Raw genomic sequence first — 144,179 nt, 5'->3', positions numbered from 1 at the left:
ATCTGTTATACTCCAAATAAAGGTATTGCAAATATATATATATATATAAATAATGTATTTCTTAGCAGACGCCCTTATCCAGGGCGACTTACAAGATATCACATTATTTTACATACAATTCCCCATTTATACAGTTGGGTTTTTCACTGGAGCAATCTAGGTAAAGTACCTTGCTCAAGGGTACAGCAGCAGTGTCCCCACCGGGGACTGAACCCATGACCCTCCGGTCAAGAGTCCAGAGCCCTAACCACTACTCCACACTGCAGTCCGTAAATATATACACTGGCGGTCAACTATGTCAGCCCTAAAAGTTTCCCATAGTAAACGCAAAGTGTAATTAAGCCTAATAAAAGCATGGTAAAGCATAGGTAAGCATGGTATAGCACAGAGATGTGCAGTAAAGCAGATTAAAATACATGGAAATAATGATAAACTGTGGTAAATGCATAATATAACCATGGGAAGACTGTACATTCACTTTGCAAATTTACTGTGGTCAGCTTTTTTAAGGGACCAGGCTTGAAAAATTGGGGTGGGACGTTCGTGCCCCTTTTATCCCACTAAGATCACTTACTCACTAAACAGCTTGGTATCCCTGAATAGATCATTGTCTCCACTTTAAATATGTGCAAGGTAATTTTAAAAAATCCATCCCACAGGTGCAGTGGTACCCTGAATATTCTCAAGTTACTCCCAATGCAGAATGTCTGTGTGGCCAATTGTTCTTCATTTAAACGTATTTCTGTAATGCTGACTGTCAACACTGGTATCACTGTGGTATTGACAGTCACCGTTGCAGAAACAACCTTCATTAGATTTGAGGAACTGAAAAACCGCTCAGGGTGATTGAAAACATCACAACTAATACGTAAGAAAATTCACAAAACTTTGAGTGCTGTTTTAATGAATGTTTTGATAAGGACTGTGTTTTAGAGGCCATTTTAATTAATGAAATCAAACCCTTTCAAATTGCTTAGGGTTTATACATGCATTCTTATTTAACATAAGAGAATAAGAACATAAGAACATTATATTTACAAACGAGAGGAGGCCATTCGGCCCATCTAAGCTCGTCTGGTTCCTAGCAGCTGATTGATCTCAGAACTTTGTCAAGTCGGGTCTTAAAGGATCCCAGTGGTTCTGCCTCAGCAACACGGCTAGGTAACCCATTCCATCCCCTCACCACTCTCTGTGTGAAGAAGCGTCTCCTTCCCTCTGTTCTAAGTCTAACCCCACTTAATTTCCAATAGTGCCCTCTGGTCCTGTTTTCTGTACTGTGCTTAAAGTATTAGTTCAGGTTAACTATGTCAACTCTTTTAAGATTGTAAAGACTTCAGTCATGTCCTTCCTTGTCCTTCTTTGTTCCAGGCTCAATAGATTCAATTATTTTAGTATTAGTTGTAGGAAGAGGGTTTATCTTCATCGCTCATAGAATCTTCATGGAATGTTTATAATCTCTTTAAAAACAAAACAAAAATCCTTAAGGATAGGGCCCAGTTTTAAGGATTGATGCCTCTTATATTTTTTTCACCTAGAAAACTAAAATGACAGTCACATGGAAAAAAGTATTTTTTTTTTCACCATCATGCAAACCCAATGCCTAGGAGTGTTGAGGCTGTCAGGCGGCAGGTGCTGGTGGTTGCTTATCTATGTGTGTTTCTGTGTTTGTGTTCTGGTGTGCTGTGAGCACATGTTTTTATATCATTTTCAATAGGAGTCATTCTGTCAAAGCACTGGCCATCACCTGGGGCTGAATAAACAAGTCTCAGAGGGTGGAGTGTGCTTGTGTTTACCAGGCGAGCGCTCTGAATAGAGAGGGTACTTAACTGAGCAGCTGTATGCAAGACACAAACAATGTGCAGCTTAAACACATAAAGCTGTAATATATGCATTACCTTTACTGTATGCTGTGTTGTCCGTATCACAGTGACATCTTTTCAACATTATCCTGATAGCTTTGATATTTTTTTTCACACATCATAAATCAACTAGGGAATTCAAATTACTTTTACTTGGGAACGTTCACCAGGAGAAAGAGAATTTGTCTTCTAAACCTTGCAGTGTATCCAGATCACGCTCCCTCCTCCTGCAACAATGCTGGTTTTCTGTTCCTACATCACGCCCCTCATTTCAATCGCCAGCATTGTTGCAGGATTATTGTTATTATTTATTTCTTAGCAGACGCCCTTATCCAGGGCGACTTACAATTTATTTTTTACATACAATTACCCATTTATACATTTGGGTTTTTACTGGAGCAATCTAGGTAAAGTACCTTGCTCAAGGGTACAGCAGCAGTGTCCCCTACCAGGGATTGAACCCACGACCCTCCGGTCAAGAGTCCAGAGCCTTAACCACTACTCCACACTGCTGCCCTAGAGATGGAGCGTGGTCTGGATGCACTGCGATGTGCAGAAGAAAAATTATCTTTCTCATGAGTGCTGACAATCGCTCCTGATTAAAAAAGCTAATTCCCTTGTTGATTTGCCTTGTGTGAATAAAAAAATATCAAAACTATCAGGATTATGAGTTTCTTGTAAACACTGCACTGCAGTAAAGAGACCGCTTTGCAAAGCAAAACAAAGTGCAAAATACATTTGTCTGCTGGTTTGTACACTTTTAAAATTAATTTGGTGTTCCTCTTCTAAAAGTTTACCACAGTAACTATGCACAGTACATATTATACATTTACCACATATTACCATGTGTTTTTTTTATATACTTGACCATTCTTTCTGTGCTTTACAAAGTTTACCTATACTTTACCATGCTGTCACTGTGCTTTAGTACACTGCTTTGCTTTTACTATTGGAAACTTATATAAAGGACTGTGCTTTAAGTTTGTGTGTGTGTCAGTGTGTGTGTGTGTGTGTTTGAGTGTGTGCGTATCAGTGTGTGTGTGTTTCAGTCAGTGCATGTCAATGTGTGTGTGTTTGAGTGTATGTGTGTCAGTGTGTGTGTGTGTGTATGTGAGTGTGTGCGTTTGAGTGTGTGTGTGTGTGTGTGTCAGTGTGTGTTTCAGTGTGTACGTGTCAGTGTGTGCGCGTGTGTTTGAGTGTGTGTGTGTCAGTGTGTGTTTAAGTGTGTGTGTGCGTGTCAGTGTGTGTGTTTGAGTGTGTGCGTGTCAGTGTGTGTGTTTGAGTGTGTGCGTGTCTGTGTGTGTTTGAGTGTGTGCGTGTCAGTGTGTGTGTTTGAGTGTGTGCGTGTCAGTGTGTGTGTTTGAGTGTGTGCGTGTCAGTGTGTGTGTTTGAGTGTGTGCGTGTCAGTGTGTGTGTTTGAGTGTGTGCGTGTCAGTGTGTATGTGTTTGAGTGTGTGCGCATCAGTGTGTGTGTTTGAGTGTGTGTGTGACAGTGTGTGTGTTTGAGTGTGTGCTGCACTGTCCTGATACACCTTTCAATAGGCTCACCTGGGGCTGATCAAGCAGCTTGCGAGGCAGGAGTGCTTGTGTTTACCAGGAAACTCTGTCAAGAGAACAGCTGTTTAGCGTAACAACATTGAAAGAAAGAAAAAACATCAGCCCTGGGCTCGACTGGGCTTGACTGGGCTTGTCCCTTCTCTTCAATTCTTTAATTGTCAATATTATACCTGCCAACATATCATTCCTTCATTGGTATAAATCCAAGAGCAAAAATAAGCACATATGAAAAAGAATTATGAACTACAGTCCATTCAGCCCATCAGTGCTCGTCCAGATGCCAATAATTCAGCATCAACAACATGGCATGGTTGGCCATTCCATCCCCTCACCACTCTCTGTGTGAAGAAGTGTCTTTCCTAAGTATGTCTCCAATTGTGGATCCTGGTTTCTGTGCTGTGCTTAACGTATTAGTTAAGGTTTGTCAACTCCAAGATGTACAGCCTCGTCATAACCCCTTTGATTTATGCTCTACACTTTTGATTGTATACCCAAGCATTCTGTTTGTGTTTTTAATTGCTGTACGATACAAGCTGATATCCACCTCACAGCTGAGAGGTCAGTGGCTTTGCCACGAGTGGGCTTGCTGGCCACTCTGACCTTGAGGGGGTAAAACCAGCTTGTAACTTGCACAGCACTATACAATATATTTGTGTTATACTATATCATTAAATAAGAATGAACAGTAAGTGGTATCATTTCCATCTGATACAAACAATTTGATACAAAGACATTTCAGAGGGCTGGATCGCATCAATATCAGGGTCTAGTGCTATATATTATAAAGACATTTCAGAGGGCTGGATCGCATCAATATCAGGGTCTAGTGCTATATATTATAAAGACATTTCAGAGGGCTGGATCACATCAATATCAGGGTCTAGTGCTATATATTATAAAGACATTTCAGAGGGCTGGATCGCATCAATATCAGGGTCTAGTGCTATATATTATAAAGACATTTCAGAGGGCTGGATCGCATCAATATCAGGGTCTAGTGCTATATATTATAAAGACATTTCAGAGGGCTGGATCGCATCAGTATCAGGGTCTAGTGCTATATATTATAAAGACATTTCAGATGACTGCATTACATCAATATCAGGGCCTAGTGCTATATATTATAAAGACATTTCAGAGGGCTGGATCACATCAATATCAGGGTCTAGTGCTATATATTATAAAGACATTTCAGATGACTGCATTACATCAATATCAGGGCCTAGTGCTATATATTATAAAGACATTTCAGAGGGCTGGATCGCATCAATATCAGGGTCTAGTGCTATATATTATAAAGACATTTCAGAGGGCTGGATCGCATCAGTATCAGGGTCTAGTGCTATATATTATAAAGACATTTCAGATGACTGCATTACATCAATATCAGGGCCTAGTGCTATATATTATAAAGACATTTCAGAGGGCTGGATCGCATCAATATCAGGGTCTAGTGCTGTATATTATAAAGACATTTCAGAGGGCTGGATCGCATCAATATCAGGGTCTAGTGCTATATATTATAAAGACATTTCAGATGACTGCATTACATCAATATCAGGGCCTAGTGCTATATATTATAAAGACATTTCAGAGGGCTGGATCACATCAATATCAGGGTCTAGTGCTATATATTATAAAGACATTTCAGAGGGCTGGATCGCATCAGTATCAGGGTCTAGTGCTATATATTATAAAGACATTTCAGATGACTGCATTACATCAATATCAGGGCCTAGTGCTATATATTATAAAGACATTTCAGAGGGCTGGATCGCATCAATATCAGGGTCTAGTGCTGTATATTATAAAGACATTTCAGAGGGCTGGATCGCATCAATATCAGGGTCTAGTGCTATATATTATAAAGACATTTCAGATGACTGCATTACATCAATATCAGGGCCTAGTGCTATATATTATAAAGACATTTCAGAGGGCTGGATCGCATCAATATCAGGGTCTAGTGCTGTATATTATAAAGACATTTCAGAGGGCTGGATCGCATCAATATCAGGGTCTAGTGCTATATATTATAAAGACATTTCAGATGACTGCATTACATCAATATCAGGGCCTAGTGCTATATATTATAAAGACATTTCAGAGGGCTGGATCGCATCAATATCAGGGTCTAGTGCTATATATTATAAAGACATTTCAGATGACTGCATCACATCAATATCAGGGTCTAGTGCTATATATTCTAAAGACTTTTCAGAGGGCTGTATCGCATCAATATCAGGGTCTAGTGCTATATATTATAAAGACATTTCAGAGGGCTGGATCGCATCAATATCAGGGTCTAGTGCTATATATTATAAAGACATTTCAGATGACTGCATCACATCAATATCAGGGTCTAGTGCTATATATTCTAAAGACTTTTCAGAGGGCTGGATCGCATCAATATCAGGGTCTAGTGCTATATATTATAAAGACATTTCAGAGGGCTGGATCGCATCAATATCAGGGTCTAGTGCTATATATTATAAAGACATTTCAGATGACTGCATCACATCAATATCAGGGTCTAGTGCTATATATTCTAAAGACTTTTCAGAGGGCTGGATCGCATCAATATCAGGGTCTAGTGCTATATATTATAAAGACATTTCAGATGACTGCATCACATCAATATCAGGGTCTAGTGCTATATATTCTAAAGACTTTTCAGAGGGCTGTATCGCATCAATATCAGGGCCTAGTGCTATATATTATAAAGACATTTCAGAGGGCTGGATCGCATCAATATCAGGGTCTAGTGCTATATATTATAAAGACATTTCAGATGACTGCATCACATCAATATCAGGGTCTAGTGCTATATATTCTAAAGACTTTTCAGAGGGCTGTATCGCATCAATATCAGGGTCTAGTGCTATATATTATAAAGACATTTCAGAGGGCTGTATCGCATCAATATCAGGGTCTAGTGCTATATATTATAAAGACATTTCAAAGGGCTGGATTGCATCAATATCAGGGTCTAGTGCTATATATTATAAAGACATTTCAGAGGGCTGGATCGCATCAATATCAGGGTCTAGTGCTATATATTATAAAGACATTTCAGATGACTGCATTACATCAATATCAGGGCCTAGTGCTATATATTATAAAGACATTTCAGATGGCTGAATTGTATCAATATCAGGGTATGGTGCTATATATTATAAAGACATTTCAGAGGGCTGGATCGCATCAATATCAGGGTCTAGTGCTATATATTATAAAGTTATTTCAGAGGGCTGGATCGCATCAATATCAGGGTCTAGTGCTATATATTATAAAGACATTTCAGAGGGCTGGATCGCATCAATATCAGGGTCTAGTGCTATATATTATAAAGACATTTCAGATGACTGCATCACATCAATATCAGGGTCTAGTGCTATATATTCTAAAGACTTTTCAGAGGGCTGTATCGCATCAATATCAGGGTCTAGTGCTATATATTATAAAGACATTTCAGAGGGCTGTATCGCATCAATATCAGGGTCTAGTGCTATATATTATAAAGACATTTCAAAGGGCTGGATTGCATCAATATCAGGGTCTAGTGCTATATATTATAAAGACATTTCAGAGGGCTGGATCGCATCAATATCAGGGTCTAGTGCTATATATTATAAAGACATTTCAGATGACTGCATTACATCAATATCAGGGCCTAGTGCTATATATTATAAAGACATTTCAGATGGCTGAATTGTATCAATATCAGGGTATGGTGCTATATATTATAAAGACATTTCAGAGGGCTGGATCGCATCAATATCAGGGTCTAGTGCTATATATTATAAAGTTATTTCAGAGGGCTGGATCGCATCAATATCAGGGTCTGGTGCTATATATTATAAAGACATTTCAGAGGGCTGGATCGCATCAATATCAGGGTCTAGTGCTATATATTATAAAGACATTTCAGAGGGCTGGATCGCATCAATATCAGGGTCTAGTGCTATATATTATAAAGACATTTCAGAGGGCTGGATCGCATCAATATCAGGGTCTAGTGCTATATATTATAAAGACATTTCAGAGGGCTGGATCGCATCAATATCAGGGTCTAGTGCTATATATTATAAAGACATTTCAGAGGGCTGGATCGCATCAATATCAGGGTCTAGTGCTATATATTATAAAGACATTTCAGAGGGCTGGATCGCATCAATATCAGGGTCTAGTGCTGTATATTATAAAGACATTTCAGATGTCATTTTAATATACCCTGATACTAACACCTCATTCGCTTACCTAATGAAGGTCTTCTATACCACTCACCCCATGTTCATTAACCTATTTTTTGCTATTTCTTATGATCTACTATTCTGTGCAGTTGAACTACATCATGGTCTTGAGCTTTTACTGATAGCTCTATTTCCATGTTCCAGGCTATTGGTTTGTGTGTGTGTGTGTTACTGACACATTGTTAAAAGTAAGAATGACTCTACCTGCCTTAATTAACACAGCCTCTGACGTCTCTGTCACCAGAACACTGTCCCTCTCGCTCGCCATGCTGCAGGTGTTTAACAAACAAAACCAGATTAAATATGTTTGCTGGCGAGTTAATGACACACACACACACACTGACACACACACACAGACACACATACACACACACACACACACACACACTGACACTCACACACACACACACACTGAGACACACTCACACACACACACTGACACACACAGACACACACAAACACTCACACTCACACACAGACACACACTGAGACACACACACAGCCATGCTCCATGCTGTACCCATATCCCTGTTGTTTTTGTTTCTGTGTGTTCCTCTACTTTTTTGTTTCCTAATCTCCAGGCTTATCAAGGGCCCTGCCTAGCAGCTGCCTGCCCTCCTCCCCCTCCTGAATTGTCCCGTTCAGAGGAGAGGAGCGGGGGAGGGGGGGAGTGGTTGTTCCAGCTTGCCGTCTGCAGTGCAGGAATGTCTTTGATACGTTTCCTTTCAGACAGGAATGTGCTTCTTGCACCTGCTGGGACAGGGCAGAAATTCTTCAGCTGTGTCACTGTGACCCATCACCCCCTCACCCCCTCACCCCCCTCACCCCCCTGTAACAATGACAATGCCTAATCAACAACAGTGTCGTCAGGCCAGCTTCGGGGGACTGTGTAGATCTGCCTCTCTCTCTCTCCCTCCCCCTCCCTCCGTCTCCCTCTCCTTACAATGATTACAGCGAACAAAATAATTTCAACAAGTCTTACTTGTTTTGCACTTTTCAGTTTCCTTACTCTCAGCAATCTGCTACACCTGCACTTCCTGGGTCATGTCACCTCTGCATTGTCTTCAGGGTCGTGCTACTGGTTGAAAGCGGAAGCAGGTGGTTGGTTACTGACGGGAAGAAAGCCATTGAAGGGGTGGGGAGATTTCACCTTCCAGATGTAAGATTATCTGAAAAAAGGCCTGTTTGTGTGTGTGTGTGTGTCAGAGTGTCAGTGTGTGTGTGTGTGTGTGTGTGTGTCAGTGTGTGTGTGTGTCAGTGTGTGTGTGTCAGTGTGTGTCAGCATGTCAGTGTGTGTGTGTGTGTGTCAGCGTGTCAGAGTGTCAGTGTGTGTGTGTGTCAGTGTGTGTGTGTGTGTGTGTCAGTGTGTGTGTCAGCGTGTCAGTGTGTGTGTGTCAGCGTGTGTGTGTGTGTGTCAGTGTGTGTGTGTCAGCGTGTCAGTGTGTGTGTGTGTGTCAGCGTGTCAGTGTGTGTGTGTGTCAGCGTGTCAGTGTGTGTGTGTGTGTGTGTGTCAGTGTGTGTGTGTGTCAGCGTGTCAGTGTGTGTGTGTGTCAGCGTGTCAGTGTGTGTGTGTGTGTGTGTGTGTCTTTGTGTGTTTGTGTGTGTGTGTGTCAGCGTGTCAGTGTGTGTGTGTGTGTGTGTGTCAGCGTGTCAGTGTGTGTGTGTGTCAGCGTGTCAGTGTGTGTGTGTGTGTGTGTGTCAGTGTGTGTGTGTGTGTGTGTGTGTCAGCGTGTCAGTGTGTGTGTGTGTGTGTGTGTGTGTCAGCGTGTCAGTGTGTGTGTTTGTGTGTGTGTGTGTGTGTGTGTGTGTCGGTGTGTTTGTGTGTCAGTGTGTGTGTGTGTGTGTCGGTGTGTTTGTGTGTCAGTGTGTGTGTGTGTGTGTGTGTGTGTGTGTGTGTGTGTGTGTCAGCGTGTCAGTGTGTGTGTGTGTGTGTGTGTCAGCGTGTCAGTGTGTGTGTTTGTGTGTGTGTGTGTGTGTGTGTCGGTGTGTTTGTGTGTCAGTGTGTGTGTGTGTGTGTGTGTGTGTCAGTGTGTGTGTGCATGTTCTCAGTTTACTTGCCTTGCCTTCCAGGAAGTCTGTTGGACATGCACATGCACTTCCTGGGTCACCTCAGCAGGGTCAGAGTATCTTACTGGCTGAAAGCTTGTCAGTCATGAGGAGAAGCAGCTGGGGTTTCTTTACCAGATATTGTGTTTAAAATGAAGTTGCTTTTTCAAAACTGCAATTCTTTTGTTATCTGTGCTCATCTTAAACCAGAGTTTTACTGTGTTTCTTACCTTGACTAGGGGGCAGAGTCTTGCAAGCGCACTAGCAGGGTGATTATGTTCCACTAGGGGGCAGAGTCCTGCAGGCACACTGTCAGGGCAATCTTCTTAGGCAGTTCAGTGTTTGTGTTGCAGCCGGAGCAGTGCAGTGGGTAAGAGGTCAGTTTTTCTCTCTGGCCTGTCCAGCGTCACGGCAGTCACTCCGCTCCCAGTCTGGGTCAATGTCTGGCCTCCGGACTCCCTGACCGGCAGCTGCGAGGCCCCTGACCCTGGCGATGGCTAGCGAGGGGTGAGGGTCACAGTTCGGACGTCTGTCTTCTCCAAATACAATGAGCCTTCAACTTGACAGTTCAAAATGAGCAATCTTGACACTGAACTTGTTTCAGAGTTTCACCTCAGAAACTCAGCACTGTAATTTAGCAGCTTTCCTCCATGTTTTCTCCATGGTTATACTATGCATTTAACATGGTTTGTTTTTTTGATATGCTTTACCATACCACAGTATGCTTTACAGTGCTAACCTATGCGTTACCATAGGTTAGCCTTCACTATGATTTATTATGCTTTGCTGTGCTTTTACTATGGGAAACTGTTATAGGGGAACATCACTTTGGGAATACATGAGAAAGCTTATATGTAAGCTGTAAGTATTGAAATGACCTGATACGTTTTAGAAGAGATAACTCTGTACTGTGTAGATGTTTAGATGTTTATTACTCTGTGTGAAAGTCATTGAGAAAGTCAGTGAGAAAGATTTCCAGTCGAAACATTTATTATTACGTTTATTAAGAGCTTTCTTTTAGTATTTCTAAATTCAACAGCAAACAATAAATGTTACTGATATTGAAAAAATAAACATTGAATAAAGAAATAAAGAAGTCTAAAGAAGAAGTCTAACACTATATATATATATATTTAAAAAGCCAATATTGAATAAATACTGTATTGGTAAAATCATGTTGCTTTGGAAGAATTATTCCAACTACATAATACATTTAAATAATAGTTAAATAATACATTTGCAATATATATATATATATATATATATATATATATATATATATATATATATATATATACTGTATATTGAAAAATGTTTACAAGAAAGAAAGAAAGAAAATTGAAAGAAATGGAAAAAAATATAGAAGAAAGACAGTTAACCCATCCTGCTTGCTGCTGGAGCGTCCAGATTGGACAGCGTGTGGACAGATGTCTGCTTGGGCTCCAGGGACGGTGTCTCTCCTCTCTGGCCTCTCTGCTTTCCTCAGCCTGGAACCCAAGCCCCCCGGCTCCCTCCCCCGTGGCTCTCAGGTTAATCACTCTCTGACAGGGCAGCACGGCCTCGACAGAAACAGCCCTGCCGATACAGAGCCAGCTGTGAGGAGCAGGGATTGGGTTACAGGTGAGCTGGGGCTGGGGGGCTGGGGGGCTGGGGAGGTTTGCTGCTTCTAATAGCTTCTTTTTAGAGGGGTAATGGAATTTAGAGTTTCTGAAAGGTTCTGGATGAAAGAAGGAAAGAAAGAAAGAAATCCTTATGCAAATTAAATATATGACAATATATATGTCATAAATGTGTATCTAATATCTGGTTATATTAATATTTAATATCTGGTTATATTAATATCTAATATCTGGTAATATTTAAATCTATATTTGGTCAAAAACAGTAATAATGTGTATATTTTTAAAAAAAAGTAATATACTCCAATATATTATTTGAATGCATGTTTTGAAATATATTACATTTCTATTGAATATATGCTTTTTAAATATGTTATCCATGCAATTAATTTCCATAAGGGAAAGAAAAGTATGTCAGAACATTAGTTGAGAATAAATATCTTCGAAGTTATTTTAGAATTACAACATAATGTTGATAAACTTGTAATACTTCTATTAAAAGCAATCAATTCATTGGCAAACGTTTCGACTGCAAGTCGTATTTCTGAATTCAGAACCACTGAGTGTTTAATAGCTAGTGATATCACGTCTAAGTACCACAAATACATCCTTCAATAAATAATCTAAGAAGCAATGAGCTGGCGGAATGCAGGAGGGGCTGAATATTCCTTTCTTTTTCCATGGTGGAGACGGGAGGGGGGACAAACAAAGAGTCTCCCAACTGCCCAGTATTGTGGCTGGCAGGCCGCCCCCCCTGCCACCACCCCCCTCCCCGCTAAATAGATGAGCCCGCAGACAATGGGGCGCGTGTGCTATCAGCCCCAGGCCAGCAGAGCTGTATAATAATCTGACGAAGAGCTCCAGCCTGCTCTCACAATGCAGGGAGTCTGTGCAGCTGCCCTCTGTGTAAATACAGCCATATGGCTGGATCATTATCTCTCCAGCCCCGCTCTCTAATTCCTGTGTCATCACCATTTCAGATTCCTTCGGCAAATATTGACCGAGGAGAGCTAGCGGCCACAAGCCAGTCTGTAGCTCTGAACTCCAACATTGCAGAGTAATCCATTACTGTAATCTGATTACATCTTTCAGTAACTTGTAACTATAATGGGGGTTTTCAGATAGAAATGTGGTAATGCATTACATTATGGGTACCAATAATGTAGTTACTTTCAGTTATATTAAAAAAAATGCTCTGGCAATTGCATAGCTAAATCAGAAAGCGCTTCAACAGTGCAAGTCAAACCCTTTTGATATCATCCTGCGAGAAAACAGCATCTGAGTGGCTTCGATAGCTGGATCTTCAAAGAATATTTCCAGCTGCAGCCTGACCAAACCCAAAACAATATCTCTGTAAACTGTGCCTGAGAAGTAACTGTTTGTTACTGTAAATCATTACAATTGTGTTCAAGTAACTTGTAACTGTAACAGATAACTTTTTAAAAGTAACTTTCCCAACACTGTCCAACACACACTTCCTGAGACACACTGATGCACTCACACTGGCACACACACACACACACACACATTCCTATATTTGTGGGGACTTCTCATTGACTCTCACTATATTTTTATTGACTATTTCCAACTCCAGTCAGATAAAACTCCACACAGGGTGAAAGTCGACAACTAAATATTTTGGCACTTTTTTTTTTAAGGCATATTTACTTCTTAAAAAGGTGTTTTACAAAGTGGGGACGTCGCCACAGCATAATTTTTTCAGGAATTACTATCTTTGTAGGGACATTTTCTCAGTTTTTGTCCCCACATTGATAGTAATTCTAACCATACAAACACAGACACAGTCACACAGACACACACACACACAAATACCCACTGACACTCTCAGACAGATGGACACACACACACACAAACAGACAGACACACACACATGGACATACACAGAGACAGACAGACAGACATAGACACAGACACACACACACAAATACCCACTGACACTCTCACATGGACACACACACACACAAGCTCACGCATACACACACAGAAGCAGACACACACACACATACACACACACGGATAAGCAAACACACAGAGACACAAACACACATACAGAGACACAGACACACATCCACACATACACACACACACACAGACCCGTTGCTGCCCTTGTTTGATATTGGAGCCAGTGAGTTGTATAGACTGGTTTCATTGTGTGAATGGAAACGTGATATTGGTGTTCAAGTATTGACAATTCCCAAAAGAATCCCACTGTGAAGGATTCCAGATGTCTCCCTTGGAAAAGTCGGGATATTTGCTTCCACAGGGAGCATTGGCTCTGGCACAACAACAGGATAGGGAGTCAAAATGAGCAGGGGCTGTTTGTCCTCACCGCTCTACAGCGCCCCCCTACTGGCCAGGCACCCGGTGAGCTCAGACACCTGCAGGGCTGGCCTTTGTCCTCCAGGGGGCAGTAGCTCACATCAGCTGTGGAGCTCCTGGGTGTGAAGAGGCGATTGGCTTGGGGACTGGACTGAAGGTTCCAGGGTTGTCTCTCCCTGCAATGGAATGGACTGGAGGTTCCAGGGTTGCCCCTCCCTGCTCTAGACACCAAGGAGCTGGGCTCCTCCTTTGGCTTTGCCCTAATGAATGAATCTCGCTGTCGGCTCACAAGGGGAATGTTTTCTTCCAGTGGAATGGCTTTCCTTAGAAACAAGGGAAGGCTTCGGTCTCCCTGGATACAGGGCTGCTGGGGGAGGGTGTGTGTGTGTGTGGGGGGGGGGGCTCTTTGTCCAGACCTCTGCTTCCCAGCTGGCTTCCATTCCATTGCACCCCCACTGTTAAATTCAGATAGGCAGGACCGGTTTCCACATGGTGGGGGGGTGGACGGGGTGATAAGTTCCTATTTTGATAAGCACACTATTTGGTGTTTATATACAGGTAGAATCTTAAATACAGTTCAGTTTGAATATCTCTTCAAATGGACAGCTCTGCCAACAAGCCTGTAAGTAACATACAGCTCTGGCCAAACCTTCTGCATCCCCCTATAGACTTAACTCACGGTGCTTCATAAAGTCGAATGAAACCCGCTGAACAATGTTACGTTAACCTATCGAGTTACTATATGCTTAAAGAAAAACGGACATTTCGAAATCACAATTAGCGCTCTCAGTATGAAGAAGAACTTGACGACTTGAAATAGCAATGAAGAGCTTAGTGAACATTGGAGAAGTGGGGCATGCCATCCGATAAGCTAAGGAGATGTCAGTATCATGATAAAGTATATTAAAATGTAGTGTGGCATACCGACAGACGGATGTGTGACAATACAAACGGACAGACGGACACCTCTGTGTATCCCCAGACTTCATACTCTTAATAGCATGTGCTAAATAATGTTACTAATGCAATCGTATAACAGGATTACAGATACATGAAAGAAATATCACGTGTGGCATTCATTTAAAACAAGCTTGGCATTTTTATATGTATACATCCTAAAAATAAAAGAATCATTCATCTTCAAAAAACACATTTTATTCAACTTGCAATATAAATATAAATTGATACTGTATTTACAAACATACTAAAAAAAAAGTTTTATATAGTAAATTAGTAAAATCCATATTTGTACAGTTTTTAACATTAGTTGCTGACATTATTAAAAGTTATGATTTTAGTAAATGATCTTTAATATCTTTTAAAATTTAGAATTATAAAGTAGTTTTAAATTGCACACTGTTTACATTGTTAATGACTCTGAGTGTTTCTTACTGCAATTTCTCAAAATTGTGTTTACTCTGTTTAGAAGCAGCTCTCCAAGCGCAGTTGTCATTGAGGGAGCTTCCATGTGTGGTTATTTACATGTGAAGTGGCACGTTTGGGCGAGAAGATCAGGTTTGTGGCCACAGAGAGGGATAGTGTAAATCTCATTTACTCGTGAGCATAACGTAAAACACGAATAACTGAATTAAACTAAACTAAAATAAAGTGAGACAATGCAAACCCGAATGAATAGGGCCATTTTTCATTTGGCTCGAGCACAATGTCTCCAGTAAAATTAGAACACACATGGAAACTCCCCATTATCTTTCACTATGGGCAGGTATAACACAGGCTAGCTACATCCGTGTCTGTATAGTGGGGGGGATACAGCGCCATCTAGTGAACAGGCTTTGCATCTCAGGTATTCAACATAGACAGCAAAACAAACTAGATTCACTAGATGGGGCAGCTCTTTTCTAAGCCATTAGTGTGCTGATCTAGCTTGTGTTATTATTATAATTATTATTTATTTCTTAGCAGATGCCCTTATCCAGGGCGACTTACAATTGTTACAAGATATCACATTATTTTTACATACAATTCCCCATTTATACAGTTGGGTTTTTACTGGAGCAATCTAGGTAAAGTACCTTGCTCAAGGGTACAGCAGCAGTGTCCCCCCACCTGGGATTGAACCTACAACCCTCCGGTCAAGAGTCCAGAGCCCTAACCACTGCTGCCCTATATACATCAAAAATTGAATTAAACACAATATTTCAGTAATAACTATAATATCTTATATTATGTTTATTGAAATGTGTGTTAGTACCATAGCACAGAAAAAAATGAGTTTTACTGTTGAAGTTACAAAACTCTGAATAAAGAAGTGAGAAATTGTATTCAGACGAGAAGACCATAAGAAAGGAGGCCGTTCAGCCCATCAGTGCTGGCTGGTTCTCAAAACTTTGTCAAGTCGGGGCTTAAAGGATGCCAGTCCATAGCTGTAGAACTGTGTAAGACATATCTCGGCTTTCTGAATGCAAATCAACAGCCTTTTGCAACTTAATCAAAAGCTTCCTTAGACAGCAGCGCCACCTTCTGGTCAAATGTTGTAACACACTCCGTAAACCACTGATGGCTTTCAATAATTTCACCTTGTCACAGGCCACAGTGAACGTTCAGGAGCTGCTCTTCAGCTCTAGGTGTCTGCCATAGACATGTGTAGGGGAGATCTGCCCAAGTGTCTTTATATCAGTAAGCGCCAGCACCATCTAGTGCACAGTCTGTGTATTACCAGCAAAGCAAAAGGAAAGCAGATTCACAGTAGCTTGTCATTAGACTGCTACCTTGGCTGATCTAGACTGTGTTTTATACAGTTGGGTGTCGCGAGAATGTTTGATAATATGTGTTAATATCGGGTGGTCTCTCTGTTTCAGGTGTAAAATATGTTTAGAATTGCTAAATAACGACCTATAGCTTTTGTAAAAACCGGGACTGTTTCGATAAAAAAATGGTAAAAACTGAGATAAGGGGTCTTGTGTTCATGTAAGGGAAATTGCTACTATTCACTGAAACTTGCTGAAGACCTGATATCCCTGTTCGTCCTGTGAGCTGCAGGAAGCCATGCTGTCCTCTAGGGGTGCTGTAGTGGGGTTGGGCAGGTACAGGTTGCCCTGGGCTTTGTCCTCGTCTCCCCCCAGTCCCTGCACCGCGAGCTCCAGGCCCTGGTTGATGTACTGGGCCTCCTCCTTGGCATGGAGAGGAGGCAGGGAGGCCAGGAGCTCCTTCAGGCTGCCCTCGAGCTCTGAGAAGCTGGGTCTGTCCGAAGGGTCTGGGCTCCAGCACTCAGTCATCAGCTGGTACCTGAGAGGGGAGGAGATGTTAAAGGGATTGCAATACACTGCTGGACACTAGAGGGCGCTGACACTTACTGATTTAAACACACTTTGGCAGATTGAGCCTGCGTTTGATTTGTGATGTTTGCAGTCATTCTGAGAGGTTCTTTTTGCAGTTACTGAAATGAATGCTTTTGTGTTTCTTGCTCAGTCTGTGCTGCTTTGACTAGGAGTTCAGGAGCTGCTCTTCAGTTCTAGTTGCCTGCCATAGACATCTGTATTTTTAATTTGACCAATACTTTAAGCGCAGCTCAGAAACCAGGACCAGCAGAGTTGGAAATGAAATGACTTAAGACAGAGGGAAGGAGACACTTCTTCACACAGAGAGTGGTGAGGTGACAGAATGGGCTACCTTGTCATGTTGTTGAGGCAGAATCACTGGGATCCTTTATGACCTGACTTGACAAGGTTCTGAGATCAATCAGATGCTCGGAATCAGGGAGCTTTGATTTCCTTGCTGGTTAACAGCAGTCTCTTCACTGATCTTCACTTGCTTTTTTTCAAGAGTTTACATGCCGAGAATGATCAAAGAGGCCCAGTGAGCTTAACGGGCCGTTTTCAAACACAAACGTATTACCTTGGGTGTAGAGCCCTCTAGTGGAGAACATACTGTACTACATCCTGGTCAAGCACTAACTGTACCCTCAAAATAAAGTTTGAATAAAAGCAAAACTATTCTTTTCAAGGAAACTTGGTTCATCTGTAGGGTAGAACAGGATAAAAATAACAATAAACAATGCTTTCAAAATATTGAACTGGTAATGATCACTAGTAAGTGCTGTGTACTATGTAGTTCCCCATGAAAATTCCAGTTTCTGAAAGAATAGCGTAAATATACATATATTAAGATCGATCTGTTCAGTACAAGAAGAGAACATTTCACATATCTGTTGTTATTTTTACATGTATTTATGTTTTTATTTTGTTTGATAATTCACTGATCGTGAAAACAGAATGTCTTTAAAAGATGGACATAAAATTCAAAATAATAGTCTAAAATTTAGCATTTATTGTTTTTGAGGTAAGCATTTAAATATTTAAGAACATTTGTTGTCTAATTACTCTAGAGAAATTTATATATTTGTTCTGCTTTAATAAATATTATGTTTAATCATTAAATATCTTGCAATACCCATTTTTAGACTGTGAAATAAGACATTTTTTACTGTAAAAAAAATAAAGCCGTAACCATCAACGATATATCAAGAACAATGCATTATTCAAAGGAAAGTATATATATTATTTGTTTATTTATTTATTTATTTATTTGTTAAAATACTTTTTTTATCTAGGTCACTCACATGGAGACAAATGAAGTCTTTAAAATTTCAGAGACAAAAAACCTAACCCTGAACTGCCTGTCTATCAGTGTGGTTTGTGTGACATCATCACCTGTGAAGGGAGGAGCCCTCCCCAGAATTGGGGCCTCTTTGTAACTGTGCACAGTGATACAGAAGGATGTTCTACTCACAGCTTGGGGTCACAGTCGGCCGGTTGCTTCAGTCTATTCCCTGCTTCGAGGAACTCAAACATCTCGTGGTTCTGAACTCCAGGGTAAGGGCTCCGGCCACGAGACACGATCTCCCACATCGTCACCCCGAAGGACCACTGAAACCAGCAGAGGAGAGAGATGTTCGCTCGCCATGCCTCAAGCCTGCACTGGACAGGAGGGAGCACCCTTTCTCTTAGTGGAGTGAGGGAGGGAGAGAGCAGTTCAGTCTCCATGCCTCAAGCCTACCCTGGACTGGGGGGAACACCCTTTCTCTTAGGGGGTGAGGGAGGGAGCAGTTCAGTCTCCATGCCTCAAGCCTGCGCTGGACTGGAGGAAGCACCCTTTCTCTTAGTGGTGTGAGGAAGGGATAGAGCAGTTCAGTCTCCATGCCTCAAGCCTGCCCTGGACTGGAGGGAGCACCCTTTCTCTTAGGGGGTGAGGGAGGGAGCAGTTCAGTCTCCATGAGAAGTGATTGGATTAGCCTGCGGTCTATCTGCTCTCTTAGCGCCTCACTGCCTCTCTTTCTCCTCACTGCCTCTCTTTCTCCTCACTGCCTCTCTTTCTCCTAACTGCCTCTCTTTCTCCTCACCACATCGCTCTTGCTTGTGTAGACAGACTCTGCCATGCTCTCGATTGCCATCCACTTGACAGGCATCCGGATCGCCACCTTCTGTCTGTAGTAGTTGCTGCTGTAGATCTTCTTAGAGAGGCCGAAGTCAGCCACACAGACCCTGAGATCATCTCCCAGCCTGCCCGGAGACAATGGACATGTTAATAAAGACACTCAGGTCTCAAGAAAGGGCCACATTTTCTCCCAGTCTCTCAGCTGAAACCACTATAGCCACACTGCGTCCCTCCCAGTCCCTGAGCTCTAACCACTATAGCCACACTGCCTCCCTCCCAGTCCCTCAGCTCTAACCACTAGAGCTACACTGCTTCCCTCCCTCCCTCCCTCCCAGTCTCTCAGCTCTCAAGAATAGGCCACACTGCTTCCCTCCCAGTTTCTCAGCTCCAACTACTAGAGACTACCCTTCTTTCCTCCCAATCCCCACTCTCCAGGGTGTTGAGGGGAGAGGGAGGGGTTCATTCAAGGGTTCAGGACTCACATGCAGTTGCGTGCTGCCAGGTCCCGGTGTAGAAACCCTCTGCTACTGAGGTATTGCATCCCGGAGGAGATGTGAATCATGAAGCGCAGCAGAGTCTGAGAGGGAACAAACTGTAAGAGAGGAGAGCAGAGTGAGAGAGGAACACACTGGAAGAGATGAGAGCAGAGTGAGAGAGGAACACACTGGAAGAGAGGAGAGCAGAGTGAGAGAGGAACACACTGGAAGAGAGGAGAGCAGAGTGAGAGAGGAACACACTGGAAGAGAGGAGAGCAGAGAGAGAGAGAGGAACACACTAGAAGAGAGGAGAGCAGAGTGAGAGAGGAACACACTGGAAGAGAGGAGAGCAGAGTGAGAGAGGAACACACTGGAAGAGAGGAGAGCAGAGTGAGAGAGGAACACACTGGAAGAGAGGAGAGCAGAGTGAGAGAGGAACACACTGGAAGAGAGGAGAGCAGAGAGAGAGAGAGGAACACACTAGAAGAGAGGAGAGCAGAGTGAGAGAGGAACACACTGGAAGAGAGGAGAGCAGAGTGAGAGAGGAACACACTGGAAGAGAGGAGGGCAGAGTGAGAGAGGAACACACTGGAAGAGAGGAGGGCAGAGTGAGAGAGGAACACACTGGAAGAGAGGAGGGCAGAGTGAGAGAGGAACACACTGGAAGAGAGGAGGGCAGAGTGAGAGAGGAACACACTGGAAGAGAGGAGAGCAGAGTGAGAGAGGAACACACTGGAAGAGAGGAGAGCAGAGTGAGCGAGGAACACACTGGAAGAGAGGAGAGCAGAATGAGAGAGGAACACACTGGAAGAGAGGAGAGCAGAGTGAGAGAGGAACACACTGGAAGAGAGGAGAGCAGAGTGAGAGGGGAACACACTGGAAGAGAGGAGAGCAGAGTGAGAGAGGAACACACTGGAAGAGAGGAGAGCAGAGTGAGAGAGGAACACACTGTAAGAGAGGAGAGCAGAGTGAGAGAGGAACACACTGGAAGAGAGGAGAGCAGAGTGAGAGAGGAACACACTGGAAGAGAGGAGAGCAGAGTGAGAGAGGAACACACTGGAAGAGAGGAGAGCAGAGTGAGAGAGGAACACACTGGAAGAGAGGAGAGCAGAGAGAGAGAGGAACACACTGGAAGAGAGGAGAGCAGAATGAGAGAGTAACACACTGGAAGAGAGGAGAGCAGAGTGAGAGAGGAACACACTGGAAGAGAGGAGAGCAGAGTGAGAGAGGAACACACTGGAAGAGAGGAGAGCAGAGAGAGAGAGGAACACACTGGAAGAGAGGAGAGCAGAGTGAGAGAGGAACACACTGGAAGAGAGGAGAGCAGAGTGAGAGAGGAACACACTGGAAGAGAGGAGAGCAGAGAGAGAGAACCCTTATAACAAGAACTCCAGATTCTGTTTCCTCCTGTTGGTTATTAAACAAGTAAGAAACGAAACATTAAGAAGCTGCAGATGATATAAACGTGTGGACTTCCCATTCACAGCCTTATTACAGTTTGATTACAGTTTGATTACAATCTGATTACAGTCTGATTACAATCTGATTACAGTCTGATTACAATCTGATTACAGTCTCACCATGGGGATCTCTCCGTGCCGTGTAGCCAATAGGAATCTCCGTAGGTCTCCGTGCTTCATGAAGGGCAGGATGACCATCGGCGAGGGGATGCGTGACTCAGGGTTGGACTCCAGAGCGACCCCTACAGGACAGAGCGGTCACTTCACCAGCACAGGAGCCACAACACTTTGAACTGGTTCACTTTCTAAAGTCTCCTTCCTGCTCTGATCTCACAGCGATAAACTGAACAGCAGCACAGACAGGCCTGGATACAGCTTCTTCTTGGATTGTGATCATCTTCTTCTTCCAGCCCTGCCCTGCCCTGCCCTGCCCTGCCCTGCCTAGCCCTGCCCTGCCCTGCCCTGCTCACATACCCTCTGCTGTATCTGCAGGCTGCTTGCTTCTTACCTAACAGTCGGACGACGTTGGTGTGGTTGAAGTTCTGCATGATCTCTGCTTCCTTCAGGAAAGACTCCAGGTCCTCTTGACTGTAGAGCCCCACTACAATGACAGACAGACAGCCTCTTACATACAGTACTGCTCGTAGTTATGATTGGGCTTCCTCCTTTACTACACCTTTCAGAGTGTTTGACTGGGGTTCTTCATTGGAACCCCATGAACCCTGTTAATGATACAACAGGTTTCAGCACTTTCAGTTCATGAGTCGTTTCTGAGCAGCTGAGCTGAGCTGTGATTGAGTGGGGCGGAGATACTGGGATCCAAAGCCAACAATAGGAAAGCGTCAGGTATGATTGACACCCGTTTCATTTGCTGTGATTGCGCTTGGATATCCCGGTTGCGTTTGGTCAGCTGCTGGTCAGAAGCAAAGAATGAATTGAAAATGATGGCATTGAGCAGCAAAGCCCCTGCAGCCTGGTGCACAGTTAACAGGTCCCATGATGTTACAATAAACTTGAGTCAACTCAAAAATAAATATTTTACACTAAAAGGTGAGTAATTTATTATTTATTGTTTTGTGAGCCCCAGAAAAAATGTATGTTGAAAATAAGAAGGCTTAAAGTTAGCACCTGGTAAAGACACGACCGCGTGGTGTGGAAGGTGAGTCATACAGTCAGGGGAGCACAGGGGTTCCCAAGGATATCCCCTGGTAAAGACACGACCACATGGTGTGGAAGGTGAGTCATACAGTCAGTGGGGTGCAGGTTCCTGGCTGTGCCAACTTGGCGATCTTCGCTGGGGATTCCACAGGGAGCATTGACTCTGGTGCTGGGTTAGGGAGGCAATACCAACAGGGACTGTTTTGCCTCACCGCTCTGCAGCGGCCCCTACTGGCCAGGTGAGCTCAAACACCTGCAGGGTGTGTCCTCCAGGGGGCAGTAGCTCACAGCCGCTGTGGAGCTCCGGGGTGTAAAGAGGCGGTTGGCTTGGGGATCGGAGGACACCGCTGACCTTCAGTTCTCCTGAGCTGTTGTGGGGAGTTGCTGTGGTGAGGGAGCGGAGTTGGGCTTTTTAAATTGAGGAGAAAACTTGGGGGGGAAGTAAATGGACACTCTAAATTGTTGTGCCCCATGTTTGTTAACTATGGGCTGCTTCAAACTAAGGGGGGTATGTTTCCGTGTTACACACCTCTCATCGTTTTCACCGCCACTTTGATCTCTGGCCCGTCCGTTGGTCTGAAGTAACCCTCATACACGGCACCGAACTCCCCTGCAGGAAAGAGAGAGCCCAGTGAGACACAGACCCCAGTGAGACACAAACCCAGTGAGACACATACCCAGTGAGACACAGACCCCAGTGAGACACAGACCCTAGTGAGACACAAACCCAGTGAGACACATACCCAGGGCAGCAGTGTGGAGTAGTGGTTAGGGCTCTGGACTCTTGACCAGAGGGTTGTGGGTTCAATCCCCAGTGAGGGACACTGCTGCTGTACCCTTGAGCAAGGTACTTTACCTAGATTGCTCCAGTAAAAACCCAACTGTATAAATGGGTAATTGTATGTAAAAAAAAAAAAAAATAATAATGTAATTGTATGTAAAAATAATGTGATATCTTGTAACAATTGTAAGTCGCTCTGGATAAGGGCGTCTGCTAAGAAATAAATAATAATAATAATAATAATAATACCCAGTGAGACACAGCAGCAGTGTGGAGTAGTGGTTAGGGCTCTGGACTCTTGACCGGAGGGTCGTGGGTTCAATCCCAGCTGAGGGACACTGCTGCTGTACCCTTGAGCAAGGTACTTTACCTAGATTGCTCCAGTAAAAACCCAACTGTATAAATGGGTACTTGTATGTAAAAAATAATGTGATAACTTGTAACAATTGTAAGTCGCCCTGGATAAGGGCGTCTGCTAAAAAAATAAATAATAATAATAATAATAAAATAATAATAATAACACAGATCCCAGTGAGACACAGACCCCAGTGAGACACAAATCCCAGTGAGACACAGACCCAGTGAGACACAGACCCAGTGGGTTCCTTTGCTTATTTTAACTATTCAGAATTTGATATAGTACATATTGCTTCAAGATAACAGGATATTCTTTAATTCATTTTTGAAAGCAGAAAAAAAACCTGTTATGTTACAAAATAAAAAACAAAACTCATTCAAGAGAACTTGAAGTATACAGCTCTGGACAAAGGTTTTGCATCACCTAGAATTTTAGGATTAAGACATAATTAAAAAAATATATATTAGAACGTAATTTAGATATTTTATTTAACATCATGTAATCAAGGAAATTACAAAATGATATCGCAAAAGCCATAATCATTGTACAGTATTTCATGTTAGATTCTGAAAGCTACAAAGCTGTAATTCAACATGTTAACGTAACATTATTAAGCAGATTTCATTCGACTTCATGAAGCAAAACTAGTTCTTTCTATAGAGGAGGATGCAAAACTTTTGGCCAAGCTAAATTAAACCAGCTTTGTGAATATGAGTTCCTAACACTTGGGTTATTAAGACACTGCGGTTATTATCTCTGAGGAGAGACTCACCTGAACCCAAGTCCCGACCCAGACTCAGCTCACTGCGTTCCACCAGGACATCCTTCAGACTGGACTTCAACTGCTCACTGACCTCCAGAAGCTGCCCTGAGAGAGGGGGGAGAGGGGGAGAGAAAGAGACTGAGTACCTGATACTGACCCCCAGACACTGCCCTGAGAGAGGGGGGAGAGGGGGAGAGGAAGAGACTGAGTACCTGATACTGACCCCCAGACACTGCCCTGAGAGACGGGGGAGAGGGGGAGAGGAAGAGACTGAGTACCTGATACTGACCCCCAGACACTGCCCTGAGAGACGGGGGAGAGGGGGAGAGGAAGAGACTGAGTACCTGATACTGACCCCCAGACACTGCCCTGAGAGAGGGGGGAGAGGGGAAGAGGAAGAGACTGAGTACCTGATACTGACCCCCAGACACTGCCCTGAGAGAGGGAGGAGAGGGGGAGAAGAAGAGACTGAGTACTTCTGATATTGTGGCTCCAGTTAAAACTCAAACTTTTCTAAGCATGCTGCACCATGGGTAAACAGTGCCCTATGTAAAATGAAAAGGAAATGTCGCAAATCAGAACACAGATAGATGGCTACTGAATTGCACATTCACTGTGATATTTGGAAACAACATCTATTAAAGTACAATGAGCTCTGAGGACAGCCAGACGTTGCTATTTCTCAAATCGTATCATCTGCTGTACTTCCTTGTACTGAAGCCCCTCCCACTCAAGTGTGAAGAATTCCAAACTATTTTCAAAACAATTCCTATTAGGGATCAGATGGAGAGAGCAAGGGAAGAAGGAAAGAGGAGGGGAGGATAAGAAACAGGAAAGAGGTGAGAGAGACAGGAAAGAGGGGAAGAGAGACAGGAAAGAGGGGACAGAGAAAGGAGAGAGGAATAAGGGGGAGAAAGTAGAGGGTGGAGGGGGAGAGAGAAGGAGAGGGTAGATGGTGGAGGGTGAGAGGGAGAAGGGAAGAGGAGAAAACGAGGGGAGAGAGAGAGAAGGTGATCAGTGGTCAATATGGTTCACACTCACAGGTCACCCCCTCTGATACAGACGTCACCTCCTCAGTCTGTCGCTTGTAGGTTCGGCCAGAATTGACGGGCAGCAACTCCACCTCCTGTTCTCTACTGGAGAGGAGAGAGGGGGTGTGAGAGAGGAGAGGGGGGGTGTGAGAGGGGAGAGAGGGGGGAAAGTGGGTAAGAGGAGGGGGGAGAGGAGGAGAGGAGAGGGGGGAGTGGAGGATAGAGGGGGAGACAGAGGAGAGAGGGGAGAGAGGGAAGGAGAATGGGTAGAGCAGAGATAGGGGGAGGGAGGAGAGGGTAAAGTTAATTTGTTACTATTAAACACTCTGACACTTTAAAATTGCTGCCTCTTTGCTAATGGAAGTAATCTGAACTCACGCTAGTTTTTTGTATTTGTTCCGCGTGGCAATCAGCACTATAACAATGAGAGCGATGAGCACAGCGACCCCTAGTGCTGCCCCCAGCACCACATAGTGCTGCACTGAGCTCGGCTTCTCAGACACAGGGAGGGTGGTGATCAGGGGAGGCTGGGGTTCCCCTGGGAAAAGAAATTCACAAACCTTTAAAAACACTGAGTCACCCCCCTGGCAGGGCTGTAACATCAAGAAACATGAGAAAGTAACCATGACCTACACTGAGGGGCGGACAGGAGAATAGGGAGAAAGAGAGCTAAAGAAAGGGGTGAAGAGAGATAGAGAAGAGGGGACAAGAGAAGGGGATGGAGAATGGGGAGGAGGAGAGAGAAAGGGGGAAACAGAATGGGGAAAGAGAGGAGAAAGGAAAGAGGGAGGGACTATAGAATATAGATGAATGTGAAAGAAGAAAAAGAAGAAGGAAGAGGGGGAGCGAGGCTAGCAGGAGAAGAGGAAAGAGGGAGTCATATAGAGAGAAAGGGGGATAGAAAGGAGAAAAGAGAAAAGGGGAGAGAAAAAGAGGCGATCATCACAGAGACAGAAGACAATAGAAAACAACGGACATGTGGATACAATACTGTGAAGAAGGGCTCACACTTGGTGATGCTGACTGCACTGGTAGCCCGAGCTGCTCCGCTGGTTGCCGACACCGCGTTGCTGGCTTCGACATGGAACCGGTACTGGAGCGCCCCCTGCAGGCCGGTCACAGTGACCGTGGTGTTGGTCAGTCTGCTAGTCCGTGGGTAGTGGACAGTATCTCCACAGCGCTCCCAGTCCTTACTTCCTGCCCTCTCCCAGCACCCCACTGCATACTGGACATCGCCCCGGCCCCCCAGATCACCAGGGGGGTCCCAGGACAGAGTCACCGAGGACTGGTGGAGAGAGAATGTGAGGTTCTGGGGGGCAGAGGGGGGCTCTGTTGGGGGGAGTTCAGAAATACCAATTCAATCATGTGAATAATCAACCATGGAGCAAGGAAAGAAAATCATGATGTCACCAGCCTTGGAACTATGCAAAAAGATTTTAATGCACAAGCCATCCCACAAAAAGCAGCGGTACCACAAAATATTCTCAATTTACTCTCAATGCAGAATGACTGTGTGGGACAATTGTTCTTCGTTTTCAGCATGTTTCTGCAGTGGCGCCTGCCAAGGCTTTTATCTTTAGTCTCACACTGGTGACGCAACAAAATGTGTGGAACTAACTAGAAGCATCTTGTCATGGTCTTTAACAGACATTGCCATGAACCCTGCTGAACGTTTTAAAAAAAGAAGGACGTGATGATAAAACTAAATAAGAACAGGAAATACAATGCATGATTGAGAGAATCATTTCAATTTGTACACGCTGCTCATTCTGCCTTTAATACTGCCTAGTGGTTTCACTGGGTTTGTTTTTTGCAGTGTGACAGTGGAGGTGTATTATATGCTGGCAGGGACTCTGTACATACTGGTGCAGCCCAGCTCCACTGGATCACTGTCCAACCGGAAGTATCCCATCATGCACTGGCACGACTCTGCTCCCTCTGCCTCTGTCTTGCTATTGGGCGGACACTGCTGACACCCCTCACTGCGATTGGCCGGCTTGTAGTATCCAATCCTACAGGCTAGAGAGGGGAGCGGAAAATGAGAGAATTCAAGATTTGAAATTGTGTACGTTGATCCGCCATTCAAAATTATTTCTGTATAATAAGAGAGGCCCCCCCACACAATATATTAACTAAGATTTCAAAGGGGGACCTAATTTAATAGGACAGAATCAAGTGTTATTTTTTTAAAATGTTCCCAGTGTTTTAGATCCTACTACATCACCCGATAGGCTGTTCCATGCATTTGTAACTCTCTGTGTCGCAAAGTGCTTCCTACCTTCCATTCATGCCCGCTTGTTCTCTCTGTGCTGAGTTTGAAGTCGTGTCTTGGGTTGACTTTATCTAGACCATTTATGATTTTAAAGATTTCAATCAAGTCCCCTGTTTCCCTTCTTTTTCTAAGTTGAAGAGATTTCATTCTTTTAACCTGTCCTCATAGCTCATTGAGTCCTGGGATCAGCCTAGTTATTTTATCTAATGCATTCTTCTCGCAGTTCATATGATGTATTTTCGTTTCTGTTTTTTCAGTATTACTGTTGTGGTTTTTGTTTTCCGGGGTTTCTTTTTCTGTAGGACACTCTTTTGTTGGGTAGTCTGTTGTATTGTATATCCAGGACAGCACACGGCCACACTGCTGGATTTCCTGAAGCTGCTGCTGACTGGTTGTAGTAATCAGCTGATTATATAAACGCTGCAATCCTACCTGGATTGATCCCTACCTTCAGTGTCTATGTTCTTAATAAACACTGTGGCTTTTTATTCTTGCCTGTGATTATACCCCAGTTATTCACCACTGTGACTTAGCTGGGTGTGTTGACCATGTATTTAATTCTGCTGGTAGTGTTGTAGTTAGGCTACTGATTTGAACCCTGCATCGCTCCCTGAAAACCCTAGGAGGCGCTACATTCCACTGGGCAGAGTGTTCTACCAGATGTAGAACGAAGACCTGTTTGAGAGCTCTATTGAGGGGTGCTTTAAACCTTTCTAAAAAGCCCCCAGGATGTGCTGACTAAAAGAGCCAGTGCTATAGAGAGGTCCCCTTTAGTCCCCTCTGCGCAGGTATTGCTTTAGACAACCCTTACCTTCGCAGTGATGCCCAGTTTCTTGGTATCCTCTGTCACACACACACTGCCCCTCCAAGTCCCCCCAAATCCCGTCTGCGCCGCACTCCCTGAGTGGGGGAGACACTTCAATGGAATTCTCAACGCAGGCCCCCCTTATCTGGCCGGCCCCCCCAGCCGCACCAGGGAAATCGGCCCGGCCCTCAGAAAAGCCTGGGCATTTCCTGAAATACACCCTGACCCTGGAGAGGAAGATGCAGGGGCCGGAATAACCGAAGCCCAGGTGGAACCCGGCTTGAGAGAGGGGGCCCAAGTCTAAAGCAGAGACTGAGTTTGTGCTCTCTGCTTTCGTCTGAGGGCTTGAATCGTGGTGGAAATGCTTTGTGGAGTTCACTGGGATGGGCTCGGAGGCTTGGTACACGCTGAGCCCTCTATGTGATAAAGGCTCCTCTGATTCCAGTAAGTAGACTTCTAGCTGGCAGACGGGCTCTTCTCTGTCACACTCCTCCTGAGCGAATCCCAGATCCACAAGCAGGTGATTGGCGTCTCCTCGTGCAATCCAGTTGGTCCACAGCAGCTTGTAGGTGTTTCTCTTGTCGTAGCTGCAAGCTTGGTAGACTGGGTGAGGAGTGTTCAGCTCAAAGGGAAGTGAGTTCAAGTTCCACTGAAATCAGACAGACAGTCACGTAACATAATTGTAGTTAAGAAAACAATTCTGTAAATCGTACCTGTTTTGCACTTCCATTGACTGCATGAGATAAATGTGCAGTTTTGAAAGAAACACTTGTTATAATACACATGTGGTTTTCTGTTTTAAACCTGATCTCTGGTACTGCTTTAGGTTAAAGGAAGTTCTCAGTTTCTATGTCCTTTTTCCCTGGGTCATTGCACCCCAGCAATGTACCCTGGGTCATGTTACCGGCTGAAAGCATGTCAGTCAACAGAGGAAGCAGCTGATTGGTTAAGGATAAAGAAAGAAGCCGGGTATCATTTATGACATATAGTTTCCAATTCTTGTTTTGTTTTTCATCAAATCCTTGAAACTTATTTTGAAAACGTTTGAGCTCAGCAGGGCTCATAGAAATATCTATTAAAGATGACTATTTTTTTTACAGGCGTTAAAGGTGAGACTAATAATCATATTAGCCTCTCTCTGTTCCTTTAGTCTCACACTGATGATGCAGAAAGCCTACAATCAATAAAAGAAAGGTTTAACAGGCATGAGGTGTCCAATCACGATCCTGGAGGTCCATTCCACTCCGTGTTTAACACCTAAAATGATATCATGATCTATTTCAGGGTCTGGGTGGAGGTTTACTTGGTTCAATTAAACTATTTAGAATAGGTTGGAACAAAGACCAGGAGTGGAAGGGCCACCTTCGGCCTGCCCTGACCTAACACTGAAAGAGGCGCCCCAACAAGATGATTGATAAATGGGGTGCACATTACAACACAACTCACTGTCTTTTCCTTCGCTGGGATCCACTCCAGTTTCGTCTCTTTCAGGGTGTTCAGGAGTTCCACTGGAAGAACAAAAAAGTAAAGAAAAATAATTGAACCCCTTTTCAAACTGTATCACCCCGGACAACGACTTCTGGACATTGGTCACAATATACTGTGATGTATTTTTGACCTTTGTCAGATATTTTGTTTCTTAAAATAGAGAAATGTCTGTTTTGTTTTTCCCCCAGACCTTGTTTCTCCTGCTGAATACAAACATGGCTTTGTGAGGATTAAAGTTTCTGATATTTTTATTGTCTTACTCTTTTCTAAAAAGCCTCTCTGAATGAGTCTCTTGTTGATATGAAGCTGGTTGTTTCCAGTAAATCCTTGGTTTCCATGGCTTTTTTTCCCAGGGTATTTTTCTACAATTTTGCTTGAAAAAAAGGTCTGTGTTTTGTTTATAAAACTTGCAGATAAGAGAGCCTTATGATGCAGACAGGTATCCATTACAGGAATGCATTTCTGTGCTTCCCACATATGAACATGCTTGACAAAAGCATGTTAAACATGCCGAAACATGTCTATATATACACGTATGTATATATATATATATACACATCCTACCATGCAGTTTAGGGGAGAGCAAACTGACCAGGAGGGAGAGGGTCAGTGACTAAGTGAGTTGTCTGTTGTGAGTTTCTGCATATTTTTAGCGCTCTGATTCAGATGGTCGGTTATGCAATCCCCTGTGCCCTGTGATATCTTCTCATCTCTCAGCAGAAACTAACTTCCTCTGATCCCTAATATAAACCAAAGTGACTCATCAGTGCATCTGTGCACCAAAATGAAGGAAACTCAGAAAAAGACGACAAATTCCCCCAATCCTCCCAAACTCAGATTGTATCAGGGTGGGTCCTGTGGTTATCTAGTGGGGTTTGAGATAAACTTCAAGTAAACAAATGTCTTGTGAGGAAACAGTTCTGATTGTGATCCACAAATACTTCCACAGCTGCTCTGAGCAGATGACAATCCAACTTCCTAACATTACATCTACTCAAGACTCGGAGCCCCTCGACACACACTGTTTGAGTAATTATAACAAGACACACTCCAACACTTCAGAAACACTTTACATTAAGTGTCTCTAATCACTGTGTATTTACATAGTACTTATTTAGTAAATACATGTGTACTTACACATAATTACAATGTTATTATGCATAGTTACAATGTACTTAATGTCTATTTTTTTTTGCATGATCTAACCCTAACCCTAACACTAACCATAACCCTAACACTAAGCCTAACCCTAACCCTAACCCTAACACTAACCATAACCCTAACACTAACCCTAACCCTAACCCTAACACTAACCCTAACACTAACCCTAACCCTAACCCTAACACTAACCATAACCCTAACACTAAGCCTAACCCTAACACTAACCCTAACACTAACCATAACCCTAACACTAACCCTAACACTAACCATAACCCTAACACTAACCCTAACACTAACCATAACCCTAACACTAACCCTAACACTAACCATAACCATAACCCTAACCCTAACACTAACCATAACCCTAACACTAACCCTAACCCTAACCCTAACACTAACCATAACCCTAACCCTAACACTAACCATAACCCTAACACTAACCCTAACCCTAACACTAACCCTAACCCTAAGCCTAAGGTACAAAATACCAGGGCATCTGAACAGAAGGATGCTAAAATTTGAAACTCTCTAGAAATTCTACACTCATCCAATAGGTAACATTGATAATATTACTATTATAGTACTGACCATAGTCTATTGCAGTAATATCACCTTGATTTATTTAACCTGTGCTCAGCTAACAGTGCTTGCATTGTGGTGCTGTTGATTTAGATAGATTAAACATGGGATAAGATTAAAAACTGGATAAGATTAAAAACCAAGATCTTTCAGTGTCCCGGGAAGGCATATTGAAATCCCGGGACACCTTCCTCAGAACCAGGACGACCCAGGGAATTTCAGGCAGAGAATTAAGCTGTTCCGTGAGAACAACAAAACAGTGCATTTGTGTTTGACCTAGACTTCAAACATGTGTATCGTACAGGCACTGGGCTCCCTGCCTCCAGTCATGCTGCTCTATGAACAGTGCAGGCTGTCCTCTCTGTCACACGCACTGAAACAGAGAGTCTGAAGCTGCATACAAACTGGAAGCACCAAAAGTCAGAAATCATCTGTTCTTGATGTCCGGACTTCCGTTGGGGGCAGTGAAGGAGGAAATGAAAACCCATCTCTGTACAACCCATCCCTGCCTCTCTCACTGCCTGAGGAATGTCTCAGAGCCTTGTTTCCTTCTTGTTTGAATCAGATCTAGATCTTGAATGTTTCTGCTAACAAAATGAGATGCGTCTGAAATGAAAGATTTCACCCAAAGCGCTGTCAAAAAATAGTTATTAACATCATTTGCACTGCTGTTATAGATCATGTCTACTTTCTTAAACATCCTGTCTGAAAGTATAGAAAATATTTTAAAAAGTCCCCAGAATGTTTCTTCTTAACTGCATTTAGGACAAAATTATTCTGAGTGCATATTCCCATAACTAACAAAACAATTCCATACATTTGAGCCCTTTTGGTCTTCCCTTAGCTACACAGGTCTCAAGTGTGCAGTTTTGAAAGAAACACGTGTTATAGCTCACATGATTTCTGGTACAGCGTTAGGTTAAAGGAAGCTCTCAGTTTCTGTGCCTTATCATCAGGTTATCTGTTTGAACTTTGTTACTGTCTGACAGCATGTCATTGAACAGGGGAAGCAGCTGATTGGTTATTGACAGACAAGCCAGTGAAGGGGTGGGGACAATTCCACCCTCCAGGTTAATGACCCAGGAACTGAAAGAGTCTAAAAGCATGGCTTGTAACAGAGATTTGTTCAACCTAGTGTAGTACCAGAGCTCATGTTTCAATATGAAAATGTTTGCTATAATAGTTGCTCCTTTCAAAGCTGCACATTTGAGACCTGTGTAATGAATGGATGTGACTGGCGGAGAACACATGTGGAACTATTTTGTGAGCTACAAGTGTTCAAACTATATCTGCAGTTCTCTGTATTTTGTTAAAAAGAGAATTTGGAGAATTTATTTTTGTGCAATACGTCTTGACGTAAGTTTGTTTGTCCTTTTGGTTCTCCAGCAGTATAGGAGAAACGTTCCAGTGACCTTTTCAAACTTACATTTAGGGGTAGGTGCAGTGCAAATAATTCTGGATGCAAAATTCAAATTGCATTGCAGCCAGGCAATTATTTTGCACTGCGCCCTATGTCGGCTTAAGAGCAATGCAAATTACTCAACACACACAAACAATGATCTGCAATTATGACAATGAGGGTCTCAATGAGCGCATCGGTCTCACTGCAGAGTTAGGAGTACAGAGAGCAGCAGGCGCTGTGTCACATTTGTGGAGCACGAAAATACAAAGCAAAAAAATGTCAGATGAAGGGCAGCAAAGTCCTCTTGGCTCACACTCTGGAAAAGGTGGATTGGGCTCTCCCTCCAGACATTCCAACTGTGGTCTCAAGGAACCACAGTCTAAGTAGTGCAGAGAAAAACAGCACTTTCACATGTGCAGGGATAGCGGTCCCTAGATTTACGCTAGGGTCTAGCTAATCCCTCAATTCAGCTATTAGGTCTAGGATGACCTGCGGAGTGAGATGATAACCCTGGGATTGAATATGCAGGGTCTCTTCGTCTTGCCCTTCTCAGAACGTGTTCCTGTCTCTCCTCAACAAGTGTCGCCGCATCAGGAAGTGTACCACACACCATCGGAATTGTAAATTATAAACTACAAAAAAAATAATAATTTCTTCCTGCTTATTTGTGTAATAATTAGTGTTGCATGTAATCCGTTACTGTAATCTGATTACATTGTTCAGTAACTTGTAACTGTAATGGTTGCTTTTTCATGCAGGTAAATGTGGCAACGGATTACATTTTACATTAAAAAATAACATGGATACTTTTCATTACTGTGACGTAGAAGGAATGAATCTTGGTTATAAATCTCCCTCCCGACCTGTGAGGGCGCTGTGTAAAGGGAACAGTGTGCCCCGGACTGGATGGCCCGACAATTAATTCCAGGGAAAGGTGGAAGTCGGCCATCTAGAAAGGGGGCGGAGCTACGGTACACCAAGTCATCGCCCCAGAAGGGAAGCGATGTGGCAACCGTGGATTGGAGGAGAAACGGTTGCACTCGCTAACCAAGGGGGCGTGACTGACGGTACAAAAGGGGGCGTGGCTAAGCGATCTGTTCCTTTGTTATGGTCGCGAGCGAAACAAAAGGAGAACCAAAAAACATCATAACGACCTGGATTATAAACAGGATCAAATAAAACGTTGTTATTACTTGTCATTACTTGAGCACCGCATCACCTCTACACCTGCGCACTGCAACCCACCCAAATGAAAAGTTGTGTGCATTAAACTGTTCATGAAAATCAAACTGTAATTAAACATACCACTACTATTAGAAATAATAATAATAATAATAATAATAATAATAATAATAATAATAATAATAATAATAATAATTCTATTCGATGTGTTTTTCCATTGTTGACCCCAAGTCTCTTCAGAGGGCTGTGACTGACCCCAGGTCTCTTCAGAGGGCTGTATCTGACCCCAGGTCTCTTCAGAGGGCTGTGTCTGACCCCAAGTCTCTTCAGAGGGCTGTGTCTGACCCCAAGTCTCTTCAGAGGGCTGTGACTGACCCCAGGTCTCTTCAGAGGGCTGTATCTGACCCCAGGTCTCTTCAGAGGGCTGTGTCTGACCCCAAGTCTCTTCAGAGGGCTGTGACTGACCCCAAGTCTCTTCAGAGAGCTGTGACTGACCCCAGGTCTCGTCAGAGGGCTGTATCTGACCCCAGGTCTCTTCAGAGGGCTGTGTCTGACCCCAGGTCTCTTCAGAGGGCTGTGTCTGACCCCAGGTCTCTTCAGAGGGCTGTGTCTGACCCCAGGTCTCTTCAGAGGGCTGTGTCTGACCCCAGGTCTCTTCAGAGGGCTGTGTCTGACCCCAGGTCTCTTCAGAGGGCTGTATCTGACCCCAGGTCTCTTCAGAGGGCTGTGTCTGACCCCAAGTCTCTTCAGAGGGCTGTGACTGACCCCAGGTCTCTTCAGAGGGCTGTATCTGACCCCAGGTCTCTTCAGAGGGCTGTGTCTGACCCCAAGTCTCTTCAGAGGGCTGTGACTGACCCCAAGTCTCTTCAGAGAGCTGTGACTGACCCCAGGTCTCGTCAGAGGGCTGTATCTGACCCCAGGTCTCTTCAGAGGGCTGTGTCTGACCCCAGGTCTCTTCAGAGGGCTGTGTCTGACCCCAGGTCTCTTCAGAGGGCTGTGTCTGACCCCAGGTCTCTTCAGAGGGCTGTGTCTGACCCCAGGTCTCTTCAGAGGGCTGTGTCTGACCCCAGGTCTCTTCAGAGGGCTGTGTCTGACCTCAGGTCTCTTCAGAGGGCTGTGTCTGACCCCAGGTCTCTTCAGAGGGCTGTGTCTGACCCCAGGTCTCTTCAGAGGGCTGTGTCTGACCCCAGGTCTCTTCAGAGGGCTGTGTCTGACCCCAGGTCTCTTCAGAGGGCTGTGACTGACCTCAGGTATCTTACCTTCAGAGGGCTGTGTCTGACCCCAGGTCTCTTACCTTCAGAGGGCTGTATCTGACCCCAGGTCTCTCGCACTCCCAAGACCCACAGTGTGACTGGCAGCAGGTAGCCAAGGAGCTTCTTCAGTCCCATCTCTCCAGCTCGCAGTCTGCTGCTACTGAGCTGGAAGCATTGCAGATTGATTGTATTCCAGCAAAGAGGGCAGGGCTGACAGGGTTGACATGGCTACACCCCCTCTCCCTCTCCCTCTCCCTCCCTCTCTCTCTCTCTCTCTCTCTCTCTCTCTCTCTCTCTCCCTCCCTCCCTCTCTCTCCCTCTCTCTCTCTCTCTCTCTCTCCCTCTCTCTCCCTCTCTCTCTCTCTCTCTCCCTCTCTCTCCCTCTCTCTCTCCCTCTCTCTCTCTCTCTCTCTCTCTCTCTCTCTCTCTCTCTAGCCTCACAGGCTGGATTGCACTCTGTTCATTTTATAGAACAGGTTCTTTTAGAATATAGAGCTTCACTTTTTCTAGGCTTGTACTCTTTACTTTTTTTTTTTTAGCAAAGCAGCAGCCAGTGTTTCCTCCTCTGATAGCGACTCCCTCGGTCTGTGAGGGGAATGGAGAGACAGGGAAGCTTTTAAAAGTGCATACTTTAGTGAAGAAGCAGCTGTACAGTGTGTGTGTGTGGAGGTGTGCGTATTCAGACAGCTCAAAGACACACCTGTCTGTATCCCCAACTTGGAGAATGCTGTTAAACCACCCATTGCAAAACGCTCTGGCGTCTGCAGTGGTGGATCCTGCACAGTATTATTGCTGAAATAGTACAGCTATGGCCAAAGGTTTTGCATCACCCTGTAGAATGAACACATTTTGCTTCATAAAGTGGAATGAAACCTGCTGAATAATGTTACGTTAGCATATTGAATTATATACTACTTTCCATATACTTAATGAAAAAACTGACAAATTGAAAAATGTGACATTTCGAAAGCTAACATGAAATACTGTGCTGCTACAATGGCTTCTGGTAGACTTTTGCGATATCATTGTGTAGTTTATTTGATTACATGATGTTAAGTATGTCTCAGTCCTAAAATTCCAGGTAAACTTTTGGCCATAGCTGTAGATCAGTGCCCATTCTGTTTAGAACAGGACGCGGTTTACCATTTATTGTGTGATGATTCAGGTTGGTTCCCTTGTTCGACCTGCTCAAAAACGTAACGCCATTGGAATATGTTTCTCAAAAGAAGGTTTTATTTTTGAAGTAAAGCATACTGCTAATAAATATCTGTCTGTTGCTTGGCTAACTTTATTGTGAGTCAATACCCTGATGAAGACTCTGCAGCCGAAACATTGTTTTCTTTCTCGCTGATCGTCACTGGGTTTAGTGTATGAGATTAGCTGTGGTGTATGAGATTAGCTGTAGTGTATGAGATTAGCTGTGGTGTATGAGATTATCTGTAGTGTATGAGATTAGCTGTAGTGTATGAGATTAGCTGTGGTGTATGAGATTAGCTGTGGTGTATGAGATTAGCTGTAGTGTATGAGATTAGCTGTGGTGTATGAGATTAGCTGTGGTGTATGAGATTAGCCGTGGTGTATGAGATTAGCTGTAGTGTATGAGATTATCTGTGGTGTATGAGATTATCTGTAGTGTATGAGATTAGCTGTAGTGTATGAGATTATCTGTAGTGTATGAGATTAGCTGTAGTGTATGAGATTATCTGTATTGTATGAGATTATCTGTGGTGTATGAGATTATCTGTAGTGTATGAGATTAGCTGTGGTGTATGAGATTAGCCGTGGTGTATGAGATTAGCTGTGGTGTATGAGATTAGCTGTAGTGTATGAGATTATCTGTGGTGTATGAGATTAGCTGTGGTGTATGAGATTATCTGTAGTGTATGAGATTAGCTGTGGTGTATGAGATTAGCTGTGGTGTATGAGATTAGCTGTGGTGTATGAGATTAGCTGTGGTGTATGAGATTAGCTGTAGTGTATGAGATTATCTGTGGTGTATATTTGGTGCTCACTCTTTGAACTGGATTCTTTCAGTCTCTCACTATCAGCTGATCTCTCTGATAAATGGTTTATTAAGGCAATAAAATCCTGGCGTGGAGTTTGTACTTGACCATGTGAGTTTGATTGTCTCCATCATGTGAGGAAACAAATTAACTCTTCAGTAAGAAATTGCACAAAGAACAAATGTCATATTTATTACATCCACTGGGGGCAGTGTGTTGCGGGAGGACAGGTTAATGGTTACACTATTGAGGTCAGAGGTGAGCAGAAGAAAATCTACGAACGAGAGGAGGCCGTTCGGCCCATCTCAGCCCGTCCGGTTCCTAGTAGCTGATTGATCTCAAAACTTTGTCAAGTCGGGTCTTAAAGGATCCCAGTGATTCTGCCTCACCAACATGACTAGGTAACCCATTCCATCCCCTCACCACTCTCTGTGTGAAGAAGCGTCTCCTTCCCTCTGTCCTAGGTCTGTCATGAACTTTTTAAAGTCACCACGATGTGACGACTCAAACCAATAATTATATACAAAGAAGAATAAATGAATTAGAGTAACTGGGATACCTAAGGCTGTGTGGTCCAGTGGTTAAAGGGCTTGGAACCAGGAGGTCCCCGGTTCAAATCCCACCTCAGCCACTGACTCATTGTGTGACCCTGAGCAAGTCACTTAACCTCCTTGTGCTCCGTCTTTCGGGTGAGACGTAGTTGTAAGTGACTCTGCAGCTGATGCATAGTTCACACACCCTGGTCTCTGTAAGTCGCCTTGGATAAAGGCGTCTGCTAAATAAACAAATAATAATACCTCCCACCCTACAAATCTTAAGTATAGTGTTGCTCTAAATGGGAAGTCTAAACTCCAAAAGATGAACTGATTCAATGAAAGAGGATTCAAGTACAGTGGTTGTGGTTTGTGGTGTCGCCTCAAAATATGAAATTCTCAAGGTACTGCAGCTTGCGTAATGCCTTTTACCTTTGAAAAAAATAGCTGTTCTTAAACCCTTTCAAAGAAACACATTACCTATATGCTGTGCTCTCTGATATCTTTCCATCATAATCCTGATTGCTTTCATATTGGTGAAACGAGGGGCGTATTGTGGGAACAGAAATTGAAAAGCAGTGTTGCAGGAGGGAGCTTAATAGGGACACACTACAGTTTTTACAAGAGAAATCTTTCTCCTGGCGAACGATCTTGGATTACCTTAACTAATGTATTCTTCCTGTTGTGTAGATTCACTTTGCATGTCATTTTCAGTCATCTTATCTTGGCGACTTAGAGCTTAGACGTTTAAAGCACCCCCTTGGCCCCTATAGAGCTCTCAAACATGTCTTCAAGCACAGCTGGTACACCAGAGTGCAACCATAAACCTGTCCCCCTGCAACACGCTGCCCCTAGTGGATGTTAGAAATACCATATTTGTTCTATGTAGTATCTTAATGCTGTATTTATTTCATCCACTAGGGGCAGTGCTGCAGGGGAGGGGATAGGTTAATGGTTACACTCTGGTGTGCCAGCTGTAGAAAGAAGGCATGTTTGAGAGCTGCAGTGAGGTCACAGAGGTGATTTAAACTTCTCAGTTTTGAAGTCCCCAGGATGTGATGACTGAAACAAAAAATGAGATCATGATTTTCAAATGACATAGAACTAACAAAATAAATCAATTTTCTAGGAAATCTTACCCAATATTAATTGTTATCATTTCATAGGTCCCACATTTCCTGTATAAAGATGCATGCATTTATGGTAAACGTGTATTGGATTTTTTTTTAATCATATTTTTTACAAAGCTATAATGAACAAAATCTCTATTTGCCGAAGGTACAGAATAATTCCAGTACATCTTACCGAACATCACTTTCTATGAAAGAAATCTGTTTTAGTAATTTCATTTTAAACACGATATCTGGTAAAGAAACCCCAGCTACTTCTCCTCATGACTGACAAGCTTTCAGCCATTAAGATGCTCTGACCCTGCAGAGGTGACCCAGGAAGTGCATGTGTAACAGACTTCCTGAAAAGCAAGACAAGCAAACTGAGAACTTCCTTTAAACAGGTGTAGTACCACCTGTTTAGAAATTAAAATACATGTTTGCCAAACGGTTCTGTAACACTGTTACATACATTTTACTTAGTTAACAAGAAAAAAAAGATAAAACAAAAGGTCAATGTTCCTTTAAGAGAACCCAGTGGTTTCTAGTACTTTTCTTCATTCTCCTCTTGTCTGACAGCAGGTATGGTGATTAAGGGAAGAACTTGCTTTTCCAGTTTTCACCTTGTTAAAGGGCTGTTAGGCAGCTGTGTAAATAGCTAGCTTTCAATCCTGGCCTGGTTTCTGGTCTCTCTGTTCTTAGAATTGTTATGTAAAAAACTAAAACTTGAATTATTTAGCTGAATAGCTTGCTGAACCTGAGCCAGGTAATTGTAGACACTTTACTGTGGTTGTTCAATAGGGGTGTTCTTTGGAAGGGGCTCAATGCAACTTGGACTATTTGTTAATAAGAACATAAGAACATAAGAAAGGTTACAAACGAGAGGAGGCAATTCAGCCCATCTTGCTCGTTTAGTTGTTAGTAGCTTATTGATCCCAGAATTTCATCAAGCAGCGTCTTGAAGGATCCCAGGGTGTCAACTTCAACAACATTACTGGGGAGCTGGTTCCAGACCCTCACAATTCTACGTGTAAAAAAGTGCCTCCTATTTTCTGTTCTGAATGCCCCTTTATCTAATCTCCATTTGTGAACCCTTGTTTCTTTTTTCAGGTCAAAAAAGTCCCCTGGGTCAACATTGTCTATACCGTTTAGGATTTTGAATACTTGAATACAGATCACCGCATAGTCTTCTTTGTTCAAGACTGAATAGATTCAATTATTTTAGCCTGTCTGCATACGATATGCCTTTTAAACCCAGGATAATTCTGGTTGCTCTTCTTTGCACTCTTTCTAGAGCAGCAATATCCTTTTTGTAACGAAGTGACCATAATGCATATATGGTAGATAGGATGTGTTGTTTCTTTATAAGTCTAAACTGTGTTTGCTGTTATTCAGTTATATTATTATTATTTGTTTATTTAGCAGACGCCTTTATCCAAGGTGACTTACAGAGACTAGGGTGTGTGAACTATGCATCAGCTGCAGAGTCACTTACAACTACGTCTCATCCAAAAGACGGAGCACAAGGAGGTTAATTGACTTGCTCAGGGTCACACAATGAGTCAGTGGCTGAGGTGGGATTTGAACCGGGGACCTCCTGGTTACAAGCCCTTTTCTTTAACCACTGGACCACACAGCCTATATAAGGAAGAAGTCAACATGAATGAGTTCTCTTCTGTGCTGTCTGCTGGAGGTGAGGTTTAGAAGTGTCTGCAGTGTATTGGTGTTGATGCCCGTGTGGGTGCAATGCACTTGCTTGTTTGTTTATTGAAATTCTGTGTCCTGAACCTCTTTGGATTTTGCTGATGATTATACTGCGGTTAATTCCCTAATCGTTCCGGTTGTTTCTTTTGAAACGGCACACCGCACGGCAGGTAAGGTTCAGAAACAATTGTGTTTGTTACAATCACTTTAAAACTCCCACAAGTGAACCCTCAGCAGCCAATCGCTGCGTTTCCTGCAGGTCACATGTCTTCAATGTCTGTGTAATCTTCATGAGACCTTTTGAAGTGGATGCAGGAACGCAACGGAAATGCAGCAATGAAAAAGGAGCAGGAAGTCAATTCTGTTCTTAAAAAGCTTTGAAAAAACACCATTAGAAAACAAAGGCATGAAGTGAAGGCAATGCATATTAGTTAAGCTGCACTGGAAACATTTTCACACCTCTATGAGTTTTAATATCCAGCAGTGCCATTAACATCCTTATAAAAGTTTCCCATAGTAAAAGCACAGGAAAGTGTAATAAAGTACAGTGAAAGCATGGTAAAGCATAGGGAAGCATTGTAAAGCACAGAGAGGTCTGGTAAAGCATAGGGAAGCATTGTAAAGCACAGAGAGGTATGGTAAAGCAAGGGAAGCATTGTAAAGCACAGAGAGGGATGGTAAAGCATAGGGAAGCATTGTAAAGCACAGAGAGGTCTGGTAAAGCACAGGGAAGCATTGTAAAGCACAGAGAGGTATGGTAAAGCAAAGGGAAGCATTGTAAAGCAAAGAGAGGTATGGTAAAGCATAGGGAAGCATTGTAAAGCACAGAAAGGTATGGTAAAGCATAGGGAAGCATTGTAAAGCACAGAGAGGTGTGGTAAAGCATAGGGAAGCATTGTAAAGCACAGAGGGGTATGGTAAAGCATAGGGAAGCATTATAAAGCACAGAGGGGTATGGTAAAGCATAGGCAAGCATTGTAAAGCACAGAGAGGTCTGGTAAAGCATAGTGAAGCATTGTAAAGCACAGAGAGGTCTGGTAAAGCATAGGGAAGCATTGTAAAGCACAGAGGGGTATGGTAAAGCATAGGGAAGCATTGTAAATCACAGAGAGGTCTGGTAAAGCATAGGGAAGCATTGTAAAGCACAGAGAGGTCTGGTAAAGCATAGGGAAGCATTGTAAAGCACAGAGAGGTATGGCAAAGCATAGGGAAGCATTGTAAAGCACAGAGAGGTCTGGTAAAGCATAGGGAAGCATTGTAAAGCACAGAGAGGTATGGCAAAGCATAGGGAAGCATTGTAAATCACAGAGAGGTCTGGTAAAGCATGTTAAAAAAAACACACCATGGTAAACTAACACTTATAAAAGTGTCCCATAGTAAAAGCACAGCACGGTGTAATAAAGCACAGTGAAAGCATGGTAATGCATAGATGTGCATTAAAAAGCTAAGATAGGTATAGCATATAGAAAAAGCAAACCAGGACATGGGAAAACGTTCAGCATGGTAAACTCTTCTAAGGGCATGCGTTTTTTATTCCTTATTTATTGAGTTTGATGTTGTTTGGTGTGAGCCTCTTGCCAGGTCGTCGTTGTAAATGAGAATTTGATCTCACTGATAAAGGTTTGTGTTGACTGACTCGATATTCTCCAGGGATTGCTTATTGTAGTCTCACAGTATGTTGGCTTTGAGTTTGTGCCTTGGATCCGGTCCGGGGCTGGCATCGAGGGCAGAGTCAGCCAGCAGACTGTTTACAGCAGGAGGATGCGGTTCATCAGGCAATCTGCGAGGAATTTGAATGAGTGGCGGAGAAACAGCAAGACAAACAAGCTCTGAAAGCCTTCTCGAAGCACAGCAGACATCATCTATAAAAGGAAGAGGCTCAGAGAGACTCCGCTTTACTTACTGAAGACACTCAAGTGTAAAATCTGGACGCATGCAATTCCTGTGTTTAACAGACAGACTTCTCACCAAAGATGGGCTTTTTCATTGTTCGTATTGCCTCTAATTTATCTGTCATCAAGATAAATCAGAGAAAAAACTAAATGCAAGCGAAATTAAACTAAATAGATTTATATATATATATGGGCAGCAGTGTGGCGTAGTGGTTAGGGCTCTGGACTCTTGACCAGAGGGTCGTGGGTTCAATCCCAGGTGGGGGACACTGCTGCTGTACCCTTGAGCAAGGTACTTTACCTAGATTGCTCCAGTAAAAACCCAACTGTATAAATGGGGAATTGTATGTAAAAATAATGCGATATCTTGTAACAATTGTAAGTCGCCCTGGATAAGGGCGTCTGCTAAGAAATAAATAATAATAATATATGTGTGTGTGTGTGTGTTTTCAGAGTGGTTATTTCTGCAATAACTCAACTGACCTTTTTTATGGTTCATCCAAAACTATAAAACAGCTAAATAGTAGTAAATTTAGATATACTAAAAGAAACTTTGTAACATTTTTTGTCAGTGAATTTACAAAGTTTATTTTAGTAATTTATGGATGCTTTTCAGCTGTAGTTGCCTTCCATAGATACATGTAACACAGGCTAGATCAGCCGTTTCTTGCCAGTTAAAAAACTGAAAACTAAACTGTTTCCAAAGTGGCAGATACATTGAGCTGGCTCTTCCTCTATAGAGACACTGAGTTATCTAGACTGTGTTACACATGCCAGTCAGCCAGAACTGAAGAGCAGCTCCTGAACTCAGGAGAACACCGAAACACAGGGCTATAGACAACAAACAATTCACTTTCAGATGCATTGGAAATATGAACCAGCATACAACTGGCATCTTAAACCACCGTGGCCAGTTAAAAACCATTCAAACAGGCAGCTCTGAGTAACCCGTGCTGGCAACTGCTTTCGTTCCAGTAAGCTGTTTGTCTTTCCAACATCCGAAACTATTGAAGGAATTACTCAACCCTGCTCCAGTTCACCACTTCCCTCTCAAAGCCACCACGTACTCTTAGCTCAGCTGTTTTCTGTTTGGTTTATTTTTACTTGCAGATATTTTGGTGGAAATAATGACGATATACTCTTTCTGAGAAGATATTTCTGCTTTTTCTGTTTGTTTTTCCATGTTAGTAAACACTTGGCTAACTGCAAAATCTGTCAACCTAGAAGGACTGACATTTGAACCCTGCTACAGTTCACAGTGGGGTATTAGAGCAAGTTCCTTGAACACAATTCTAACTAGCTTTGGCTGTGTGCTTTGGGTCATTGTCATGCTGAAAGGTGAACTTCCGTCCCAGTTTCAGCTTTCTTGCAGAGGGCAGCAGGTTTTCCTCAAGGACTTCTCTGTACTTTGCTCCATTCATTTTCCCTTCTATCCTGACAAGTGCCCCATGTCCCGCCGATGAGAAACATCCCCATAACATGATGCTGCCACCACCATGCTTCACAGTAGGGATGGTGTTCTTTGGGTGATGCACTGTGTTGGGTTTGCGCCAAACATAATTTAGGCCAAAAAGTTCCATTTTAGTTTCGTCAGACCACAAAACATTTTATATAAAAGTATTCATTTGATTCCTCCAGTAAAGCGTGCTAAAGAATGTCCTAACCAAGGCCCATCACAATTAGATAGGCGGTTCTTGGGATCTATGTAAAAAGTGTACCACAGAGAGACAGACCCCAGCACTACTGAAAGAGTCTGCCTTTACCATGTTTCATCACTATGGGAAAAGTGGTGGACATGCTGGCTGACAGACAGAAACCCTTCCTCCAGATTCTGATACTCTCACAAACTTCTAGAATGCCCTCCGTGGGTTTTATGAAAGTGGAATATGATTAAACAGCTGTGTAAAAAGAAACATGTGACTGTGCTCCATGTTTGTTCTACCAGAGTTATCTGCTAATCATCCTGCTTCCTGTTATTCTGTAATTAAGAGGAGAGTTTCCGAGAGCACGCCAGCTTTTAACAATACTAAACCGGCAAATCTGAGCCAAGCACCCCTGTGCCTAGCTGCAAATTCACAGTCAGAGCTATCAGTATCATGAAAAAGTTCATCAGCCATGCCTATATACACCTGCACAGGTAAACATGTAAGTTAGTAGGGGGCCTCCACAAACCCCCAGTTTGTGATACTCCGAATACCTTGTGCTAAAGAATGTCCTTACCAAGTTCCAAAGGGTGCCATTTTGAAGTATATTCAACAAACCATTCTTTTGCTGTGCTTTAATACACTTCTATGAGATATACAGTATTTTTTTTTGAGAAGGGGCTGGTTCATTATCTTCTCTGTGCTTTACTACACTGTGCTGTGCTTTTACCCTAGGATTTTACAATACACGTTTAACAGGGGCTGGTTCTTTGTCCTTGCTGTACTTTCTCCATACTAGTAAATGGGTGGGGTGATGTTTTGTGGAATGTTCCTCGTACACACAATACAATACCGGTTGCGTAACAGGAAAAGAGAGTCAGGAACCATTTAAACGAGCTCAGTTTCAGTATGAGCACTCAGGAGCTCTGAGTCACACTGAAGCCCGATCTTCATCTCACAGCAGTGAGCCGCTCCTGCCCCCGGGGCTGAGGGGTCAGGGGGAGTCCTAGCGATTGAATCTCAAACTCCTGAGCTGCCTTCATTCGCTGGCTCCATTTGGAAAGACACACACTTTATGCATTTATAAAACTGATCCAACAGACAATCAAACACCTGACACCTTTCTTCAGTACACTTTGGTCATGTCCAGTTCTACACAGATGTAGGCTGGACATGAAATCGCACTTCAGTATCAGATTGTTTCAATATATGAATTTGGATACTAGGTGACATGTCAAGTGATCAAATTAGGCACAGGCATGACCAAAAAAAAACCACTGCAGTGTTATTTTCTTTGGTTGCAAAGAAGATTATTCTTCAACACTGGATGAATCCGCGTTTTGAATGCATGAATGAAAATGAATAGTACTTTTTATGTGTTTATGAAAATGTCACCCACACTGTTGTATAGGTCTTCATTACACCGCCTTTAAATCCATAAATCTTAAATCCATTGTGAACTTCCATTGGCTACATAGCTCTCAAATGTGCAGTTTTGAAAGAAGCACATGTTAGAGCAAATATGTATTTTTAAAAAATGATATCTGATACTACTTTAGGTTAAGGAATTTCTCAGTCTATTTTTAATCACTAATGTTGTTTTATAAGACATTTATAGATGCAGTATTTTTTGGATCTTAAAAAGTAAAGTGTTAGCACATTTTGCACCATAACGAGAATTGAAACCTGCTTTTATGTGTGTGTGCATTTCCTGTCAAAGCTCTCCAGAAACCCAGCTCAGGATCAAAAACAGAAGGAAGTGCAGCTCTCGCTAACTGCTGTGAAATACCACAACGTGACTTTATTATTCACGAGATAAAACTACTCATCAGAAACGCCTACATTCTACAGTTTGCCCTTACATCAGGGCTAATAAGAGGAACCTCTCTTTGCAGCAGCGTGAGATTATCATGTGTCACTGACACTGGGCTTGGGAAACGAAAGGTGGCAGAGCTAGTGTCTGCGATAGAAATGTGGCTCTGAAGGTAATGGAAGTATCCTCTGTCCATGTTAGCAACCCTGTACAGATGTGATATCTACATGGGCCAAGTTATATGGGCCACAGAGAATTGTGAGGGTCTGGAACCAACTCCCCAGTAATGTTGTTGAAGCTGACACCTTGGGATCCTTCAAGAAGCTGCTTGATGAGATTCTGGGATCAATAAGCTACTAACAACCAAACGAGCAAGATGGGCCGAGTGGCCTCCTCTCGTTTGGAAACTTTCTAATGTTCTTATATACAAAAAAGTGTCAGCCCTGGAAAGGCTGTACTGTAAAAGCGCACTGGAGAGAGCTATCATGTTGAGTTGACGGCCAGCTTTGTGGGTAGGAGGGGATGGAGAGAGAGAAGTTGAAGGAATGAAGGAGAGGAAGGAATCTGGCAGAGTGGATGGGGTTGGAGAGATGGATATTGAAATCACCTAACAGACAGTTGGGGTAGACAGAGAGGGGAGGGAGGAGAGTAGATAGTCGAGTTCATCGAGAAAGTGAGCGAGAGGTCCAGGGGGACGGTACAGTACAATTAGCAGGAGTTGACAGGGAGAGGTTAGTTAGACAGCATGAAATTCAAAGGTGTTAACAGAGAGTGAGGAGAGGGGACAGAAAAGAGTAAGGAGGGAGAGAGGAGAAGACCCGTCCCACCTCCCCATCCAGTGAGACAAGGAGTATGGGACAGGACGTGGAGAGAGGACAGGGCAGCAGGAGTTACAGTGTTATCAGGAGAGAACCAGGTTTCAGTGAGAGCAAGGAAATCGAGAGAGAGAGGTGGGAGGCAGAGATGAAAACCGCTTTGTTAGCAGAAGAGTAACAGTTGTAATCTGGATAAATGTAATCCAGCAGTGACATTTTCTGAAAACCCAGATCAAAATGATCCAGATAAACGTAATCTCAATCACAAAATATAGGATTACAAAATCCAGGTCACTTTGATCCAGATTAAAATTAAGTTTTGAAAAAACGGCCCCTGGTGACAAGCCCCTTTCTTCACCACTGGACCACCAAGCCTCCTTGTGTGACAGATATCACGTTTCTTTTTAATGAAATATTTCAGAGACTTGACCCCGGTGTTTCATAACATGCTTTCTTCTCAGATTTATTTTTTATTTTATACATCTGACGTTTGGTTGAATCTCAAATTGGGATCCTGACACTCTACTGCCCCTAGTGTCCATGTGATGTTACTGCACATGTTGGTTCCATCAAAAAAATAAATATGGGAACATTAATAAAAAATAAATACAAGTGGTACAGAGCTCAGTTGTATTCCCGAGTTCATCTCGGCACCTACGAGTATGCAGAGTTTCATGGTCTTAGTTTACTTTAAACTGAACTGGAATAACAATGAGATTTCCTCCACTCTTTGCTGCCTCTCTCTCCTGATCTATCCAGATCCATCGTTACACTGGAGCTGAAGCAGCTGGCCTGGCTGTGGCAATAGCCTGGATTTCCTCTGCAGTGTGGTCCTGTACAGAGAGCCACTGGAGATTTCATCCATTGTATTCCCTGTTTAATATAGTCATTCCATGCATGATTAGAAAACACTTGACAGTGCTACATTCACAAAGGCTAAACGAAATCAATTCAATTACAAACATAATTAATTTCCCGTGATTGTCATGCTTCTAGTCTTGTGCAGCTATGTCCAAAAGTTTTGCATCACCTAGAATTTTAGGATTGAGAGAAAAAAACAACTATATGAACATAATTTAGATATATAAAATCATGTAATCAGAGAAGCTACTGAACACATTTTTGCTCATAGCTGTATACATGTATATGTGTGGCAGGGCCTCTTCTATAACTAGGCTTGCTGTGACTGTGTACTGTGGGTTATTATTCTGAATCAACATGAGAAATGCACAACAGGTCAACATTCTGTGTGATTCGAAGTTATTTTGTCGTGTGTACAGAGTGTCTTCTAACAGAAAGCATTCCGTTCCATGAGCTCACTGTCACTCTTTGCTGTTGATCGTTTTTGTTTAATTTTTACATTGACTCCTATAGCCGATTAATCCAATCAGCACCACACTATATCTGAGACCTACAGCAGTGTGCAAATATATAAGAACATCACATTGCTTCTGTATTGATGCGCTGTGCGTATGAAATCAAACCACTGGAACTGAAAACACTGGAAAATTATCAAAATAGGCAAATTAGTGATTTTAATTGATGACTTTAATAAGCCACACATGCAATTCATTTAAAATAGTAAGAGAAAATGAACACAGAGCCACATATGGTAAATGCAGGAGACTTTTTAGAAGTTGTTTAAGATGTCTAATTAAAGCACAAAGCAGTCTAACATTTTCACACATGAATGCCTGTTGTTTCTATATCACTGATTACTGAGCGGAAATTGAAATTCTCACACCCAGAGGTTTTCATGCAGGTAGGTATATAAATCCCAATTCTTGAGCTGTTCCAATATATTTGCACGCCACTGTATGTTATTAGTGTGTTAGTAAGTGGATTTTACAAAAAGCAGACTCGCTGAAAAGAGAAGTGTTTTTGGAGTGTCCAAAATGGCTTTATTCCCAAACATAAGTATTACATATAGTGCAAATACAGGGAGTAGCAATACAATAAAACTTAATGCATAAACTCTGTGCAGTGCTCTCCAGAGACACGCATGGGCTGCCTCGCACAGTGAGTGGACAGTGCTCTCCAGAGACACGCATGGGCTGCCTCGCACAGTGAGTGGACAGTGCTCTCCAGAGACACGCATGGGCTGCCTCGCACAGTGAGTGGACAGTGCTCTCCAGAGACACGCATGGGCTGCATCGCACAGTGAGTGGACAGTGCTCTCCAGAGACACGCATGGGCTGCCTCGCACAGTGAGTGGACAGTGCTCTCCAGAGACACGCATGGGCTGCCTCGCACAGTGAGTGGACAGTGCTCTCCAGAGACACACATGGGCTGCCTCGCACAGTGAGTGGACAGTGCTCTCCAGAGACACGCATGGGCTGCCACGCACAGTGAGTGGACAGTGCTCTCCAGAGACACGCATGGGCTGCCTTGCACAGTGAGTGGATTTCGTACCACAGCCCAGCATCTCCAGGTACTGGAGAGAAGGGGGTTGTGTTTCTACACTGAAATAATTCATTGAACATCAGAGGTTCAAACTGTAGCCTGCCTTTGCATTAGGCCTGAGCATTTCTTTTGGCAATTCAAACTGACAATAACAAACAGTAATTGACAACTCGAAGTTGACAATAAAAGGATCTAGATGGAAATATTTGCTATGGAAGTGGTTTCACCTTTAATGGAACTACTAATATATTGGGGGGCCATTTGCATTAATGAACTTTTCTATTGACTCTTATTTTTTGCATTTGTGTCAAATCCTATCCATTTCTTAGGTCCTATTTTGCATCTGTTTTTTTATGTGAGTGTGTCTTTAAACAACCTCAGTAAATATGAAAAGATGATATTGATTAAAGTTGAATTTAATATATGGATGTAAAACTAACCTCAAAATGAGCACAGGTGAGCCAACAACACAACCTCCATAGCAAATATTTCATTTTCGCACGCCACTTGTAGGATTTACAGGCAGTACCTTTTAACGCAAACGTGACGAAACAGAATAAATAAAAATGAAAATAAATCCTAAAAACAACAAACACGCAAGACGTTGGCAGGATTCTTGTGTTGAGACAGTAAAGTTTGATGTTGCTGGTGTGGATTTGGGGATGGCTTCACTGTGTCTCCTGTGTTGCTCTGTCTCATACAGCCGTGTTTCAGGGTTACAAATACAATATTTAAAAGAAAAAAACCTAAAAACAAAGCTCACAGTCAAGGCACTTCTTATGAAAACACACACACACACACACACACACACACACACACACACACACGCACACACGCTCACAGGGGGTGTGCGGTCCTGCAGGGTGGTGTTGAGAAGCCCTGGTTCTGAACTGACCCAGACCCCTCCCCTCTCACTGGATCACACACTTCTCTTTCCGGCTGTACTTCCTCCTCCTCTGCTCCAATCCTCTCTCCAGCCGCTCGTCTTCCTCCAGAGCCCTGCAATCAACACACAGCACAGCCAGTTACTCTTCACAATCACCCCACAGCACAGCCAGCTACTCTCCACACCCTGCTCTGCACCTTCACTGCTTTACAGCTGAACTGACTGAATCAGACTTGGAAAGTTTAGCAGAACAACTGACTTTGTGACTGAGAAAGAGATCGGATGGGCTCAACGGCCTCCTCTCATTTTTCACTTCTGTTACAGTGCTAACAAAATAATTCCAGTAAATCTTACATAATATATAATGCCACCATTTCGCTGGTTTTCCTGTTTGAAAAACGCACACATTGTGGTAAAGGTGAATTCGATTTGTAATGGTCATTTCTTTGAAGCTTCTTTGAATATTTATCGCTCGCTCCTTGCAGACACTTCAATGCTACACTTCCACTTTGAGAGGTGGCATGACGGAACTGACATTGAAAACACGCCAGTCACAGGAAGAGCAGGGAGTGGAGCTCAGAGGAGAGCCAAAGCTCTAGAATCTCTGGGAGTTCTTTTAAAGAAAATAAATGGCATTTTAAACTGTTTTTTCTGGCAAAATATATGTTTAAAAAAAATATACTCCCAGAAGCAGCTCTCGTGTGTCAGCAGAGTTCCTTCAACAGGAAGTGCAGCGTGGAAGAGACGCTCACCAGGAAACATGCCATTAAAAATCAAACACATGTTTAACATGGCGTGTGCCTCCCTTGTGAGATCTACAGAGTGACTGCGATACATATTAGACAAGATTCAGTGGAATTATTTTGCTAGCTCTGTGTACTTTAAAGGGATATACTACTAGGCAGGGTTACATTGAAGATATGGTGCACAAAGACCATTGCAAGATGCTTCTCGTTAGTTCCACACAAGGGCTTGCTGCATCATCATGTGACACTCAAGGGAAGACACTAATTTAATAAGCCTGGTTTATCTTCTAGTGTCTTTCAACACATTCCTGATTGCTTTTCGATTTTTTTTATTCACAAATCAGAGGCAAAATCAACAAGGGAATTGCTTTTCTTGTGACTTTTACTTGGGAACGATCGCCAGGAGAAAGATTTTTTGGATCTGGATACGCTGCGATCCTCAGAAGAGATTTTTCTTTCCTTGCGAACGCTCCTGAGTAAATGTTGAGAATGTGTTGCCCAACTGACTTATGACGTGCGATTAAAAAAGTCGGCAATATGTTTAAAAATGTAATACGGAAGGGCTCCCGAGTGGCACATCCAGTAAAGGCGCTCCGCGCAGAGTGCAGGATGCGCCCTTTAGCCTGGAGATCTCGGGTTCGAATCCAGGCTATGTCACTGCCGACCATGACTAGGGGCTCCTAGGGGGCGGTGCACAATTGGCCGAACGCCGCCCGGGTAGGGAGGGCTTAGGTCGGCAGGGGAATCCACGGTTCACCGCGCACCAGCGACCCCTGTGGCTGATAGGGCGCCTGTGGCTCTGCAGTGGAGCCGCCAGATCTGTGTTGTCCTCCGGCACTATAGGTCTGGTGGCCTCGCTGTGGATCCGCAGTGTGAAAAATGACGGATTGGCAGGAGCACGTTTCGGAGGACAGGTGTTTCAGCCTTCGTTTCCCGAGTTGCCGGGGGGTTGCAGCCGTGAACCGGGATACAAATAATAATTGGGCGTTCCAAATTGGGGTGAAAAACCGGGGTAGAAAACCATGTGTGACAACTAAATTAAAAGAAAAATGTACACAGGACACAGCAAAAGTAATGCGTTTCTTTTAAACACTGCTGGGGGGGTCTGGAACAGTAAGTGGAGTTCAGTTAAATGTAGATGTTGTTTCAGACCAGTAAGAAACCAGTAAAAAGGAAGAGGTGTAGCAGTGCAGTGCTGCCCTGCGTTCTCACCCTCTCTCCCGGGCGTCCATGTCTCGCACCAGCTCGTCACGCTTGTTCACCAGGGAGATGAGTTCCTGCAGCAGCAGCTGCTCTCTGTGCTGCTGGGCCTCCGTCTTCATCCAGTCTACAGGGAGGAGCCAACAGCACTGCTTAGAGACCACACACACTCACTGTATAGAGACCACACACACTCACTGTATAGAGACCACACACTCACTGTATAGAGACCACACACTCACTGTATAGAGACCACACACACACACACTCACTGTATAGAGACCACACTCACTGTATAGAGACCACACACACTCACTGTAGAGACCACACACACTGTATAGAGACCACACACACTCACTGTATAGAGATCACACACACTCACTGTATAGAGATCACACACTCACTGTATAGAGACCACACACTCACTGTATAGAGACCACACACTCACTGTATAGAGACCACACACACTCACTGTAGAGACCACACACACTGCATAGAGATCACACACACTCACTGTATAGAGACCACACACACTCACTGTAGAGACCACACACACTGTATAGAGATCACACACACTCACCGTATAGAGATCACACACACTCACTGTATAGAGACCACACACACACACACACACTGTATAGAGATCACACACACTCACTGTATAGAGATTACACACACTCACTGTATAGAGATCACACACACTCACTGAATAGAGACCACACACACACTCACTGTATAGAGATCACACACACTCACTGTATAGAGACCACACACACACACACACTGTATATAGATCACACACACTCACTGTATAGAGATCACACACACTCACTGTATAGAGATCACACACACTCACTGAATAGAGACCACACACACACTCACTGTATAGAGATCACACACACTCACTGTATAGAGACCACACACACACTCACTGTATAGAGATCACACACACTCATTGAATAGAGATCACACACACTCACTGTATAGAGATCACACACACTCACTGTATAGAGATCACACACACTCACTGAATAGAGACCTCACACACACTCACTGTATAGAGACCACACACACTCACTGAATAGAGACCTCACACACACTCACTGTATAGAGACCACACACACATTCACTGTATAGAGATCACACACACTCACTGTATAGAGATCACACACACTCACTGTATAGAGACCACACACACACTCACTGTATAGAGATCACACACACACTCACTGTATAGAGACCACGCACACTCACTGTATAGAGATCACACACACTCACTGAATAGAGACCACACACACTCACTGTATAGAGATCACACACACTCACTGAATAGAGATCACACACACACTCACTGTATAGAGATCACACACTCACTCACTCCTTAGAAACTTGACTTTCTCTTTCCATGACCTGCTGCAATGAATTCCATTCACACCTCTGCAAGGCTAGTGTCTGACACATGCAAACTCAGGAACGCCACTCAAAACATCTGTCATTGAACATACTACGTTTCTTTAGTATTTCTATTGAAGGCACCGAGAAAGACTTCCAGTTGAAATCTTTGTCATGGGGTTTATTACGTTTCCTTCAGTATTTCTAAGCTCAGCACTATGCTGTGTTTAGTAGTTGTGGAGGAGGCGTGGTATTGAAGCCAGTTCTTCGTTCGGCATGCTGGGTGACTCACCTTCGATTCCCATCATGGCTCGCAGCTCCCGGTTCAGCAGCTCGAACCTGCGCTCCAGGTCCTGCTCTTCCTCACTGAGGGGACAGAGAACAGTCCAAGAGTGAAAGATCTGAACTAATCTGTTCTCCTTCTGGTTTAAATGCACTTTGTAGATCATGTTCTGTTACAGTCGTCACATGCTGGGGACTTCTTAAAGTTCAAAGCTCCCTTGCGGTCTCAACAGAGCCCCTTGAATCATGTCTGTACTCTACAGCTGGCACACCAGAATGTAACCATTAACATGTCCCCCCTGCAACACCCTAGTGTGACATACCACGTCTGGTAACAGGTTAACAGTGTTTCTGATCTACTTAAGACATGAATCTGGGAGCTGTGTTGAGGGTCCTTCTGACTTTTAAAAACTGCCCAGGATGTGATGACCTGAAACGCACACAGTCAGTGTAAATAAAAAGAACAAAACTGTGATATTTCTGTGATATTATTTTGTATTATTCCTGTGATATTATTTTGTATTATTCCTGTCTGTCACCAACTCACTTAAGTGTGCCCGAGCTGCCTCTCTCTCCTCTGTCCTAATTCTCCTCGACCTCTCTGCTGCCTTTGACACTGTTGATCACTCTATTCTACTATCATCTCTTGCTGACCTGGGGATCTCTGGCACTGCTCTGGCCTGGTTCTCCTCCTACCTCTCCAACCGCACTTACCAGGTAACCTGGCGTGGAGCAACCTCCACACCTCACCCTCTCTTAACTGGAGTCCCCCAAGGGTCAGTCTTGGGTCCTCTCCTGTTCTCTCTCTACACCCGCTCCCTTGGCCCCCTCATCGCATCCTATGGTTTCTCATACCATTTCTATGCTGATGATGCTCAGATTTTCCTCTCCTTCCCCACCTCTGACTCCACCATCTCCTCCCGTATCTCTACCTGTCTGTCTGCTATTTCCTCCTGGATGCACTCGCATCACCTCAAACTCAACCTCTCTAAATCTGACCTCCTTTTCTTTCCCTCCTCCTCCCCCTCCTCTGATCTCTCTATCTCTGTTCCTCTGGAATCTACCACACTCTCTCCCTCTTCCTCAGCTAAGAACCTTGGAGTCACCCTGGACCCCTGCCTCTCTTATTCCCAGCACATCTCCACTCTGGCACGCACTTGCCGATTCTTCCTGAGCAACATCCGAAGAATCCGACCCTTCCTCACCAACTATGCTACCCAGCTCCTGGTCCAGGCCCTGGTACTCTCCCGCCTAGACTACTGCAACTCCTTCCTGGCTGGCCTCCCTGCGTCCGCCACCTGTCCGCTCCAGCTCATCCAGAACTCTGCTGCCCGCCTGGTGTTCTCTCTGCCTCGCTTCGCCCACGCTACTCCACTACTCCGCTCGCTCCACTGGCTCCCGATCACCGCTCGCATCCAGTTCAAGACTCTTGTACTAGCCTACAGATGCCTTGACCAGACTGCACCCAGCTACCTCCAGACCCTCATCTCTCCCTACACCCCCACTCGACCTCTCCGCTCCGCCTGCACTAGAAGACTGGTTCTACCTCCGCTACGCTCCCCTGCCTCCAGAGCCCGCTCCTTCTCCACCCTTGCTCCGCAGTGGTGGAATGACCTTCCTACAGATGTCAGGACTGCCCAGTCCCTGACCACATTCCGGCGCCTCCTCAAGACTCACCTCTCAAAGAGCACCTGTAGAACTCCTCTGTTTGTATCCTGGGACACTATCACCCTTCATGTAAATGTGCTTTATTTTGCTATTATCTGCCCCTATTTTACTGCATTTAATCCTGTACTTCAGAATACTGTAATCTGCCAAGTGTTTAACCTGTAGTACTTTGTATTTAATCATATCCTGATGTAACTATCACTATTTAATCATATCCTGATGTAACTATCACTATTATCTGCTGTATTATTGAATTGTGGTTGTCATACTTATACTTTGCTTGAACAAAAGTTATTGTATTTCTTGCTCTTATTGTATTACTTGTATTGTAACACTTAAAATGTATTTGCTTACGATTGTAAGTCGCCCTGGATAAGGGTGTCTGCTAAGAAATAAATAATAATAATAATAATAATTATTGCAATTGCTCAAATACTGTATTTTCATTTATTTATGTATTTATAGTTTTGATAAGTCTAAGGTGCTTTTAAGTTAAGGAGCTGTTCTTCAGATCAGTAGAGAGTTATACATGCGTGGGATAGGCTACCAGGTGAAGTGTCTCACACAACAGGAACACTAAAACTTTTCTTCTGTTCTCTGTGATACATCAGCATGGCATTGATAAGAGACACATCAAAGCATTGGAACTGAATAATAGATTCAAGCCCCTGTGCTTTTCTTGCACTCCCAGATGGGGGGAGCCTGGTCGCTGGACTCACAGAAGCTGCAGGTGGTCCTGCCTCCTGATCAGAGCGTTTTTCTTGTTCACCAGAATGAACCACTCCTGGATCAGATCCTCTTCCTCCAGCCTGTTCGTACCTAACAACGAGGGGTTAAACTTTAGGACACTGGTGTACAACATCTCCCCATCCCCTCTCTCTCCCTACCTGAGCCCATGATCTCTGTTTCCCCTCTGTCTACCTCAACCCATGATCTCTCTTTCCTCTCTTCTCTCTCCACACCTGAGCCCATGATCATTGTTTCCCCTCTCCCTACCTGAGCCCATGATCTCTCTGTTTCCCCTCTCCCTACCTGAGCCCATGATCTCTCTGTTTCCCCTCTCCCTACCTGAGCCCATGGTCTCTCTGTTTCACCTCTCCCTACCTGAGCCCATGGTCTCTCTGTTTCACCTCTCCCTACCTGAGCCCAAGGTCTCTCTGTTTCACCTCTCCCTACCTGAGCCCATGGTCTCTCTGTTTCACCTCTCCCTACCTGAGCCCATGGTCTCTCTGTTTCACCTCTCCCTACCTGAGCCCATGGTCTCTCTGTTTCACCTCTCCCTACCTGAGCCCATGGTCTCTCTGTTTCACCTCTCCCTACCTGAGCCCATGGTCTCTCTGTTTCACCTCTCCCTACCTGAGCCCATGGTCTCTCTGTTTCACCTCTCCCTACCTGAGCCCATGGTCTCTCTGTTTCACCTCTCCCTACCTGAGCCCATGGTCTCTCTGTTTCACCTCTCCCTACCTGAGCCCATGGTCTCTCTGTTTCACCTCTCCCTAACTGAGCCCATGGTCTCTCTGTTTCACCTCTCCCTACCTGAGCCCAAGGTCTCTCTGTTTCACCTCTCCCTACCTGAGCCCATGGTCTCTCTGTTTCACCTCTCCCTACCTGAGCCCATGATCTCTGTTTCCCCTCTCCCTACCTGAGCCCATGATCTCTGTTTCCCCTCTCCCTACCTGAGCCCATGATCTCTGTTTCCCCTCTCCCTACCTGAGCCCATGATCTCTCGGTTTCCTCTCTCCCTGCTTGAGCCTATGATCTCTCTGTTTCCCCTCCTCTCTCTCCCTACCTGAGCCCATGGTCTCTCTCAGTTTCCTCTCTACAACGCTGGCTCTGCTGTCAATATGTTTCTGTTCGTTCTCCAATGCTTGCAGTTCGCTCAGCACGTACTGACTGGTGTCTTTCAGCTTCTGTAAAACACAAGCAGCAGCTTTACAACATCATGTCTGCTGGCACTGGGACACGTATTCAAATCCTCACACACACACGCACACACACACACACTGCTGGAAATGCATTCAGTGGCAATGATGACCCTGTTTGTATTTGATGATGTAACAGAATCTATAAAATGGTCATTTGATGGGGTACCGGATTTAATTTACTCCTGATAAAAACGTATTTGCTGTAATACAGTACGAATTTGACTTTTGGTTTCCAGCTAATTCAAAATAAAAGACTATTTGAAGGCGAGACATTTGTTTTGTAACTTCAGAAAAGGTGAGAATGACCCCACTGTATTGATCTCGAGGTAAGTGATATTGAACACATCCTCAGACCATCAGGATGCACAACTCCAGGTCGTTATCGTAGTGTAAACATTTCAATAAGCAAGATCAATCTGCTTTCATTAAGAAAGTAATCAAAAAGATGACCTGGACTATTGGGTATATAGAAAGTTAGCATGGGACTTTTCAACCTGAAAAAAGAAACAAGGACCAGGGGTCACAAGTGGAGATTAGATAAAGGGGCATTCAGAACAGAAAATAGGAGGCACTTTTTTACACAGAGAATTGTGAGGGTCTGGAACCAACTCCCCAGTAATGTTGTTGAAGCTGACACCCTGGGATCCTTCAAGAAGCTGCTTGATGAGATTCTGGGATCAGTAAGCTACTAACAACCAAACGAGCAAGATGGGCCGAATGGCCTCCTCTCGTTTGTAAACTTTCTTATGTTCTTATGTTCTGTTGTAAATACTATTGCAATGTTATTCATCCCAGACCAATCTTAATAACTGCAGGTCTCCTCCTCACCTCCCTGAATTGCATACACCCCCCAGTTTAATATTTCAATAATAATGATCCCACAGGTTGCAAGGGGCTCCACATCACCTGGTATGAGAACCCCCCCACCCCCACCCTACAGAACCCCTGGCAGGGCTCCCGCTCTCCGCGGGCAGGGCTCCCGATCTCCGCGGGCAGGGCTCCCGATCTCCGCGGGCAGGGCTCCCGCTCTCCGCGGGCAGGCTGCTGGCTCATGGATCTTACCAGGTACTCCTCGTCTGCCTGCTTGTGTTCCTCAGCGATGTCTCTCCTCTGCTCTGCTGCGGCTGGTTTTGGAGCCTTCCCTTCTGTACACAACACAGATACACGTGCTATTGATAGGGCTCAGAGTAATTGCCTTTGAGAAGTATTTCTTGGTAGGTACAGCAGTGTGCAAATATATTAAAACACCCCATTATTTCTGTATTAGAACACCCTATTGCTTCTGTATTAGAACACCCCATTGCTTCTGTATTAGAACACCCCATTGCTTCTGTATTAGAACACCCCATTGCTTCTGTATCAGAACACCCCGTTGCTTCTGTATTAGAACACCCCATTGCTTCTGTATTAGAACACCCCATTGCTTCTGTATTAGAACACCCCATTGCTTCTGTATCAGAACACCCCATTGCTTCTGTATTAGAACACCCCATTGCTTCTGTATTAGAACACCCTGTTGCTTCTGTATTAGAACACCCCATTGCTTCTGTATCAGAACACCCCATTGCTTCTGTATTACAACACCCCATTGCTTCTGTATTAGAACACCCCATTGCTTCTGTATTAGAACACCCCATTGCTTCTGTATTAGAACACCCTGTTGCTTCTGTAGTTGCGATTTGTTACGCAGATGAAATCAAACCACTGTAACTAAAAAGGACAAATTATCAAAATAGGGACATTAGCGATTGTCTAATTTAATTGATGACTTTAATAGGCCACACATGCAATTAATTTGAAATAGTAAGAGAAAAGGAACACAGAGCCACACATGGTCAAATGCAGGAGACTTTTTAGAAGTTGTTCAAGACGCCTAATTAAAGCACAAAGCGGTCTGACATTTTCACACGAGTGCTTATTGCTTCTATATCACTGATTACTAAGCGGAAATTAATATTCTTACAGCCAGAGGTTTTCATGCAGGTGGGTATATAAAGGAGATCAATGACAAAGCGTGGGGTGTTCTAATACATTTGCACACGACTATTAAATAAATCAAAACACACATATTTATTAAAGCAATACAAGTAGTCCTTCCCTCACCTTTACAATTGGGTACCACTCAATGGCAATTCATTTCAGCACTCAGTGATTTAGAAGCCAATTGGAAGCTAATTTTCCTTTCCACTGAGATGCTGACATTTTTACTGCTGTACCGAGACTGTAAACAGGCAATGAAAATATGCTGCAAAGCTAGCAAATGCAACTGATTTGTCACAAACGCACCCTTTCCTTAACCCTTAGTGGTCCATTTATTCAGCGCGTCTCAGGCGCGTCAGGTCCAATTTATTTTCACACGAGCAGTTTATTTTAGATGTGCTGTTTAAAAGTATTTTTTTTCACAGTAAAACAGGTTTAAAAGTCACTGCATATCAACAGGACACTCAGTACTGCATCTCCAGCCCCGCCCCACCCCTTGTTCGAAATATTTTTCAAATGCCTCTTAATAATAGTACATACCGATAAATCATCTCTTGATCAGTCGTTTTATCACCAAACTCCTCAATAATCCAAGTCGTTATTTTATTACTATAACATCTAAAAAAAGCTCTGTAAATGTCTGTGATATTCTTTGAGCGCTGGATGCAGAAGCAGCTATCTTGTTTGTTTATGTCCGTGTTATTTATGTGGTGTCGGGGCTATCTGTATTCATGAGATACGCCCTTTTTTTTCGGCTTCTATCGGTCTCACTCTGCCATTGAATGGTTTTCTCGGCTTTTTCCGGAGAAAAAACGACTAGAGACCTGTTTTTTGCGTCTTTTTGATGATGTCGGACAGGGTCCGACATAGGACCGCAAAGGGTTAAAGCTCTCAGGGACCGGTATTCCTTTGTGGAGTTTAATCAGAGATTACATCTTGCCCAAATCTTCCCCCAGATTCTGATACTCTCAATAACATGTACTACAGGTGGTCCTTTTCATGTTTAATCACAATTGAATCAGTGGTTCTGGAGATATTGAAGATGTAACACTGTCAGCGTGCCAGACAGAGAGACTGACTCACCTCCCTCTGTCTCCTGGCTCTGCCGTCTCACAGGTGACGCTGATCCAGCTTCAGAAAGGGGGGTCTGTGGCAAACACAAAACAGAGCACTGTGAACAAAAACACAGCATCCCCCGGCGCTGGGGAAACGGTTATCTTTTACCTGACGACTTCCACAACCAAACACTGAATCCAATAACTCAAAGCCTCACTGATGGCATGCTGATTTTTAATCACGGCTTGAAAAGTCATAGCTAAGGCACTGCAGAGGCCATTCAAAACAGTGACATCACAATTGGACACATACTACAGCCACGTAAGGAAATTCTCTTCCAAAGATAGGACATATCTTGTGGACTGTATGCCACTAATGTGTAGCTATAAATATCATTAAGAATATTCTGTAGCTCTCCAAACTCATTTGAAGGTACTGTATGGTAATCTATTACTGTTTGCAAGGCTTCTTAAATCTCTTGGAGAAAGGATTATTTTTATTTTATATGTATTTATTTATTTAAACCAGTAGATTTACCCATTAAGGTCAAGGCCCAATTGCCACTGTTTCCTGATAGACTGAATTCACAGCTGCGTAAGTTAGGCTAAGAATGTTCTTCAAATGCTTGTGATGATATCTGATTCCTCAGCATGTGTAAATAACATTTGATGTTTATAATGTTTCTCAAAGTGTTGTCATATCCTGGTTAGTAGTATTTTAATTATGCAAAGCATGTCATTTCTGTATAAACTAATACATTGTGTTTTCAGCACTGTAACAATAAGTAAAATAAGTAAAAATATAGGTTTATAGCTGGCCAGGAACCTTCAAATAGGTTCCTGGCCAGCTATAAACAGTGTGGAGGCAGCAGTGTGGAGTAGTGGTTAGGGCTGTGGACTCTTGACCGGAGGGTTGTGGGTTCAATCCCCAGTGGGGGACACTGCTGTTGTACCCTTGAGCAAGGTACTTTACCTAGATTGCTCCAGTAAAAACCCAACTGTATAAATGGGTAATTGTATGTAAAATACTGTTATATCTGTATAATGTGAAATAATGTATAATGTGATATCTTGTAACAATTGTAAGTCGCCCTGGATAAGGGCGTCTGCTAAGAAATAAATAATAATAATAATAATAAATAAGAACTGAATTTGTACTTTCAATGTCAAGTTTTAAATGCAAATATATGTTTGTTATTTGAGACCAATGTAGTGAATGGAAGTGAAAGGATTCTGTTAGCTACAATGACTTCAAACCAAATCTTTTGGTAATAAAACCTCTCTGTGCTTGTATGTATTGGTGGGGTGTCAGTGAGTTCCTGTCCAGCTCTCTCTACCTCAGTTCTCCCCTGGGGGCTGGATTCCGTGACCTCGGACTCGTCCATGGACTGCGAGTCGCTCTTCAGACGAGACCGCCGCTTCTTCACCAGGTCCGCATCTCTCACGTGAGAGAAGCCCGACTTGGCGGCAGTGTGTGTGCGTGGCGGCGCCACGGGGCCCCCCTGACTCCCCTGACTCCCCAGCCTCTCCCTCTCCCCCTCCACTCTCTCCTCCAAGCCCTCCACCTTCAGTAGAGTCCGTTTGGTCCGGGGGGGCGGCACTAAGTCCCCCGGTTTCACCTCGGCGCCGTTAGCTTTCCCATTAGAGGCCGGTTGAGAATCCTTTGCAGTGGAGTCCAGCATTCCCCCAGGACTCTCCTTCTCCTCCTGGGTACAGCACTTGTTGAGCTCCCTCTCCTTGTCCACGGCCCCTCGGAAGGTCTTGGGCTCTTCGGGCCGGGGTTTGAGCCCCGAAGCCTGGATGCGGTCGGCGTAGAACTGGGCTGGCTCAACGGAGCAGTGGGTGTCTGTGTCGAAGCTTCCCACCTTGTAAGTGCTCTGGCTGCTGTTGTGTTCGATCTGAATCACGTTGAGCTCCTGGCCTGTGAAGTGGGCGCGGATCTGGCACAGGTAGGTCATGACTATCAGCTTGTCCGGCACCGACAGAAGGACCATGTCGGCGGGCTCCAGGAGACGGGAAATCCCCAGGCTTTCAAAGCCGTTGAAGGCCTAGGTAAAAGGAGAGAGGCAGAGGGTCACAACGGCAGAACCATTGAGAAACTTCAACTGTAACCCTTTGGTATTCATTCCAAGACAGTGGTTCTCAAACTGGGGTCCAAAAAAGGTTGCACCAGGGGGAGGTCCCAGTAAATTCTGGAAATTTCTGGAAAACAACATATAAATGTAATGTACAGAACAGTGGTGAGAGACGGAGAGACGGCTTTATGATACGCACAGACACTATATAGAGGACTCCTGCTTTCATTGCAGTTTTTATTGTTGGTTTGGATTCGCCTTCCTCAGTATTCAGCTGGGGGGTCCTGATTCAACTCTGTGGTTAAAACCCCAGTGAAGAGTTTGACAGCCTCTGTTTTAGGAAGTTCCTTCTAGTTTTTAAAACATGTGCTTAATTGTTTAACCATCGTCATAAACATGCCTGTCAAAGTAGTAAAATATCCGATCTGATTCAAACATTCAAAATCCTAAAAGGTATAGACAATGTTGACCCAGGGGACTTTTTTGACCTGAAAAAAGAAACAAGGACCAGGGGAGACAAATGGAGATTAGATAAAGGGGCATTCAGAACAGAAAATAGGAGGCACTTTTTTTTACACAGAATTGTGAGGGTCTGGAACCAACTCCCCATTAATGTTGTTGAAGCTAACACCCTGGGATCCTTCAAGAAGCTGCTTGATGAGATTCTGGGATCAATAAGCTACTAACAACCAAACGAGCAAGATGGGCCGAATGGCCTCCTCTCGTTTGTAAATGTTCTTATGTTCTTATGTTCCACAGCAATGGACCACGAGGTCCACATATTAGGACCATAGATCTCGTATCAGAGGGTTACAGACCTGCCAGTGCCTGTGTGGCAGAATGACGCCTCCGTGCTGTTCTCCAGCACAGTACACAGTGGAAGTGCCGCGGCTCACGTCATGGATAGGGATTCTCCGTGATGTTTTGTGGCATACAGAAGGTGAAACGTGCACTCTGATTGGCTCAAAGATCCTGAGCAGTCCAGTGCTACATCACATTTAAAAGGAGATTTCCTTCCACCCCCCCTCCCAGTCATATTGGTTTTGTGTGTGTTTTGACTGCCACCTAGTGGAGATGCCAAAGTCTTAGCCTTAAACATAGAAACCGTACCTTCCTGTTGTTGTTTTTGATGTCCTGGGGGTCTAAAGCATCATAGTCTCTGGGGAAGAACAAGAAAATATGATAAATCATTTAAACATTTAAATTAACATCGTCATAAACTGTATATGAACTGTACATTACAGTGTATACTGTTGCAGTAGTGATGTTCATTAAGGTAAATGAATAGTTAAATAAAATGGTCCCTTCCCCCTTACCTCTTTATGATATTTGCAATCGCTCTGAGTAGTTCCGAATGTTTTTTTTTTTCGTATGAAAACTATTTTGAAAAGCCCAGCTCCTGATGGAAGTCTCCAGCACTCCTAGGTTCTCTTCTTCATTCCAGTATGAATTTCCACGGCTCCCTGTCGTGTCCTTTTAGTCTGACCCCTCACTGCACCCGCTTTGTGTTTCCGAAGTGGAGCCTCTGCTGTTTTCACTGCAGGTTTACTCAAGTCATTCTCAGACCTGTCAATTTAATGTGTTATCAGAACACTGGTCCATACAGATATTCATATATTCTGAGATGCCCATACAGTCTGATTGACTGCCCGGTCCGTGTTGTTCTGGTTAGATCAGAAACCGGAATACCTGACAGAATCGGATTGTTTTTAGAGTGACGTCACTGAGGAGTCCAGGGACTACAGGTCGCCATGGAGATACCGGAATGAGGAAGAGAAACTGGAAGTTCCGGATCATGAGCTGTGCTTTTCAAAATGGGTTAGATCATACGAATAATGGGAACAAAACTTCGGGCAACAGGACTCAGCAATGCCAATTTCTGCCTATAACTGCAGACTGTCCTTGCTGTCTTCCAAAGGGAAACTTCAAAAGAGCCGGATTGTGGAGCTCACAGAGAGATACAGGGCTCAAGAGCCCCCTGTTGGACAGCCCTGGTGTAGATCATTAAACAGACAATCTCAATAGCGTTCTGTCCCTTAGAAAAGCTTACAGCAGTAAGTTTGCACTATAGTTTTCCCATGCATATACAATGCATATACCATAAATTACCAAGGTTTGTCATGTTTGTTAATATGCTTTACCTCTCTGGTCTTTCCTGTGCTTTCACTGTGCTTTACTACACTTTGCTGTGCTTTTCTTATGGGAATCATTCTAAGCGGTACCAGGAATCTTACATCTTTTCTGGGTGGAAGTGGTGCAGGATGGCACAGAAGCCCATGCCAGTGCGCCAGGATGTGGTGTAGTTAGTGATGCGTACAGCACGGTAACCCTTGGTAACCTCCTGGCACCATTCCAGAAGAGACTGGCTCGAACTGACCAGCCCTGGACTGGGGAGAGGACTCGGGTGCTGAGGGTGAAAAACACACAACACAAAGTCAATACAAATTTGAAGTTGATACGATTTACAATACAGCCTACAATACAATAAGGATAACAGATGAAGTAGCTTGTGTCTCAGTGTTTTTGAATGAATCATCCAACTACTGAACAATCAGTATGACTAACTTTTCCACTAGAAGTCGTTCTCAATGCCTAATGTTTATTCGGTACAACTAAAAGAAATCACTTCATTAACTTTATCATAATAAGTAAATGGTTAATTCTGCGTGGTGTAAACAGAACACACCATGGTTCACTGTGGGTAACTCAAATAATCAATTCATGAGCAAAGACATAAACAGCTCGGGACTACCCTCAATCTTACTCTTAAACACACTTAGAATGGAGTGTGAATCCTCTTTAGGTACAGAAAGTGTCGTACCACTGCTGCGGCCTCGCTCCTCTCACTCTGCTCCCATCTCTCTGGGGTCTCCGCGATCGACACAGGAGGGGGCGGGACCTTCTTCTTGGTGCGCTTGGGTGCTACGAGGGGATTGGCTGCGGGGGGCTGTGCCGGGCTCTGACTGGCTGGTGCCGGGACTCCGTTGCTGTGGGCTCGCTTGGTCTCGGGGCTCCCTGTGCAGGATGACTCTGTAGAGCGGGGCGGGGTGCTGTCCTCTGATTGGGTGAAGCTCAGTCTCTTCTTCAGACGAATTGCTGGGACTGGAAGATCCGCTTTGGGCTTCAGCACCCCCTTCTGCAGTGGAATGGAACTGCAACAGTCATTGAGAGAGAGAGACAGAGAGAGCAAAGGTGATTAAGGATACAGTAAACCCTGATTATCTGAACCCCCCCTGGTATCCTGTCTTGTTGTGTGCTGTGCTCTTCTGCCCTGCTGCCCTAGAGAATTCACCAGCCAGCCCTCGATCTCTGCTATTTACACAATGCTTCAGTGCTGTACGTTATATATTTACAAGTAAAGGAGTTTAATTATTTATTTCAGGAGGGCTCTTAATTGGGAAAGTTGTAAAAGCTGTAATTCGATGATCCTGGTCCCATTTAGCTTGGATCCCCATTGAGTTGAAAGCATTAAACAAATCTGATTCTGGGCTTGGCTGGATCCACGAGAAGGGAACTGGTGAAACAGGTTGCTTTGGTCGCAGTTCACACAGGTTTTAGGAACGAAAGAAAAACCGATCCGCTTTTTAATGGAGCTATTCCGGGTTTCTATTGCGCTCCATTGTGCAGCGTGGAGCTCCCTGATACAGCATTGAGATTGCAATCGGCTCTGTGGAACATTTAGAATTGATCTGAAAAGCCTTCAATGAGACCTTGAAACAACCGCGATAGAAATCTGGACGAAGAGCAAGGCTTGCTGTGACTGAATCAAATAAAAACGGGACTGTTTATTTATCAGTTCATTTATTTACATAAACAGAAGAGTGCACCTTGAGGTTATAGCCCTGACAAGACCAACACAGAGTTCACAGACACTAACAAGCACAGACATTGTACTGCAGCTGTGGCCAAATATCGGACATCACCTAAATTTTAGGATTGAGACAGAATTTTAAAAATAAAACTATATGAACATCACTTTGATGTTTTATTTAACATCATGTAAACAAAATGATATTGCAAAACTACCGGAAGCCATAATAGTCGTACAGCATTTCAGGTTAGATTTCGAAATGTCTGATTTCACGTTAAGAATATGGAAAACTAGAAAACGGCACGTAATTCAATATGTTAACGTAACATTATTCAGCAGCTTTCATGCGACTTTATGAAGCAAAATTAGTTCATTCTAAAGGGTGACGCAAGACGTTTGGCCATAGCTGTAATACAAATATGAGAAAGCTATGCAGCCCATGCACACAAACACACAGACACTGGTTATTTGTGCATTTTGATTATTAAAAGAGCAATTCCACATGGACTGTTTGCATCATTCAAGTGGCCTCAAGTTACATGATCTTATTCTTTTTAATGTTTGCAAAGAGTGGTTCTTATCAAATTATTGTTTTAACTTTTGATTTCTGGATAAATCTGTGTTAAGCTGCCTTGAGTTCTGGGAGCTGCTCGTCAGTTATAATTTAGGGATAGATCAGACAATCTAGCCTCAATCTAGTGCACAGCAAGAGGATCGCCATCAAATCAGAAGTGTCAGATCACTAGCTGCTGCTGGATCTCACTTCTATCAAGACGCTTTGGCCCATCCAGCCAGTGTTACACATATCTATGGCAGTTTAATGGCAAAACTGATGAAAAATTAAGTACCTCACAACGCATGGTTGTTTTACATTGGTTTTTATTGTTATACTTTTATGGGTATTTTTTGCATATAAACTTACAAGAAGACAAACAGTTGTCTCCACAGATTCAGCACAACACAGGGGTGTGTTCACAAGCATAATACAAGCTAAAGACAGCACCTGAGCAGTTTTTGTCAGTGCTTCCCATGCTTTTCCTGTGCTTAAACTAGGCTTTTACGATAGTTTTCCGTATATCCATTACTATGCTTCACTTTAACTCTCCGGGCTTTTCAATGCTTACCTGTCACTGTGTCTATGCTTTTACTCTGGGAAACGTTGCTAAGGGCGATGCTGTTTTACAGGGAATATTGTGGGAGGACATTCCCCTCAGAACAGCATCTATATCCCAGCTAGAATTCTCCAACTCGACTCCAACACGTTTTGAAGCAGTTAAAAGAAACTGGATTAAAACCAGGCACGCTAGAAGCACACATCAGGGGTGTATCTCTGTTTAGAGTAAGTAGCAGGGTTCTGAAAATATATATATGTTGTAAATAATGTGTTTAAATGATGAATTAAGTACCTGACGCTCCTGGGAGAGGCTGCCTGCTGTGTGAGATTCCACAGCTGACAATCACACACTCTCCCAAGAGCATCACGTACCTCCATCCAGAATTCCAGGATCCTTTAAGACAGGTCGGGTTTTTTAACTCGCCTCTAGCAACGGATTGAAATCCTACTGCTTGAAATGTTATATGGCAATCAATATCTATCAAAACTGTGCAATCCCATCATTCTAGAGAACTTTACACTCACCAGCACTCTTTTTCATAAACGTTGTGGTCCAGTTTCTATTTATTTAATATTTCATCCTGCTTCACAGTCCCGCCCAATCAGACAAATAAACCAATCAGCATGCTGCATAGGTCTGATTGATGGAAACGATCCTGGCAGGAAGTAATCACCCCAGGCGGAAGTGTGCTTTTGGTAACTAGTAAGTGAAACAATTCAATTGATTTAGCGAGGCATCATGCAATTCACACTCACCTGACATGTTGATCAGAATCCACTCATTTTTGGTTTTGATGGGGGTTAAAAAGCATGCTTGTCTTAAAGGGGCCAGGTGGTAACCCTGCCTCCACCCCTGTTTATAAATGACTGCAACATGTGCACAACTGCGTAGACGGGGCAAACAAGTCAATCTTTTTTTTATTATTTTCTCCCAATTTGGCATATCCAATTATTTTTTTAGGCTCAGCTCACCGCTACCACCCCTTCGCTCCACTCCCAAGTACACGCTGTTCTCCGACCGCTTTTTTTCACACTACAGACTCACCGTGCAGCCACCTCAGAGCTACAGCGTCGAGGACAACGCAGCTCTGGGCAGCTTACAGGCAGGCCCGCAGGCACCCGGCCAGACTACAGGGGTCGCTGGTGAGCGGTGCGGCGAGGACACCCTGGCCGACCTAAGCCCTCCTCCCCTGGTTGGGGCTTGGCCAATTGTGCGCCGCCCCCTGGGAGCTCCTGTCTATGGTCGGCAACACAATAGCCTGGACTTGAACCGGTGACCTCCAGACTATAGGGTGCACCCTAAGGGCAATCATTGTTTTGTGCAGTTAACAGGTTTCTAAGATGTTGTATTATTATTATTTATTTCTTAGCAGACACCCTTATCCAGAGCGACTTACAATTGTTACAAGTTATCACATTAATTTTACATACAATTACCCATTTATACAGTTGGGTTTTTACTGGAGCAATCTAGGTAAAGTACCTTGCTCAAGGGTACAGCAGCAGTGTCCCCATCTGGGATTGAACCCACGACCCTCCGGTCAAGAGTCCAGAGTCCTAACCACTACTCCACCACTGCTGCATTCCTTTATAAATTAATTCCTAACAACTTAAAACACGTTGAAGGGATTTACTCAGAAAACCAGACAACCAACACCTCAGGCCTGGAAACCTGCCTTGTATTGGTTAATGCTTTACTATTGCTGCAAATGGGTTACTAATGTTGTGCCTGACTGTATTAAAATAACACAGGGCAGCTGTCAATACAAATTTCTATAGGCTTGTAAAGATAACTTGACATTTACGTAAAGGTGCACAGTAAACCAGAATTGAACATTATTTGAACTACTGTCTTACAGGATAAAAGAGATGTCTCAATGGACATGCACATGAATAGAAGTCAAATCCCAGAATTGTTTGGTTGCTGAAACATTATAGACATTATTGCTCATCAGTGCTCAGAGCAAACTAAACATTCAAAGAGTTCCTGATCCCCCTGCAGTGTTTACAAGAAACTATGCCTTTGCTGCACCCTCTGTTATCCAAATCTCAGCAATTTATTTCAACATAATCCTGATTGCTTTGATATTTTTATTCACACATCACAGGTAAATCGCAGTGGATCCTTCTTGTAACAATGATAATGATTGAATTGAGGGGCGTGTTGTGGGAACAGGGAGTGTGACTGGATACACTGCGATCTGGAGACGGGAAATTCTCTTATTCCAAGCAAACGCTCCCGAGTAAATGTTGAATAATGTATTGTCCCAGAAGACGTGATTAAAAATGTCGGTATTATATTCTATTTAGAAATATAACACTGCGATACGGACGACACGAGACACAGCAAACACTACACTTCTACCACAGGGCTAAAGAAAAGCTTGTTACACTCATTACATATTCAAGGAAAAGAGTGTGTTTGTAAATGATTAATTATGAGGAGAATACAGTTGAGTTTGAAAAGTTCTGTGCATCTCTTAGTTCGAGTTATGTTTCAAGCTATGCTGACATTTGATAACATACTTAAGTATGTGGGATTCACAAGGTAAAACAAAGCAGTACAAGTTAGTGCTGTTAATAAATAACGTACAAATTGCTTGAAACGGACATTGAAAACACTTCACAGGGTCCATGCAAAGGTAGATCTACCAAAACAGACTTGGCAAAGCGTGCATATTTACCAAGAGTTGGTGATCCAACGTATGCTGGCTATTCCACTCCAACACTTACCCCCTGTCCCCTTTCCCTGCTGCAGCCTCCACTTTGCGCATGGGCCCCTCCTCTGCAGGCCTCTCCACCTCCTTCCCTGCTGGAGACCCCTCCCCCTTCTTCAGACCTTCCAATCCCCTTCCTGACTGGAGGCTCTCCTCCTTTTGATTGGCCCCCTTCTCAGGTGTGGCAGTGGTGGCAGCCAATGGCATGGGTTCTTTCATTTCCACCAAGGGCTTCTTGCCCACCCCTGCCTGGGCTTGGGGCTCCTTAGCAGGGCCCGAGGAAGCAGCAGCATCAGCAGGGGCCTCCATCGTGGGTGTGGCATCTCCAGGCTTCACGAGAAGTGGCAGTGGGGGGGTGGCTTCTTGGCTTTCTTTAGCGGCGGTCGCCTGTCTGTCTGCTTTGTCTGTCGCTGCTCTGTCCTCTGGTTTGGCTGGAGGTACAGACTGGGACGCACTCCCTGAGATTTGGGCTCTCTTTAATCTGGGCAGCTGTGTGGACGGGTCAGCAGGGGCAACGACTGCTTCTGGTCTAGATGGCTGCACAGTGTTGCCTAAACTCTCCGTTCTAGAGCATAGGAAAGCATGGTCAAATTGAGGGGAAAGAATGGGAAAGCAGAGGGAGATGCAAGCATGCGAAAACATGGTACAGCATGGGGGAGCATTGTCAAGCACAGGGAATATTGCAATGCTTGGTAAAAAGATGGTAAAGCCTAAAGATGCATAGTAAATCATAGGGAGATACAAGCAAACTTGGTACAGCAAAGAGGAGCACGGTCAGAGATGGGGAGGCATAACAAATGCTAGAGAAGCATGGTAAAGCATTAGGAAGAATAGTAACAGGGTATTCATGTGGAATCAGCCACAGTAGACGTGGATATGAGGTAGTCAAGATGCTATGCATGTTGATTGCAGCTATGCAGAACTCTCTCTCTATTTAATGAGCGTTATCTCGGAAGAATGCTGAGTATAAACTGAACATTGCTCTCACTAGAACAGAGACAGGGCAGACAGCATTGAAGACAGAGCTCCTGAATTCATGAATCAGTTGCCGTTAGATATTCAGAATACATCTTCACTGTGTGCAATGAAAGATTCGATCTGCAATCACTGACTTCCTCAAAGCAGGTATCACTCACTAGGAAGTGAACAAGGTCTGTATTGTAAGTAACATACAACTAATAAAATAATCCAGGTGTCAGTTCGATTATAATCTAGATCACCACGACCTGTATCCAAAAATTGTGGAATAGCATCTTCTAACAAATGCACAGGCAGAACTTCATCACAACCAGACAAGCAGTTTCCAACATACAGCATTCAATAGCTCAGCCAATATCATGTCGCTGCTAAGAGAGAAGTTAGCCTTGACCTACTGTCACAGTATGTAACAGAAGTCCATGCAAAGTTTCATCAAATTTGGACAATTGGTTCTGAAGATATCTCTGAAGACTAACCCATCATTGACCCGACCAATCAAGAGATTAAAACAGGCTGAAGTGGGAATGCCCATACCAAGTTTCATCAAGACTGGGAGAGCTGTCCTCAAGGTATATCTAAAAAACGTCAGTGTGACACACGTGCATAGAGACGTACCCTCCACTATAACTCCTTCAGCAAGGATAGAAATCCCTGTGATGGATATTTAAAGCACAGAGAAGCCTGGTAGAAGCCTGGTAAAGCACAGGCAAGCATGGCGATGGATTGGAAAAGCACAGGGAACTCCATTCCACTCCAACACTTACCCCCTGTCCCCTTTCCCTGCCGCAGCCTCCACTTTGCGCATGGGCCCCTCCTCTGCAGGCCTCTCCACCTCCTTCCCTGCTGGAGACCCCTCACCCTTCTTCAGACCCTCCAATCCCCTTCCTGACTGGAGGCTCTCCTCCTTTTGATTGGCCCCCTTCTCAGGTGTGGCAGTGGGGGCGGCCAATGGCATGGGTTCTTTCATTTCCACCAAGGGCTTCTTGACCACCCCTGCCTGGGCCTGGGGCTCCTTAGCAGGGTCCGAGGAAGCAGCAGCAGCAGCAGGGGCCTCCATCGTGGGTGTGGCATCTCCAGGCTTCACGAGAAGTGTCAGTGGGGGGGTGGCTTCTTGGCTTTCTTTAGCGGCGGTCGCCTGTCTGTCTGCTTTGTCTGTCGCTGCTCTGTCCTCTGGTTTGGCTGGAGGTACAGACTGGGCCACACTCCCTGAGATTTGGGCTCCCTCTAATCTGGGCAGCTGTGTGGATGGGTCAGCAGGGGCAACAGCTGCTTCTGGTCTAGATGGCTGCACAGTGTTGGCTAAAGTCTCCGTTCTAGAGCATAGGGAAGCATGGTCAAATTGAGGGGAAAGAATGAGAAAGCAGAGGGAGATGCAAGCATGCGAAAACATGGTACAGCATGGGGGAGCATTGTCAAGCACAGGGAATATTGCAATGCTTGGTAAAAAGATGGTAAAGCCTAAAGATGCATAGTAAATCATAGGGAGATACAAGCAAACTTGGTACAGCAAAGAGGAGCACGTCAGAGATGGGGAGGCATAACAAATGCTAGAGAAGCATGGTAAAGCATTAGGAAGAATAGTAACAGGGTATTCATGTGGAATCAGCCACAGAAGACGTGGATATGAGGTAGTCAAGATGCTATGCATGTTGATCGCAGCTATGCAGAACTCTCTCTCTATATAATGAGCGTTATCTCGGAAGAATGCTGAGTGTAAACTGAACATTGCTCTCACTAGAACAGAGACAGAGCAGACAGCATTGAAGATAGAGCTCCTGAATTCAGGAATCGGTTGCCGTTAGATATTCAGAATACATCTTCACTGCGTGCAATGAAAGAATTGATCTGCAATCACGGACTTCCTCAAAGCAGGTAAACACTCACTACGAAGTGAACAAGGTCTGTATTGTAAGTAACATACAACCAATAAAATAATCCAGGTGTCAGTTCGATTATAATCTAGATCACCACGACCTATATCCAAAGATTGTGGAATAGCATCTCCTAACAAATGCACAGGCAGAACTTCATCACACCCAGACAAGCAGTTTCCAACATACAGCCTTCAATAGCTCAGCCAATATCATGTCGCTGCTAAAAAATAAGGGAGCCTTGAACTACAGTCACAGTATGTGGAATAGCTTCATGTAACAGAAGGCCATGCAAAGTTTCATCAAATTTGGACGAGCGGTTCTGAAGATATTTCTGAAGACTAACCCATCACTGACATGACCAATCAAGACATTAAAACTCAGGCTGAAATGGGTCACCATGCCCTGGATGATGGCATAACAAGATACTGAGTAAGGAAATGCCCATACCAAGTTTCACTGGGAGAGCCGTCCTCAAGGTATATCTAAAAATCGTCAGTGTGACACACGTGCATAGAGACGTACCCTCCACTATAACTCCTTCAGCAAGGATAGAAATCCCTGTGATGGATATTTAAAGCACAGGGAGGCATGGCAGAAAACTGATAAAGCACAGGCAAGCATGGCGATGGCTTGGAAAAGCACAGGAAACTCCATTCCACTCCAAAACTTACCCCCTGTCCCCTTTCCCTGCCGCAGCCTCCACTTTGCGCATGGGCCCCTCCTCTGCAGGCCTCTCCACCTCCTTCCCTGCTGAAGACCCCTCACCCTTCGTCAGACCCTCCAATCCCCTTCCTGACTGGAGGCTCTCCTCCTTTTGATTGGCCCCCTTCTCAGTTGTGGCAGTGGGGGCAGCCAATGGCATGGGTTCTTTCATTTCCACCAAGGGCTTCTTGCCCACCCCTGCCTTGGCCTGGGGCTCCTTAGCAGGGCCCGAGGAAGCAGCAGCAGCAGGGGCCTCCATCGTGGGTGTGGCATCTCCAGGCTTCACGAGAAGTGGCAGTGGGGGGGTGGCTTCTTGGCTTTCTTTAGCGGCGGTCGCCTGTCTGTCTGCTTTGTCTGTCGCTGCTCTGTCCTCTGGTTTGGCTGGAGGTACAGACTGGGCCACACTCCCTGAGATTTGGGCTCCCTCTAATCTGGGCAGCTGTGTGGACGGGTCAGCAGGGGCAACGGCTGCTTCTGGTCTAGATGGCGGCACAGTGTTGGCTAAAGTCTCCGTTCTAGAGCATAGGGAAGCATGGTCAAATTGAGGGGAAAGAATGGGAAAGCAGAAGGAGATGCAAGCATGCGAAAACATGGTACAGCATGGGGGAGCATTGTCAAGCACAGGGAATATTGCAATGCTTGGTAAAAAGATGGTAAAGCCTAAAGATGCATAGTAAATCATAGGGAGATACAAGCAAACTTGGTACAGCAAAGAGGAGCACGGTCAGAGATGGGGAGGCATAACAAATGCTAGAGAAGCATGGTAAAGCATTAGGAAGAATAGTAACAGGGTATTCATGTGGAATCAGCCACAGTAGACGTGGATATGAGGTAGTCAAGATGCTATGCATGTTGATCGCAGCTATGCAGAACTTTCTCTCTATTTAATGAGCGTTATCTCAGAGGAACGCTGAGTGTAAACTGAACATTCCTCTCACTAGAACAGAGACAGGGCAGACAGCATTCAAGACCAGAGCTTCTAAATTCATGAATCGGTTACCGTTAAATATTCAGAATACATCTTCACTGTGTGCAATGAAAGATTTGATCTGCAATCACTGACTTCCTCAAAGCAGGTATCACTCATTACAAAGTGAACAAGGTCTGTATTGTAAGTAACATACAACCAACAAAATAATCCAGGTGTCAGTCCAATAAACATCTAGATCACTACGACCTATATCCAAAGATTGTGGAATAGCATCTCCTAACAAATGCACAGGAAGAACTTCATCACACCCAGACAAGCAGTTTCCAACATACAGCCTTCAATAGCTCAGCCAATATCATTATTATTATTTATTTCTTAGCAGACGCCCTTATCCAGGACGACTTACAATTGCTACAAGATATCATATTATTTTTACATACAATTACCCATTTATACATTTGGGTTTTTACTGGAGCAATCTAGGTAAAGTACCATGATCAAGGGTACAACAGCAGTGTCCCCCACCTGGGATTGAACCCACGACCCTCCGGTCAAGAGTCCAGAGCCCTAACCACTACTCCACACTGCTGCTCCTATCATGTCGCTGCTAAAAAATAAGGGAGCCTTGAACTACAGTCACAGTATGTGGAATAGCTTCATGTAACAAAAGTCCATGCAAAGTTTCATCAAATTTGGACGAGCGGTTCTGAAGATATTTCTGAAGACTAACCCATCATTGACCCAACCAATCAAGACATTAAAACTCAGGCTGAAGTGGGTCACCATGCCCTGGATGATGGCATAACAAGATACTGAGTAAGGGAATGCCCATACCTAGTTTCATCAAGACTGGGAGAGCCGTCCTCAAGGTATATCTAAATCAGCAAGGATAGAAATCCCTGTGATGGATATCTAAAGCACAGGGAAGCCTGGTAGAAGCCTGGTAAAGCACAGGCAAGCATGGCGATGGCTTGGAAAAGCACAGGGAACTCCATTCCACTCCAACACTTACCCCCTGTCCCCTTTCCCTGCCGCAGCCTCCACTTTGAGCATGGGCCCCTCCTCTGCAGGCCTCTCCACCTCCTTCCCTGCTGGAGACCCCTCACCCTTCTTCAGACCCTCCAATCCCCTTCCTGACTTCAGGCTCTCCTCCTTTTGATTGGCCCCCTTCTCAGTTGTGGCAGTGGGGGCAGCCAATGGCATGGGTTCTTTCATTTCCACCAAGGGCTTCTTGCCCACCACTGCCTGGGCTTGGGGCTCCTTAGCAGGGCCCGAGGAAGCAGCAGCAGCAGCAGGGGCCTCCATCGTGGGTGTGGCATCTCCAGGCTTCACGAGAAGTGGCAGTGGGGGGGTGGCTTCTTGGCTTTCTTTAGCGGCGGTCGCCTGTCTGTCTGCTTTGTCTGTCGCTGCTCTGTCCACTGGTTTGGCTGGAGGTAAAGACTGGGCCACACTCCCTGAGATTTGGGCTCCCTCTAATCTGGGCAGCTGTGTGGACGGGTCAGCAGGGGCAACGGCTGTTTCTGGTCTAGATGGCTGCACAGTGTTGGCTAAACTCTCCGTTCTAGAGCATACAAAAGCATGGTCAAATTTAGAGGAAAGAATGGGAAAGCAGAGGGAGATGCAAGCATGTGAAAACATGGTACAGCATGGGGAGCATTGTCAAGCACAGGGAATATTGCACGCACTAGAACAGAGACAGGGCAGATAGCATTCAAGACCAGAGCGCCTGAATTCAGGAATCAGTCGCCGTTAGATTTTCAGAATACATCTTTACTGCGAGGACTGAAAGATTTGATCTGCAATGATTTACTTACTCAAAGCAGGTAGTCACTCACTATGAAGTGAATAAGGTCTGTATTTTAAGTAACATATAACTAATAAAATAATCCAGGTGTCAGTTCAATTATAAACTAGATCACCACGACCAATATTCAAAGATCGTGAAATAGCATCTTCTAACAAATGCACAGGCAGAACTTCATCACACCCAGACAAGCAGTTTCCAACATACAGCCTTCAATAGCTCAGCCAATATGATATTGCTGCTAAAAGACAAGTTAGCCTTGACCTACAGTCACAGTATGTGGAACAGCTTCTTGTAACCGAAGTCCATGCAAAGTTTAATCAAATTTGGACAAGTGGTTCTGAAGATATTTCGGAAGACTAACCCACCATTGACCAGACCAATCAAGACATTAAAACAGACTGAAGTGGGAATGCCCATACCAAGTTTCATCAAGACTGTGAGAGCTGTCCTCAAGGTATATCTAAAAAACGTCAGTGTGACACACGTGCAAAGATAGTACCCTCCACTATAAGTCCTTCAGCAAGGATAGAAATCCCTGTGATGGATATTTAAAGCACAGAGAAGCCTGGTAGAAGACTGGCAAAGCACAGGCAAGCATGGCGATGGCTTGGAAAAGCACAGGGAACTCCATTCCACTCCAACACTTACCCCCTGTCCCCTTTCCCTGCCGCAGCCTCCACTTTGCGCATGGGCCCCTCCTCTGCAGGCCTCTCCTCCTCCTTCTGTGCTGGAGGCCTCTCCACCTTCAGACCATCCAATCCCGAACCAGACTGGAGGCTTTCCTTCTTTTGATTGGCCCCTGTCTTCAGTATGGCAATGGGGGCGGCCAATGGCATGGGTTCTTTCACCTCCACCAAGGGTTTCTTGCCCACCCATGCCTGGGCTTGGGGCTCCTTAGTAGGGCCCGAGGAAGCAGCAGCAGCAGCAGCAGGGGCCTCCATCGTGGGTGTGGCATCTCCAGGCTTCACGAGAAGTGGCAGTGGGGGGGTGGCTTCTTGGCTTTCTTTAGCGGCGGTCGCCTGTCTGTCTGCTTTGTCTGTCGCTGCTCTGTCCTCCGTTTTGGCTGGAGGTACAGACTTGGCCGCACTCCCTGAGATTTGGGCTCCGTTTAATCTGGGCAGCTGTGTGGACGGGTCAGCAGGGGCAACAGCTGCTTCTGGTCTAGATGGCTGCACAGTGTTGGCTAAAGTCTCCGTTCTAGAGCATACGAAAGCATGGTCAAATTGAGGGGAAAGAATGAGAAAGCAGAGGGAGATGCAAGCATGCGAAAACATGGTACAGCATGGGGGAGCATTGTCAAGCACAGGGAATATTGCACGCACTAGCACAGAGACAGGGCAGACAGCATTCCAGACCAGAGCACCTGAATTCAAGAATCAGTTTACGTTAGCTATTCAGAATACATCTTCACTGTGTGGACTGAAAGATTTGATCTGCAATCATTTACTTACTGAAAGCAGGTAATCACTCATTACCAAGTGAACAAGGTCTGTATTTTAAGTAACACACAACCAATAAAATAATCCAGGTGTCAGTTTGATTATAATCTAGATCACCACGACCTATATCCAAAGATTGTGGAATAGCATCTCCTAACAAATGCACAGGCAGAACTTCATCACACCCAGACAAGCAGTTTCCAACATATAGCCTTCAATAGCTCAGCCAATATCATGATGCTGCTAAAAGAGAAGTTAGCCTTGACCTACTGTCACAGTATGTAACAGAAGTCCATGCAAAGTTTCATCAAATTTGGACAAGTGGTTCTGAAGATATTTCTGAAGACTAACCCATCATTGACCCGACCAATCAATGCATTAAAACAGGCTGAAGTGGGAATGCCCATACCAAGCTTCATCAAGACTGTGAGTGCCGTCCTCAAGGTATATATAAAAAACGTCAGTGTGACACACGTGCATAGAGACATACCCTCCACTATAACTCCTTCAGCAAGGATAGAAATCCCTGTGATGGATATTTAAAGCACAGGGAAGCCTGGTAGAAGCCTGGTAAAGCACAGGCAAGCATGGTGATGGCTTGGAAAAGCACAGGGAACTCCATTCCACTCCAACACTTACCCCCTGTCCCCTTTCCCTGCCGCAGCCTCCACTTTGCGCATGGGCCCCTCCTCTGCAGCCATCTCCATCTCCTTCTGTGCTGGAGACCCCTCCCCCTTCTTCAGACCATCCAATCCCCTTCCTGACTGGAGGCTCTCCTCCTTTTGATTGGCTCCCTTCTCAGGTGTGGCAGTGGGGGCGGCCAATGGCATGGGTTCTTTCACCTCCACCAAGGGTTTCTTGCCCACCCCTGCCTGGGTTTGGGGCTCCTTAGCAGGGCCCGAGGAAGCAGCAGCAGCAGCAGGGGCCTCCATCTTGGGTGTGGCACCTCCAGGCTTCACGAGAAGTGGCAGTGGGGGGGTGGCTTCTTGGCTTTCTTTAGCGGCGGTCACCTGTCTGTCTGCTTTGTCTGTCGCTGCTCTGTCCTCTGGTTTGGCTGGAGGTACAGACTGGGCCACACTCCCCGAGATTTGGGCTCCCTCTAATCTGGGCAGCTGTGTGGATGGGTCAGCAGGGGCAAAGGCTGCTTCTGGTCTAGATGGCTGCACAGTGTTGGCTAAACTCTCCGTTCTAGAGCATACGAAAGCATGGTCAAATTGAGGGGAAAGAATGAAGCACTGCTGTCACTGTTTACTTCAGTGATTATTGCTACATGGTTCTGAAGAATCTGGCATATCAAATATCTAGAAAATATTTTAAACACTTAGAGGATGCAGTGTAAGATATACAACACTGATGACAAGTAGATGTGAAACAGCTAGTCATTTAACCGATAACTGATCGACAAAGCTTTTACTTTGCAAGCCTCAATTAAGCATCCTTTGAAAGCTTTGTGAAGAGGTGTCTTTCCATTGAATAAAAAAGTGTTCTCGATACACAGATTATTCCCTGTGCAATACACCACTAAGAAATTCTAATGACAGTACTTTGTCATCTCTGAAAACATTGAGTCAGCTTTCAAAGCAGGAATAACACCAATTCTAACCACAGGCACATCATTAATTAGAATATTATATTTACATAATGTACTCGGGTAGAACAAGTATTATTTTGACAGCGTTGAATAAGTAGAAATAGTCGAATAGGCTGAGCTACTGAATACATCTATAGGTTCCCATTTCTTTACTAGGTGTAGCAATGGTAGCAAAGTATGGGACCATGCATGTTGTTCATCTATCAAAATAGAATTCATTTTTATTCATTTGTAGATATTTATACTGCAACTCCCCAAAGGAAAATCATGCTAAAGCAAGGAGGAAGCGTATGGGAGTATGATAAGACCAAGATCATACATAGTGAACAAGGCATTATATATCACACAGATCCCCCACAAAGGATTCAAATGACAGAATACAGTTTAGTCAACGGTTCTGTAGCAATCACGCTGGTCTACATCCATGATGCAGTTTCATCAACATCAGAGAAGCCATATCTATGATACTGAAGTCAGTTGTGACCTGGTTAGGATTTGTGTGCTTTCTAAGTTGAATGACAATAGGATGAGCGTTTCTGCTACTGACTGGCCACTTTATTAGGACCTGTCTGTCTCCCTGATTGGGTTTGGCATGGCCCTGGTGTGGGGCATGTTCTCCCTGTACACCCTGGGTCCCTTGATTACTCTGGAAGGCTAAATAAATAACTTAGGCATCAGATCAAATCCACCCAACAGTGCTGAACCCTGATGGCCACTTTCAAGGCGATGATGCCCTCAACTCCACATCCCCTTCACAAGGTATAACACTGGCCCCCCTGCCTCTCCTAGTAAACACAGCACTGCCCTTTGCACTCCCGCAGGGTTAGGGAGGAGAGAGGGGATCGTGCACCTCCTCCCGTTAGTGTCCCTTACTGGTCATGCGGACACTATCGGTTCAGTGGCTGAAAAGATTGGGTTGATAAAAAAGAAAATACAGTCTACGCAACTGGTTTCTCACATTAGTATGTAAAAATGAGCCTTAGACAGCAGGCCAAGACCACATAGCACCTTTCCCAAAGGCGTATGTTATATCTACAAACACAAAGTTAAAAGTGGAGTCCCAGCAACACTTACCTCTTGCCCCCTTTCTCTGTCGCAGCCTCCACTTTGCGCATGGGCCCCTCCTCCTTCTTCAGACCCACCAATCCCGATCCAGACTGCAGGCTCTCCTTTTGATTGGCACCCTTCTTCGGGGTAGCAGTGGGGCCGGCCAATGGCGCGGTTTCTTCCATATCGTCTTCAAATGGGTTCTTGCCCACCCCTGCCTGCGCCTGGGGCTCCTTAGTAGGGCCCGAGGAAGCAGCAGCAGCAGCAGCAGGGGCCTTCATCTTGGGTGTGGCATCTCCAGGCTTCACGAGAAGTGGCAGTGGGGGGGTGGCTTCTTGGCTTTCTTTAGCGGCGGTCGCCTGTCTGTCTGCTCTGCCTGTCGCTGCTCTGTCCTCTGGTGTCAGACCTCGTTCTCCTCCAGGCTGGGCGGCGCTCTGCTTGGATATGCTCACACTGCCTGCGGCCCTGGTTGTCCTCAGGAAGTCCTCTGGCTTGCCAGTGCTCACAGCTCTGGGTTGAGCCTCCACGGCTGACTTCGATGTTGGCTTCATCTGGTTTTCTGGTAGCCTGCCGCCGGACTGCTGGTCCTTAATCTTTGGAACTATGTGGGAAAGCAAAGCAAAAACACACAATGATTGCAGTTCTGATGTGTATTATAACTAGGCTTGCTACTATTATTTTTTACGAGCCCACAAAATATCATAATAAAATTCACCCACCCCTTTAAGAGTATTGTTCTTTATTGAATCATGGGACCTGTTAACTGTGCACCGGGCTGCAGGGGCTTTGCTGCTCAATGCCATCATTTTCAATTCATTCTTTGCTTCTGACCAGCAGCTGACCAAACGCACCCGGGATATCCAAGCGCAATCACAGCAAATGAAACGGGTGTCAATCATACCTGACGCTTTCCTATTGTTGGCTTTGGATCCCAGTATCTCCGCCCCACTCAATCACAGATCAGCTCAGCTGCTCAGAAACAACTCATGAACTGAAAGTGCTGAAACCTGCTGTATCATTAACAGGGTTCATGGGGTTCCAATGAAGAACAAATAGCTACTAGAAAAAGCTGAGTGATTAATGATATTTTGAGAGCCCCCGAAACAAAACTGTTGAAAAGGAGCAAGGCTAATTATAAATCACACATGAGAAATCAACAAACCCAGTTAAGGCCCTTATCTTGTGTAGAGATGCCAACTCTTCCATAGACATACATTCTAAATACAATACTTACACAGTCCTGCTTTGTTTTTGTGATTTATGATAAGTTAGTGTCAGGCGTCTTGGAGAAGTGGTTCTCTATCAGAGTTTATCGGAGTACAGCAATCCAAAACATCAATAGGAGGCTAGGAGTGTGTGATAAATCAAGGCAGTTATCATGTAGTGCATCTATACAGCTAATCACGCCTTCCTTTCCAAGACCTTCTCAAGAGAGCTGCCAGCAAAGCCCAGAAGCAATGGCAGTACAGCCCCGCCCCCAGACTGGAGCTCCGCCCCCCAGTACTCACAGCTGAACCCTGCCCCGCCCCCAGACTGGAGCGCCCCCCCAAGGTACTCACAGCTGAACCCTGCCCCGCCCCCAGAGTGGAGCCCCGGTACTCACAGCTGAGGCCCCGCACCCAGACTGGTACTCACAGCTGAACCCTGCCCCGCCCCCAGAATGGAGCCCCGCCCCACGGTACACACAGCTGAACCCTGCCCCGCCCCCAGACTGGAGCCCCTCCCCCGGTACTCACAGCTGAACCCTGCCCCGCCCCCAGACTGGAGCCCCGCCCCACGGTACTCACAGCTGAACCCTGCCCCGCCCCCAGACTGGAGCCCCGCCCCCAGTACTCACAGCTGAAGGCAGTGTCTCCGAGATCGTCCGCCTCTTCTTGCAGGGTGCCCAGCTGTCTCTGGGTCTCTAAACACAATCACAGAAAAGCAGGTGTCACTACAGACTGAAGGTATTCAATTGAGAACAACTGAGAGCATAAGAACGCCTCTGTGCAGAGTCCTAAGAAAACGTGTGAAGATTTCTCTGCTCAGTAACATCCACTCCACGCCGCGGCTGTAAATTCACAATCAGAGCTGTCAGTATTATCATCATGTCGGAAATCGACAGTACAGAACAGTATAGAATATGAAATAGCAACGAATAGTTTAATGAAAATCAGATAAGTGGTATTTAAGACCTAGATGTCATTAGATAAGCAAATGAGGTGTCAGTATCAGGGTATATTAAAATGACTGATTTACAGAACAGGGGGAAAGCTATTGTGTTCTCCAGATATATGCAACAATGTGAGTGTGACGGATGTGCAGACTGACAGACACTCCCCTGTATCCCAGAATCTGATACGCCCAGACAGCTGCATAGGCCAAATTACAATTAAAAAAAAAAACAAAGGCAGCACCTGAGAGAGGGGTGAACTCAGAGGGGCGAGGGGGCACTGAAGCGGGCACTGCAGCTGAGAGAGAGCGAGAGGGAGAGGGAGAGAGAGAGAGGGAGAGAGAGAGAGAGAGAGGGAGAGAGAGAGAGAGAGAGGGAGAGAGCAAGAGGGAGAGAGAGAGAGAGTCAGCACAGCAAACACTGGAGAAACCCACAAGAAAAAGATGAGAGAGAGAGAGAGTGGAAAGAAGTCAGGAGGCATGCTGTCTGTCTGTACCGCTGGGATGGGGGCTCCTCTCCTTGAACCCTGAAGCAATGACAGGCACAGGGGCCACAGGTACAGGGACCTCACGCACAGGTGTCACATGTACAGGGGCCACATGCCCAGAGGTCACACACACAGGGGCCACAGGTACAGGGCCCTCAGGCACAGTGTCCGGGACTGGAACAGAGACACAGGGAGAGAGTGAGCAGAGCCAGCACAGGAGGAGAAACACACTGTCACACAGAGTCACACACATACACACACACAGAGTCACACACACGCACACAGTCACACACACACACACACGCACACACACAGTCACACACACACACACAGTCACACACACACACGCACACACACAGTCACACACACATACACAGTCACACAGAGTCACACACACAGTCACACACACACTCACACACACACATACAGCCACACACACAGTCACACACACACACAGTCACACAGAGTCACACACACAGAGTCACACACACAGAGTCACACAGTCACACACACACACAGAGTCACACACACACACACAGTCAGAATTACAGTTCAGTATGACCTTGCAGTGTATCAACAACATGAAATTGAGTAAGATGGTCAAAGAATACAGCTGTATAGCAAACAGTAAATTAATAACACAAAGTGTACTGTCTCTGTGCGGCTGTAATTTCACTTGACCTCAATATGGGAGTCATATTAGGTCAGAGGTGAATTTCATGCTCAGCAACATATTTATCATACATTTTTCATAAAACCCAGCAAATACGACGTCACTGCCTCAAATGTTTTTAGAGATGCAAGGGTTTGGCACTCTGGCAGCGTTAGATTTGCAAATAAACTAGCAGGAAAGGGTTTGTTTTTCTTGTATGACACCCAGGGTCAAACCTGATCCAGAGAATCACAGAATACAGCTGTGTACCGAGTATGAAGACACTATCTCAAAGAGTTAGGCCTTTATCATCCGGACAACACAAGGTCACATGACCCCAAAATGACAACCATCTTAGGCCATAGGTCAAAGAGAAGGGTGCCTTTAGAGTTCACAACACGGGGCATATGAAGATCCAGCGTGAATGCTGGTAGTGTGACAGACTCACACAAGCTCCCCTGAGCAGGAAGATTAAAAACAATGAGAATGTGACATGAAGCAGAGTCACCCTCCACACAACAACACAGTGTCACTGTGGGAATGAACAAAGTACCTGAGAGAGGGGTGAACTCAGAGGGGCGAGGGGGCACTGAAGCAGGCACAGGGGCAGGCACTGCAGCTGAGAGAGAGAGAGAGAGAGAGAGAGAGAGAGAGAGAGAGAGAGAGAGAGAGAGAGAGTCAGCACAGCAAACACGGAGAAACGCACAAGAGAAAGATGAGAGAGAGAGAGTGGAAAGAAGTCAGGAGGCATGCTGTCTGTCTGTACCGCTGGGAGGGGGGCTCCTCTCCTTGAACCCTGAAGCAATGTCAGTCACAGGGGCCACAGGCACAGGGGCCTCACGCACACGGGACACACGGCAAGGGGCCACAGGCACAGGGCCCGGGACTGGAACAGAGAGACACAGGGAGAGAGTGAGCAGAGAGAGCACAGGAGGAGAAACATACAGTCACACAGAGTCATACACACACACATACACTCACACAGAGTCACACACACTCACAATTACAGCTATCTGTATGACCATGAAGTGTATCAATAACATTGAATTAAGTACAAAAATCCAAGAATATAGCTGTACAGCAAACAATAAGTTCATAACACAAAGTGTACTGTCTCTGTGCGGCTGTAATTTCACTTGATCTCAATATGGGAGCCATATTAGGTCAGAGGTGAATTTCAAGCTCAGCAACATACTTATCATACATTTTTCCTAAAACACAGCAAATATGACACAGCTGTGTGGCGAGTATGAAGACACTATCTCAAAGCGTTAGGCCTTTATCATCCAGACAGCACAAGATCACATGACCCCAAAATGACAACCATCTTAGGTCAAAGAGAAGGGTGCCTTTAGAGTTCACAACACGGGACATATGAAGATCCAGCGTGAATGCTGGTAGTGTGACAGACTCACACAAGCTCCCCTGAGCAGGAAGATTAAAAACAATGAGAATGTGACATGAAGCAGAGTCACCCTCCACACAACAACACAATCTCACTGTGGGAATGAACAAAGTACCTGAGAGAGGGGTGAACTCAGAGGGGCGAGGGGGCACTGAAGCAGGCACAGGGGCTGGCACTGCAGCTGAGAGAGAGAGAGAGAGTCAGCACAGCAAACACTGGAGAAACGCACAGGAGAAAGATGAGAGATGAGAGAGAGAGTGCAAAGAAGTCAGGAGGCATGCTGTCTGTCTGTACCGCTGGGAGGGGGGCTCCTCTCCTTGAACCCTGAAGCAATGTCGGGCACAGGGGCCACAGGCACAGGGGCCTCACGCACACGGGACACACGGCAAGGGGCCACAGGCACAGGGCCCGGGACTGGAACAGAGAGACACAGGGAGAGAGTGAGCAGAGCCAGCACAGGAGGAGAAACATACAGTCACACAGAGTCTCACACACACACACACACAGAGTCACACACACACACACACAGTCACACAGCGTCACACACACACACACAGCATCACACACAGTCACACACACTCACACACTTACACAGCGTCACACACAGAGTCACACACTCACAGTTTCACACATTCACACAGCATCACACTCACAGTCACACACAGTCACACACTCACACAGCATCACACAGCGTCACACACAACAGTCACACACTCACACAGCGTCACACACAACAGTCACACACTCACACAGCGTCACACAGTCACACTCTCACACAGCAACACACACTCAGTCACACACAGTCTCACACACACTCACACAGCATCACAGTCACACAGTCACACAGTGTCTCACATACACACACACTCAGTCACACACACAGTCACACAAAGAGTTTCACATACACACACACTCAGTCACACACACAGTCACACACACACTCACAGAGTCACACACTCACACAGCATCACACACACACACACTCACACAGAGTCACACACACTCAGAATTACAGCTATCTGTATGACCATGAAGCGTATCAACAACAATGAATTAAGTACAAAAATCCAAGAATATAGCTGTATAGCAAACAATAAGTCCATAAAACAAAGTGTACTGTCTCTGTGCGGCTGTAATTTCACTTGACCTCAATATGGGAGCCATATTAGGTCTGGGGTGAATTTCAAGCTCAGCAACATACTTATCATACATTTTTCCTAAAACACAGCAAATATGACACAGCTGTGTGGCAAGTATGAAGACACTATCTCAAAGCGTTAGGCCTTTATCATCCAGACAGCACAAGATCACATGACCCCAAAATGACAACCATCTTAGGTCAAAGAGAAGGGTGCCTGTAGAGTTCACAACATGGGGCATATGAAGATCCAGCGTGAATGCTGGCAGCGTGACAGACTCACACAAGCTCCCCTGAGCAGGAAGATTAAAAACAATGAGAATGTGACATGAAGCAGAGTCACCCTCCACACAACAACACAGTGTCACTGTGGGAATGAACAAAGTACCTGAGAGAGGGGTGAACTCAGAGGGGCGAGGGGGCACTGAAGCAGGCACAGGGGCTGGCACTGCAGCTGAGAGAGAGAGAGAGAGAGAGAGAGAGAGAGAGAGAGAGAGAGAGTCAGCACAGCAAACACTGGAGAAACCCACAAGAAAAAGATGAGAGAGAGTGGAAAGAAGTCAGGAGGCATGCTGTCTGTCTGTACCGCTGGGAGGGGGGCTCCTCTCCTTGAACCCTGAAGCAATGACAGGCACAGGGGCCTCACGCACAGGGCCCTCAGGCACAGGGGCCACAGGGGCCACACGGCAAGGGGTAAGATGCCCAGGGGCCACACGCACAGGGGCTACACGCACAGGGGCCACACGGCAAGGGACCACATGCCCAGGGGCCACAGGCACAGAGGCTGGGAATGGAACAGAGAGACACGGGAGAAAGTGAACAGAGCCAAAGAAAGCAGCCGTTAGTTAAAGAGGTCTCAAGTGTGCAGTTTTGAAAGAAACACGTGTTTTAGCTCACATGATATGTGGTACAGCTTTAGGTTAAAGGAAGCTCTCAGTTTCTATCATCACGTTATCTGTTTGAACTTTGTTACTGGCTGAAAGCATGTCAGTCAATAGGGAAAGCAGCTGGTTGGTTACTGACAGGAAAGAAGCCAGTGAAGGGGTGGGGACAATTTAACCCTCCAAGTGACCAAGGATAACTGAAAGTATGGCTAGCAAACAGAGATTTATTTAACCAAGTGCAGTACCAGAATCATGATTTAAAATACAAATACAAGTTTACTATAACATGTGTTTCTTTCGAAACTGGACATTTGAGACCTATAGAACAAACACAATCGGTAAGAGTCATAGACTTTAAGAGGGGTGATATTGAGCGGGTTTGACTGCAGTAAGGAAGAGCAGCAGCGCAGTGTTTGTACCGATAGCAGCAGTGCTGTGAGGAGGGGGGAGGCAGGTAGCCGTGTAGAGCCGTCTCTCCTTGAACCCCGAAGAAAAGACAGGGGGGTGAGCTGGAAGAGAGAGGGGACAGAAGTGAGAGAGAGAGGGAGAGGGAGACAGGGAGAGGGAGGGAGGGAGAGACAGAGGGAGAGGGAGACAGGGAGAGGGAGGGAGAGTGAGAGAGAGAGAGGGAGGTAGAGAGAGAGAGGGAGAGAGAGGGAGAGAGAGAGGGAGAGAGAGGGAGAGAGGGCAGGAGAGAGAGGGAGGGAGAGACAGGGAGAGGGAGGGAGAGACAGGGGGAGAGAGAGAGAGGGAGAGACAGGGAGAGGGAGTGAGAGAGGGAGGGAGAGACAGAGGGGGAGAGAGAGAGAGAGGGAGGTAGAGAGAGAGAGGGAGTGAGAGAGGGAGGGGACAGAGAGAGTACGTGAGAGAGAGGGAGAGAGAGAGAAAGCGTGTGGCTCCAGTGTACCCATACCTGTGGCTCCGGAGGCCCTCCTGTCCTCTTCCTCGTCGCTGTCCGCGAAATCGTCCAGGTTGCCGATGTCCGTTGGCTTCACGCTCATCAGACTGGCCAGACTCTGCATGTCCTCATCCCTGCGGCACAAACACAGGCTGACTCACTGCCAGGGCGCACACACCCAGCAATGCTAATGGGATGTACTGTGCAGCAACTAAACTGAGCTAAACTGGACCGTTTACATGTGCATGCCAAACTCACAGAGAGAGATCACAATATAAGAATCAACTCAAGCAATGAAAGAAAGCAATCCGAGAACACAGCACTGCTTTCTTTTAGAGCTAGCACATCTGTGTGTTTGTAAGAAGGGTCAGAGTGGATTTTAAAGAGGGGGCAGGGGTGATGTTGCTAGTGCTACTAACAGCTAAGAAGATGTATTATAAAGCCTTGACTAGCACTCCTTTAAAAGGGGGCAGTGAGATCAGTATAGAGCTACTGCTCATGTATAGGGGCACCAGTGATGATGTTATCATGTTAATAAGAGGTAAGAAAATAGATTTTAAAGCCTTGGTTGCACTCCTTTAAAGGGAGCAGAGATAATGTTGCTAGTATGAGTGTAATAGTTTAAACGTTATCCAAACATTAGACACATTTCTTATCAGAAAAAAAAATGTTTGACTTAGTGTATATACAGGAATAACTAAACAGAGTAAGGCTATTTATTTAATATACCGTATTCCTTCATTATTATTATTATTATTTATTTCTTAGCAGACGCCCTTATCCAGGGCGACTTCAATTGTTACAAGATATCACATTATTTTTACATACAATTACATTATTTTTTACACATTACTTTTACATACAATTACCCATTTATACAGTTGGGTTTTTACTGGAGCAATCTAGGTAAAGTACCTTGCTCAAGGGTACAGCAGCAGTGTCCCCCACCTGGGATTGAACCCACGACCATCTGGTCAAGAGTCCAGAGCCCTAATCACTACTCCGCACTGGTGCCCTTCATTCAAGCATTGTTCCCATAGCAGAAGTATATCAAAGTGTAATAAAGCAAAGTGACCACATGTTAAAGTAAAGGTACTGTAAAGCTCAGAGAAGTATGGTTAACTAAAGCACATAGTAAACCATGGCATACTATGGTAAATGCATAACCATGTGAATCGTGCAACGTGAATGTGCCTGACTCCTCTAAGGGTGTTGTTTGTGGCTGTGCTCCAGTCTTCACTCACGTGGCTTTGCCCTCCCTCAGGAAGACGCAGGACAAGGACAGCTTCAGCGTGGCCTCCACCACCTTGACAGACAGCGGCTTGAGTCTGAGTGTGAGGTCGGTCTGGGTGGGCATGGCGCTGGCGTACTTGCGCATGTTCACATCCACCGAGGCCAGGACCTTGCGGTGTCCCTTCGACTCCTGCAGAGCAATCACACAGCGGCCTCAGAAACAGGGCTGTACAATGCAGACTGTTCTGGGTGCCGGCTTACTTACTGTTCCCCAGATCCAGAAAAAGAACACAGGTGGCAGAGCTTTCAGATATAAAGCACCTGAACTGTGGAATGATCTGTAAGGCAAGCACCAACTGCTGCTGCTTTTAAAACTAGACTAGAAACACTTTTGCTACAACTGTTTAAATAACAGACCTGTAATTTATCTTTTCTTTGTTAACATCCTGATAACTTTTTACACTTCTAACTTTAATGTCTGTTTCAAAGCTCTTTTCAAAATGTCCGCTCTAGTGCACTGGGGGTTTGAGATCTGTCCTCCATATCACTGCAGGAAGAATGTTTAAAAAATAAATACAAAAGTAAAAAACATAACAACAAGTGCTCTGGCTTTTCTGTTCTGTGCCACATCACGGATTGTTGTTGCTGTATTATATGTTTAACAATGTGGGCAATAATCCTGACGCTATCAGGGCACTAGAGCAGACATTTTGAAAAAAGCTTTGAAACAGACTTTAAAGTTATAAGTGTAAAAAGTTGTCAGGATGTTAACAATGAAAAGATAAGTGACAGGTAAGTTATTTAAACAGTTATAGCAGCACCTGGGGATGGGTAACGCTAGATTTTTCAGAACCTCGCTACTTACTGTTTAAGACCTAAAGCGTTGCATCCAAGGGGCAAAGTGATCACAAACTGCAGTACAGTGTGAACCAGAGGGAAGTGAACACAGGAGACTCACGTTTTCAATGACGAAGGTCCAGTCCTTGTCTTCAAACTCATCTGTATGTGCGTCCTGCAAACAGAGTGATCTTGTTAGCTGTATATAGATGATCATGCTGTGAGGACTGTATGATACAAGCTGATCTCCACTACACTACTGTGGGCTTCCTGTCCGCTCCGACCTTGAAAATCAGCTTGTTTCCCACACAGCACCCTGTACTGTGTATTCCTTTTTATATCTAGTTAAATAAGAATAATTCAACAGTATCGCAATTTTTAATGTGTAGTTATTTCCATCCGATATCTGATATGACAATGTTTCAGATGGACGCTGGGTGACTCGTTTCCTTAGTTAAAGTGAGAGTGTTTGCTTGGTGCCCTGGCAGGAACGCTAAGGAAATGACTCCGCACAGCTGGATCCAGAACACAGGGAGAGAGAGCGGGGGTGACAGAGTGCTTAATGATCCCATTCCCATTATTCCCATCCGATATCCGACAACTAACTGATACGACAAAGTTTCAGATGGATGTATCCTTTATAAAAGTTTACCACTGTACTGTTGCACTGCATTTTTACACTTTTTCCATGTTTATACTGTGCATTTACCATACAGCAGTTTACCCTGGTTTACCAGACCTCTCTGTGCTTTACAATGCTTCCCTATGCTTTACCACACCTCTCTGTGCTTTACAATGCTTCCCTATGCTTTACCAGACCTCTCTGTGCTTTACAATGCTTACCTATGTTTTACCAGACCTCTCTGTGCTTTACAATGCTTGCCTGTGCTTTACCATAGCATTTAGATTTAGATTCTGGTATAGTAAGCAAACTTGTTAAATTTGCAGACGACACAAAAATAGGAGGAGTGGCAAACACTGTTGCAGCATCAAAGGTCATTCAAAATGATCTAGACAGCATTCAGAACTGGGCAGACACATGGCAAATGACATTTAATAGAGAAAAGTGTAAAGTACTGCACGCAGGCAATAAAAATGTGCATTATAAATATAATATGGGAGATACTGAAATTGAAGAAGGAATCCCTGTGATGAAAGGCGCTATTGCAGTGTGTATTGTGAGGTACCTTGTACAGCGTGACAGTGATGTCCACGTTCTCTGGCACTGGCCACACCACCATGCCCCTATAAGGGTTCTTAATGCCCGGCTGCCATCCGTGAGGCTGAAACAAACAGACAGCGGTCAGTGAGGATGACTACACTGCAAAACAAACAGACAGCGGTCAGTGAGGGGGACTACACTGCAAAACAAACAGACAGCGGTCAGTGAGGGGGACTCAACTGCAAAACAAACAGACAGCGGTCAGTGAGGGGGACTCAACTGCAAAACAAACAGCTTGCATGCAAAACTCAATGGGGATCAGAGGAGGCAATGCTTCTGAAGCTTTACTGCTTTACATGCAGGGTACACAGTCAGTACTCGTTTACTGCTTTACATGCAGGGTACACAGTCAGCATCCGTTTACTGCTTTACATGCAGGGTACACAGTCAGTGCTCGTTTACTGCTTTACATGCAGGGTACACAGTCAGCATCCGTTTACTGCTTTACATGCAGGGAACACAGTCAGTACTCGTTTACTGCTTTACATGCAGGGTACACAGTCAGCATCCGTTTACTGCTTTACATGCAGGGTACACAGTCAGTACTCGTTTACTGCTTTACATGCAGGGTACACAGTCAGTGCTCGTTTACTGCTTTACATGCAGGGTACACAGTCAGCATCCGTTTACTGCTTTACATGCAGGGTACACAGTCAGCATCCGTTTACTGCTTTACATGCAGGGAACACAGTCAGTACTCGTTTACTGCTTTACATGCAGGGTACACAGTCAGCATCCGTTTACTGCTTTACATGCAGGGTACACAGTCAGTACTCGTTTACTGCTTTACATGCAGGGTACACAGTCAGCATCCGTTTACTGCTTTACATGCAGGGTACACAGTCAGTACTCGTTTACTGCTTTACATGCAGGGTACACAGTCAGCATCCGTTTACTGCTTTACATGCAGGGTACACAGTCAGTACTCGTTTACTGCTTTACATGCAGGGTACACAGTCAGTACTTGTTTACTGCTTTACATGCAGGGTACACAGTCAGCATCCGTTTACCTGTCTCTCATTAATTCCTCTCTCACCTTTCAAATGTTATGAATGTTTTTTAATAGACTATTTTTAATTGTTCTATTTCTACAAACTAGCTTTTTTATTTTTTATAAGTTTACGTTTAAAACCACATTTTGATCTCTTTTTAAATTTCTGTTTAATCAAATTCTGCATTAGACAGTTTTTAATTTATTTTAATTTTTACAGGAAGCTAACCAAACCAGATTCCTAAATTAAGTGATTAAGTGTAGCAGGTAGTGCATCAAGGCAAACGTTTGCTTTATTTCTTTCTAAGTGATACTATATATATATATATATATATATATATATATATATATATATATATATATACTTTCAGAAATAGGAACTGCCTCGGGGGACTACGTATTACACAGCAATGATAACCGTGAAAAAAAATAGAGCCTTCAAATCCAATCATTGTGAAAACGTTATGATGAAAAAAACAAGACACTTGACTAAAGCCTTCCAATGTAAGTGAAAAGGTCAGTGCTGGTAATATAGCATACAGGGATGTGAGGCACCCGGGTGATTCGTCCATCAGTGAATGTTTAACTGTTTAATTCAGGCTTGTAAAATAACAGCCATGGCAAATCAGTGATCAAGCGATCCATGAATCGCTGCATGTGTAGTATTTTCTGTTTGTAAGTCACACACCTTGGAGCAGATGCGTCTGTTTCTCCGAGTCCACACAACAATCAGCTTGTCTGGCTGCCTGCAAAGAGAAGACCCAGATGTTCACATTAGCGCCGGGATCCAGTACTGGAACAAACACTGTGTGAAATGCATTCAGCAGCAAGCAGGACTGTGCTCATGTTGGGTCATGTAACAGAGATGATAAATGGCAAACGCAAAGAGGTCTGAAATAATCCACACCCTTTCTACAGAGGAACTCTCCTTTCTTTAAGGTGATGGGGTACCGGTTTTATTTTATGACAGAGATTTAAAAAATATTAACTATAATTATACTTGAAACTGACCTGAAAGATTTAGCCTGGCTCAGGGAAAAATACATCAATTTTTTTTTACAATACATGTCTATATTTTGTACAGTATACATGTATATTTTCACATTTCCCCCGCATTTTTGTCCATATTCTATTTGAAATGACATATCACTTGTACTACTGTACCTGTTTTGTTTTAAAATGGTCTGCAATGTCAAAGTTCTACCAGTAGATGGCAACCTTACAAGCACCCATACATACGAATACATGCTGCTAGAATAAGAAACCCCTTGTATTAAACCTCCTAGGAGTCCAGGAACCTCAGCAAGCGACATACATCCCCTTTCAGAACAGTAAATACCAAACAGACCCTGACGACTGTGCCTCCCTAACCCACAGGAGTGCCACAGCCATCACAGCCATGCTCTCCCTGTGGAATAACCAGCGAAGATTGGGAACTTGGAACCTGCGCTCCCGACTGTATGACTCCCCCTGCACACCACACAGCCGTGCCTTTACCAGGGGAGACCCTCAGGGACCCCTGCGCTCCCCTGACTGTATGACTCCCCCTGCACACCACACAGCCGTGCCTTTACCAGGGGAGACCCTCAGGGACCCCTGCGCTCCCCTGACTGTATGACTCCCCCTGCACACCACGCGGCCGTGCCTTTACCAGGGGAGACCCTCAGGGACCCCTGCGCTCCCCTGACTGTATGACTCCCCCTGCACACCACACAGCCGTGCCTTTACCAGGGGAGACCCTCAGGGACCCCTGCGCTCCCCTGACTGTATGACTCCCCCTGCACACCACGCGGCCGTGCCTTTACCAGGGGAGACCCTCGGGGAGACCCTCGGGGAGCCCCCTGCGCTCCCCTGACTGTATCACACCCTGCACACCATGCGGCCATGCCTTTGCCAGGGCAGACTCTCGGGGACCCCTGCACTCCCCTTTCAGCAAAAAATGATGAAAAAGTTGTGTATATCAACAGCATGTACAGAACAGTACAGAAACAGAAATGCAACGAAGTGTTTCATCTCAACTGGATAAGCGGATCTTCACCAGATACAGGCAATAAAAAAGGGTGACATACAGATGGACGTATGAACAGACAGACGCCTCTGTGAACCTCCAGAATCGGAGACTCTCAACAGATGGTGCTAAATAATGTTGATACCAAGTTTCATAACAACTGGATAAGCGGTTCAACAGATAGATGCAAAAATGTAAGAGTGACGGGGTGATGGGCAGATGTACAGACAGCCAGACACCCTCTGATATTGTCAGTAACTAAATAATGTTAACATTGAATTCCATGAAAACTGTATCAGCGGTCTCTAGATATATGGAAACATGTGCTGTTTGTACGAGCGCCTCCACTATATCAACTTAATAATAATAATTACAGCATGGGCATGGCAAATGCACTTAGTGTACCTAAACACAGACACACAGGAATCTCACTGCAGCTCCAGCTTGAAATACTCTCAGTGCTAAAGAATGTCCTCTGACACACACACAGGCGCCTCCACTTACCCCTGATCATAGACACTGCAGAATTAGCCTGTGCTTATATTGGGACAGGCCCAGGACTGAGCAGCAGACAGGGCAGGATTGAGGTGTGCTGCACTGCGCTCGACTCTCGGCAGTCTGATCGGGTTTAAATGTAGCTTCATTACCACCAGTGAGGTCAATAGGAATTAGCAACGGATTGTTTAATTACAATTTGACAAGCGATTCTCCAGATGAATGTAAAAATGTAACTGTGTCATACAGACACCCCCTATATCACCAGGGCAGCAGTGTGGAGTAGTGGTTAGGGCTCTGGACTCTTGACCGGAGGGTCGTGGGTTCAATCCCAGGTGGGGGACACTGCTGCTGTACCCTTGAGCAAGGTACTTTACCTAGATTGCTCCAATATAAACCCAACTGTATAAATGGGTAATTGTATAAAAAATAATGTAATTGTATGTAAAAATAATGTGATATCTTGTAACAATTGTAAGTCGCCCTGGATAAGGGTGTCTGCTAAGAAATAAATAATAAGAAGAATCTAATATTCTCAGTAACTTATGCTATCTTAATCAATCACCTGCAAAAGTGTTGTGGGTGTATCTGGAGTTGTTTTATCCTGGTTCAACTCTTATCTTTCCGATAGGTCTCAATTTGTTTTAATTGGGAATGAAAAATCTGCATTGTCTGAATAGTTTGTGCTGTTCCACAGGGCTCTATTTTAGGTCCTTTATTATTTTCCATGTATACCCTCCCTCTGGGAGATATTATAAGCAAACATAGAGTGAATGTCCATTTTTATGCAGATGACACCCAGCTGTATTTGTGTCTAAATCTGGCGATGCCTCTTTTGAGACCAATATAGTATCTTGTCTTACTGACATTAAGGGCTGGCTGTGTCAACATATCTTAATGTTGAATGCAGAAAAAACTGAGGTTTTGTTAGTGGATTCATCAAACCAGCTAGATAAGCCTGAATCATTTGGCCTGGATTTCAGCAGACTATCTTCTGAACCTGTACTAGAAATGAGAAATGTAGGTGTGATCTAAAGACTAGAACATGCCTTTGTATCCTCCAGAATTGATTATTGGAATGCGTTATTTTCTGGCATTCCAAAACGTCTCGTTTGCAACTGGTTCAGAATGCTGCTTCTAGAATCTCAACTAAAACCAGAAAAAGGGAACCTATCACCCCAGTGTTCTTATTTGCATTGGCTTCCTGTACATCTTAAGAGTTGATTTTAAAATACTGTTATTAACTTATAAGGCCCTAAATAACTTGGCACCAACCTATTTTGGAGAACTGCTTTGAGATACACCTGTATGAAGGATGCTACATAAATAAACTTTGATTTGATTGATTTGAGTATTGCTAACACAAAGTTTAGCATTTCCATTCGTTATATACAGTAGGGCTCAAATGTCACGTTTTGAACGGAACATACAGTGAAGACGTCTTTTTATTTTCTGGTGCAACACTTAAAGAAATCTTTGTTTGCAAGTCTTGCTTTCACTTCCTGGAGGGTGAAATTGCCCCCACCTCTTCACTGGCTTCTTTCCTGTCCTTAACCAATCAGCTGCTTCCCCTATTGACTGACATGCCTTCAGCCAGTAACCCTGAAGACACTGCTGAGGAAGGGCACATGTAACAGATATCCTGTGGGAAAAGGCACAGAAACTTTCTTTAACCTAAAATGGCACCAGATATGATGTTTTAAGATATAACGTGTGTTTCTTTCAGAACTGCACATTTGAGACCTGTGTAGTTAATGGGGTGTAAAGCAAAGTGGGTGAGATTGATTATCTTGCCAGCTGCAATCCCTTTAACATCATATTATTATATATATCACCTTCGGCTTATTATCACCACAGTGGAATGTCACAGCCACATTTATAATGGGAGTCAATGGGCACATAGGCAGTTACTCTCACACTGCACTTAATAGCACTCATGTTATCAGTCATAGCACTGAGCCCACTTAAGGGAAACAGAAGCATAATACTAGAAGCTTTACATGTAACTGTCCAGTAATATAAAGGCTGGACGCACAGTGTAGCATACAGAACAATGTGACGTTACAGTGTGCTTTAATTATTACACTGAGTTGTACATACAGTAGACTGTCTATTCAAAAGAATGTTAGAGTTTTACAAGGATTACTGGTTATGGGCTCAAAATCAAATTTCAACTCATTAATTGTGACTTTCTTCCTCCCTAGTTCTTAGTTCTTCCTCTCTCTCTCTCTCTCTCTCTCTCTTTTTAACTTCGTTCTGCTTTTCGCTCGGTGGCAGCTGATCCTTCTCAGCTTCACTGTCAGGAACACGACTACTGCAGAGAACACCAGGAGCCACAATCACTTTTACTGCAATACATGCTCAAGACTAAACAGACTGGCTCAGACCGCTCTACACTGCCCATGTCTGCTGTAGACAGAGTCACTGCCCCGGCCCTCTCATCTATTCTCTATTAATTACAATGGATACATCTGCCGAAAGCAAACATGTTGCAATGCAATGTGTATTTAAAAACTTAAATGTATGTCCTGGCACTGAAATACAGAGCTAGCTATACATTCAAAAGTCATTCTGTCACAGGGAATAAGAACAGTTAACGAACGAGAGGAGGACATTCAGAACTGTGTCCAGTAGGGTTTTAAAGGATCCCTGGGATTCAGCATCAACAACACTCTGTGTGAAGAAGTGTCTCCTTCCCTCTGTCCTGAGTCTGTCTCCACTTGATTTCCGGTGTGTCCCCTGGTCCTGGTTCTGTGCTCATTCTACCTCATTCTAGTGTTACATGAACAAACATCGGAAATTGTTTGTTTAACTACCAGAAATTGTGTATTTTGGTCTTTGTCATATTAACCAGTGGCTGATGTTCACTAATTGTTTGTATTTTCTTGAATTATCTTATAGTAAGTGTAGGGTGCCAATTTTATTTAGCAGACGCCTTTATCCAAGGCAACTTACAGAGACTAGGGTGTGTGAACTATGCATCAGCTGCAGAGTCACTTACAATTACGTCTCACCCAAAAGACGGAGCACAAGGAGGTTAAGTGACGCTCAGGGTCACACAAGTCAGTGGCTGAGGTGGGATTTGAACCGGGGACCTCCTGCTTACATGTCCTTTTCTTTAACCACTGGACCACACAGCCTCACAGCCTCCCTCACAGCCAATACTTTTATCTGGACTGTATGTCTGCGGCAGGCCTAGAACTGAACAGCAGCTCCTGAACTTAGGTGAAGCCCCTTATCACTGACTTATCAACAGCAGTGTGGAGTAGTGGTTAGGGCTCTGGACTCTTGACCGGAGGGTCGTGGGTTCAATCCCAGGTGGGGGGATACTGCTGCTGTACCCTTGAGCAAGGTACTTTACCTAGATTGCTCCACTAAAAACCCAACTGTATAAATGGTAATTGTATGTAAAAATAATGTGATATCTTGTAACAATTGTAAGTTGCCCTGGATAAGGGTGTCTGCCAAGAAATTAATAATATAACCACATTTTATTGGTTATTTGGACCCCAAAACAACACATGCTGCTCCTGTCACACTAAGGCTCCATTACTTCCTTTTGACGTGCGACAGCATATTTGTTTTCACTGGCCGAGTATTCTAATACAAAAGACTAACTTTTTCCTGAGCTGTGCCCAGGATTAAGATCAAGGAGGCAAGCTGGATCCTACTGCTGCACTGTACAGGACTGTAGACTCACTGATTTGCTGTGATGTTTTTCTTCCCAATTTCAAAAGGCCAATTTAGCTCCCTCACCGCAGCAATTCTGTCCTCCAATCCCCAAGCCAGTCGCCTCTTTACACCCAGGAGCTCCACAGCGGATGTGAGCTACCGCCCCCTGGAGGACAAAGACATGCCCTGACTGTATGACTCACCCTGCACACCACGCGGTCGTGCCTTTAACAGGGGACTGTGGGACCCCTGTGCTCCCGACTGTACGACTCGCCTCAATCCTAAAATTCTAGGTGATGCAAAACTTTTGGCCATAGCTGTACAGTACCTTTCAACTCTGTTAAAGGAGTTTCAAATGACTTCTTAGCTCTTTTTCTATTGCAATCATTCAGTATGAGTTGTTCTCATTGCGATGACTCAATGGGAGGCTGCTGGTCGAAATGAACACACTCTCTCTGCCAGTCCAGCCTCTTATCTCATCTCTCCAGCTCTGCTGCTGATGCCTATGGCTGCCACACCCTTCAACCTTTCACTCTGAGCCGTCGCCATGGCGATCAATAGGGCTGACAGGGAACCAGGGCAACAGGGCGTACTAGGCCGGGTTTACTGTCAAACGTGGTTTTAAAAAATATTACTTTTCCCATAGTTACCTCAAAAGCCCCTGTTGAAAATTGTATTCTTGTCAAATATTGTGACACCAAAAAATAAAAGTAAATCTTTTTTTTTTATTTTCTTTGTGTGTACATTTTTGTTTTGCTTCTCTGAGTCACAACATACATGGAGGCCTGTACACTAAACTTAAGAGACGACTGTTTATAAACACTGTCTTAGGTTAAAAAAAAAAAAAACTGCTTTGAAAAATGAGAATAAACTTCTTTTATCCCTCTCTAAAAGAGCTGAAAACCGGTTTCATGATCTGCAAACTTGATTTAATTCAAATGGACTTGAGTCACAGAAAGCCTGTGTGCCTGCAGCTCAGCCTCCCCTGGGGAATGACAACAAACTGCAGCCTAGCAGAGTCATCCACATACATGTGAGGGTCCTGATGGGCTACCTGTACGACGAATAATAAGAACCATTTACTGATGGACTATTTTGGAAAAGACCAACATTTAGTTAGGGAGGGTATACATTCATACCAACTATAAAACACCCTCTTCCTCATTCAAGAGCGACTCGGTGAACTACAGTGAGCTGTGCTGCTGTGCTTTTTGTATAACGATACAAACGATACACACCCCTATCGCGATACGATATATAAAGTCTAGAAAGGATCAAGAGCAATCATTTCTGATGCAAGGGGATGACCTTATAAAGTTAACCAGAAGAAATCTGCACAGCAAATTAGCAGCTTTTCCCATGGTTATACTCTGCATTTACCATAGTTTAGCATGTTTGGTTTTTTTTTTAAATATACTTTACAATGCTCGCCTTTGCTTTCACTGTGCTTTCTTACACTTCGCTATGCTTCTAATGGAAAATCTTTATGAGGGACGCTCTGGTTGCACAGGGGTTAATGAAAGTTGGTAAGAAATCTAATCAGTTGTTTTTTTTTTCCCACAGTTTTCCACAGCAGGAACAAAGCCACAGGATTAGCCTGCTAGCGCTGCTTTATTTCGGTAGGAAACGCGAGCAATCTAGTGCAGCATACAAGTATTGACTGGTTGAATGAAGCCTCCATGTGAACTAAACTGTGGTCTGGTGCCTCATCACACAGTGCTTCATCACAAAATAATGAACCAGAGACAAACTCCTCCCTCTACACAAACATCTATCAATCAATCAATCTTTATTTTATATAGCGCCTTTCATAGTGGACCACCATCACAAAGCGCTTTACAAGATACAGTAAAAAACAATGCATAATACATTAAATACACTGAAAAACAATGCATAATGCATTAAATACAGTGAAAAACAATGCATAATGCATTAAATACAAGGCTAGGATGTAGCTCTTGGGTGGCTGCACGGTGAGTCTGCATTGTGAAAAAAAGCGGTCGGCTAACGGCAGACGCTTCGGAGGACAGCGTGTGTTCATCTTCACCCCTCCCGAGTCAGCGCGGGGGTGGTAGCGGTGAGCTGAGCCTAAAATAATTGCACACTACTAAATTTAAAAAATCAGCTAATAACAGACATCAGAAATCAATCTGCACCATCCTCTCTCAATAACATCACAGCAATCGCATCTTTAGCAACTCTTCTTAATAATCAGTCCAATATTGTCCAGTTAAAATATTAAAAATACACATGGGATTAATAGCTAGTATTACTATTTGTAGAATAATAAATATAGTACCTCTCTCTGTCACTCACACACACACACTCTTTTTTGAAAACAGCAAAAAGACAACCCAATGAAAATTATTATCAGCAGTATCCTAATAGGCATGTGAGTAAGTAACGATGATAAATGCTGTTTTATAATCAAGTTACGTTGCTCCAGGATGTTGTGATGTGGTGTGAGGTTATTATATTGCAACACCTCATGACACCCTGTTGTATCATAATTCTTAAATATTTACTTGTGCGTGCAGGAATCATGCGAGCACTGTTAAACCAATGCATATTTTCTGTAATGAATGCATTGGTACCAATATGTGTGCATTTTCAATAATTGATCAGAGGCTACAAATGATAGTGTGATGATAATAAATATCTTAAATGAATTGTGACTTTCTTTCCCCCTTTTTAGTAGATCTTCCTCTCTCACGCACTCTTTTTCTGGGTTTGCTTTTTGGCTTTTTATGATAAAGCCAAACCACTGTTCTCACTTATAGCAGAGGGATGAATTAAAATATTTTTCTGCATGTCAGCGACATCATCCCCCGCCCCGTCTGTACATTATAAATGAAAAGCATCAGTAAGATCCATTTGAGTGGATGAGTTTGACATGCAGATATACAGATGCCTTCATGAACCCCCAGATTATGCTACTCTATATATATATATATATATATATATATATATATATATATATATATATATATATATATATATATATATATATATATATATATATATATATATATATATATATATATATATATATATATATATATATATATAACAAATGAGAATGAGGCTGTGTGGTCCAGTGGTTAAAGAAACGGGCTTGTAACCAGGAGGTCCCCGGTTCAAATCCCACCTCAGCCACTGACTCATTGTGTGACCCTGAGCAAGTCACTTAACCTCCTTGTGCTCTGTCTTTCGGGCGAGACGTAGTTGTAAGTGACTCTGCAGCTGATGCATAGTTCACACACCCTCGTCTCTGTAAGTTGCCTTGGATAAAGGAGTCTGCTAAATAAACAAATAATAATAATAATAATATTGTGACAGGATGGCTTGGTGGGCAACATCACCAGACTAGGAAATAGACACACAACAGTACTGTGGGGTGAGTCACCAATGCACTCGCATTTATTAAACAAATAACCACAAATAACAAAACATGAACACACCAACGAAAACACACAAACATGAACACAAACATGAACACACAAACATGAACACACATACATAGACACACAAACATGAACACACATACATAGACACACAAACATGAACACACAAACATGAACACACAAACAAAAAAGCCACGCTAGCCAAACAAACAAATACAACACGAAAAATAAAACAAACATCGTCTGGAATGCAGCCAGCCGGGTGGCAGTTGTTTATCTTGCTTTGTGACGGATCTCTCTCACTCTCGCGTTCCTCTTAATTCCTGCAGCGCTCAGCTGCTACACTTTTTAACCAATCTGAAGACGGACGCATTGTGCACGTGTTCTCTTTGGCAGGGAAGATAATTGCCTGCTTCCTCTGCCAACCCAAAACCACAACAACAATAATACAAAATACATTTTAATAACAAATAAACATAGGAGCGGGCCTACCCCATCACAGAACATCATGTAGATCTTTTATTTAACATCATGAAATCAAAGAAACTAAAAAATCGCAAAAGTCTACCGGAAGCCATAATAGTAGTACAGTATTTCATATTAGATTTCGAAATGTCATATTTTAAAATTTGACCGTTTTTTTTGTTATGTGTGTAGAAAACTACAAGGCGAGTGTGTAATTCACTATGTTAACGTAACATTATTCCGCACATTTCATTCGACTTTATGAAGCAAAATGAGTTAATTCTATTGGGGGATGCAAAACTTTTGGCCACAGCTGTAGTGTTTGTGCTTCTCTTTTCAAGCTGAAAGCTTCCTCCTGTAGGAACAAGCCCCCCCCCCCAGGACTTTCTTTTTTTTTGTTTGTGTCACAAGATCTGCACTACACTCCTAACCTAAAATTACCTCCCTCTTATTTGATGAGCCAGCCTTTCACAGGCCTAGTGACAGCTCCATGTGTGTGTCCCTGCCTCCCTGCCTCCCTGCCTCCCTGCCTCTCCTCACACCTCAATAGATCTGTTCTGGATTACATATCAAGAATCGGGGTCGAGCAGTAGCAGACTAAATAGCTCTGCCCTGAACTAGTAACTGAGAGAAAAGGAACGTTACATACAAAACCTCTCCCAAAAGCACAGCAGAGTGTAGTAATGGTACAGCATGGTAAAGCATGGGACAGCATAGGTACGCATTGTAAAGCATAGAGAGGTACAGTAAAGATAGTAAAAAGCATGGCAAACTGTGGTGAGCTATGCATATAGTATGACACTGGGAAAAGCATGGGGGTAAAACTGGGAAATGACCGTGGGAAGCTTTTAGAAGGGTTTTAACATCACTTCGGAAGAGAGTGGACAGAAACAACGAGCCTGTGAGTAACACCAACCCCTCGCCACGGCTGTAATCACAGCTCTCAGTGTGACGGCCATGACGGGTACCAACAGCACACAATTAGAATTAGCATCGACATGCTTCATCACAATGTCAGAGTCCCCAAAACTGAAAGTGTAAGATACAGATACACAGACAGACAGAAACCCCCTATCATCCCCACAGTACTCGTAATAACTCAAACTAAATCATGTTAATACCAGGTTTCACCACAATCAGATAAGCGGTTCTCCAGATAGGCCTATATGCAGAATGTGTGAAGTATGGCAAGCGAGTGGATTTCATCTGCAGTGGGGGATAAAAACAGATAAGTGACACACAGACAGACTCCATGTCCACAAATTTTCTGATAAACTCAATAACTAGAGCTAGAGAAGGTGCCATCCCAATGGGACCAGTGATTCTCTATGTATAGTAGATACGCTATATAGATCAGGCGCAGATTAGGAACTGAAAGAAACGCTTTGATATCAAGAGAGACTGGACAAAAAGAGCGACGAAAAGTGCAGAACATAGGAGAGGAGGCCGTTCAGCCCAGCAAGGCTCGTCCTTTCATTATTATTTGTTTATTTAGCAGACGCCTTTACCCAAGGCGACTCACAGGATGTGTGAACTATGCATCAGCTGCAGAGTCACTTACAACTACGTCTCACCCGAAAGACGGAGCACAAGGAGGTTAAGTGACTTGCTCAGGGTCACACAATGAGTCAGTGGCTGAGGTGGGATTTGAACCGGGGACCTCCTAGTTACAAGCCCTTTTCTTTAACCACTGGACCACACAGCCTCCTTCATAGCACCCCATTCACCGGGCTAGGGGGACCTCGTTTACCAGGACAGACTCGCTGTGTTTTTAATGTCCCCAGTGTTGCAGACACTTCTCCTGGGAGGCTGTTCTGTTCATAACTATTTAAAAGGGTTTCCTCCCTTCTGTTCTAAGCTTACTTCCATCGATGTCCTCACATCCGAATCTCTGTGCTAAGTTTAAATGTCTAGTCACAGAAAGAGCAGGGATTGGTGCTCAGAGGAGAGCCAAAGAATTGTTTTCCTACAAGGACTCAGACTCCCAGAAGCACCTCCCGTGTGCCAGCTGTGTTAACAAAATAAGAAACATTACAAACGAGAGGAGGCCATTCGGCCCATCTTGCTCGTTTGGTTGTTAGTAGCTTATTGATCCCAGAATCTCATCAAGCAGCTTCTTGAAGGATCCCAGAGTGTTGGTCCAGACTCCCACAATTCTCTGTGTAAAAAAGTGCCTCCTATTTTCTGTTTTGAATGCCCCTTTACCTAATCTCCATTTGTGACCCCTGGTCCTTGTTTCTTTTTTCAGGTCGAAAAAGTCCCCTGGGTCGACACTGTCAATACCTTTTAGAATTTTGAATGCTTGAATCAGATCGCCGCATAGTCTTATTCGTTCAAGACTGAATAGATTCAATTCTTTCAGCCTGTCTTTTAAACCCGGAATAATTCTGGTTGCTCTTCTTTGCACTAGTTCTAGAGCAGCAATATCCTAGCTGAGGTCTTACTAATGCATTGTTTTAACATTACTTCCCTTGATTTAAATGCAACTATTATTTTTTTATTATTATTATTTATTTCTTAACAGACGCCCTTATCCAGGGCAACTTACAATTGTTACAAGATATCACATTATTTTTACATACAATTACATTATTTTTTACACATTATTTTTACATACAATTACCCATTTATACAGTTGGGTTTTTACTGGAGCAATCTAGGTAAAGTACCTTGCTCAAGGGTACAGCAGCAGTGTCCCCAAGTTAAATACTTTAGAGTGTATTTAATCAACCTATAACCAGATATTAAGCACTAAAGGGTGAAGCATGATTAGAGCATTTTACAGCACTGGGGACTCCCGCTGAACTGCACCAATGATCTAGCCAAGGTTATCCTGACAAAACATTATGGAATCCACACAGAGTCACCAGTGGTGTGAAATGCTCTAAAAATCAAGCAGTGGTCAGTCTGTATCCTGGATTGCATTAACCAGCTATCTGTGGTTTTCCTTGAAATACAACTAAAAGCACGTCTGATGCAATCCAGGGGGTCCCTGGTGTTGTAAAATGCTCTAATGTGGTTTAAGAGGGTATTGGTTAATTAAGTACCAAACAAAAAAATCTGCTTGTCTCACGGGGCGCCACGCCAGTAGGGGCCGCTGCAGAGCGGTGAGGAGAAACAGTCCCTGCTGGTTTTGCCTCCCTCACCCAGCGCCAGAGTCAATGCTCCCTGTGGAATCCCCAGTGAAGAACTTCACACAGCCAGGAACCTGCGCTCCCCTGACTGTATGACTCCCTCAATCTGTACCTTTACATACTGAAACAGAACCCCCAGCTCTGCCTCAATCTGTACCCCTCTATACTGTAACAGAGCCCCCAACTCTCCCTCAATCTGTATTATACTGTAACAGAGCCCCCAACTCTCCCTCAATCTGTACCCCTCTATACTGTAACAGAGCCCCCGACTCTCCCTCAATCTGTACCCCTCTATACTGTAACAGAGCCCCCGACTCTCCCTCGATCTGTACCCCTCTATACTGTAACAGAGCCCCCGACTCTCCCTCGATCTGTACCCCTCTATATAGTAACAGAGCCCCCGACTCTCCCTCGATCTGTACCCCTCTATACTGTAACAGAGCCCCCGACTCTCCCTCGATCTGTACCTCTCTATATAGTAACAGAGCCCGCGTCTCTCCCTCGATCTGTACCCCTCTATACTGTAACAGAGCCCCCGACTCTCCCTCGATCTGTACCCCTCTATACTGTAACAGAGCCCCCGACTCTCCCTCGATCTGTACCCCTCTATACTGTAACAGAGCCCCTGTCTCTCCCTCAATCTGTACCTCTCTATACTGTATCATAGGAACTTCCCTAAATACTAGACCATCCGATCATCAACAACATGTTTGGAAGTTCCCTATATTTCCCACCCTTCTCTCTTACATCAGTTTATATTGCACAGCCAAAATAAATAATCAGAGACTAAAATAAGTTTGAAGAAAACATTGCTTTGTGTTTCTTTTTTACAAGTTGTATAAGATGTATATTACACGGTCTAGTGTGTGATATTAAATGACACATGTAGTGTCTGCTACTGTATGTCTTGGGCTTAAATCCAAGACAGGCATGGAGACTGAACTGCTCCCTCCCTCACCCCCTAAGAGAAAGGGTGCTCCCTCCAGCCCAGGGCAGGCTTGAGGCATGGAGACTGAACTGTTCCCTCCCTCGCCCCCTAAGAGAAAGGGTGCTCCCTCCAGTGCAGGGCAGGCTTGAGGCATGGAGACTGAACTTTTCCCTCCCTCGCCCCCTAAGAGAAAGGGTGCTCCCTCCAGTCCAGGGCAGGTTTGAGGCATGGAGACTGAACTACACCCTCCCTCACCCCCTAAGAGAAAGGGTGCTCCCTCCAGTCCAGGGCAGGCTTGAGGCACGGAGACTGAACTGCTCCCTCCCTCCCTCCCTCACCCCCTCCAGTTCAGGGCAGGCATGAATATATGCTTTTTCTACATTAATAATAATAAACACTGCTGTACCAACACAATATGAGCTCCGGTTCTGTTGAAATTATTAAAAATGCATTTTAATCTGCACGACTTTTAACCTGCTCCAGAATGCTACGAAGGTGGCAACTGTGCCAGCGCAATGCGGAAATGGTTCAGCTTGTCAATATAAATACTAATAACAATACTTTTGTTTAATACAGTAACATCACACGAATCAGATAAACAGATAAACAGCCAAACCCCGCCCTAACTACACCCTGTGTTAGCAATATCAGAACTTCCTTAAGAAACACCACAACGACACGAGTCTGGCCTCCTAAACCAAAAACACAGCTAAGGGTACAGACAGTATAGTTACGCCCTCTAGCAGACAACGAACAAAGCTGTTGCTGACTGAAGGAGCGAAGTACCTTTGTATAATAATAATAATAATAACAATAATAATAATAATAATAATAATATACCGGTGTTATGAAAACTAAAAATTAACTTACCACTTTTTTGTACACTCTACCACCAGTTCTTGGTAGGACGCCACGAACTGAAACTTAGATGCTCGCTTTCCAACTCGCTGAAGTCTTTTCCAAACCGAAGTCATTTTAAAAAAATATATATATATTATTATTACTATTATCTAATTGACTTTTTCAGGAACATTAATTTTCTGTTAATAAAAAATAATTAAAAAATAAAAACTTTTTTTTCCTCCCCTCCAAGTATTGACGCCGCGTTCATGTTAATGCAATGAGTTGATGGAAAAATAAACCTTTTTTTTTTTTTTTTAAAAGCACTTGTTGAGTTCTTTTGAAGCCGCCGAGGAGGTTGTGGTCCACCTTGATCCCTCCATATCAACACCTGCACGAAGAAATCCAGCTGCAAACACTTTTTTTTTTTAGAATAAGAGGAACCATGGAAAAATCAAAGGCACCTTAAATGCTAGTGCCACTAAAAAAATATCTGTCCTCGACGTGGTCACAGAGCAAGGGCGGCGAGATTAGCAAACTATTCCCCTGTGTTCTGTGCTGGTAGGATTTCTGCAAATTACAAACTGCAACAGGGCACCGCGGCTCGCCATAAAGCTGTCAGATGAGTGTCCCCGAAAGGGTTAACCAGAAGACGAAGAGGGTGCCCATGTCTCCGCCCCTCCCGTTCACAGATTTGATTATCTTTGCTTGTAATTTTTGTGTTCGTCTTGTTACAGCAAGCAAGAGGAAGTTCTTGTGAGTACACAATTCGAGCCAACAATGTGAAGTGTCTCTGTGACAGAGCGCTGCACCGCCCAGAGAGAGAGAGAGAGAGAGAGAGAGAGAGAGAGAGAGAGAGAGAGAGAGAGAGAGAGAGAGAGAGAGAATATAATATACTGCTCCTGAGACTTAGTTCTTTGTGAAAACTAAACTCTGAGCGGCCTGCAAACTAACTCCTACTCCGACTGCCTGACATCATTCAAATCCGGAGCTACCGTGACTCGACATACACAACAGTCATCCATAATTTAAAACATTATTATGACGACACAGTTTAACAAGACTTCTAATCCAGTTCAGAGTTTAAAATAAGTTGTTCGTAAAGAATGGTAAATTCATAGTAATATCATTTTATTATTATTATTATTATTATTATTATTATTATTATTATTATTATTATTATTAGATAAAGTTTGATAAAGACCTAAGGATGGCATGCTAATGCTTCTTCTGTTAATACCCTCCCATTTTATATTTGTATAATTGTGTCTGATTAATTAATTTTCTTAGCTACTGTACCTGCTTATTAATGGTCTGCTGTGTACTGCCTGGTATAATATATACATCCATTTTAAATACAATGTCAAAATGCTCGGTCATTCTGTAATATACAAAAGATGCATCTCCATGGTGTCAGTTTCAGTCACAATGGGCTAGACAGCAGATTGGAGCTGCTGATGTTTCAGAATGGCTCTATGGTGCTATTGCAAGGGTCGTCAGTGCTGTGTAGCACTTACAAACACACTGGCCCTCCCTTCCTGAACCTTTAACTGCAGTTCAGAGTGGAACTCATACTCTCTCAAATGACTGAGAAAGAGGAACTGCAACTGGTGTGGATTTGTAGATCGCAACAGTATCTATTCAGGGATACCAAGATCCGTAGTGGGAATACATCTGTATTATAAGGGTCTAACAGAGGCTCTTGTGGGCTGCATTCAGAGTCTAGCTGCACGAACAGCATGCATTTCACGTGGAGAGTGGGGAGCAGTGCCGAGTTTGCGAATACTACAAGTTGATCTGAAACTTCCCTTTAAGAAGCCGCCGCCCCTAGGTTTACAGGAAATGATGTATGGTGCTTGTCAGTCTAAAAGCAGCACACAGCTGCACATTTGCACAGTACTTTATAAATCAACTTCATTGTCAAACTCGGGGTTTAAAAGATATATAAACAGGATTGCTGTTTTTCAATGTTTATTTTTCAGGGGCTACAGACTGTAAACCACTCAGCTTTCAGAGTGTTTGACTGGGGCCCTTCGTTGGAACCCCATGGACCCTGTTAATCATACAACAGGTTTCAGCACTTTTCCGACCAGCTGAGCGGACGACGCGCTGCGGTTGTATTTGAAATATTTGCATTTAAAAAACAAATGAAGGACCAAAAGATTTTAATCACAATAAGAGTAAAGCGGATGTGAACTACTGCCCCCTGGAGGACAAGGACAAGGGCTCACCAGATACCTGGCCAGTAGGAGCCACTGTAGTGCGGTGAGGAGAAACAGTCCCTGTTTTTGCCTCCCTTACTGAACACAAGAATGCGACACTACCTCTGGAATCAAAGATTTGAAACTATCTGAATATAAACTAAGCTGTTATATATATATATATATATATATATATATATATATATATATATATATATATATATATATATATATATAGCTGAGTGCATAACTGCCCTAAACCTGTAAAGACATTGTCTTTTCAATACAGCGAATGTCTTTCAGAGTTTACATGGCCCCTTCAAGTTTGTCCCAAGCCTGTTTCACAATGGAGAGAGCAGTGCTTTCACCCTGCATTGTGTGTGCTCCAAAGTCTAGAGTTCAGCCTGAGTCAGCTCTATTAAGAATGATAATGCGCTGAACTTAATTTTAGGAAACAACAGCAGCGATTTGCTGATATTTCATTATAGAACTACCATGGAATGTAGTTGCTGAAATCGCCACAGTCTTATTTTGTGCTCTTTGAATAGTCACTGAGTCACTGAGCAGGCAGTGACAGGAATAGCCAGCCCTGCCCAGAATGTCACCATCGCACAGGAAACTGTATACTGTACTTGAGCTAATAAATACAGAGCTGCACCTCAACAGGGTACTGTCTCTTCAACGAGAGGCAGATAGAGGGCTAGCCTGGGGATCGGTTACCCTGTTTACCCCACTCGGACTCCTCGCTCACTCAATACCTAGGGTACATCAATATTAATACAACATACAGGAGACTGCACCCTGGAGGGGAGGGGAGGGGAGGGGAGGGGAGGGGAGGGGAGGAGGGGAGGGGAGGGGAGGGGGGGAAGTGAACAGAATTATCTCTTTTGGCAACTCTACTTCAGTTTATAGCATTAGTATGATAAAGAACACAGAAATAGAAGTCAATTTGAAAATAAGAACTCATTAAAACTTGAGTTGGATAATATACAGATATGGCCAAAAGTTTTGTGTCACCAAATAGAATTAACTGATTTTGCTTCATGTAGTCGAATGAACACCTGCTGAATAATGTTACGTTAAGATATTGAATTAGATACTGCTTTGTAGTATCCCATAGTCTTAAGGAAAAACTGACAACAATTGAAAAACGTGACATTTCGAAATGTAACATGAAATACTGTACTACTATTATGGCTTCCGGTAGACTTTTGTGATACCATTTTGTAGTTTCTTTGATAACATGTTGTTAAATAAAAGATCTAAATTATGTTCATATAGTTTTTTATTTTATTTTATTTTATTAATTATGTCTCATTCCTAAAACTGTAGGCGATGCAAAACTTTTGGCCAGAGCTGTATAATCTACTCCATGCACTTCTGACTTACGATTTAATTTCTTAAATGCTGGAGTCCCATTCTCTTGAGGTCTCAGTTTGGCAGTTTCTCCTGAGTTCGGAAGCTGTTCATAGGCACTTGTAACCAAGTCTTTATGGAAGAGCGAGCCAGCGCCATCTAGTGCTGTGCCACTTTGGATCAAGTTACCTTTTGCTTTGCTGGTAATACACTAGCTGTGCACTAGATAGTGCTGGCGCTTACTGATATATGAACACTGATCTAGCCTACATTATGTAGGGCAGCCGACTAGAACTGAAGAGAGGGGGGGAGGCTGACAGAGTTGAAAGGTCACATTGTCACATGATTTGAATGGAATGAGAAAGGCTGTTCAGTCTCCAGAAAAGCTCCAAGCAGCAATAAGCCAGGTACAGGCAGGGATGGAGAAACATGATATGAAGGCAATACGAGAGCAACAGAAACCAGAACCACTCAGAATGATTGCAGACTCCATTAAATAGTCATTGTTAAAAGTAATGACGTACTCTTTAATGTTCAAGTATTAAACTTGCCTGTGTGTGTGTGTGTGTGTCTGCTGGTCTGTCTCTGTCTTTAGGTGTGTTTATAATTAAACATTAGCAAAGTGTTTAAGGTTTTAACAGTTATAAAAAGTATACATGTCAAACATATTCATGTTGATTGTTAGTGTTTACATAGCCAGTCAGTGTAGAGTGGAGCTCGTTTATTCAAGGTTCGAATCCTTGTACACAAATAACATACTGCAGTATTTATAGAAACTGCAAGAGAGAAGTTTTTAAGAGCCAGTGAGAGGTGAGTGCACTGCGTTCTTCCATGGGGAGCGCAGCGGGGAGCAGAAGGGGTGCAGGAGGGGAGGAGGGGGAGAGAGGGAGGGGGGTGAGGGGGCGGGGCTAGGGGGAGAGGGGAGGGGTTTCCTGTTCTCACAGTTTTGCCTTTGCAGGAATTTCCTGTAATTTTAAGAAAATCTGTGTGAGCCTGAGGAAGATATACTGCTTCGTGGGAACTGTCTGTCTGTCTGTCTGTGACTCTCTCTCTTTGTCTGTATGTGTTTCTGTGCGTCTGTCTGTGTGTTCATCTGTCCATGACGCTGTATCTGTGGGTGTGTGTTTAGTGCTGTACTCACAAAAACAACGCATCAGCAATTGTGAGCCGATTGTCGCTCCCATTTCCTTCCTGTTTCTTCCATTATTAGGCGTGCCTGGTCACAGGTTTGCAAAGCACATGGAATTGAAGGGAGAGGGAGGGCGGAGGGGGGGGGGGGAGTGTTGGTGACACAGACAGTGAGGTAATGAGGAATGACTTTCAGCAGGCTTTCACATGAATTTCTGCACAACTTTAAAACAGAATCCAATTGAATGGAGAGGCCAGGGCTGGACACAAACATCAGGGTTCAAAGAACAGCGCCTTACCATCCAACTGGAGAGCCAGCTCTGAATGAGAGCTCAGTCGCGAGGAGGAGATCCACACAGAATGTAATATTGAGACTACAGCACTTCAGATCTGCTCAAAGAAACCTCATAAATTCATTGAGAAAGACTTCTAGCTGAATCGTTTGTCATTGAATTTTATTAAGTCTCTTTTAGTATTAAAGTACAGCTCTGGCCAAAGGTTTAGCATCACCCTATAGAATTGTATCTAATTTTGCTTCATAAAGTCGAATGGAAGCTGCTGAATAATGTTGCGTTCACATATTGAATTACACACCTCTTTGTAGTTTTCCATATACTTCACGAAAAACGGACAAACTGAAAAATGTGACATTTCAAAATCTAACATGAAATACTGCACTATTATCAGGGCTTCCGGTAGACTTTTGCGATATCATTTTGTAGTTTCTTGATGTTAAATAAAATATCTAAATTATGTTCATATATATTTTTTATTTTTTAATTATGTCTCAAACTTAAATTCTAAGGTGCTGCTAACTTGTGGTCACAGCTGTAAGCACTGTTGAGTAGTTATGAATAAAATACAGGACTTACACAATTTACTGTTGACAGTGCCTAAAAGTGAGCTCAGCTAATTCATGGCTTATGGAATAACGAATCTGGAGGGCTCTGAACGATGACTGCAATGCCACAGGCCGGTGTGCCGCAGGGCTGGTTATTTCAGCGTGCCAGCGGTGTGCGCTGTCCTGGGGTGATGACACAGTTAAATATAGCGAGGCCCGCTCACCCCACAGGTGCAGGGTATTTCCAGGGAGGGGAAGGGCTGAGATCAGAGGGGACAGCTGGTTGCTGCATTTAGAAAAAAACATTTGAGCTGGACAGCTTCCTGAAGTCAAGGACAGAACACTGTGGAAGAGAGAGAGAGAGAGAGAGAGAGAGAGAGAGAGAGAGAGAGAGAGAGAGAGAGAGAGAGAGAGAGAGAGAGAGAGAGAGCTGACATTCACACACACACTGAGACAGACATACTGACATGCACACACACACACATACACACACCAGGGGCAAACACTTTTTCATCAAAAGTTCCATAATGACAGCATTACAAGCCCACACGCAGACGTACCAGGTGAAACAACATGTTTATGAAACCTGTGATGTCAGAGGTTAATAGTGTTTTGACTGTTGAAAACGATATAATAAATCATGTTAAAGTCATTTTCACGTTGAGCTAGTCAGTCTTACTGACCTGTCCTGCACTTCCATTGGCTACATAGGTCTCAAATGTGCAGTTTTGAAAGAAACACATGTTATAGTATAGCACATTAAAGGAGTGTTAACCCATGCAGTTCCTCGCTTCGTATTAGGATCAATAAGATATCCCTGCCCCCCCAACGGCTGTGAGTCTTTGAGTTCTATAACTGGGATCCCCTCTATGTGATTGACAGTCCAGTTCAGGCCTCTCACTGCCTTATAAGCTGAGATATCACAGGAATGGAAAGCCAGGCCATGTGTTTATGTGAGCGCAGTGCAGAACTTGGGAATGAAACCAAAACCAACAACCACTTACTGGGAATAAAATAAACCCTGCCTCCCTTTCACACTGGAGCCTCTTAAAGGCAAAGGGTCCTTTCAAGTAAGAACATGCATTACATTATTACATTGCATTTACATCATTATTACTATTTCAGTAAAAGCCATCCCTGCCACGGCTGTAAATCCAGCGTTAGAGCCATCAGTATGGCGTGGGTGACCCTAATGTGCTGTATATCAACATCATGTGCAACGAAGCAGAACATATGAAATGCCAAAGCGAAGTATCCCGAAAAGTCATTCTCAGTGTAAATGGGACATACAGACAGACGGATGTACGGACGCCTCCATATCACAAGCATCTGATACTGTCAATAACTTCTGTGAAATCATATTTATACCAAGTTTCATTACAATTGGATGAGGACCCCTGCGCTACCCTGACTGTGTGACTCCCCCCTGCACACCCCACAGCAATGCCATTACCAGGGGAGACCCTAGGGGACCCCTGCGCTCCCCTGACTGTGTGACTCCCCCTGCACGCCACGCGGCCGTGCCTTTACCAGGGGAGACCCTCGGGGACCCCTGCGCTCCCCTGACTGTATGACTCTCCCTGCACAACACGCAGCCGTGCCTTTACCAGGGGAGACCCTCGGGGACCCCTGCGCTCCCGACTGTATCTCACCCTGCGGCCGTGCCTTTACCAGGGGAGACCCTCGGGGACCCCTGCGCTCCCGACTGTATGACTCACCCTGCAGCCGTGCCTTTACCAGGGTAGACCCTTGAGAACCTTTATTTTTAACAGCACATTCAGGGCTGTGTTGAGTTAGAACATTAGGAGAGCCAGTATAATGCTAAGACCTCTGACACAGATTCCAGTCTTCCTTTTGCCATGCAAGTCTTAGAACCAGAAAGATTTATCTGCATGTAAAACGTCCCTGACAACCTTGCTCCTCCCTCCCCTTCCCCAAGGGAGTCTGCAGCGTGTGTCCTGTATGTACTTGAACAAGGACAGCTGATCCTGCACAGTACTGCCGGTCAGGGCCAAGTGAATACACATCACCACCTGCTGGTGGAAAAGCACAATAACGCCTAAAAAAATTATTGTAGTCACTTCTTGACATTTAAAAAAGGACCACGGCTAACGCAGAACGCAGAAACCAGAAAGCGCTTCAACAGTGCAAGTCAAACCCTACACGTCACACGACCGCGCTTTTCAGATCATCCTGCTAGAAAACAGCATCAGAGGAGGGAGGGAGTGGCTTCGATAGCTGGATCTTCAAAGAATATTTCCAGCTGCAGCCTGACCAAACCCAAAGCTGTATCTCTGTAAAATGCAAACTGTGCCTGAGAAACTGTTTCTAACTGTAACTGGTTGTTTTTTTTCAAAGTTATCAATTACTGTAACTCGTTACAAATTTGTTCAAGTAACTTGTAACTGTAACAGATTCATTTTTAAATGAAACTTCCCCACACAGTGTTTCAGTGACATTTCTTTGAGCACTACGTTGTTTCAGAGATTTTATACAACATTACCAGCAGCAGCAGATCCATATCAAAAAGGACTCAATTTATTTGACCGTGAAAAAACATGTTTGGAATGATCAGACAGGAAAATTTGAAATGCATAATTAATTTATTTGGTTAAAAAACTAAAACACATGAAAAAAGACACACACACTCTAATAATAATAATAATAATAATAATAATAATACCGTGATGTGTTTAAAAGTGCAGCAGCATATAAAAGTGAAGACCCTTTATTCTCTGTTTTTACCGAAATATTCCTGGATTTTACAAAAGCCACAGGTCTGCTTCAAGCAGGTGAATCCACGATGAAATCCCATGACTTTCCATTCAGAGCATACGTTTACAGGCATGTGAAGATGAGGGAGTGGCAGTGTGATACAGGTGTGTGTGTTTAACATTATTACTGGCACAGGCTGACTGTACCAGCTGCACATGGTTTGCACTCACAGAGAATAGAGGAAGCAGGTGGAGCTGCTTTTTCGATAGTCTCAGTACTACCCCCAGGATTTACCTGGAAAGCTCAGAAATTAAATTATTTTCATCAATACTGATCAGTTTTCTTTTTTTCATTAACACTGATAAATTCCCAGATGTTACACTCAATTAAAAATAATAATAATAATAATAATAATAATAATAATAATAATAATAATAATAATAATAATAATAATAATAATAATAATATTGGGTCCTGTTTTCATTAATCCTGCTTCTCTATCCCACCTTGTTGATAATTTGCCCCTTTCTGAAAATAATCACTAGATATTTGATTCAGTGGATTGGGGTCAGTCAGAGTGGGTTGTGGCAGGATCCACTGGTCCCGAGAGCTGTGTGGGGCTGCGTGGGGCTACGTGGTGCTGCGTGGGGCTGTGTGGGAATGCGTGGGGCTGCGTGGGGCTGCGTGGGGCTGCGTTTAAAGTTCTGGTGTATGTAGAGAAGGAGAGATGAAGGCTTGGCTCTGGCCTGTAATCTGAGTCCTACAGCAGGATGTGGAAGGATCCTGGTTAACAATCCTTTGTCTGGAGTTGTGTGGCTGGGCTGGCTTCAAATTGTATAGAGCAAGGCAGGAGAGATGGATGGATGAAGGCTGGTGTCTCGTTTGGGTCTGCAGTCCTACAGAGGGATGTGGAAGGATTCCTGTATCCACTGGTCCCGGGAGTTGTGTGCGGGCTGGGGCAGGCTGAGGGGGGTCCCGGGCGGGGGGCTGAAGTCCTCGTCCTCTTCCTCGTCCTCAGAGAAGCCGTTCTCGGTGGTGAAGGAGCCCTCAGACATCAGGGAGGAGGACAGGTCCTGGAAAGCCCCCTTGTACTCCTGGACGGACTCGTACAGGGACCACAGCTGGCACAGTAGGGACATGTCCAGCTGTCTCAGACCCACCTGGCAGGGACAGAGGGACAGACAAGCATTCAGAAATCAAAACCACATTTACAGCAAGCTTGTGTCAGCGTTGAAGTTTTTTTTAGTAATAGCAAACAGATGTGATTATATATAAAAAAACGAAGAATGCACAATTTTCTCTGAAATAATTTGAAACTGACAAAAGTAACTGGCATCCGCCATTGTTTATTCCATATTTAATAGAAATCAGACATTGCTTTTGATTTTTTATTCAACATAATATTGTAAATAAGAAAACAAATGAAAATGGCATGGACAAAAATGATGGGACCGCTAACCTAATATTTTGTTGCACCTGGTAACAGGTAGTTTGGCCCACTCTTCCTGTGCGAACTGCTCCAGCTGTCTCAGGTTTGATGGGTGCCTTCTCCAGACTGCAAGTTTCAGCTCTTTCCATAGATGTTCGATAGGATTCAGATCAGGACTCATAGAAGGCCACTTCAGAATAGTCCAATGTTTTGTTCTTATCCATTCTTGGGTGCTTTTAGCTGTGTGTTTTGGGTCATTATCCTGTTGGAGGACCCATGACCTGCAACTGAGACACAGCTTTCTGACACTGGGCAGTACGTTTCGCTCCAGAATGCCTTGATAGTCTTGAGATTTCATTGTGCCCTGCACAGATTCAAGGCACCCTGTGCCAGGTGCAGCAAAGCAGCCCCAAAACATAACCGAGCCTCCTCCATGTTTCACTGTAGGTATGGTGTTCTTTTCTTTGAAAACTTCATTTTTTCATCTGTGAACATAGAGCTGATGTGACTTGCCAAAAAGCTCCAGTTTTGACTCATCTGTACAAAGGACAGTCTCCCAGAAGGATTGTGGTTTGTCAATATGCATTTTAGCAAATTCCAGTCTGGCTTTTTTATGTTTTTCTTTCAAAACTGGAGTCCTCCTGGGTCTTCTTCCATGGAGCCCACTTTCGCTCAAAAAGCGACGGATGGTGCGATCAGAAACTGACGTACCTTCACCTTGGAGTTCAGCTTGTATCTCTTTGGCAGTTATCCTTGGTTCTTTTTCTACCATTCGCACTATCCTTCTGTTCACTCTGGGGTCGATTTTCCTCTTGCGGCCGCGCCCAGGGAGGTTGGCTACAGTTCCATGGACCTTAAACTTCTTAATAATATTTGCAACTGTTGTCACAGGAACATCAAGCTGCTTGGAGATGGTCTTGTAGCCTTTACCTTTACCATGCTCGTCTATTATTTTCTTTCTGATCTCCTCAGACAACTCTCTCCTTTGCTTTCTCTGGTCCATGTTCAGTGTGGTGCACACAATGGTACCAAACAGCACAGTGACTACTTTTCTCCATTTAAATAGGCTGAATGACTGATTACAAGATTGGAGACATGTGTGATACTAATTAAAGAAACTAATTAGTTTGAAACATCACTATAATCCAATTCTTTATTATCTTTTCTAAGGGGTACAAACAAATGTGTCCAGGCCATTTTAGAATATCTTTGTAGAATAAGCAATAATTCATCTCTTCACAGCTTCTTTGCTTTATTCTAGGGCAGCAGTGTGGAGTAGTGGTTAGGGCTCTGGACTCTTGACCGGAGGGTTGTGGGTTCAATCCCCAGTGGGGGACACTGCTGTTGTACCCTTGAGCAAGGGACTTTACCTAGATTGCTCCAGTAAAAGCCCAACTGTATAAATGGGGAATTGTATGTAAAATAATGTGATATCTGTATAATGTGATATAATGTATAATGTGCTATCTTGTAACAATTGTAAGTCGCCCTGGATAAGGGCGTCTGCTAAGAAATAAATAATAATAATAATAATAATAATAATAATAATATTCTATGACATACCAAAGGCATGCAAGTATACATGATAAAATAGCTTTTAATTTCATCACTTTTCAGGAGGAATGAAGCATTATTTCAATGAGCTGTAAGGGTACCAACAAATTTGAGCACGTCTGTATATATATATATATATATATATATATATATATATATGGAAATATGTCAAATGTGACTTAGAGTATTCTCACAGACACATCCATCCACACCATCTTATTGGAAATGGATAAAGACTGCAATTGGATTTTTAAAACCACACTTCAGTATAACTACGTGTTTTAAACACGGCGTTTCGTTTCTTACCATTTCTTTTCGTAGAATGGCGAGGGCTGCGTCGAGGTTGGCCGGCTTGTCCCTGCCCAGTTTGTCGGTGCTGCTGTGCCGGGACTTGCTCAGGTCGTCCTGGATGCGAGTTTTCTTGCTGTAGACCTTCTCAATGTCGCGCCAGGAGCCGCCGCTCGAGTTCAGGATGCCGCTGAGCCCTTTGGGGAGCGGGGGGAGACCCTCAATCGAGCAAGTAGACCCGGCCGGGCCGTCCTGCGGACTGGACTGGAACCCGTTCATACTGGGCGATGGAAATACCTGAGTTCGGCTTTACAATTCTGAGACAAAAAATAGGTCTGTGTTCTCTTTAAAAAAAATAAAAAATAATAAAAAGTGTTGTGTTAAAATATTCAGCTAAAAAAAAACCTTGTGTTATTTAAAAATAGTTTCAAAATCAGATTCAATTTTTTTTTTAGCTCAAATGAATACAAACTTTTCTTTTTTCTTTTAGGAGGGCTACCCTTTACTTAATGACGTGCTTATTATTATTATTATTATTATTATTATTATTATTATTATTATTATTATTATTATTATTAGAAACAGCAAGCCGGTTGTCGGAATGTTAGAATTTCTTTTTCCAAATTTAGCAAGCAGAAAAGGACTTAAACAAGGTTTATATTTTAAATATAACCATGATAAATACAGGTTTGCACAGCAAACTATTAAATAAACAAGTATAAATATATTGTTGTTTTTAATTTTAAATAGCAATTTTAAACGGCTTGCAAAGAACACAACCCGATTTACAATGACTGCTGTAAAAGTATTACCATTAACGTCTTGTCTTAAAATAACGACAGAGACGTCTTACAGTTCTGTGAAAACAGTAGCATCGATTTATTTATATTTTTACCAAACTACCTGGTTACAGGCCGTGTTTTCCAAGCAGATTGCAGACGGACTAATCGTACTATAGTATACTTAAATCAGTAGCCTGTCTAATCTCCTTTGCATCAACGGAAAATCTGCAATACTCTTATACTAACAGACACACGCGAACGCAAATGCATTTGCTGAGAATTTAGCACCAGGTACAGTAATTAAGGATTATGACGCTGGTAATACAAACAATTATTTTAATAGCCTGCAGACGTGTTGTGATTTTTTAAAGGAAATTAGCAGTAGGAATCATACATCGCGGTCCGATATTTGACCGACAACTTCGACACAAAAAAACGTATTAATTTTCAAAATCCATTATTTTGTTTGCGTATTTTTAAATGTTCGCTGCGTTTTTCAGAGGTCACTAATAGACTGTAGTTTGTATTCTCGTGTCCTCAACGCGACTCCTTTTTGTACGATATTGTACAGTTGCTGTATATTTGATTCAGTTATGTATATTTTTTTTTACGCCAGCTCTGCTTAATAATTCCTCTTCCTGGTGTGTTGGATATCCAGCGGGGCTGTCGCCGCTCTCGTCCCCAGCTTCCAGCTCTGCTTCCCGGCAGCGTCCTTTCTTTGTCCCCCTCTGCAGCCAAACCCCTCCCCGGTCTCAGAGAGCTACTCCAGTCCTTCACAATAAGGGCGATCCACCTTCGTGTTAGGGACAATCAAGATGTTATTGTCTCACTCTTTAACGAACCTGCGACATCTACGACAAGGGTCTATAAATGGGAATTTTGCCTAAAAGTGAGGGCCAGAAATGAAATATTTACCTTGGAAGCTTTTTTTCCTTTATTATAACGACTACGCGACAGTTATTATTTCCTCCATGTGTATCGAATCCTATTGCTCTTACGTGTCTCTAAGAATTTGACCGAAAAAGTAGGTCTCTTCAGATATGCCCCGTGGTAGTTAAATTAAAGTTTCCGTAGCTAACATCTCGTTGTAGTGCCGTCACGTGTTGGGAAATTCATCTTACAGACCCTTGCGCTTTCTTTCATCTTAAAACCGCAATTGAAAGTAGTTAACCTGATGTTGGTTATTAGTTGAGGAAGGTAATTTTAAGACTATCCCTAAAGCCAGCTGGAAAAAAAAAGAGCAAAAGAGGATTAATACTGCAGCAGCTGTCAAGTGAAGGTAGCTACACAGACATGTGCACAGGCGTGACCGATAAACACAAGGCTGTGTCAGGAACCCCCATTCACCGAAAACGGGGCTAAATTCAAAATGAGTGGGTGACAATGACGTCATATATGAACAGTGAACAGTTTAATTAAAATTGGATAAGTGGTGTTGAAGTCATTAGGGAAGCAAACGAGGTGTCAGTCTCAGGGTATATTAAAATGACTGATTTACAGAAGTACTTCTGCTCTCAAGATATGTGAAAAAAGGCGAGTGTGACACACAGATAGACACCGCCGTACATCCCCACAATCTGCTACGCTCACAATAACTTCTGCTAAATAATGTTAATGACAAGTTTCATCACAATTTATTAAGCGTTTTCTTTTTCAGATGTATGCAAAATATAAGTGCCGCATGTGTGAATCTGGAGGAGACAGTGGTTATTATTTCATAATGATATCATTAAATCTGACTAATCTCTCCACAGCGAGGGAAGCACGCACAATTCAAGATTTTTAATCTGCCACTATTGTTAAATATGAGCACAAAAACGCAACCTTAATAATAATTTAGTTTTTCTTGGCTCAGTGACCGTATCCTTCCAGAAGTATAGAATCAGTGTGACAGACAGACACCCCTCTTATATAAGTTAACAGGTCTTCTTGTGGAAGTAGCTGTTGTGAGAGATGTTTACTCAGTTTGGAGAGGACCGCGTGAAGCGAAGCAAAATTATTAAAGAGAGACACTGTGCACACAACGTATTACCTGATTACCAGAACACCCCCTGGCATGGAACAGCATCGTGCAAAAGCAGACCATCCCGACTCCTGGAAAACCACAGCTCTACACATGCCAGTCAGATCAAGCATTTCTCTAGATCTATGTAAAAATCTAAGTGTGCCATACAGACAGTCAGTCTCCATATACCCTCTCAATAGCAAAATAAGGACCTTAGCAAGATTCAACACAATTGGACAAGTGGTTCTCTAGAGAACATAAAGTTTACAAGCGAGAGGAGGCCATTCAGCCCATCTTGCTCGTTTGGTTGTTAGTAGCTTATTGATCCTAGAATCTCATCAAGCAGCTTCTTGAAGGATCCCAGGGTGTCAGCTTCAACAACATTACTGGGGAGTAGATGCATGTAGGAAAGGACAAGGGTCTACACAGGAAGTTGTTTAAAGGCATTGCCCCTTCGATCCAACGCTATGAATACAGCTTTATTCAGAACAGAAGGGAGTTTATTATTTTCCCCTTTACTCTTTGTATGCATGCTGCTTTTCTGTTTTGTACTGCAGCCCCAACCTGTCAGCTCTGGAAACACACACTGTTTATTTGTAATTCATTTGCAGCATTTAAAAGTTTCTTTTAAAATGTAAGCTAAAACCAAACAGTGCAAACATATCATACCTGATAGCTTCTATAAACAAGCTTCAGTTACAATCTGTATTATAAAGCTATAAACGTCACTGTCTGGGTATGTATTTACACACGACTAACATACATTCGTCCTGCCAGCTGCAACACAAACGCAGTGAACCCCAGAAGTATCAACAGGGCACCGGGTCCCTAACAGTAATGAGCCAGGGTAACATGCCAATCACAAGTTTAATAAATTAATGCCTACAGAGGAGCATCTCACACATGCGCAGGGACAGAGAAAGGCAAATATTTGGAATACAGGGTTTAGAGCTGACATTCCACATGTCTCATTGTGAATATGCAGTTGACATGACTGGATTGCATAAGATGGAATATTAGCCTGCATGTAATCATACTGAAAGAGAAACAAGACCACAGGATTCCTTCAAACCCCCCAAACTAACCAAACCAGTCTTGATTGTCTTCAAACGTAATTTATTCTCATTGAACATTTTTAACAACACTTTCTGTTCAATCTGGGATGGCGTTTCCCCCCAAAGCTGTCAAATACAATGTACAACCAAAGCCTTGTGACTGTAGGGAGCTGAAGTATGAAAACAATAAAAAAAAATACCGCCTGCATCGCTGTGGCTCAAGAATAGCTGCTGAATTGGAAAGAACCCGGGGCAATTCTCATGTGAACAGAACTGATCCTTTTTCAAGAGCAAATGCCATTTCCTTGTTTATATTAGTTCCGATCCTCTTAACTTTCATGACGTTTGTAATCATTGTGAGTGCTGCTCACTGCAATTACACAAATACTGTGAGTCTAATAGTTTGTTCTGAGCTGCTCTTCAGTTCTAGATGCCTGCCACAGACATGTGTAATGTAGGCTAGATCAGTCAAAGCGACTTTGTATTTGTATTGCAAAACTACAGGAAACTTGCTCCAGTGGCAGATCACTTGCTTCTATAAAGCCACGTTAGCCGATACCGCCCATGTAATATGGCTACGGCAAGCAACTAGAACTGAAGAGCCGCTCCAGAACTCAGATGATGCGTTTGAGCTCAGGGAATAACACAAAGACAGAGAATTGACTGTAGCTACCAAAATGATTCCAAGCCTGATGACTGACGGGCTTTCATCCGTGAACACGAAGGCACTCCTGAGGTGACCTAGCCAGGAAGTGGAAGCATAGCAGGCTTCCAGAGAGAAAGGCATGGAAACTGAGAGCTTCTTTAAGCTAGTGTTGTGTCTTCAAAGGAGAATACAAACCGCTCATTGGAGACCTGTGTAGCCAATGGAAGAGGTAAGATCAATGGAATTGCTTTGTTAAAAACATATAGGGGCCATATTGGGTTCTTGTTGAAATGTCTGTTTGTTTCTCTGGATTTGTGATCGAGTAAAGTTTGGGGTGTTGTTCTTGGCTTTTTCTTCTTCAAGCTGAAAGGATGATTTGAAAAGTTTTGTTCAATAATATTACAATATGAATAATAGCAGCCTGTTCACAGCGGGTGCTGGGGTTGATGCAAGACCTACAATACAGTGTATGTTTTAACAGAACACACCAGATAATATTTCAAAGAGAGATCTGCAGCAGATCAGACAACAGCAATGGGAAATTCAGGTTTAAAACAACACATCACGTTTCAACTCCAATGGTGCTGTCTGGAGCTGTCAGCAGATCTCAAGTAATCCAGTTATTTAATGATCATATAACTGTTCATTAACCAGGTTTTATTTTTTATATGCATGCAAGCAAGCTCACCCTCAAGTATAAGCATTAACTCCCAAACTAGTTATTTCACTATCACACCCCGATCACAGGAAGAGAGAGTGGAACAAACCATCTCGACAGCAGGGGTGCTTACAGGACAAGAGTGTGGAACAAACCATCTCGATAGCAGGGGTGCTTATCCCTTCAGCTTAATGAAGAATCATTTCCAGTACAATAAATAATCAAGACACTAAATACTAATATTTTGATAATTGACCATTCCAACTCTACTCAAGCCTTTTGCAATACTAGCTGATGATGTGTTTGTTTAAAACACAAAAGACGTTTAAGGCTCTTTAGTATATTTACCAGAACATTTCCCAGGGTTTACTAAAGCCATCATTTCATCACTGCTTCCTTTATAAAAGTTTACCAAAGATAATTTGCACAGTAACTTTGCAATATTCCTATTGTTATACTATACATTTAGCACAGTTTGGCAGAATATCTATCTATCTATCTATCTATATATATATATAGATATAGATATAGATATAGATAGGCTTTTACCACATCTCTCTGTGCTTTACAATGCTTACCTATGCTTTACCATGCTTGTCTGGAGAATCCTAACTGCCACATAATTTGAGTGGAATGGGGAAGGCTGTTCAGTCCTGGCAGTTAGGAATGTCCAGACAAGCTCAAAGCAGCTCTAAGTTGGGTACAGGCAGATCTAGAGAAAAATGATAACTTTAATATTGAAGAAAATGTTATTATTTTAATAAACACTTATAAAATCCTGGGAAATGTTACATAAAATACTGTAATAAATCACTCACCAGGGGTTAGTTATACAACAGGTTTCAGCACTTTCAGTTCATGAGTTGTTTCTGAGCAGCTGAGCTGAGCTGTGATTGAGTGGGGAGGAGATACTGGGATCCAAAGCCAACAATAGGAAAGCGTCGGGTATGATTGACACCCGTTTCATTTGCTGTGATTGCGCTTGGATATCCTGGGTGCGTTTGGTCAGCTGCTGGTCAGAAGCAAAGAATGAATTGAAAATGATGGCATTGAGCAGCAAAGCCCCTGCAGCCTGGTGCACAGTTAACAGGTCTCATGATGTTTCAATAAAGAACCTGTCTATAATTACTCTAAAGGGTGAGTGATTTATTACGGTATTTTGTGTGAAAATGAAATGCTGAAAAGGAGCAAGCCTACATAAACTCTAGCGAGTTAATAGCTGTCCCACCACCACGCTTCATAGGGGTGCAATGGAGAATAGCACAGCTCACAGCTGCAGTTCTTTGATGCTGCGGAGAGACTCTGCACAGCTGCGAATCAGATTGCAAAGCTGCACGCTGCTCTCTATTGACGTTGCATGCTGCAGTTCACGCGTCGCCCATTGCAACTTCTGCAGCAACGCATCTTCTGCGCTTTCCAGAGCATTGGGGAAGGGGCCAACATTATTGGGGGAGGGGCTTGCCACTACAGGGATGGGGATAGGGGCGGGGACTTGTGGCACAGAGGCAGGGACAGTGGAAGAGGGGGCGGGGGCAGGGGCAGGGTTAATGAGGACAGGAGGCAAGGCTCGCAGTCCGGAGGCAGCGCCCTCGCAGTGCTCAGGTCTTGGTTGGATGCTTGTTGCAGAAGGGGAGGGGACAGAAGGTGGAGTCCCGTTATGATTGGTTTGGAGGTTTGAAGCTAGCTGGCGTTCTCGAACCTGGGAGAGGGCAGCTTGGGCATTCAGAGCTGCAGGAGAGAGAGAAGAGATAGAATTATATCTTTTGAATTCATTAAAAAAATGAATGACATGTGCGACCAGCACTTTCATGACCTCAGCAGTAAAATTCTGTCAGCTCCAAATATAAACAAGGTTTTCTGGAGAAGTTCAAACTCGATTCAGCGATTGTAGTCCATTGTATTATTATTTCTATTGCTAGCAAGGCTCTAAAAACTACATATCCCACACAACACTGCTGTTACTGCTCAGTGTTCATAAGTTGCAAGAGAGTTTTAAATCATCCCATATCCAGTCAGGATTGAGCTTTTATTTTATGCAGTTTCAGAAGGACGTAAAAAGGTCTCACAGTACCATGTTGCAGGGTGTTGGCCCCGCCCCCTCCTCACAGTACCATGTTGCAGGGTGTTGGCCCCGCCCCCTCCTCACAGTACCATGTTGCAGGGTGTTGGCCCCGCCCCCTCCTCACAGTACCATGTTGCAGGGTGTTGGCCCCGCCCCCTCCTCACAGTACCATGTTGCAGGGTGTTGGCCCCACCCCCCACCCCCTGTCTCAGTACCATGTTGCAGGGTGTTGGCCCCGCCCCCTCCTCACAGTACCATGTTGCAGGGTGTTGGCCCCACCCCCCACCCCCTGTCTCAGTACCATGTTGCAGGGTGTTGGCCCCGCCCCCTCCTCATAGTACCATGTTGCAGGGTGTTGGCCCCGCCCCCTCCTCACAGTACCATGTTGCAGGGTGTTGGCCCCGCCCCCTCCTCACAGTACCATGTTGCAGGGTATGGGCCCCACCCCCTCCTCACAGTACCATGTTGCAGGGTGTTGGCCCCGCCCCCTCCTCACAGTACCATGTTGCAGGGTGTTGGCCCCGCCCCTGTCTCAGTCTCACAGTACCTGGGTTGTCCTTGTCCATGTCAGAGTCCAGCTCCTGGCACGCCACGCAGTAATTCTTCTTCTGCTTGTCTTGCATCAGGATCGTCTGAAACCAGAGACACAGAGAGAGATCAGGGTGAGGAGAGCAGACTGACACACAGAGAGAGATCAGGGTGAGGAGAGCAGACTGACATACAGAGACATCAGAACTATGCATCAACAACTGCTACTGCTGCTGCTGCAGAGTCACTTACAATAGGACCTCGGTTTTAAGTCTCATCAGAAGGGTATATTAAAATGACTGATTTACAGTATGTGGATCTTATGTTCTCCAGATACATGACAGATGTACAGATAGACACACCTCCATATAGCCCTACAATCTGTATTCCTCATAACCTGAACATGAGTAAATTCACTGACACACATTTTGACTAGTGGCTGGTTTCACAGACCCTGATTATCACTAATCTTGGGATAACTGATGTTTTTTTGTGTAAAGCAGCGCAAGACTAGTGCTAATGAGGGTCTGCGAAACCAGCCGATGAAGTCTCTCTCAATGCTGAGTTTTGATTCACATTTTTATATCACTGGGTGATGTGGACTCCACCCCAGCACTGATAAAGTGTGAAGGATCTCCTCACGGGCCCATGAGGAGGGATGGGTGTGTGTGCTGGCTATGTACGAGGCACTGTGAATTATTCACACGTTCACAAACACTTTAGTTAGTGCGGTGATGAACATGTATTTTTTTTTTAAATTGAAATGTAAAATATTCTTTAATTCTGACTTTGGAAAAGTACAATGGCTATGACCAAAAGTTTTACATCACCTAGGATTGAGACAATTAAAAAAAAAAACTATACAAGCAGTTTAGATATTTTATTTAACATTGTGTAATCAAAGAAACTACACAAGGATATCGCAAACGTCTACCGGAAGCCATAACTGTAGTGCAGTATTTCATGTTAGACTTCGAAATGTCACATTTAAATTTGTCAGTTTTTCATGAAGTATATGGAAAACTACAAAGAGGTGTGTAAATCAAGATGTGAACGTAACATTATTCAGCAGGTTTCATTCGAATTATAAAATAAACCTGGTACCCCATCAAAGAAAGGAGCGTTCAACACTCTCCTGTGGAATGGGTGAGATTGTATTTCAGACCTCATGCTCATTTTTGTCACTGAATTCTGAATGCAGTGAATGCAGTTTGTTCAAAGTACTGGAGTCCCTGCACTGCTTCTAGTCCGTTTCTCTTTGAATTGACTACCTTTCTTTGAGCAGTTCTAGTCTTGCATTCAGGGTTAAAGGATCTGGGTCTAGGGTCAGAGGTCAGGAAGGCAGGAGCGCCAGCTGGCTTTTATAAGGAAGGAATTCGATACTGTCACCCCCATTCCAACACGGGCCGTCCCAAGAAGGGACCATCTGCCCCTATTGTTCCGAGATGAGAGAGGAAAAGGGGTGGGGCTCTGTTGATCAAAGCCCATTGTGTGCAGAAGGGCAGAGGACAACAGTGGGGCCGACTTCCTTAAAACCAGCGTTAGTAAGAGCAACAGCATAATGGTGAATGTGAATCAGTATTTCATAAAGCTCATATGATAATGTATAATGCCAATGGGAAAATGGAAACTGGATAACACAGATTTCACTATTATTTTTCAAGCGATTTTAGTCAGCTAGCCTACATGTATGAAATAGATGAGACCAAACTGTAGATATTTTCACAGTCAGAAAAAAAAATAATTTAATTTCCTAAACTTTAACATATTGGGAATGGTTGTAAGCAGTGAGTAAAGCCATTGTAAAAAGCCATCTTATTAAATTATTGCACATGTACCTGTGTGTAAGACTGTGTGTGCACAGGACTTAACTGTACATGGGCAGCAGTGTGATTTAATATTGAATATGGAATAAATTGACCTGTGCACCGACTACAATGTAAACACCAAGGATAAAACCGACAAAATATATATATATTTTTTATTCAGTGTGTCCAATTATAATTTTTTCCTCAATTTGGAATGCCTTTTCTCCTCACAGCAGGAATTCCCCACATGGCTCAGGAGACCCGATCCCACGACAGAGCCAGCTTCCTCTTCTACACCCAGGGACTCGAGAGCGGATGTCAGTGAGTTACCAGCCTCTGGAGGACAAGCCCTGCAGATGTCCGCTCTGAGCTCACTGGACGCCTGACCAGCAGGGATCACTGTATAGCGATGAGGAGAAACAGTCCCTGACGGTTTAACCTCCCTAACCCCCACGGCAGCGACAGAGCCAATGCGATGCTCCCTTCAGTGTCCCCAGCGAAGACCGGTGACTCCGTACAGCCAGGACACGAACCTGCGCTGTACGACTCGCCCTGCGCACCACGCGGCTGAGATTCTACCAGGTGAGCCACTCAGGGATCCCTAACACTGGATAACTTTTCAAGTACACAGAGCTAACAAAATAATTCCTATAAATCTTGTCTAATATGTATCACCTTTGTAGATCTCAAGTTTTCCATCATGATAAATGCACACATTACGTTAGTATTTTTTAAATACAGATTCATTCAGAAAATAACCCAAAAAGAACTCCCAGAGATTCTAGAGCTTTGGCTCTCCTCTGAGCTCCAATCCCTGCTCTTCCTGTGACTGGCGTGTTTTCAATGTCAGTTCCGTCATGCCACCTCTCGAAGTGGAAGTGTAGCATTGAAGTGTCTGCAAGGAGCGAGCGATAAATATTCTTCACTAACAGCTTCAAAGAAATGACCATTACAAATCGAATTCACCTTTACCACAATGTGTGCGTTTTTCATACAGGACCTATGAAATGATGATAATATTATTTCGTTAGCACCATGTACTTTAGACATTTAAACTCTAGACCAGGGGAAATGCGCAAATAAAGATCAAAGCAGAAAATAATGACCTTGAATTGATTTTGTTAACATTATTATACAGGCTTGTTACTTTTCGATATTAAATTAGTAAAGCTTGTTAAACTTCGAATTCCACAAAAATACGTAATAGAATAAATTTATATACGATAAACGTCGGTAGAACCTACTTGCTATTTTTTATTTTCTTACCAAAAATAATCATTTCCTCTAGTCTGTGTAGTTTTCATACATGCTGTCTGTCCCATCTCCGTTCCGCTCTGAATGGCTGGGCGTCGCTGTCAGTCATCTCAACGGTCCGTTAGTACTGTAGTTTCACCCTGTTCTGACAGATCTCACTGACTGAAGCAGTGCAAGAATGCTCTCATTTGCCAGCTACAGCGCCTGGCATTCAAAGCGCCTACTTTGAAATTAGCGGGTTAAGGTGTATGTAAGCATTTGCTTTAGGTGTACGGTGACTGTCTGCCTTCCAGTGACTCTGTCCGGCTGTGCTGAAGCAGGAGAGGGGTGGAGCTCAGACTCTGAATGATAAGTGCAAGTTCAACTATCTAATGTTTTGTTCTGTGCATATTATTTTACTAAATGTATGCTATAAAGGTCTGTGTAATACCCTTTTATATGCTGCGTTTACTACGGTATATTTGAGACAATGTTTAAATGTATAGCTCAGTTGTGACCAAACGTTATTTCAATTAGAATGTTAGTAACCTTGGTTTGGATGCATGTTGAAGATGATAAAGGGGGTTCGCTTATGGCATAAAAGTCTTTTTTTTTTTTTTAAAGCATAAAGGTCGATTTCACCCATTCTCTGCTTGAATTGAAAAATAAAGAAAGAATTTCATGGTAAATTCTTTCTAAAATAAATGTCAATACTAAATCGCCGAGTTGATAAACATATACATGTTTATGTATATGTGCGCTTTTTTGAAAAAAAAATAAGAAAAAAAAGTTTAATTTTCAATGTAAATACTGAGTTTCTGCTCTGAAAATGTTATGTATGATGTTCATAAATATTAAGTTGTATCCGATTGTTTTTCATTTTCGAATGGAAGCTGTTTAAAATGCAGCCTCACATTTTGCGGGTGCGGTGGTTGTATGTGGTCCGACATCTCGCCGGTTCTAGTGTTAATCAATTCCAGCACACCATTGATCAAAACTGCAATTCACAGTATTCTGCTAAAACGAGCTTCTCACAGTGGCAACAACAAATCACTTCAGTTGAAGTCGCTGCTTGCGAGTCAATTAAAACTGGCTTCGAAAGAAAGCAGATCAACAACCACAACAATTACAATCTCTAAAATCTCAATTCCTTAAAGGAAAACAAAAAAAAACAAACGTAATGTTTTTAAAGAACGCATTCTCTAATAGCAACATAAGAGGTCTGGTAAGGCAAGGCAGACAGTAAGGTCCTTTTCTTGTGGTTCTGTTGCCGATTCTGTGTGTGTGTGTGCGTGGGGGTGGACGGGATGGACGGACGGACGGTGACTCACGGAACACTCCTCGCAGCACTCCCCCAGCATCCTGTAACCCTTCAGCAGGTAGCCTCCCATCAGCTTGCTGATCTTGTCCTGCCTCTCGCGCCGGGCCTGGATCACCTTCATCTCCGACTGCGAGGGGGGCTCCCAGTCATCCTCTGAGAGAGCAAGGAGAAGCAGCACAGCGTTACAGCAGAGTCACTGAACCAACACGAGGGCAGCTCGGGACAGAGTCACATCCCCTAGAACTTTAGGATTGAGACCATTTAAAAAATATATAAATATATATATATATATGTGCACTAATATGCAGGAAAAGAAAAGAAATGTGATTTCCCCCTTAGAATGTGAGCTAATATTCAATACGTAACTGTGCGAATAAGTAACTAACTTCAGCCCTCGAATCAGGAATCAGTACTTAACTTCAGCCTCGAATCAGGAATCAGTACTTAACTTCAGCCCTCGAATCAGGAATCAGTACCTTAACTTCAGTCCTCGAATCAGGAATCAGTAACTAACTTCAGCCCTCGAATCAGGAATCTGTAACTAACTTCAGCCCTCGAATCAGGAATCAGTACCTAACTTCAGCCCTCGAATCATGAATCAGTACCTAAGTTCAGCCCTTGAATCAGGAATCAGTACTTAACTTCAGCCCGGTCCTTCTGTAAAGCTCAGAGCCCCCATCCAGAACTCGTCTGCTTAGAGTCAGTTTTGGGTTCCTACTAAAGTTAGCTGTGATTGGCTGAACGTGTCAGCAGACAGTAAGCCCCGATTTCCTCGATGGAAGTGGACGAGGCTGAGGGGAATGATTGACACTTTGTGCTTACACAGTTCAAATACAACATATTTAAATATTTAAATAAACTGTGGAGCAGAAGTACACAGCTCAAATAAAGATCTTGCGCACCCTAGCGTAAATTGGATTTCAATTCAAGGGAAGCTGTTTTTTGTCCTTGAGTAAATTCAATTTCAATTTAAGGTATGCTGTTTTGTTGTTAATAGATGAGTTTTTTGTTATAGATGAGTTTGCATTACATTATTTTTTGTTACTTTCCCCTCTCATACAAAACGGGTACATCTCTGTGAAAGCACAGGTGTAGCTCCCTTTAAACTGGTGACATGAAAGGAATAGACAGGTATTTTATAGTAAAGTAAGTAGAGATAGTTAATATGTTACAATGTTAAGATATATCTAGACCACTAGAGAAAGCTACCACGCTGTACAGCCTATTTTATAAACTCAATCTGTGGAGAACGGATAGATATCGGAAGAGTGTGAGAGAGTCAGGTGACACAGGCAGTAGGCAAAGGACAAACACTTGCGGGTTCAGGTCGGGTCACAAGTCTTATTAAAGCATGTCGGGTCGCGGGTAAGAAGAAGGTGCTGCAGCGGGTTGCGGGTTTGGGTCGGGTCCTGTAGTAGCGGGTCCGGGTCACGGTGCCCAGATCAATAAATGACATTTCTCTTCAGTAATTTCATGTTAATCAATCAAATTATTTAAATCACATACAAAACAATGTAATATAAATGTACTCTTGTATTGTACTTCTGCCTGCATTTAGTGCTGCTAAATATTCATTTGGGCAGTTGAAAAAAACAAATGCAATTGAATGTAAGAGAGTGGTAAAACAGTGTGCAGCAGTGGTGGAGTAGTGGTTAGGGCTCTGGACTCTTGACCGGAGAGTCGTGGGTTCAATCCCCAGTGGGGACACTGCTGCTGTACCCTTGAGCAAGGTACTTTACCTAGATTGCTCCTGTAAAATCCCAACTGTATAAAAGGGTATTTGTATGTAAAAATAATGTGATATCTTGTTACCATTGTAATTCGCCCTGGATAAGGGCGTTTGCTAAGAAATAAATAATAATAATAAAACATATTTAGGCCAGAAAGTTATGATCTGGCGTCTAGTTTGGGAACTAAAAACCTACTGTACATTTGACACTGTATTATTTTAAATTGGTCACTTAATACATTTAACATTGGCAACATCTTAAGCAATTGATAAAATTGTAGTTTGATATTTACTGCACCCTTAGAACATACCAAAATCGTGTTAGGGTTAATTGATTATTACCAAGCAAAATCTGAACTTTAAAACCACAAAATGTCAAAGTTCATTGAAACTCAGTTTTGAAGGTTCACTTTCTGGCTCTTGTCTCCACGTGTTTACCTATTTCATTATGATCCACTAAACACAGCCCAGCTCCCTCCATACATGACTTACAGAAGATTCATTTGATTTCAACATTATCGAGTCCCATGAAGGTAGGACGCGTGTACTGGCAGGACCCCTGTTTAGAAACTGCACACACATTCAGTGACATATTTCTCCCCTTCAAGTCAGTGCTGGGGTTTGGTCAAACGCACAGCATAATAGAACACATGGTCGATGAAAGCAACTCTGCTTACTCTCTGTCTAAATGGCTCTCTATGGAGGGAGCGGTAGGTTTCTGATACACTTACCCAAATTAATGATCTAATGCATATTTTTTCAGCTTGACTAGCACCAGTTGAAATCTACTGGTATCAGCTTTTTTATGTTTCATTTTCCCAGTACAAAATCTAGTACACCAGTAGCAGTGCTAGTTGTCCAGAGGCTAGGTCAGGGTCTGAGCAAGCAGGGTGAGAACAGTTATACTATATTTTGGACAGATACTGACAGCAGCGAAACCTACGCCCTCTAATCGTGCTGTAAGGGCAGATACAACTGGCTGTCACCCTACGTAGCCTGAACGCAGTGATATTTAGAGTTGCACAGTCGCAAAGCAGGTTTTTATTTTCCTGTGTTGGCGATACGGGTCAGACCGTTCCCGGAACGGACAAGCAATTAGGTTACACAGAGCTGAAGTATGAGGTAATTACTCCCGTTCTCTGTTAATAACACGCTGTCGTATTTTTCAGGATTTCAAATACCAGATTTAATCACGTTTATTATTAGTAGTATTCTGTCTCCAATCCACCCATACACATTCCAAAGTGCAAAATACTTTTATTTAATTCGGTACGGTACGAGTCGTGACAGAAATGTGTGACGTTTCTTGCAATTCAATGCAGTGTTGTGTGTAAATAAAGTCGGCATAACTGTCCCGATTGCCTCACTCAAATACCGCTAATGTGTAGTTATGCGGTTCAGACCACGCTACGAGAATATAACATTCACAAAACTGTCATAATTACCTGCATTTAACGCCATGCTGTTGCGCCGTCGGTTTCCAATGCCAGAAGCACAAGCCTGCCAGATCGTTAGAGGAAGTGACCTCATTGAGAGGCAGCTTCCTGCCGGAGCTCCGTTTCCCTGGAAACGCAAAAGCTAGTTGGTGACAAATTGCGCAATTTGAGGGGCAGAAATAGGAGTTGCACACACATCCTTAAACTGTTATTTGGTGTGATCTGTGCTGTTAGCTGTTTTGGGGCGATAAACTAGATTGCAGCTAAAGCTGTGTGAGAGACAGAAAATAGGAGGCACTTTTTTACACAGAGAATTGTGAGGGTCTGGAACCAACTCCCCAGTAATGTTGTTGAAGCTGACACCCTGGGATCCTTCAAGCAGCTGCTTGATGAGATTCTGGGATCAACAGTATCTTTTAGGGTCTGCCTATTTAAAGAGAAGTATTTAATTAGATTTTCAAACAACTGTGTTAGAACAAAAGTGAATTCCTAACCCTTGTTAATTAAACACTCCTAATTTCACAAGTGTCATGTTTTTGGTTTTTGGTTCCTAAGTTACTTACGCGTGTATTATTCACTTACCGGCTGTGTGTTCTATTTAATAGTAATTATTGTTGGCTTTGATTATTAGTTAATTGGCACTTCTAGTAACAGTTAAATGTCTATTGAAGCTGGTCTTTAAGCCATTTTCAGGGGACAGTAATTAAGGTTATAAGCAGGAGATAGACTTCATCTACCTCTTTCAAAATACTAGATTAGATTTTCTTATTTTAATATAAAAGTTTTAGCTCAGGGAACAAGGAAACACCTTTCTGAAAGAGATATTATGTACAGAGTTTGGCCCTTAAAGTGTATCACTTTCTGATGATATACCACTTTCTGATGATGTACCACTTTCTGATGATGTACCACTCTCTGGCCCTACGCTGGGTCTTTAAAGGTAGTGGCAACAAACATGTTACCAATGTTATTCCAGGTGCCAACCACCTCTTTGTATCCAATAGGGTTTGTAACACAATAACCCCTGGTTTCCATTACATGAGAGTAGATGTTAAAACTTCATGCTGATTTGAACTCGGCTCTCGCCAAGATAAGCACCAACTAAGACGTAGCTTTACAGTAAACTAATGTCGTCTCCATCCATTTGCGTTTCCTTCCATCTGATGATGTAGATATCCTTCTGTCAGGTGTTGATGGCTGAAGTGTAATGCAGGCTCCAGGGATCAGCTTATTTTGCCTCCCCAGCGCATCAGCACACAACGACTGCGATGCTGGCTCTGGGGATCAACCACAGTGCGTTTAATAGGGAAATAGGGTGAAACTGACTGATGCTTGTAGAATCTTTTTCTTTAGGTATAAAGACTCCACCTGCTCGGCGACATGCTCTTGGTACAACCTGTTTTTCCCATGCCACTTTCATCAATTTCCACAGAATTCGTAGAACTCCTGAAGCACTCTTGTACACTCTGTACGGAACTCCATTAGGCCCTGGAGATGATGAAGCCCTTGCTTTTTTCACAGCTTGCTCTACTTCTTTCCACTTAGGTGCACAGTCCTCCATTTGGTATTCTGGTGGATTGATAGGTGGGATGTCTGAAGGAATTGACATAGGCTCCTGCCTTTTTGAATCTGTATGTGTTTCCTCTAAATATCTCTCCAGCTCAAACTTAGATGCTTTTAGTGTGCCATTTTTCTCACTGGTGGATAACTTCTTTACAAATCTGAACGGGTCTTTATAAAAGTTAGTTCTCCCACGCTCCTTCTTTTTGTAGCATTTCCGTAGGCGCTCAGCTCTGCGCAATGTTTGTCTTTTATGACCGTTTGTATATTGGCAATATAATTACACGATTTACTATTGAAAAGACAGGGTGTGTCAACAAGTTCTATACATTCAACGTCATTACAAGCCCTAATTTATAAATATCAACCGGTACAGTTAACCAGTCAAACCTGTACGTTTTGCTGTTGGCACTTCTTTTCTGATTGGCTGGTCAGGTATTTAAAACAAAGAAGTGGTCTGATGTCAGAGGAAAGCTTGTTTAAGAACACACCCCTTTCAGACTGGCCCCTCCCACCCCAGGTATGTTATCTGCAGACTTTGACACCAGCTGAAGTACCAGCCTGTCAGCTGAGTCTTATAGGAAAAGGAGTAAACAGAGAAGGAGGAACTCCCAGGGCTGAAGGAGGAAAAGACAAGTTTGGATACAACTTGGGGAGAAAAAAACACAGGTATTATTTAACACTGCTCTTAATTGTAAGAGGTCTACACTGTTAAAACATTCTAGAAAATGTAAGAATGGTTAGTCCTGGATCATAAATGATCATGTATTTCTTTAACTTTGAATAGACAAAGAGAAGGAGAAGTGATACCTTTTATTGGACTGACTAAACAACTATTAATCACAAGCTTTCACAAGACAAAGGTCTGAATAAGCTCAAAGTTAGACTCTTAGAAAAGTTTACCTGTAAACTACCTTTGGTAATGCATTTTTTCTCATGCTGTTTTCACAGCTGTTCAGGCAAGAACACTGGCCCTGCCTGCCACAACAAAATCTAAGCTAGCTTTTACCTCCTCGATGTTGTTTCGAACTACAGCCCCGACCCCACCCCCCCCCCCCCCACCCCCCAAGGCTCCCCTCTCACATTGTGAAGTCATTGTGAAGCGAGCATTTTCAGATGGACCGCACGTCACATGATTGTGAAGTCATTGAGGAGCGAGCGTTTTCAGATGGACCGCACGTCACATGATTGTGAAGTCATTGTGAAGCGAGCGTTTTCAGATGGACCACACATCACATGATTGTGAAATCATTGTGAAGCGAGCGTTTTCAGATGGACCACACATCACATGATTGTGAAATCATTGTGAAGCGAGCGTTTTCAGATGGACCACACGTCACATGATTGTGAAATCATTGTGAAGCGAGCGTTTTCCGATGGCCCACACGTCACATGATTGTGAAGTCATTGTGAAGCGAGCGTTTTCCGATGGCCCACACATCACATGATTGTGAAATCATTGTGAAGCGAGCGTTTTCAGATGGACCACACGTCACATGATTGTGAAATCATTGTGAAGCGAGCGTTTTCCGATGGCCCACACGTCACATGATTGTGAAGTCATTGTGAAGCGAGCGTTTTCCGATGGCCCACACGTCACATGATTGTGAAGTCATTGTGAAGCAGGCGTTTTTCAGATGGACCACACGTCACATGATTGTGAAGTCATTGTGAAGCGAGCGTTTTCAGATGGACCACACGTCACATGATTGTGAAGTCATTGTGAAGCGAGCGTTTTCAGATGGACCGCATGTCACATGATTGTGAAGTCATTGTGAAGCAGGCGTTTTCAGATGGACCACACGTCACATGATTGTGAAGTCATTGTGAAGCAGGCGTTTTCAGATGGACCACACGTCACATGATTGTGAAGTCATTGAGGAGCGTGTGTTTCAGATGGACCGCATGTCACATGATTGTGAAGTCATTGTGAAGCAGGCGTTTTCAGATGGACCACACGTCACATGATTGTGAAGTCATTGTGAAGCGAGCGTTTTCCGATGGCCCACACGTCACATGATTGTGAAGTCATTGTGAAGCAGGCGTTTTTCAGATGGACCACACGTCACATGATTGTGAAGTCATTGTGAAGCGAGCGTTTTCAGATGGACCACACGTCACATGATTGTGAAGTCATTGTGAAGCGAGCGTTTTTAGATGGACCGCATGTCACATGATTGTGAAGTCATTGTGAAGCAGGCGTTTTCAGATGGACCACACGTCACATGATTGTGAAGTCATTGTGAAGCAGGCGTTTTCAGATGGACCACACGTCACATGATTGTGAAGTCATTGAGGAGCGTGTGTTTCAGACGGGATGAAGTGCAGTTGTAGTTCCAATCCATTAATATAGAAAATTACATCCTATATTACATTCACTTTTCTATTTGACTAGTCTACTGTTCTCAACATGATTAGAGGTAACAGCCACACTTAGAAACACACATAAGAGTAGAGCTGAATGGGTTAATACAATATTGGCTGAACTCTTAAGCTTGGCTTCCGAGGACCTCCTTGTGTGTTTTGGCATCATGCTATTTCCTTATGAGATTTAATCTCGGTAACCAAGCAATCCAGATAAAATGTGACTCATTAAACTGACAGCCTGAAGCTGGGTGTGGGACACTCCCTTTACAAATCTGTATCACGTTTAGCACTGAGTTAGGCAGAGATACAGACAGGCCCAATCTCCAGCACTGACTGTATCAGTTTTCAGAGGTAAAACTAAGAAGCATGTAAATGGCTAGAGCAGTCTGTTTGGGTTTGAGATTAGAGATTAGGTTGGATTAGAGATTGAAGATGGGAGTTATGGTTTTACAAACTTTATTGGTTCTGAAGATAACAACTATAATCATGATGGAAAAACTAAAGCATTAGAAAAAGCGTGTGTTGGATTTCACAACGTGAAAGGGACAGAGAGATTGCTAGTTTGGATACCCCTCAAAATTACCCTTATTTACTTGATTGGGCTACAGAAGAGTGGCGTAATGTAAAAGCTGTTGCAATAAATCATTTTGAAGGAGGACAAGATTCATTTTTTTGAAGTGCACTGAAGTGTAAAAGTATTCGAGGTGGTTTGCAGTATAAAAAGCCGAACTGTAAGCAATGTGTTGCCTATGAACCCAAAGACAAGCCTGAGAGATGTGTGGTAAGACTGTATGAGAAATAGAGAAGTCTGTTTCAATGTCTTCATCCTCTCTGGAATGATGTGCTGATGCTGGCTTGCTGTAGCTTTGAGAATTTAGCTCCAGTCCTCAATCGCCAGCAGTGTGAAGTAGTGGTTAGGGCTCTGGACTCTTGACCGGAGGGTTGTGGGTTCAATCCCCAGTGGGGGACACTGCTGTTGTACCCTTGAGCAAGGTACTTTACCTAGATTGCTCCAGTAAAAACCCAACTGTATAAATGGGTAATTGTATGTAAAAATAATGTGATATCTTGTAACAATTGTAAGTCGCCCTGGATAAGGGCGTCTGCTAAGAAATAAATAATAATAATAATAATTACAGTGTGGTACACATCACAAGCTTGTCTGTTGACTTCTTGAGTTTCCTCCCAGTTTATCACAGACAGGCTGGTATTTTATAATGTGAATCAAGCCCAGTTTATCACTGACAGGCTGGTATTTTATAATGTGAATCAAGCCCAGTTTATCACTGACAGGCTGGTATTTTATAATGTGAATCAAGCCCAGTTTATCACAGACAGGCTGGTATTTTATAATGTGAATCAAGCCCAGTTTATCACTGACAGGCTGGTATTTTGAAGCCCCTTGTGTTTTGTCCACTGGCAGTGTTGGATATGATCCGCCCGGCCCGTGAGCCCATCTCTCAGAGACAGACCCAAGCCTGTCCGGAGCTGCCCGGCTCGCTGGAGACTGAACTGGAGCAGCTGCTGGAATCGGAGACCCTCGAACAAGCTCAGGTAGCACTGGGTACAAACCTCATGCACTGTCTGCACACTATATATATATTTATATTTATTGCATTTATATAGTGCTTTTTATACAAAAGTATCGCAAAGCACTGTACAGTACATAGCAGAAAAAAAGAACAAACCACAATACATGTGTATAGCATGTCACGCATACAACTGCCATAATCAGACAATTTAAATAACATACACACACACACTGACACACCGGCAGGATTAAGGGGGGGGGGCACTTGCACCCCCATTCTTTAAAGCTACCTTCTTTAACGTGTCAATCTAGGACTGCACATACTTTTAAGAAGTAATATCAATATTCAACACTGTGAGAATATGAGATGAAATCTAAGGAAGAATGGTCTTGCTTATTTATTTGTTTGAATTAATGAACAAAAATGACTGGATCCCTAAGAAGAGATTGTGGTAAAGCAATAAATGTTAGATATGAAGGCGAATCACGTCTTTAAACCAAAGCAGCAAACTGCTCAATGATGCTCTTCCAGCTTGGGTACATTTCCAGTAAATGAATGTGCAGATAGAAACAACACAGTCATTCAAGCTAAACAGGTTCTCTTGAATGTCATCTGCAAACTTTGTTGTGAAGTTTATTGCGAAGCAATAAACTTCAGATAGAAATGTATATATCAAACGTAAATGGCTGACATGATAGCATTGAAATCATTTTTACAAACCAAGAATACTAAATGAAGAGCTGACGAGTATTTTTCGTTGACTTCCAGTTAAATAAATCAGCAACTATTAACAGATATCTCACTGTATCCTATGATTAAGCATATAGTTCAACCTTCCGTGAATGTACAGAAACTGGGACAGCAACAACGTCGTCTTTCTAATAAACTGGAATAATGTATCTCTAAGTAAAACTGTGTAGCCATACAAGGTATAAAAAATCGCTGCCACCTGAAGTGGGTAAGCGTTCACAGGAGCCCTGGTTACAGGAGATTGTTTGAAGTTGGGGTGTAGTCGTCTTCACACCAATTCAGGAATTACGCCTCAAGAAAACTAGATACAGATACATTTTTTAAACTTTGTATTGGGCAAGTGGAGTAGCTTCACAACACACACACATCATCCCTTGACATACAGTTGTGCCATGTTAACAACCTTACTTTCTATACTTCAACCCTTAACGATCCCTGTCAGCCTTAAGGTCAGTGTGTCGACTTTATCACATAGGTCCCGCGCTGCTGTGGACATGCATGTAGTATCAGGGTTGTATAGCTGCTATTTAAAATGTGTAAGCATTAACTACATCAGTGCTTACAGGGATATCAGTAGCTTTGAGAGAGCAAATGGACAATCACACTTTAGTGACTGGAAAGTGTTCTTCCAGGTCATCTCTGTCAATTTACTAAAGTCAGCTAATTTTGCATCCCTTCTAAAAGCTACGTTCGGTGCTTTCGGAAATATTTATTTATATTCATAATTATGAAGTATACGTGAATGCTTCCAAACTATTTTTGAAATGTTGGGTAATAATTTAGACTGTCATTATTAATGGTTCTCTCTCAACCCTCTCTTCTCTTTTCTTATCATCAAGGAGTTCATTTCTATTGAATATAGGGATATAAAAATACCAACACATACAGTTTATGTTTTTAGCTTGACTATTGACTGTAGTTTACCATACCGGGCTGGGTTTTCCAATGCTGGTTACATGTTGCTAGACTGTGGTGCACTTCTATACTGGAATAACCTCAGGTATCTTTCTGGAGCACAGGCTCTGAGGAGAGACTGGCAGGACTTCAAGCAGCTCCACAAGCGCTTTTTCCAGAGGGAGACTCTGTCAGTGCAGTGGGACAGGATTTTCAAACCCCCGCAGGAGGCAGTGAGTATTCCTCAATACTGCAGGACCGAGGCCAGGCTGAGACAGGCCCTGATAGGTAAGGTACAGGGTCTGAGACCAGCCGCGCCCTTGCTGTGTCCTGTGATACATTCCCTTGTTCATGAGGCTAATGAACATTTCTCTTAGAAACATTGCAGTGGGTCCAGATCATGAGTGGAGTATTGTGGGAACAAACCCAGTAACGGGGAGTCCCCAAGGGTATCCCCAAGTAACGGCAGGAACACGTGGTGTGCAGGGTCAGTCATACAGTCAAGGGATTCCACAGGGAGCATTGACTCTGGCGCTGGGTTAGGGAGGCAAAACCAGCAGGGACTGTTTCTCCTCGCCACTCTGCAGCGGCCCCTACTGGCCAGGTGAGCTCAGACACCTGCAGGGCGTGTCCTCCAGGGGGCGGTAGCTCACATATGACTAAACTGGGGAGAAAAATGGGGGTTAATTAATTGAGCACACTGAATTAAAAAAAGAAGAAAGGGAACTAGCATGTTTTTTGACTGAAGATCTCAGGACTGTTTACAGAATTGATGATGTCATTTATGGCTGGTATTGTTTGATCAGTGTAGCATTTAAAGTCATTGAACAGGATGTTTATTGATAGTGACTTTGGCCGGGTGCTCCTGACACTTTTATATAGTAGTGTTATACCGGGGCTTGAGAAATGCTGGAGATAAAACATTAAGGAGTTGAATTTGAATCAACTGCCTTTCAAATCAATTTTCAATTGTAACTGTATAATACTAGCAAGAAAGCATATCCATTAGTTCCAGGTCTAGCAGTTCATGTAATACCCTGTGTAGTTTGTTGTTAGTTTTAGATTATTGAAATTGTTATATTCCTTACACATAGGGCTCTTTAAGATGAGATATTTGCTTACAAGTGATGGCCAAAAATTAAATATTTGCCATAGGGTACATTTGCAGAAATGAACTTGTCTATTGACCATGTGTATCAAATCCTATGTGCTTGTGCTAGCTCATTTGAAGGTCATTTTTCCTGTTTTTTTTTTTTTTTTAAGGGAACTTTTGGCTGAAATGTCATTCCTCTTCAGGCTCCCTGAACTTAAAATACACAATTGAACGTAATTATCGAGAGACATTTACTCTTCTGTTTCTCCTCAAAACAGATACAGGCCTACGAGACTCTCCAAGCCAGGGCCTTGCCTGAAGACGTCTCCTCCTTGCTGAACAAGCTGGTGGTGGTGAAGCTCAATGGAGGGCTGGGGACCAGCATGGGCGTGCAGGGCCCCAAAGGGCTGATGGAAGTGCGTGATGACAACACCTTCCTGGACCTGACTATCCAGCAGATTGCGGTGAGCCTGAAACTACAGAGAAACACGGAGGGCAATAATAATCAAATAATAACCTCTTCATAGCCGGTGGTCCTGAATGCAGCGTTAACAGATTCCTTTTTTTTTTCTTTCTTCAATTCATTGATGTCGTAGCCACCCTAAAGCCATTAAAATAACAGTATATAATAACACAATCATCATTTAAACATTAAACAGCGGGTGTGTTTATTGCAGATCATAACAACTCACTGTCGTCTAATCAAAACTAAATGTACAAAAAGCTGGTTTAGAAGAAAAAATCGGCTGTTATCATTTAAACATGTGATGTGCATATAATCAGAATTATTAAACAAATAATCCAGGGAAGTGTTTACTTGATATGAGAGAATCTCTGACACCTTGCTTTCTTCTCCACCCTGGTTGTATAAACCGTGATCGTTCACAGAGCGGCGCTGTGCTGCTTTCACTCGGGAGGATTGTGGCTAAGCGGTTTGCAGTGTGCAGGTGTAGAGGTGATGCAGTGCTCAGGAATGATTTGAAACAACACAGTTAAAAAGCTCTTTATTTGGCTGGGTTGCTTGTTTAGCAACCTTAAATAATAATACCTGGCTCTACACAACAATGTCTATCGCGCAGGTAAACCATGGGGTTCAGTCCCGAAATAATAATAGACACACACAAACACAACACGGCCACAACTCCAGAGGGAGTGCTCTCAGTGAAAGTGGTGGTTTACAGGTTTATTCATGCACAATGGTGAAGTGGAGTCCGGGTTTAATTGCTGGCTGTTTAGCTACAGCCCCCAGATATTAACCTCCTATAAACGACAAACGTAAGACTTTAATAGAGAAACAAAACAACACACAAAAACTCATGGTTTCTTTATAGCACAGTACTCCTTCACTGGTCCTTTCATAACCATAACAAAGGAACAGATTGCTTTGTCACACCCCCTCAGTCATGCCTCCTTGGGTAGTGAGTCCAATCACGTAGCCTCCAATCCATGACTGACACTGCCTACCGTATTAAGGCGATGACCTCTGGTATTGTGGCTCCGCCCCCTTCCTGGATGGCCGACTTCCAACTGACCCTGGAATGAACTGTCAAACCATCCAGTCCGGGGCACACTGTTCCTGTTATACAGCGCCCTCACAGGTCTGGAGGGAGATTGTTGACTCAGATTCATTCGCTCTCTGTCACAAGGATGCACAGCCCTTCAGGGCTCACTCGGGTTATTCAGCCTCATCCTTATTCGTTATTTACTTGAATTGAGGTGAGCAGGTGACACGCCATCCCAGATTGCTCTGCGGTTTGTATAGTTTTTATTTCCGGGTCAAGAGAATAAAAACCACAGCATGAAAACTTTAAGGTAAATTTGTCATAATGAAAAAGGATATTTGTTCACCGAGGGTTTAATTCCGATCCTGGCTCTTTATTCATCTCTCTATGGCTCTATGGCCTGTCTCCTGTTGCAGCACCTCAATAAGACTCACAGCTGTGACGTGCCCCTCGTCCTGATGAACTCCTCCCTCACTGAGGAGGACACGC

General features: G+C 43.7%; 5 protein-coding genes across 17 annotated transcripts in view; 1 reads left to right on the top strand and 4 right to left on the bottom strand.

Annotated features, from left to right (window-relative positions):
• Positions 1 to 14,807: 14,807 nt before the first annotated feature.
• On the bottom strand, positions 14,808 to 35,460 carry LOC117967732 (tyrosine-protein kinase Mer-like). The gene is made up of 15 exons (XM_059012088.1): positions 35,279 to 35,460; positions 29,619 to 29,680; positions 28,179 to 28,821; positions 26,959 to 27,114; positions 26,104 to 26,424; positions 25,474 to 25,633; positions 25,106 to 25,200; positions 24,074 to 24,169; positions 22,692 to 22,772; positions 21,513 to 21,605; positions 21,125 to 21,246; positions 19,551 to 19,660; positions 19,034 to 19,193; positions 18,424 to 18,560; positions 14,808 to 16,920 (listed from the first exon to the last, which is right to left on the bottom strand). Exons 1-15 carry the CDS (start codon positions 35,370 to 35,372, stop codon positions 16,623 to 16,625), a joined length of 2,628 nt encoding a protein of 875 aa, XP_058868071.1. The 5' UTR covers positions 35,373 to 35,460; the 3' UTR covers positions 14,808 to 16,622.
• Positions 35,461 to 48,627: 13,167 nt separating this feature from the next.
• On the bottom strand, positions 48,628 to 107,975 carry LOC131696656 (EH domain-binding protein 1-like protein 1). 12 transcript variants are annotated; one of them, XM_059012076.1, is made up of 34 exons: positions 107,248 to 107,975; positions 92,960 to 93,017; positions 91,246 to 91,341; positions 90,180 to 90,233; positions 89,233 to 89,411; positions 88,004 to 88,122; positions 87,510 to 87,599; positions 86,793 to 86,990; positions 86,595 to 86,660; positions 85,363 to 85,482; positions 85,184 to 85,249; positions 84,430 to 84,549; positions 84,217 to 84,282; positions 83,021 to 83,185; positions 82,769 to 82,822; positions 82,210 to 82,275; positions 80,400 to 80,973; positions 78,374 to 78,922; positions 76,944 to 77,492; positions 75,501 to 76,049; positions 73,527 to 74,072; positions 71,746 to 72,294; positions 70,020 to 70,568; positions 65,183 to 65,513; positions 64,596 to 64,768; positions 63,472 to 63,520; positions 61,624 to 62,334; positions 60,315 to 60,378; positions 58,314 to 58,396; positions 57,116 to 57,236; positions 56,046 to 56,145; positions 53,669 to 53,742; positions 51,997 to 52,111; positions 48,628 to 50,151 (listed from the first exon to the last, which is right to left on the bottom strand). In XM_059012076.1, the coding sequence occupies exons 1-34, from the start codon at positions 107,349 to 107,351 to the stop codon at positions 50,064 to 50,066; spliced, it is 7,395 nt and encodes a 2,464-aa protein (XP_058868059.1). In that variant the 5' UTR covers positions 107,352 to 107,975; the 3' UTR covers positions 48,628 to 50,063. The 12 variants fall into 12 exon arrangements, with proteins under 12 accessions (XP_058868059.1, XP_058868066.1, XP_058868067.1 ...); XM_059012083.1 differs by lacking the exon at positions 70,020 to 70,568; XM_059012084.1 differs by lacking the exon at positions 78,374 to 78,922.
• A 7,352-nt stretch (positions 107,976 to 115,327) lies between these two features.
• LOC117967746 (leucine repeat adapter protein 25-like) lies at positions 115,328 to 120,752 on the bottom strand. The gene is made up of 2 exons (XM_059012075.1): positions 118,748 to 120,752; positions 115,328 to 116,618 (listed from the first exon to the last, which is right to left on the bottom strand). Exons 1-2 carry the CDS (start codon positions 119,006 to 119,008, stop codon positions 116,355 to 116,357), a joined length of 525 nt encoding a protein of 174 aa, XP_058868058.1. The 5' UTR covers positions 119,009 to 120,752; the 3' UTR covers positions 115,328 to 116,354.
• Positions 120,753 to 122,615: 1,863 nt separating this feature from the next.
• On the bottom strand, positions 122,616 to 134,145 carry LOC117398580 (protein ZNRD2). The gene is made up of 4 exons (XM_059012074.1): positions 134,002 to 134,145; positions 130,838 to 130,980; positions 126,485 to 126,569; positions 122,616 to 125,603 (listed from the first exon to the last, which is right to left on the bottom strand). The coding sequence occupies exons 1-4, from the start codon at positions 134,084 to 134,086 to the stop codon at positions 125,143 to 125,145; spliced, it is 774 nt and encodes a 257-aa protein (XP_058868057.1). The 5' UTR covers positions 134,087 to 134,145; the 3' UTR covers positions 122,616 to 125,142.
• A 1,915-nt stretch (positions 134,146 to 136,060) lies between these two features.
• LOC131709464 (UTP--glucose-1-phosphate uridylyltransferase-like) overlaps positions 136,061 to 144,179 on the top strand; it is a 14,852-nt gene continuing 6,733 nt past the window's right edge. Inside the window, exons 1-5 of one of the 2 annotated variants that reach the window (XM_059012071.1) lie at positions 136,061 to 136,221; positions 139,343 to 139,473; positions 141,221 to 141,328; positions 142,467 to 142,652; positions 144,107 to 144,179. The exon at positions 144,107 to 144,179 is cut by the window's right edge and continues 61 nt beyond it. In XM_059012071.1, coding sequence (XP_058868054.1) covers positions 139,351 to 139,473; positions 141,221 to 141,328; positions 142,467 to 142,652; positions 144,107 to 144,179 — 490 coding nt within the window. In that variant the 5' untranslated portion in view covers positions 136,061 to 136,221; positions 139,343 to 139,350. Of the gene's footprint in view, positions 136,222 to 137,448; positions 138,271 to 139,342; positions 139,474 to 141,220; positions 141,329 to 142,466; positions 142,653 to 144,106 lie in introns of those variants that run through there. The other variant, XM_059012072.1, reaches the window with a different exon arrangement.

This window comes from Acipenser ruthenus, chromosome 43 (genome assembly GCF_902713425.1).
Source record: "Acipenser ruthenus chromosome 43, fAciRut3.2 maternal haplotype, whole genome shotgun sequence".
NCBI classification, from domain to species: domain Eukaryota; kingdom Metazoa; phylum Chordata; class Actinopteri; order Acipenseriformes; family Acipenseridae; genus Acipenser; species Acipenser ruthenus.
This window is presented reverse-complemented; position numbering and strand designations above follow the sequence as displayed.

Bases quoted from the DNA above. Each gene is read 5' to 3' on its own strand.
- LOC117967732 (XM_059012088.1), bottom strand. From the start codon at position 35,372: ATGGGACTGAAGAAGCTCCTTGGCTACCTGCTGCCAGTCACACTGTGG. The intron at 27,115-28,178 runs GTAAGGGTTGTC...TCCCCTCTCTAG, and splicing joins AACTGGGCATCACTGCGAAG to CCTGTAGGATTGGATACTAC. The intron at 25,634-26,103 runs GTGAGCCCTTCT...TTCTTTTCCCAG, and splicing joins TGCAGTCAGCATCACCAAGT to GGGAACCCCAGCCTCCCCTG.
- LOC131696656 (XM_059012076.1), bottom strand. From the start codon at position 107,351: ATGACTTCGGTTTGGAAAAGACTTCAGCGAGTTGGAAAGCGAGCATCT. The intron at 91,342-92,959 runs GTGTGTGACTTA...TGTTTGTTTCAG, and splicing joins ACAGACGCATCTGCTCCAAG to CCTCACGGATGGCAGCCGGG. The intron at 83,186-84,216 runs GTACTTTGTTCA...TCTCTGTTCCAG, and splicing joins TGAGTTCACCCCTCTCTCAG to TCCCGGACACTGTGCCTGAG.
- LOC117967746 (XM_059012075.1), bottom strand. From the start codon at position 119,008: ATGAACGGGTTCCAGTCCAGTCCGCAGGACGGCCCGGCCGGGTCTACT. The intron at 116,619-118,747 runs GTAAGAAACGAA...TGTCCCTGCCAG, and splicing joins CCATTCTACGAAAAGAAATG to GTGGGTCTGAGACAGCTGGA.
- LOC117398580 (XM_059012074.1), bottom strand. From the start codon at position 134,086: ATGAGGTCACTTCCTCTAACGATCTGGCAGGCTTGTGCTTCTGGCATT. The intron at 126,570-130,837 runs GTGAGTCACCGT...CTCTGGTTTCAG, and splicing joins AGTGCTGCGAGGAGTGTTCC to ACGATCCTGATGCAAGACAA. The intron at 125,604-126,484 runs GTACTGTGAGAC...TCTCTCCTGCAG, and splicing joins CATGGACAAGGACAACCCAG to CTCTGAATGCCCAAGCTGCC.